We start from the raw sequence: 122,501 nt of genomic DNA on the forward strand, positions 1-122,501 counted from the left end.
GAGAGGGGGAGGTGGCAGCATTATAGGTAACACTGAAGGAGCGCTGGGATAGATAGGAGGAGAGCCAGGAGAAAGCGGAGTCTCTGATGCCAAGGGAGTATAGTTTTTTAAGGAGGAGGGGGTGGTCAACTGTGTCGAAGGCCATGGAGAGGTCGAGGAGTAGGGGACTGAGTAGTGGCCATTAGCTTTGGTGGTTAGCAGGTCGTTGGTGAGTTTGAGTAGGGCGGTTTTGGTGGAATGTAGGGGATGGAAGCCAGACTGTAGGGGATCAAGGATGACCTCTTCATTGGTAGCAAGGTCGAAGGAGTGGAGTGTTGGGGGGGTTTTAGTGTGTGGGATTATAATGAAATAATTACTTGTGAGCCACCTGGAGTTATCCTACTCTATTATTTAATCAATTTCATATAAAAAATGTGTGAAACTCTTATAGTGTTTACTGATTTGTTAATTGTGTGCTTAAATAAATATTTATTAAATATTAGATCGCTAGACACTAATTACACCCTCTCTAGGTGTGTGAATATAAACTATGAATTCCAATGTTGTACCGCGCTCCAATATTATCAACCTTTAGTGATTATGTGATTTTAGAAAACTATATCCCCCAGAGGAAGCTACGAGTCCCTGTAGCGTAACGCGTAGGGGAGGGGCGGTGACGTCATCACGCATCCACAGAGGAACGGCGAGTATATTTACTGAAAGCAAACACACCAGCCAGGCTGTCTGAAGCACGATCTGGATACATTGTATGCAAAGCGCTATTTATATTTACACAATGTGAGTGGGAGATCAAAGAGCAATAAATCATTTATATCCCGGATAAGACACTATGTTTCTTTTCCCTTCTCTGTATGTTCCGTATATGGAGGAATAAATTAAGCAGTCAGTGAAGAATGCACAATTGAGAAGGCTGTGCTGAGGAGAGAGGAGAGGAGACAGGAGAGAGAGGTTCAAGCTGCGAACACAGACTTATCACATTAATTTAATTGAATAACAACACCATCTCAATTTCAAAGAAAAGTATTGACATTCCCATTTTTTAATTTCTTTTTATGTATATATAATTGACATTTTCAATTTTTATTAATTTTTCATTAATTTTTATTTTATTCACATTTAATTTTTGATACAGATTTATTTTTTTATATTTATAAAATGATTTAATTTACATATTTATATTAATTGCATATTTAAGTATCATAGATGTAAGTAATGATTGGATTATAGGCGGTATATTAAGAGATTCACATAATCACTAAAGGTTGATAATATTGGAGCGCGGTACAACATTGGAATTTTTAGTGTGTGGGATGTTAGGTGGGGTGGGGGTGTGGGCAGTTGCGAGGTCAGAGGAGGGGAGTGTTGAGGGGGTTATCATGGGAGGGAGGCTAGGTGGGGTGGAAGGCTGAGCATTGGCGATGTCCCTACAGATTGCGTTGATCTTGTTTTGGAAGTGGTTAGCAATCTCGTGGGCGGTGAGTGAGGTATTGGGTGGAGGTGGGGGGGAGAGAGTAGGGAGTTAAAAGTGGAGAAGAGCCGGCGAGGACTGGAGGAGAGGGTATTGATGAAGGTTACGAAGTAGGCTTGTTTGGCAGCGTGGAGGAAGGAGGGGTAGGTGAGGAAGGCAGATTTGTATAGGGTGAACGCTTGTTGGCATCTGATTTTTCGCCATAATTGCTCCAGCGCATGACTGCGTCGTTTATATTCTTGGTGTGGTCGTTCTGCCAGGGTTGAAGCGGTTGGGGTCTAATGCTACGTGTGGTTAGGGGTGCTAAGGAGTCTAGGGCGGCTGACAGCGAGTTGTTATAAGCAGTAGTGGCCAGGTCAGGGCAGGACAGTGGAAGGATACTGTCGTAAAGTTGGTCAGCCGCAGAGTGAAGAGGGGCAGGGTTCAGGTTGCGTAGGTTACGGCTGGTGATGGTTTGACGTTTGGGGGGGGGGGTGTTTGAGGACGGGGAGACGGAGAATGTAATGAGGTTGTGGTCAGAGAGAGGGAAAGGGGTGTTTCTGAGGTTGTGTGGGGTGCAGAGATGAGAGAAAACGAGGTCCAGGGTGTTCCCGTCGGAGTGGGTGGAGGACAGTGTACATTGTGTGAGTACAAAAGAAGAGGTTAGGTGGAGGAGTTGGGATGTAGCTGGGTTATTAAAGTTGATAGGGATATTGAAGTCTTCAAGGATGATGGTGGGTAACTCTGAGGAGAGGAAGAAGGGTAACCAGGCGGAGAAATCGTCGAGGAAGGGGGATACGGGTCCAGGAGGCCAATAGATTACTGCAATCCTCAGAAGGGTAGGAGAGAATAGCCGCATGCAGTGGGCCTCAAAGGAGGAGAAGGATAGAGAGGGGGGGTTTGGGAGGACCTGGAAGGTGCTCAGCGGTGACAAGAGCATGCTGACCCCACCACCTCTCCGACCGCTCGGTCTGGGTGAATGGGTCCAGACGAGACCTCCATAGGAGAGTGTCGCAGGGGAGGTAGAGTCATTGGCTTGGATCCAGGTTTTGTTGACCGCTAGGAGGTTGAGGGAGCGGGAGATAAAGGGGTCATAGATGGCGGTGAGCTTGTTGCAAACCGATCGGGCGTTCAGGAGTGCACACGAGAATTGAGGGGTGGTTGTGGGGAGCAGGGGGACAGGTATTAGGTTGAGGGGGTTGCGGCAGTTTGTGGAAGTAGGAGGGTGCCTAGTGGGTGAGTGACGTGCCAGGGTTCGGGGAGATGTCCCCAGCGGTTAGGAGAAGAAGGGTGAGAAAGGTGGCATGGGAGCAGGATGTGCAAGAGTGTGTGAGTCTGCTAGTGGTGGCGTGTGGGTCAGTGGGAGAGTGAAGTATTAGGAGGAGGTGGTGAGAGCCGTAGTAGGGAGATGGAAGCAGTGAGGGTGCGATGTATAGTTGTTTTGGAGGAGTAGGGGGTAGAGAGAGGAGATTTTGGGAATGGAGGAGAGGAGTATGAGGAGGAGGAGTACAGGTGGCATTTTAGGAGGGTAAATGGAGTGGCGGACAGGTGAGGGAGGTGAAAGGTTTCTCAGGGCGCATGGTTGCGGATAGTCCATCGTGCAGTGGCGTTGAAGCAGCTTCTTGTAGCAGTTCTAGTGCTTAGGATCTGGGTGGATAGAGATCAGTGCGGTGGGTTGTAGATTGCAGGTTCCAGTTTGCGTGAGTCCCAGATTGGAAGGTTATGAGGCGGGTCGTCAGGTGGGCTGCAGGTCAGGGTAGGGTTGATCATCCGATGGGCTTCAGGTCAGGGTCGGGTTGATCATCCAGTGGGCATATGAGGTCCGGGCAGGTAGGCCTCAACGAGGCAGGGTCGTTCTCCGGGGGCAGGGTCTCTCGCCAAGTCTACTTCGGGGGTGGATAGAAGGGCCTCGGTCAGGGTCGGGCCGCGTCTTGGTAGGCTGTGGCAGGTCTCGCTACTCACGGGGGTAGGCAGGAGGGCCTCAGGTCCGGGTCAGGCCATGTCGTGGAAGGCTGAGTCGGGTCCCGCAGGCCGGGTTCATCTGTGGGTTCAGGAGGAGAAGGAGATGGGGACTGCAGGCTCACGGTTGCGGGGAGCGTGCCATGGTGGGTCTTGACTCACTCCTTAACAGCTGTCGGCTTGTAATTCCCAATGAACTACCATGGCGCTGTGGAGTGCCGTGGTAGTTCATTGATTCTTCCTGTCAGTATATCAGCTTGCCCATACATCTTGTATGGGCAAGCAGATATACTGACAGATCTGCAGGAGACTTACATGGCATCAGCGATCTGCTCATCGCTGGTGCAATGCTTTACAGGCTCCTGCAGCCAAAAATAATAAATGCACATTTTTTTTACCTGCAAAAAAAGTGTATACTATATATTATTTTTGTGCAAAAGGTGAACTTATCCTTTAAGCGGCTTCTTTTACAGGGTGCAGACAGTTTATTTTTTTAGACTGAAGGGGTTGCTTTAAAGTTGTGTACATACCAGGGGCGGACTGACCATTTGGAAACTCGGGCACTGCCCGAGGGCCCGGGGTCAGTAGAGGGCCCCATGAGATGCCCCTGGTACCTCTTTCATAGGCTTTTTTGAATTTTGGCAAGGACACAGGGGCCCCATGATCCCCTATTGCCCGGGGGCCCCATGAGTTGTCAGTCTGTCCCTGGTACTTACATAAGTTAATCGAGTTGCTCAGTGCACAATTGATACCTCTTATGTACATCCTAGCGGTTGGAACTAAGAAGGTGTATTGAACACTTGTGGCCTTGTGCATTTTGAAAGATTTTCCAAACTTTTGTAAACTATTTTAGCTCCCCCCATCCACACTCTTGCTCTTGTCTTGGGTATATTGGTTATATTCTTGCTGGACCTGTCAACGTGACAGCTGGAAGTACAGTATAACTAAAGGCAAAACTTTAGCTTTGAATTTGTGTCCTTCCAGTAGCGATCACCGCAGGTAATCACTGGCTGGTTGGGCAGTCACTGATAGCTGTGGACTCTGCCAAATTGTCATTGAGTGTTCAGAGTTTGGTAGCCGTAGCTAGCCACTCACAGGGGGCTGAAACAGCTGTAGGAATCAGCAGATTCCTGCCGCTGTCATTTGCACTGGTGCTCATCACCTGTGTGAATGTAACCTAGATATTATGTTATTGCACATCATCGACTTATAGAGGCTTGTGTATTAAAACTTGATTTTTTATGGCAAAAAAGAAACTCTTAGATTGTAAGCTCCGAGGATCAGGCCCTCCTAACCCTCTTGTATTGAACTGTATTGTTGCTGTATTGTCTCTCGTTATATTGTAAAGCGCTGAGCAAACTGTTGCCTCTATATAAATCCTGTATAATAATAATAACTATGCAGAAATGGTTTTTTTTTGTGTTTACAATTATTCTCTAATGATGTGTTTATAAAATATAAACTTTAAAAAAAAGTTATATTTTATTTGAATATTTAATTTAAGAATACAATCACCATGCATTGTACCAACAGACAAATTGTAGTTTTGTGATAAATGGGAGACATCTGTAGTCTGTATAGCTTATTGAACCTTGGCACAGTTGCACATGCAGAGAAAATGTTAGTCTATGTTTTGTTGCTTAATTAGAGTGTAGCTCTGAACCTTCCTAGTCCCAAGACTGCACTGTCACTGGTTACCAGTTAAAGTGTTACTAAACCCAGGACCCTGCATTCACTATATCTGGTTTTGCGCAGTACACAGAACATGGAAATGCAATTATTTTAGTAAATATAAACTACTAAATACCTTTTCTCATCAGCAGTATATAGCAGTCTTGTTACTTTTATCAGTGTCCGTCCAGGCACTGGTTAAAGCTTCTAGGAGGAATTTTCATTCTCCTCTGACTGTCCTATGAAGCCACATAACCTCTTACAATCTTTCTGGACAGTGCTGATTGACCCTGTGCCGATCACATGCACCCTCCCCAAATAAAGACTCTCTAGCAATACACACCAAACCGGGCATGTGCAGTGTAATGACAAAGCACATGTTCGTGTGAAATGTGTCTACTGCTCCTTTGTCTTGTCTTGCATATACAGACTTATTTTACTGTTGTGGTTTTAGTAACACTTTAAGTGACCACTTTAACAGTCAATCAATGAACACATTGGTTTATTTGCAAACAAAACCTGTCAGCTTCAGCTATCACTGTAATTCACAGAGAGAGGCACAGAGATAGCCAAAAGCTAACAGGCTGCAGTACAATACAGTCAATAAAAAGGTTTTTAACAAAACTGATAAAAAACAATTATATATAAAGTATATATGTTTGTCAGTTGGAAAGCGTATGATAAAAACATTAGCTAAGTATTTGTTAAAACAGTGTAATAAATACATTTTTTACACAGACGCTAAATATACTTTGTCTGTAGATCTGTGAGATCCTCAAGTAAAACACAAATTCAGTAATATAAATAAAACGCCAACATTTATTTACTCATGCTAAAAAAACTGAAACAGAGAGGATGCAAACGCCGAATGCATTATCTTTAGCATTTTATTTATTAAGCTGAAAGCACGAAATGCATTAGTCCGCTATCCAATTTCAACCGACGAACTGATGACAGATCTGGCTGACGCATTTCGGGGGAACTGGTCCCCTTCCTCAGAGCTTGGCCAAAGCTCCAAGGAAGGGGGCCAGTTCCCCGAAACACATCAGCCGGCTCTGTTATGCATTCATCAGTTGGAATTGGATAGCGGTCTAATGCATTTCGTGCTTGTGTGTTTACATGCTTTCAGTCTATTTGGCTTGTGGGTATATTTTATTTGTTCTATAAAAAAAAAACTGAAGATAATGCACTAGGCATTTGCACCCATTCTGTTTCTTTTGTTTTAGCATTGGATTCCCTGATTCAAGGAGGGCTGCACCATCTACCAGTTTGGGTTGCCTGACTTGGGCTTAACTCTGCAGCATAGGATGGAGGCCTCTACCATTTCAGAGTGCAGACCTGTCAAGTTTTCTCTTTATCTTCTATTTATTTACCCGTGACTGTTTTTTAATTTTTGAATGTATACCTTGAAAAGAAAAAATAATAATTTAATAAGTAGCAGGCTTGTCTCTAACCCCTTCCTGCTCCATCTAAATAAATGCATTTGGATTACATGGAGCAGAAATATACTGCTCCATGCGCCTCCGAAAAAACTAAGTATGATAGTGTGAGTTTCTCCAATTATTTCAATGCTGTCAATAAGGCAGGGACAGCTTGACTTCATTGTGGAGGTTTTACTTTTTTGTCCTCATCTTTTCCTCTGAGCCTGAGCTTACAACAGATATAGAAAGTAGGCAGCTGGTCTATCCTTTCTTTAAAAACCCCAGTTCAGAGGCTGCCATTGCTGTTCTCTCTTTCTGGAATGCTAGTTATCCTGACACTTTGCTGATCCAATGGCTTTAATACTTATAGAGTCACTGATCTGAACCATGTATGCACATTGGGACCTTTAAATTCACTGCACAGGTGCATTCAGGGGAAATGGTCTACATCTTACAACAGTCTAGGACACTTTAGGATCCATTCATACAAATCTGCTGTGCGAATGTCTCAAACATTCACACAGTCATTACGAATAATCACTGTCATTTGCTTATTATGTTTACTTCCTAGGATTGTCAGCTTCATCTGGTGGCCATAATGCAGTATTTTCCTGTTTGAGGTATTTCAGGAACCACCACATTATGGTCAATAGATGGAGCTGATGATTATAGGAAATAAAGTTCTTATGCAAATTACAGAGATTACATGTGAATGTCATGCCCTGAACAAGCATGTAGCAAGTATGTTTGTGTTTGTATATTAGAAAAATATGCTTTCCAGTAAATTAACTGAATAAGTGTAGCACTAAGAGATGGACTTATGTGAAATGAAGCTTGGTAGCTATTTATTTACATATCTTATAATACACTTATTTGCCATTAACATCTCTTTTATACAATTTTCAGCTTTTTTTTCGTTTAATTTCTTAGAATATGCCAATTTGGGGTAGTTAGAATTTGCAGACCAGTGACCAAGTTACAGTGTTTCAAGGTTAAAATGTCAGTCTCATATGTGGTCTAGCAGCCATCAATCATGTCTGCATGGGTAGGTCACAACCATCTGAAAACAATTAGGCCCAAATGATCACAGAATGAAACCCTCCAAATTTAATTCACAAAACTTGGTGTCCACACACTTTTGTTCCATCCGCCCTCACCTCAAGTCACATTCATGTAAATGATTGATCACACTAATTATAGCTTTTCTGTGACCAATGTATATAGAAATATTCGTTAATCATGCACCAGAGACCAAGCTGTATGTTTTCCTAAATAGTCTTTTTGAACTTTCCATGCATCAAGCATTAACTTGAAAAAGACTATGAATAAAAAAAAATATTATGAACAGTGATAATTGTGTAGGTTGTAAAAACTTTTAAATTATGAGGAGCACTAGGGCCTCGTTTACAGATGTGTTTTTTATGTGCATTTTAGATGTAGTGCCTTAAAAAAAGTCCTGCCTGGTACAACTTTGATATGATTTCATCAAAATGCACATTGTATAGAGTTCAGTGCACACAAAACACTCCTAAAATGCACAACACAGATGTGAACCGACCCTTAAGTACATCATTCTAACGTCAATTATCCACAATCATTCTTACTCAAAAAATTATGAATTGAAAAAAACATTATTCTTAATTGAAAAGAAAATATTTTTCTGACTCTTTTAGGTTGCATCCAACCAAGGGCGGACTGACTATTTGGAAACTCGGGCACTACCCAAGGGCCCGGGGTCAGTAGGGGGCCCCATGAGATGCCCCTGGTACCTTTTTCATAGGCTTTTTTTAGTTTGGGCAAGGACACAGGGGCCCCATGACCCCCTATTGCCGGGGGCCCCATGAGTTGTCAGTCCGCCCCTGCATCCAATCATGGCCCATTTCACTCACAACCTCTACAAAGAATGCAATTACATTGGCTGCATATTATAATGCAAAGCAGACAAAAGCAACAGGTTACACTATAATGCCTAGCTTCCCCCTGCAAACATTCAGCTTTCAAAAAGTGAGTACTGTATATGTGTATAAGTTGTACATTATGTTTATGTCAAATATTTATCCTATTGGATTAAAGCCTAATTAAAATAACAGTTTAAATGAGCTAAATGCATTCCAGATGTATTAAAATAAAAGGTATTCAATAACGTACAGTTAACTTTCTTTAGAAAGCAGCCACAGATTGAGTAAAAAAGCCTATTCCCTGCCATCATGCTGCAGAGTTGGACCCTAGCTCCATGTGAAAAAGAAGTGGTCTCTTTGCAGAAGTCTGACATGCCTCCAAAGCTAATGCTCCCTGCTGATTGAAGAGTCCTGGCTCAGCAGAGGATGTGTTGAATCGCTGAAGAGAGTTTCCCCACATAGAGCACAAGTCCATCCCAGCAACATGCTAACAGGGGACATAAGATTTACACTCAGGCTGTGGCTGCTTTAGAAAAAAAACAGAACTTCTTTTAGCTGGTCATACACTATACAATTTTTTGATCCAATTTCCTTTGGATTTACCTTCAACTATGTAGTGCCAGGGCCTGCCTGATTGGATACAACTAAAAGTGTTGTTTGGGTTTGACCTCCTATTATATAGTTTTTGGTAAATTTAAAGCAAAAATCTCAAGAAAATTGTATAATGTATGGCCAGCCTTAGTTATGCACCACGAATGTAATTATGCCAGGTGCTGTGGGACTGTGCTGGGCAGCTTTGCCCAGAGTTGTCCCATCTCAAGACAAATGCTTTGCTTTCTATCAGGCCAGTCCCTGCAAAGCAGGGATGAGAAACTTAGAGGTCTGTTCATAAAAGCAGCACACCTTACATGTAGTTAGGCACACATTTAACCCCTTGATCACTCTAGATGTTAACCTCTTCCCAGCCAGTGTCATTAGTACAGTGCCAGTGTATAATATCACTGATCACTGTATTAATATCACTGGTGATGTCAGTGCCAGATAATCAGTTCCCCCCAGCGTTAGTTTGTATTCGATTGCCCGCCGCACTATCGTGGTCCCATTAGAAGTTGTTGATCACCGCCATTAGTAATGAAAATAAATTCAGAAAAATTCCACTATATATACACCTTAGTTTGTAGATGGTATAACTTTCATGAAAACCAATCAATATACACTTATTGAGATTTTTTGTTTATCAAAGACATTTAATAGAATACATTTTGTCCAAAATTTATGAAGAAATTAGATTTTTTTCTATTTTTTTTATTGGATGTTTTATAGCGGAAAGTAAAAAATATAGTTTTTTTTCATAATTTTCAGTCTTTTTTTTGTTTATGGCAAAAAATAAAAAACCCAGTGGTGATCAATTACCACCAAAAGAAAGCTCTATTTGTATGAAAAAAAATTATAGAAATTTTGTTTGGGGTCAGCATTACACAACCGTGTAATTAAAAGTTAAATAGCTACATAAATAGCAAAAAATGTCCCGGTCACTTTGTGACATTTCAACAAAGTTTGCACAAAAAAAGTAGGATTGGCCCATTGGCACTGCTGTCATCCTAGCGCACACCAGCTGTGGAGTTTTAGTGCAGCTGTTGGTGTGACCATGCCCTTAAATGAAGTGTAACAGTTATATTGTTGAGAAATGTATGCACTTATATATATTCTCCTGATTACTGTTCTCATTTTTAACTCTTTCTAAAACTTCAACTGTTGTGAAAAAAAAGCATACAAAACAAAAAATATGAAAGCAGAACTCCGGTTAAAAAAGTCATCTTCCCACGCAGCAGTGCTCATTTGTCTAGGGGCTCATGTAAAAGCTGTACTTACCCATTGCTCCGATCCTCCGGAAAACCATGCTTCCCCACGTCCAGTGTTGGACTGTTCCTGCCATCCTCATGTCCGGAGTTGGTCTATGGGCATGATGACTTCAGGAACAGCCCATTCACAAGACCGCTAGTGTGCGGGGGGGCAAGGGAGCGGCGGACTTGCACTTGGAGGATCAACAGATTAGGTAAGTATATATTTGCTTTCCGAGACTCTAGACAAAAATGAGCATTTAACCCATGCAATGCAAGGACAGCCCCACTGCATAGGAAAATAACAATTTTGCCTGGATTTCTTCTCTAATTCCCTATAGGGTTTTGGATTTTCAAATCCACCAGTTTTTACAGAACAGATATAACCAGCTGTAATGAATAACCATTAACTAGTCTTTGGAAAATAAATCACTTTCTTACATAGGAAGTACCTGGTACAATTATGAGGACTATTTCTTCTTAGGATCTCATGTTATGTCTCAAACTGATGTTTAACAGGCACTAATTTTATGTTAGTTTAAATTAAGTGAGTATAAATGTCTTGTCTGTGTATTAAAATATCATGAGTCTGGTTCTTTTATATTTTGCCCATTTTCACACAGTTACCTAAAAGTGTTTCGGAAATGGAAGGTTAACATCCTGTGTTACAAATGTGAACTTGTAACCTTAGACCTATTAAGGGTGTCAAAGCATGGGCCACCTTGTCTATTAATGGCTATTAAAATGCTGTTAGTCCGTGTGGTATTTGATAGCGTGAATCTGCTACTTGATGTTTTCCAGGGATGGATGGCGCAATGTGATACAGCTTGGTTTGAGGGCCAGTTAAAAAGGTCACAAGTTCATGAGTAGTTAAGACATCCTCTAGTATGTCTGAACTCTGAGGCTATCAAGGGAATCTTCATCTATCTCTGAGAATAGTCCTGACTTTTCCCTTCCACATACAATTTAAATAAGACAGCTCAGTGGGGGTGAATATTATTACAAATTATCTGTTTTTCCGCTTTGTGTCCTTCTTTCAATATGTCTAGGTTATCTCTTAACCTATTGTGGCAGGCAGATGAAGCTAATTAGAGGAAATGTCTTCATTCAAGTAATGTCAAGCAATGTTTCTTTAGAAACTCAAGGGACGAAGTGCTTAATATTATATTTTTATGCTGGGGATTTTATTTTTAGTAAATTCGTGATGCTCTCAATACAGAAAACATGTTTGGAATTTTTTTTAAAAGCTTAGGGCCCATTATACCTTAGAACTAGAATGAAAAAAAGGAATTCAAATACTGAGTACTATGAGGATAGTAAGAAAAGCTCACGACCCAACATGGAAGGAGTGACCACACAGACATGAAACTTCATCACTGCACCAAGGCACTCTTCCAGATGTTCAGTGCTGAAAATGGTGCATACACGCTATATGGTTTTCATGTGCTCGTTGTAAACAGTTGGCACCCCCGAAGACAAGTTTAAAATGGAGAAAGTGGAGGAAAGAGCCTCAAAGTGTTCCATCAGTGGGCAAAGTGACGGCAACAGTCTTCAGCATGCTGCTTCACACCCTTGGAATCCAACAAGACTGGTCATGGAACACTCCAAACCTTCTTCTTCCACTTTCTCCATTTTCAACTTGACTACAGGAGGTGTCAACTGTTTGCAAAGAGCACATGAAAACCCTATAGCTCGTATGTACAATGTTCAGGCCTGAACATCTAGAAGAGTGGCTTGGTGCAGTGTTAAAGTTTCATGTCTGCCTGGTCAGACTATCCTTGTATGTTTACACATATTAACTAATTACAAAAACTAGAATACAATATTTTTTTTGATAGTTGTCCTTTAAATTATTTTTAGCTTGGCCAAGAAAAGACGGTGTATAATGGTAGTGGACTCAAGATGGTGAGAGCTATACATATTACATTAAAACCAGGAAAAGACATGCATATAATAAAAATAATCCCCTCCATACTTCAGCACACCTGTAGGCTGTTGTTGTATTCCCCTTGGTGTCAGTGGATGTAAAATGTTTCCCATTATCAGGGTCAGTGGGAATAAAAAAAGTCCTAACATCGCTTTCAGTAGGAAAATAATAAACTCCAGTGATGGTGTCAGTCAGAATAAAATAAGTCTTATCATTGGTGTCAGTGGAAGTAAAATACTGTAAGACCCTTAGTTGCTGTCATTAGGAGTACATCAAACCTTTATATTGTTGCTGTCAGAAAGAATATAAGCTGGTGTCAGTGGGAACAAGAATAAGCCCCAATTTGTTGGTATTTCTGGAAGCAAAAGCAGTCCTGTGATTACATTGATATCCAGTGTTTACTAACCTAATCAAATAATCCTTGCTCTGCTTGTCTGACTCTCTAGCTGGATCCAGAACTGACCTGACACTCCTGGGCAGGAGTTCACTCTGCCTGCGGTTTCCAGTAAATCTGCTGTGGTCACTGCTGGTATACAGAGTGGACCGTCAGTTGGACAACCCGGTTCTATACTATATGGCTAGGATTGATTTTCAAGGTGTATATGAGGATCCTAAATGAATAAGCCAGAAGGGAGCTCAACTGCCAATATAACATGGAAAATGGAAATTAAGGAAACTAGTAATTACAGTCAATGGCAACCAAACACTAAAGAAAATCTCTACATCACAGGTTTTCAACCATTATTACACTTCCCTCGGATTTATACTGATAGGTTTGTCCCTGCCTTTCAAGACTGAATGTTTAATTACAAAGTGACATCATAGTTATAGATAGAACTGGCTGAGCCAGATCATAGCTTCTCATATGCTGGGAATACTCCAGTTACAAGGGCTTCCTGACATAATTCCAGACCACCTGAGAGTTTGGGGTTTTCCTGTCCACCTCTTTCCTTTCAACACCTCTTGCATGTTGTATTCTAAAAAGTACAAAATTAGTAATTAATCCAACAGTGAGAGTGAGAGCATCTTAAAATGGCCACAGCGGGTATGCGAAGCTGGAAATCAAAGGGCAGAGATCTCACCAGTAGAGTTTCTACTGAAATGCAAAATTGTCCAGTGGTTTAACTCTCTAGCACCTGTCAAAAACTGAAAGATCAGCTTTGGGTAGCCTGACACTCTGTCTACTGGGGCAATTTTTTCAGTTTTTGCAAACATGTTACAATCTGCATTTCTTGCTAGAAATTACTACAACCCCCCACCCCGACATTAGTTTAAACTTTTTATGTTATTCATCAAGGGCATATTTTCAGGAAAAATTTAACTAAAATGAATTTTAGTGCAAACAAACACAATAAAAATACCCAATTTTTTGTAAAATAAAAAAGATGGAGTTGCGTCAAGTAAATAGATACAAAACATGTCAGGTCTTAAAATTGTGCAGGCTTGTGGAATTGCAAAAAACTATGGTACCCAACATTTTCCATATATATATATATATATATATATATATATTGTGGCAGTGCGGTGTCCTGCCACGGTCAAACTCAAGTTGAAAACCCTGGATTCTCAACCAGGCAGGTTGAGGGGCTCCAGAGAGTTAATGTATTGCAGAGGAATCTGACTTTTCGGTTTCCTCATTTATTCATTAAGTTTGTTTTGGGATCTGGAGCCTGGAGATTTCAGAGATCTGGGAGGGATGAAATCTCCAATCCGGGGTCCGTGTTTTGAGAACCCCCAGCACACTGATTGAACAGGTGTGTGCAGGGCTTTTTGTAGAGGCCTAACCATGGTTCTGGGCTTCACCCCGGCAAATGGAGTCAGGAGGGCTCCACCCTGGCAGACGGGAGGTCTCTGCCTTGGAGTCAGGTGGAAGCCAGACTAGCTGTGTGCTAGTGGCCATAATTTGGGAAGAGTCTGCAGGAGACAGACAGTGAACTGTGTACAAGCCAGGAGGCTGAATCGTTTGTTGGTATTGCTTGATGGTGGATACCCCTGCGTGGGAAGCATTTTTGTTGAACTTTGTTCTTTTAAATAAAAGTGGGCAAAAAAGCCCTTAAAGAAGCGAGTTGCTGTGTGCTTTAACATGAAGAGCTCTACCATTTGAAGCGAGTTCCCACAATATATATATATACAGTATACTGCATGTTGAATTTTTTTAAATATATTCTTCAGATTTTTTTAACATATAAAAAAAGATATTTTAACATATATTTTTACATAGATTTGTGAATGCATTCCAAAAATGTAGATTGAATGTATTTTTAAAGACCTACAGTATATTTGAAAATTAATTTTTAATTTTCATATATTTTGTAATACAAATGCATTTTATCATAGTGTGTGTGTGTGTGTGTGTGTGTGTGTGTGTGTGTGTGTGTGTGTGTGTGTGTGGTGTGTGTGTGTATTGAATACGGACAAAATTGTAGTATTTAAAATATATGTTAATATATTTGGGAAGAATATTTTTAAATTATATTTAAAATATATTTTTCTTCCATGTGGGAATGCTTTAGCAGCGTTTACAGGTCATCTATTTAGAGTTAACTGTGAACTATAGCCCTAGAATTATTGTTCTCACTGACGTTCACAATGATCCCTCACATGTGTTTTGTAGTTGATATTTACATTGCCCTACACTGGGGTGTGTGCAGAGCTGTGCTACGTTTTTTCTTTTATTTATTTTATATAATTGTTTTTATGGTAATTTTTTTTATTTTTTTTACTTTATTGCTGTCACAAGGGGTTTAACAACCCCACTATGTGATAGCATTGACAGTTGACAGATACTCTTGATGAAGACATTGGGGGTCTATTAGACCCCCGATGTCTTTCCTGCCCTCTAATGCAATAGGTTTGTGCTTGAATAGTTTCATCCTTGGCTACACTAGTCGATGAATGACAGCTGTGACCCTGGAAGACATAATACAAGTCGCTGCCAGGGTCATTAACAACTGAAGAAACGCGTATGTTCTCAGGCTCCCCAGTGGAATGGGAGAGCCCATGAATCACCGTGTATGCCCTGTTTGATTTAACCGTCTACCATAATGTCTATAAATGTTTATAAATGTACCTTGGTGGAAAAGTGGTTAAAGTGTATCTATGGTCAACATTTAAACTTTCATATTCTTTTCCACATTGAATTTAAAGTTTTCCTAGCCTAATCTAGTACTCTTATTAGTCTGAATGTTCTTGAAGTCTGGAAACTTGCTTTTAGAAGAATCCCACATATTTTCTTCCTTGAATTCTGTGAAACACACTCACTATGCTCTGTGAGTAGCACTGCTGTGTTATACATTTCGCAGATCCTGCCTTCTGAACTACAGAGGTGCTGAGAGGAGGAGTTTCAGGAGGCGGAGTCAGTACAGGGATCTTTGCTTGCAGGCAGCAAGGTACCTTGGGATATGTAGTCCTTAGGGCTCATGTACACTGCAGCTGATAAACTCACGTTTAGGAGCTGTTCACTGGTTGTTTTTTTTTCAGCAGCCCCTGAACTCACCCTAATGTTTTCCTATATGTCCATGTCCACATCTTCGTTTACAGTCGTTTACAGGCATTTGAGTTTACAGTTGTTTTTTTTAACGCAGAAAACTTGCGTTCAGCAGTCGATTATATCAGCGTTTCAAACGCAAACAGCTTGTAAACGCAGCAAATCATGTTTATAAGCATTTGCATTTGAAACTTTTTTTTTAACTCTTCCAGTTCTCGATGCTGTCCAGAGCCTTTTTCATCATGAAAAATGCATGCAAAGCGTTTTCAAGGTACTCAGATGGACAAAACACTGAAAACAGGATGTTCCTACAAAGCTTGTCACACATTCTAATGACCAATTCTCACCTCAGACCTCTCCCACCCTTGGAAACAACAGATATGTTAATGCCCATTCACACCTTAAATTCCTCACAGAGACCACCTGCCAGGTGAGCTTAATGACTCTCTCCACCAGACACCTTTCCCACCCTTGGAAACAAAAGAAATGTTAATGAGCAACTCACACCTAAGCTAATCTCAACACATACTGCTGTCTCTGCATTTCTGTGAAACAGTCTGAAATAGTTAATAATTTACCACTTTTCAGTGCATTCTGGGCATTTGGGAGGTTCTCCTGTGCTTATCTTTAAAAAATGCTTCTAAACACAAATGCGCATAAACGCATTATGTAAACGTGGCTAAACAGACGTTTTTTAACCTACGTTTTCCAGCAGTCAGTTTCCATCATTCAGAAGTGTCCCATGTACATGGGGCCTTACAAATGGAAAATAAACAGCAGAGGCAAAGCTGAAAATCATGCAAGGATTCCAGGGGGTTATGGAAATATATATGTCTGGCAGACAGATAGAACTCACAACATGAAAGGAGATTTTTGAAATAATCTTATATTGAATTGTCAAATATAACTTTTGTTTGTATTGTTATTACAAGGCTGATGTTATAAAATGAAAGTGCATGCTGTGACCATAGAAATACTTTAAGTGCTGCATTTGAAAAAAAAAAAACAGGATTAGTTATCTTGAGTTATTTTACAAATATAATGCCACCTCTTGTTGGTGACAGTAATTTACAGACTTCTTATATGCAAGATATCTACTCCTAATTTTTAGGATTTGCAGTAGATCTACAACAACAAAAAACAGTCATATTAGTGCAGAGGTTACCTCTACTGAAATGCTGAGCGTCTAAACCTGACATTTCTCTAAATATGACTACCAATAAATTAAGATTGTTATAAAAATACACTAATTTACAAAAACAATTGACTACTGACGTGATACTTTGTACGTTAGTGCAAATAAAAAAAGTATCACGTCAGTACTCAATTGTTTCTGTCGCAAGTGCACTAATACGGCTACAATCACCTCAAGCACTAATTTACATAAAAATGAGACACAAATATGTATTTTTGTAGCCATATTTAGTTTGGTTCATCAAAAGAATTACCCCATACCTCATAATTTTCTGAAATGATAGAGATGGACAGCTTTTAGTACACTATGGGGTTGATTTACTAAAATAGGAGAGTGCAAAATCAAGTGCAGTTGTGCATGGTAGCCAATCAGCTACTAACTTCAGCTTGTTCAATTAAATTTTGATAAAAAAAAAAAACTGGCATCTGATTGGTTTCTATGCACTAGATTTTGCACTCTTAATTTTTAGTAAATCAACCCCAGTATGTAGGCAAAGGACACATCCCTGCCATGGACCACATAGTTCTAAAATGCAGAAAATGATTGGTTAAGCCATACAAGTCCTTTTTTTAATCTCTATTTATGGGGGAGGTTCTGGAGAAGTCCTGGAGAGGAGCATGGGATTTTGTATTGTGATATGCACATCAAATCAAAAAGAGGGACAATTGAGTCTATATGAGGGACAGGAGGATTTGGCCTCAAAAGAGGAACAGTCCCTCCAAATGAGCTAGGATTAACCTGTCAGCTCACTTTAAAAGATTTAGTCCTAATGTAAAATACTTTTTTATGCAAACACTTTATTGTATTAGAATACAGGCTTGTTTTGTTGCTCTTTAACGAAAAATGATTCAATGGTATAGAAAGTATATGTAAATGACCAAAAAAAACGACACACAACGCTTAAATAATAGAAAATAGTTTGTATTCTATTGCCAATGGTGATGTGTTTGCTATTGTATTGCAATTCCATTGCAAAATATCAAACTATATTATGTTTGCATGTTAGATACTGTCAGAAACTGTGGTAAAATTATTTTATTTGTGTATTTATTATTTATTTATGCTACTGTAAATCATGAAATTGAAGTGTCGCCCACATCCCTGACTCCCATGAAATCACGCACTGTACAAAGCACATGTAGCAATCTGAGAACAGCGGGGGATATATGTTAGGTTCTGCATGCAGAATATGGTGTGGGGTCTATAGCTGGGGGAGTGACCCTGCTAGACGTAGCACCCACCCAGACATAGATTGCTAACAGATTCATTCATAAGAGCAGAACAGCTTGGAGAGAGTTGCAGTCACCTGTAAGAATGGCTGTGCTTTTCTTCAATGGAAATCTTGGTGTTTTGCTGGTGTACAGTATTGTAATGGGTGCTGCTCTAACCAGGAGAGTGAACAAAAAGGATGAAGGAGACACCGAGAAGAGGATAACACTGGCCAGATGCACGTCACGTTGCCTGACTCTGCATATCACACAGCTGTCTGCCAACTACAGAAGTCTTCAGGTATCTGGGTCACAGAACATAAAGTAACTATTTCATGTTGTCCTATTAGCTTTGTGAATATATAGTAGCAATTTATATGGTCATAACAGAGCACTTTGTTTTGCCAGAAGTAAAAAAAAAAAATTTATATAACATTAAATATAAAATAATAGATCTGCAAATGTATTACTAACAAATTTAAAAATATACTTCCAATTATTTTTATAAATTTCTAGGAATTTACACCTGTAATGCATTTGTTGGTCACACAGACTTAGGGAGAGATGAAGTCACTGGTCACACCGTGCTAATTTCAAATTGTGCGATTTGTGTGCAGTTTCAGCGCGATTTCAGGTGAGATTTCTGAAGACTTTATTGCTAATTGTGAAGATTTTTAGCGATTTCCATTATATTATATAGCGATTTCAGGGGAGATTTGTGAAGACTTTATTGCTAATTGTGAAGATTTTTAGCAATTTCCATTATATTCTATGTATGTGAAATCGCAACAAAAACAGCAGAAAATGTAATGCAAGAACTACTTTAGAAATTGCGCTGTAGCAAATCGCACATGTTAAGACACTGACATTCACTCTCATTAGATGCAATTTCAGGTGCAATTTCAATTCGCAAATCGCACAGGTATGACCAGGCACTTACTAAAATGAGAGTACTCAGAATCTGGTGCTGCTGTGTATAGTAAGCAATCAGCTTCCAGGTTTTATTGTCAAAGTTTAATTGAACAAGATGAAGTTACAAGCTGATTGGTTACTGTGCACAGCTGCACCAAAGTCTGTGCGCACCAGTTTTAGTAAATCTCCCCCATTGCATCAATTATTCAATTATTTACATAAACACAGGTTTTAGAGGAATGGATACCTGTAATCAATTGTTGGTCTATTATTTTTTGTTTCTAGGATGATAATATTTTGGCTTGGTGTGGGAAAAAGCGGCGGTGCTCACAGGTAAATACAAATTATTGTCTAAAAATATATAGCGTTTTGCAAGATATAAATTAGTGGTTGCTTTGATAACCAGCAATAAAGAAATGTGTTGATTTAAAATGGAAATGCACAGATCCCACCTAACTTTGTGAATGCAAGTCTGAAATCTACAGAGGTTTAAGTTGACATATGCTAGTATTTAGATCGATATTTTTCATTTTAAAAATGTTCATTCGATTTTCTAATCATTAGGGCAGTCAAATCAACGTTTGTTTCACCACAGTGATAACATTCATGCAGGATGGAAAACATGTCACCGGTCACACCGCTGCGATTTAAAATTTGTGTGCAATTTCAGCCAAATTATTTTGCAAATGTATTCCTAACAAATGTAAAAAATATACTTCCAATTATTTTTATAAACACAGGTGTTCTAAGAATATACACCTGTAAAGCATTTGTTGGCCTATTAGACTTAAGCCCCGGTCACAACGGGTGCGATTTGCATGCCAGGCGACTTGCAAATCGTATGCCAAGTTGCACCCTATTGTCCGCTATTAGAGCAGTCATATAGGTGCGGTTCTGACTTGGTCGGAGCCACACCGATTTCTAAAGTAGAAGCACTACTTTTCGTGTGATTTGCATAGACATCTGTATCAGATGTCTTGCAAATCACAAGGAAATCGGCTTCACTGTAAGTCGCACAATTTCAAAATCGGCTTTGATGCAACTGGGGGCTTAGGGAGAGAGTAAATCACTGGTCACACAGTGGCAATTTAAAATCGTGCGATTTGTGTGCAGTTTCAGCATGATTTCAGGTGCGATCGCTAAAGATTTTATTGCCACGTGTGAAATTTTTCAATGATTTCTTGCAGTTTGCAGTGTGATTTTCATTATATTCTATGTAAATGAAATCTCAACAAACCTGCAGAAAATGTAATGCAAGAACTACTTTAGAAATCTCGCTGCAGCAAATCACAAATGCTAAGACACTGGCATTCACATTCATTAGATGCGATTTTCCATTCCCAAATCACACTGTTATGACCGGGCACTAAAGAGCAAATTCCTAAGAGTGTAGTATGTGGTTTTCATTCGGGAAAGTTCATCCAGTCCCAAATCGAATGTTAAAAGCAAAAAAAAATTTAAGCACTTTCTGACAACATTCATTAAGTCATCAAATGTACTGAAAATTTTCATACGAACGTCCATATGAATTTGCCTATGAATTTTAATTTGAAAATCTACTAGTATATGGCCATCTTTAATCTGGTTTATGGAGACTGGATATGCTTGTGCAACCAGTGCTTGTGTGTATGAGCCTTGAAATGTTTACACTTATATTAAAGGACATCATCATTACATGTTGCTGTATGTGTATTGTATTTAAATGTTTAACCAGTTCCGCGCCACCCGATAGCAGAAATACTGATACATGGTGGCATGGGTGCGCAAAATCACGTGTATATATACATGATTTTGCAGTTCTGGGTAGGGGACCGTACATGCGCCCTACCCACGCCGCCATTCGCGGTCTCAGCTGTCAATCACCGGGTCCCAGATGGTGATTACTCGCTGGCACCCGATGGTCGCCGAGTATCTCTGACAGGAGAGAGACCTGTTTGTAAACAACATAGATCTCTTCCCTGTCAACTCCTGTACACTGCTTTTGTATGGCTCTGCATGACCCCGCAATTGTCAGTTAAAGTAATGCAGCACCATATCGCAAAAAATGGCCTGGTCAGGAAGGGGGGTAAATCCTCTGGAGCACAAGTGGTTAAGGAGGAACATATGTAAACATATAATAAGCATTCTATCAAGATTAACAAAATTCCTAACAAGGATATATGAATATGAGCATATGCTGATTTAATAAGACAGAGCTACTAGCTGGAAAGAATAAACATGTTAAACCAAAGAAAGCTAGGGGTGCTACCAACACCTTCACAAAATACATATATTAAGAAATAGCAAAATAAAAGTGTAGAGGTAGGAGTAACTGTAATAAAAATACCAATAGCAACAAAAACAATATTGCCTGCTCTTTTGCAGTGCTCCAGATTTGAATTTTACAGGGTCAACTAGGCAGTCATTTTTTTTTTTCAACCAGGACCAAGACTGGTAGCTTTCAACTCTAATGCTGGCCATACATTATACAATTTCTTGAGATTTTTGGTTTAGATTTGCCAAAAACCATATAATAAGAGGTCAAACCTAACAACACTTTCAATTGTATCCAATTAGGCAGGCTCTTGCACTACATAGTTGAAGGTAAATCTAAAGAAAATTGGACAGAGAATTGTATAGTGTATGGCCAGCCTAAGGCCCCTTGCACCCATGACATCTAGCTTCTGTGAGTGCAATCCCAGGGTTTTAGCATGCCAGAGAAGCACAGGTGCATTGGCCAGTCCCAGCAAACACAAATGCTCCTGCACATGGGGATGGACTCCATGCAGGCTACAACCACATTATGTATGTCCTGGAACATGCACACCTTGCTGCCCTCAAATAGACCGGGGGAATCCAAATATACTGAATGAGGAAAGAAAAAACAGAGGGCGCACAGGCCTAGTGCATTACCATAAAAAATGTTTAATAAAAAATACACCGCGCTGAGTAACAGTCCGCAATAGGGAGTGGCTCTGAGGAAGAGTCCTCGAAATGCGTCAGCGTATTGGATGTCTACACTCCCTATTGCGGACTATTACTCAGCGCGGGGTTGACCCAGCAGTTCTTTATAATGTGCCTTGACTATATTGTCGTTTGTGAGTACACCTACTTTATTTTTTATTAAACATTTTTTATGGTAATGCACTAGGCCTGTGTGCCCTCAGTTTTTTCTTTCCTCATTCAACATTGGCCAGTCCTGCTGCTTGTAGCTTGTCAAAGTCTATGGAAGGCTACAGTACGCAGCTAGGAGGGGCTGAATGCTGAGTGTCCCTTGCATTTATGGTCCTATGAGAATGCCCTAGAAATACTTCTTATTTTCAAAACAAGCCTGATCTGCCATACAGTCTGTTTTTCTGTATATTATGTTACATTCTCATGGTCTAAGTCGGTATCTGATGAAAGGCAATATTTAAATTGCAAAAATGCGCAGGTGGCATTTTTTTTAATAAAGAGACAGAACTTTCTTTTGGTTGTACTTAATCACCACTTGTTTTTTTATTTTTTGCTATACAAAGTGAAAAAGACCAAATAGTTAAAAAAAATGTTTTTCTTAGTTTCTGTTATAAAAGTTTGCACATGAATAATTTTCTTCATAAACATAGGCCAGAATCGATTCTGCTATATTTGTGATTCCTTCGTATGTGTCGTTTGGTTCTGTGCTCATGTTTGGGTGTTGCCTGCTATTCTCTGGGGTTTCTTTATTAAAGATGGTTCATTCAAAATCTGGAGCAGCTGAGCATGGCGGCCAATCAGTTTCTAAACTCAGCTTGTTCAATTACACTTTAGCAATAAAACCTGGAAGCTGATTGGTTTCCATGTAAAGGTGCATGAGTATTTTGAGTGAACCAGCTTTAGTAAATAAGCCCCTGTGAGTTTATATTTCCTTTCCCTTCCATCAGTTACTGGCCCACCTCCCAGAATACTTCCCTATAAAAGACATGCTTAGTTCAGCCTGCATTCCCTGAGCAACTTCACAGTTCTCTAAGTGTTCCTTTGCTTACTACTCATGTATGCTGTGTCTGACTACCCATGTATGCTGTGTCTGACTACCCATGTACTGATTCCAGCTTTGTCTACCATCTGTGATTGTCTGCTCCCCATCTTGACCTTGGCTTGTCTCCTGGATTTCCCTTTGTCTCCTGCTGTTTGTACTTTGCACACATGAGCAGTCTCCACATCCTCAGCTGGGTGCACCTGAGGGCCGTGAACTGGTCCCAGCTTGCTGCAAGTCCATCCTCACCATCAGGGTCCCTGCTGAAGAAGCAGGCTGGGGCTTAGACTAAATGCCCTGGGAAACCCCACTGTTTCCTGCTTACACTGGTCTGGTGACACTGGGACTAGTGTGGCAGTGATCAGAAACACCTTTTGCTGGCTTACACTGGTCTTATTGACTGATCACAGCAATCACATGGTACAGGGACAATTTCACTGGCACTGTACCCTCACCTGTAGTCCACTGTGTCTAAGTTTGTACTGCTGTGCACCTCACAGGACACAACCCCCAAGGGCTCCTTTACACTAGCAGTTGGGGGGTGATTAATACACGAGGTTGAACCGCCTTTTTACTGCTCCTCAACTGCTTACCCTAAGTTACTGGGGGCATGCGCATGCTGCCGCCATGATGCTTTGCGGCAGTAATTATACCCCCAGTCCCATTCAGTGTGCACTACCGTACAAATGAGTGCAACACAATCAAGTGAATGGGGCCATGCTGCAATGGTCCTACAACCCCACATAATACTACAACATTTAGGGGGTTAAAACAAGTAGTAAGGAGGTGATACAACCCCTCCGTACCACCTGCTCTCTGAAGAAATATCCTAACGCAGATTGCTCATCACAAAGCAACGCATGTGTAAATGAACACCACAGAGTAACCTCTGCAAAAATTAAAAAAGAAAATTCTGGGCCTCATTTGTTCAGCAGGGGCAGAAACTGGACTACTTAATGATTTTCAGGCATAGGCAATGTAATCCTTGGCCTGCTCCAGAGGATTGATATTGAAGAGGAGGCTGGAACTTTAATTCAATTCCTTTTTAAAAAGATTTTATTGATACTGCACATTGTGACATATCTAAAATGTGTTCATGTAGGCTTAAAAGATCAACTTTGAATGCATCTACAGTGCCTTGAAATTTTCCACATTTTGTCATGTTATAACCAATAATGTAGATGTATTTTATTGGGATTTTATGTGATAGACCAACACAAAGTGCAAGTGTACAATCCAAACGCACACGTTCCTGCATTAAAAATGGCTGTGTGCATAACCGTGAATCAGCAAGGGAGAATGTCACCAGCACATCTAGGACATTCAAGTTACACAAATGCCTGATGAAGGGGTCCTGCGAGAGTCCGAAACGTTGCCTTGCTGTAGCTATGTGATTGTTCACTAAAACTTTTGGACCCATATTGGTGATCCTCGGTGTGCTTGTGACATTCTCCCTTGCAGACCAGCACAAAGTGGCACATAATTGTGAAGTGGAAGGAAAATGATAAATGGTTTTCAAAATTTTTTACAAATAAATATCTGAAAAGTGTGGGGTGCATTTGTATTCAGCCCCCCCAAGTCAATACTTTGTAGAACCACCTTTCACTGCAATTCCAGCTGCAAGTCTTTTTGGGGATGTCTCTACCAGCTTTGCACATCTAGAGAGTGAAGTTTTTGCCCATTCTTCTTTGCAAAATAGCTCAAGCTCTGTCAGAATGGATGGAGAGCATCCATGAACAGCAATTTTCAAGCCTTGCCACAGGTTCTCAACTGGATTTAGGTCTGGACTTTGACTGGGACATTCTAACACATGAATATGCTTTGATCTAAACCATTCCATTGTAGCTCTGGCTGTATGTTTCGGGTCATTGTCCTGCTGGAAGGTGAACCTCCGCCCCAGTCTCAAGTCTTTTGCAGACTATAACAGGTTTTCTTCTAAGATTGCTCTGTATTTGGCTCCATCCATCTTCCCATCAACTCTGACCAGCTTCCCTGTCCCTGCTGAAGAAAAGCATCCCCACAACATGATGCTGCCACCACGTTTCACGGCGGGGATGGTGTGTTCAGGGTGATGGGCAGTTAATTTTCTGCCACACATAACGTTTTGCTTTTAGGCCAAAAAGTTAAATTTTAGTCTCATCTGAGCAGAACACCTTCTTCTACATGTTTGCTGTGTCCCCCACATGGCTTTCTTTCAGCAATGTTTTTTTTATTCATTTATTTATTTCAGGTACTTGTATAGCGCCATCAATTTTACGCAGCGCTTTACATATATATATTGTACATTAACATCGGTCCCTAACCCTCAAGGGGTGTACAATCTAAGATCCCTAACTCACATTCATGCATACACATACTAGGGCCGATTTAGACAGGAGCCAATCAACCTACCAACATGTCTTTGGAGTGTGGGAGGAAACGGGAGAACCCGGAGGAAACCCACGCAGGCACAGGGAGAACATGCAAACTCCAGGCAGGTGGTGCTTTCTTCTTGCCACTCTTCCATAAAGGCCAGATTTGTGGAGTGCATGACTAATAGTTGTCCTGTGGACAGATTCTCCCTCCTGAGCTGTGGATCTCTGCAGCTCCTCCAGAGTTACCATGGGCCTCTTGGCTGCTTCTCTGATTAATGCTCTCCTTGCCCGGTATGTCAGTTTAGGTGGACAGCCATGTCTTGGTAGGTTTGCATTTGTGCCATACTCGTTCCATTTTCAGATGATAGATTGAGCAGTGCTCTGTGCGATGTCCAAAACTTGAGATTTGTTTTTTTCATAACTAACCCTGCTTTACCCTTCTCCAAAATTTTATCCCTGACCTGTCTGGTGTGTTCCTTGGGCTTCATGATGCTGTTTGTTCATGAATGTTCTCTAACAAACCTCTGAGGGCTTCACAGAATATCTGTATTTATACTGAGGTTAAATTACACGCAGGTGGACTCTATTTACTAATTAGGTGACTTCTGAAGACAGTTGGTTACACTAGATTTTAGTTAGGGGTATCAGAGTAAAGGGGACTGAATACAAATGCACACCACACTTTTCAGATATTTATTTGTAAAAAAAATTTGAAAACCATTTATCATTTTCCTTCCACTTCACAATTATGTGTCACTTTGTGTTGGTCTGTCACATAAAATCTCAATAAAATACATTTATGTTTTTGGTTGTAACATAACAAAATGTGGAAAGTTTCAAGGGGTATGAATACTGGCACTGTAAAATGCTAAATATGTATAGAATTATTTAATGTAATATCCTATGGTTTGAGAGGCTTTCATGATTTTATGATAAAAGGGATGTATTTATATACTGCTGTTATATACTAACAACTCTAGTATTTTTCAGTGTATGAGGCCATGCATGGGCCAATGGGAAGCAACTTCACAACAGTGTCAGAAGAAATGTGAGGTAATGTCTAATGGCGTCTCACCTTTTTGACTTCCATTCAGACTGGATTAGCATATCCAGTCATCTGAATTACTTCTGACTCTAATTTGCAAGTGTTTGATATTCAAAAACCATGTGAGTTATACTTGGAATCCTGAACCTCAGTAATGTATACATTGGTATATTAGACAGCTTAACTCCTGAATGTAAAAAAAAATAATTAACGCTTGAACCCAGTTTTGCAAAATCGGCATGTGTTAGTAAAACTGTACGTATAAAACTGACCAGCTACTTAGTATATCCAGTAGAAAGGGAAACACCACTCCAAGTTGGTTCGCCTGAATCTGCCACAGTCACACAAACAGGTGCTAGCCCAGCTTGTAACTGGAGATATCAAAAGAAGGAAATGCACACTGAAATCACATTTATCGAAAAATGTCCATAAAATGTCCATATATCCAACCAAAGACCAGTAAATACACAGCAGATGGGCCAGCTAATGTGTTTCATACTTTTTATATCCTGGTAATTGATACCTCCGTTTTTTTTTTTTACATGTGCATTGTAATGGATACCTCCTGTTCAATAAAAATAGCCCAATGTAGTAGAAAAATAATTGTTAAACCTTAGTTGTATATTTATCATTACCAGGCCGATCACCAAAAAACCCAACCTGGCATTTAATAGTAGCTACTGGACAGTATTTTGTCCAGAATACTTTTACAGTTTTTCAACAATGAGCAAAACCTCTTCTTAGGCTAGATCTAAATTTACTCTGTGAGCCGCATTCTGCTCTGGCGCGGCAGCCCATTTATTTGAATGGGCTGCTGACTGTGCCTTCTGAAAACGCAGGGAAAAGGTCCCTGAACCATTTTTTAAAATGCTGCCTGCACAGAAACCACAAGTGTAGTGCAGTTCCCAGTGCGAGTAGCAGCGTTGCAGTTTCAAGTGTGTGGGGGTGCCATTAAGATTAATGGCACCCCCATGCATTTTGTGAGCGGCAGTGTGCTTTTCTGTGTGGGTGGTTGTTGCTGTGGGAAAAGTTGCAGTCCTACAGTTGTAATAACCCGCACAGGTGTAAACTAGCCTAAACCAAAAGCATTGAGTTCAGAAGCGAGAATATATTCATATATATTGTATACATACACTATATTACCAACTACCAGCTATGTTAAAAAGTGTCTAATACAGTACAATGTTTATTTTTTATCTTAAAAACTTTTTTCTTAAAGTAACATTCCAGTCAAAACCAAACTGAAATGTACTCCCACCCCCATTCTAAACCTATTCTATCTACCCTGTTACAGGAAGGGTGCCTTTACTTACCTTTCTGAAGTCACTCCGGTCCAGTAACATTCTCTCTCCAGTGCCAGCTTCAGTAAAGAGGTGAGATTGAGTACAATGGCTGCAGAGCCTGGGAGGTGACGTCACCCATAGGCTAACTATGAACCATCCATTGTCGACTGCCCCTCTTCTACACTGAAGCCGACACTGAAAGCTGATCATATGACTAGAGCGGCTTCAAAATAGGCAAGTATAGGCATCTTTTCTTTTACAGGGTAGATAGATTAGGCTTAGAATGGTAGTGGGAGTAGATTTCTAGCTTAGTTAGGTTTCGACTGGAATTACACTTTAAATTGTGTGGTCAATCATTTAATCGAGGAGCTCCCTATAATTCTAGGAATTCTCTAGTATCACTACAGTAACAGTTTAAAAGAATACCCAGGAACAATAATTACCTAGAAAAAATAAAATATAACCTCTTAAGCTGGGTATACACAGACAGAAAATCAGCCGGTTCCTGCTGACTTGCAGTCCGTGTATGTTGCTGACTGTTCAACAGAACATTGCTGTACGGTCATGTTGGAAAACCAGGATCCGATCAGTGATTTCAGCCAATGGCTGCAGCACTGATCGGTGTATTCTGGGGGGGGAGTCCCCACTGTAAAAATACAATAGCTCAGTGGGAAAGATCCCTGCAATACACATTATTTGTGTGGATTCAGGGATTTGTCAGTCTAAACAAACAGCAATGGAAAAGCAAGGTAAGAGGTTTTATTTGTCAATTGACTGATCTAGAAATATACAGTACATTATGTAAAACACTGAACTTGTTCATGGTAATCCCTTGTAGGGGATTGTTATAAATAACCTATTCTTGGCATAGACCTCCTGAACCCCGCTACATTAACAAAAGTCCCCTTTATTTATTGAATTTACTTACATAGCACCATGAGTTTACGCAGCACTTTACATATATATTGTACATTCACATCGGTCCATAACCCTATAACCCTCAAGGGGTGTACAATCTAAGGTCCCTAACTCACATTCATACATACACATACTAGGGCCAATTTAGACAGGATCATATTAACCTAACAGCTTGTCTTTGGAATGTGAGAGGAAAACGGAGTACCCAGAGGAAACCCACAGGGGCACAGAGAACATGCAAACTCGAGGAAGGTGGTGCCATGGCTGGGATTCAAACCAATGACCCTAGTGCTGCCAGGCAGAAGTGCTAACCACTTAGCCACTGTGCTGCCCTTTCATTACATTTGACAGTCAGATAGGATTTTAGACTGCTACGTGTCCAACTAGCTACATATGAATAATTGCATTTTACTTGTCATAATGGTCCAATTCCTCTTCAAATTATACCTTTGCTTGATTCAGTTATAGAGCCTAAAGGGAACACGACCTATAGACGTACAACAGCTTCCTTTAGATTGTAAGCTCCACGAGCAAGGCCTTCTTATTCCTTCTGTACTGAAATGTATTGTAATTGTACTCCCTTATATTGTAAAGCGCTGCACAAACTGTTGGCACTATATAAATCCTCTATTATTATTATTATAATAATAATAATAATAACTGTGCAAATAAAAAGGGTAGATAGGTAACGTGTACTAGTAAAGGCAACCAAACCCAACATTTTATTATTTAGAATATTTTAGCAATAAAGTATTTCACTGGTAATAATAAATCCTATTCTATGTGTTTTTCTTTGCACTACATAGAACCACCATGAATGCGTGGCCAGCTGTGAGTTCTTGAAATCTCTTAAATTGAACAAGCAGGGAGATTGCCCTCCTCCACACCGAGCATCAGGGTTCACTGCTGCTTGTGTTTTAAGCTGCAGTATTGACCGAGACTGCCCTGGCATAAAGAAGTGCTGTGCCAACGGATGCGGTTTCACCTGCCAGGTGCCAGTTAATAAGATTAAAGGTAATTATCTGTTGAGGGGATAGATTTAAATTATAGCATTCACATGGACATCTAAAGTCTTCTTCTTACTTACAGGTATGCCATTAAAACCTAATACTGGTTTCATATTTAAAGAACATTTTAATGGAAGCGTAGAAATCACATGGAAGTCTAGATTCAATGTCTCTGCAGAGCCAGTTTTGTACATCCTGCAAAGAAGATGGAATTACGGCATTCAACCCAGTGAGGATCAGTCTACTTCTTGGCAAACAGTAACAGTGGTCAGTGCTGTCCTTATATTATATTTTTAGCGTACAACAGTTATAAGTGCTTGATTTCTGCATAGAAACATCTCAGGAAGAACATTTACAGTTAAAAATTAACTGACTGTTTATGGAATAACCTGGTGTATTTTATATGTGAACTTGGCTGATATGTAAAGAGCATTAGGAAACAAAGAAAACACATGGACCCTGATAACATGGCTTATTCTTGTTGCTTTATTATTTTGCTCAAATAAAATCTACTATCACATGAGTATAATAGTATAGTGTCACCATTTGGTACGGATTCGATACAGTAGTTATGTGTTGAAATGGAAAACAATACATTTGAAAGGATGAACTTTTTCTATTTTGTGTGTTGAAAATCAAGGTCATTTGCCTATAATAATTTATTTGTATAGAGATTAGTCAGTATCGACAATATAAATACCCGTGCCTTCTATTTTTCCGCAGACAGCAACACACCATTTCAGTATGGCGGACATAAGGCCAAACCGATGGTATCAGTTCAGAGTGGCAGCAGTGAATGTGCATGGCACACAAGGATTCACCACCCCAAGTAAACACTTCTGTTCAAGCAAAGGTAAGAAACTATATATAGAGGTTTTCAGATCTGTCCTCGTGCACCACCAACAGTGAGTATTTCCTCTAAGGAACACAGATTGAACAAAGTAAAGTTTGTTAAAAATGTTTAGAAGTCTTGGAAGAAGTAGGGAAGGGTTAGAACCTCTGACAAGCTTTTGTTGCCGTCTCTCTCAATGTGTGAGGTCTGCCTTCACTTCCTGTTCTGTCCCCATGATAGCAAGCAAGATATCAAAGACCAACCTGACAGTGGTTCTAGTGATGAGCTGAATATACCTGGGTTCAGCTCAGGGTGGCTTTGCAGAACAGTACTGAATTTAGGGTGCCGAATCCTAACCCGAATGAAATCAATATGAGCCAAATGTTAAAAAAGTAATGCCCGTTTTGTAGGCCAATATGTAGGCAGGTGCAGGGTACATTCTCCACTGAAGGTAGCGCTTTTCTGGAACAGCAATCCAGCTGGAGGAGGAAGTCAGGAGAAACTGGGTTTCTCTAGGATTCCCTCATTCCCCTGCGGCAGCGTTGCAGTCGGCTATGCTGCATCCAGGTGACCCTGATGGCCATCTTGGGTCACACAGTCTTTCTGAGTCCCTGCACCCCCTCCCCCTTCCCGGGTTTTGGCACGCAGTTGTGATATGGCTAGTGTAGGGACAGCATACCCATCTGTCAGGGACTAGTGCTAGTGGCTAAATGATTAGCCTTCCCACCTGGCAGTACTAGGATTGTTGGTTCAAATCCCAACCACAGCACCACATGACTGGAGTTTGCGTATTCTCCCTGTGCCTGTGTGGGATTCCTCCAGTTTCCTCCCACACTCCAAAGACATTTTAGTAGGTTAACTGGATCCTGTATAAATTGGCCCTAGTATTTGTATGTATGAATGCAAGTTAGGGACCTTAGATTGTATGCCCCTTGAGGGTTAGGGACTGATGTGAATGTACAATATATATGTAAAGTTGTGTGTAAAATTGATGGCGCTATATACGTACCAGAAATAAAAAAATAAATAGTGGGGGCCCTGAGGTTCCAGAGGAGGAAGAAAAGCTTAGGGCTTCCGTCTACATCTGAGCAAGCTCACTTTTGGGTTGGAGCGGCCAGGCTGCACTCCACTCCTCTTGACAGGTGCTGTCTCCAGTTCAGGCCTATTCACTGCTGACTTTCCACTCTAGCTGTTGTTGTGCTGTTTTGCAAGTTCTACAATACATTGTTTGCTGCAATCTGGGACCCCACCTAACAAATAGGCAAGGGGTTGTCAAACAAATGGTATGGGGGGGGTTGGAGAACATATACAAAAGAGGAAAAATGTTTTTTTTAAAGTTCTATTTGGCAGAAAGCAGCAAATTTAATCATGATTAAACTGGCAGCATTAAATATACAAAATATCTTTAAATAACATGTCTGGGGGGTGTCCTTAACCTGCCTGTGAAGTGGAGTATCTGTATAATGTAAACAATCTACTACAGCAAAAAAAAAAAAAACCTGCATGGGGTTCCCCTTAAGGGGTCTGATATGAATTAAGGGGGACTCCACATCTCTTTTTATTTTTCTTCACACTGTACCTGCACCTTTGCTCTTTGTTTACATTCACCTGTCAGCCAGGAGTCCCTGGATGATAGATGAATGGGTCAAATTTGGATATGTCACTGATTGTTAGGGTGCCTGCCACCACTGGTTCCCTAAAGACTAAAAGCTCTGATACTAATTGTTTCCCTTCCCACTGAAGATGGAGGTTCAGTGTGGGGGGAGGACCTATTTGGTTTGTCAAGTCATCGAAAAGCCAAACAAGGCAGACTGAACTGGCCATTAATTCCTAGTTCTAACCCTTTCCCTTTGCATCCAAAACTAAGACAAAATTCTTTGTTGGATTTCCATTTTGAACTCTAGCATCACACTAATATACAGCATCACATACTAGTAAACTCCTCTCCCATAAAGAGCCAGATAAACACCAAATAAGGCCCTAGGCAGGCTTAAAGCTTTGGTTTCCCTACTCCAAGGCAACTTCCATATCCAAATCCTATTATAGTCTAGCAAAAGTGTGCTTATTCCACAATGGGCAATGTTGGGGATATTATGAGCAGCTTTAAAGAAGTGTTTTAGCAGACAGCAACAATTATTGAGTCAATGTGTGAATCCTGAGTAAACGTTGTGTGAATCTCGGATGAAGACTTTATGGTGTTACTGTAGTTGATAAGTGTACCTTTTTTTTCTATAATTGTCCCATTTATGTCACTAAAATGATGTTTCTGTTACAAATCATTGAAATGTGTACATTTTTTAATGTAACACCAATAAAAGTAACTACCAAAAGAAAAGAATTAAGTTTAAATATTATTGGTAAAAAAATTACAAAAAGAAAAAGAACAGCTAAGGGGAGAGGAGCAGGAAGGAATTAATTTGGGCTGATTAGGGTTAATGAAAGGGTTGTTTTAAAGTGTATGTTACCCCAACATTTCATTTTCCTGACATTTGTCTGTGTTTCTATGTACTTGTATTAAAAAGTATCCTGTTCTCTTTGTATTGCTTCCTTTGTGTGAAATACCTGGTGATCCTGCCAGTACCCCTGCTTTCCTATTTCAAACTGAACACACCGGGCCATGGAAGCACATCCATCCCAGCCCGGTCAGGTCAATTTGCTTTTTTGCCTTCTGCTTGGCAGCACAGCAACCTGCTGCTGTACTCTAGTGGTCAGACTTGTGCTGACACCTCCACCCCCCATTTGCATGCAGGTACCAGTGTTTCTAACTGGAGACCTCGCAGAATACAGATAGCGATGGAACATAAAGTTAACATGAACTACATGCATACCATTGGACACAAACTCTGTATATAAATAGAGCTATCCATCTATGTGAAGATGGATCATTCAAACTGATTATTGAGTCCCAGAATGTAACTGGCAATAATGTCTGGGCCTATCAGTAATTATAAATAGAGTATTTTGGAAAAAGCGTCCTATATGGTGCATGATGCAGCCTGAAGTCTTCATGGTACATAATATTTCAATATTACACAGCTGTTAATACGTTAGATCGGTTACTGACTGCATATACGTATCTGCTGGAAAATATAGAGGCCATTAATGCCCACCAGAATTCCCATGTCTGCCTAAATACTATTGCTATTGGCAGGTAGCTTGGTCACACTTTTCCGAGGAGATTTACATAATGTAGTATATAGAAATACCTGGAAAGTCTTGGTGATAAAGAGTAACACTTTTTTATTATTATTATTATTATTATTATTATACAGGATTTATATAGCGCCAACAGTTTGCGCAGCGCTTTACAATATAACTGGAGACAATACAGCAACAATACAGTTCAATACAAGAGGGATAGGAGGGCCCTGCTCCTTGGAGCTTACAATCTAAGACTTTTAACTTTAGACTTTTGGAAGGAAGGATGTAGAGCTATAAATTATTATAGGGAAATCTGGGTCTGCAACAGATATAAGTATTTGGTATCAATAGCCAGTGCAAAAGACTATATTTTGTATGCATTTTATTTAATTTATCACGTGTTTGGATAGTACCTTTATCTTCTGTTTTGTACTAAAATGTTGATAATTGAACAGTATATTGAATTAACTATTTTGTACAGATCCATTGCCACCAGCTGCTCCTACTGGTCTCAGACATGGTAACCTAACAACTGTCCATGATGGTACCCTAACTGTGCGTATTACTTGGGCTGCACCACAAGAGCAAGATCTAAAAGTTCACCATTACAGAATTTCCTGGAGTAGTAAGACCAATCTGAGAGATCTGCTCACTGGGAGCAAAAAAGACAGCTGGAGGATAACAGATGGGGTAAGAAATATTGAAAGCTATGGTATTCCAGCCTCTTGTATGTCACTGTTCAGTTAATCGGTGTTCTATGTTATTCCAGACAAACACTGAGTTCATGTTAGAAAATTTGCTGCCTGATACTGAATATTTAGTAAAAATACAAGCAGTCTCATTTTGGGGTCAGAAACGACTGAAGAGTTCAATGTCACAGCTTATTATTAGCACAACATTGAAAGGTGGGATATTGACCTTGACTTACCTGCACTAATACTAACCAGTCCAGAGTACATGGATATAATATACTTAACTACATGCATATAACACTGGAGCCTTAAAGTTAACCTATAGTGCATTTACAAATTATTATATATGTCTTTTTGTACAAAATGTATTATATTTTTTTCATCAGGTAAATATTAAATATTGCACATAAATAGAGGCTTACTCTTTGTAACCAACTGGTGGTGTTCTATGCACATTCTGTGCTCTGTCAACTCTCTTACAGCTTATGGACTAAAAACAGAGCTTGTGGGGAAATTGGTAAACACACACTTCTCCTTTGCATCCTAACCAATAGAATTACACAGTCTGCCAGAAAGCATAAAGCTTGTACTGGTTTTTCAAACAGAATATCCTGGAAATCATTAATTTCATATTGTATGTGTAAACTAAAGGGACGCAGTATTTCATATTTATATAAATATAATACTATTTTTTAAATGTGAGCTTAAAGGGAAACTACAAGGGGCGTTCAAGTCAAATCTGGACTTTTGAGTTTATATAATAAAAGAACAAATTTCAAGGAGTGGAAACTGCATTTATTTTTTTACATACTCTCCTGCTACATTTAAACACTTATCTCAGCATTTAACTAATGCCCAGAAAATGTTGGTATAGAATGCCTTGTCAGTATTCCTGAACCATCCTAGGGCAGCCTGAATGATTGTGTCCACCGTTCCCACAGAAAGATTTGTCTCTTGTGCAGTTTCATGACAGGTTATGCATCAATTATATAGGATCAGGCGTTGCATGTGCTGAATGTTCACAGGACAGACTGCTGTGGGTTGGTAACCACCACGGCTGGAATCGTCACAGATAGACGTACGGCCATCTTTGAAACATTTACATCATTCAAATGTCTTACTGCGGCTGAACGTCTCATCACTATACTGTGCTTGAAGTCTTCTGTAGATATCCACGGGTTTTACACCTTCGTTCACAAGAAACTTCATCACCATATGCTGTTCCATGCATGCACCAACACTAACACAGCCATTTTGATTAACAGTCTCTGGATTGCCCAGCGACATGTGCGCCGCCTATCAGTAATAGGATACACTTGCCACTTACTACTGCGTGCAGTACCGCCAAGCTAGCATCCCTTTTTATATCTGTAAAAAGTCCTGGTTTGACTTGAACACCCCTCGTATATAGGTTGGCTACTCTGACTTATTTACTTGTTTGCATAAATTTCAGCTTGAGCTATTGATCTCTGCGTACAACAGGCTTTTAAAACAGAGGGAGCCTCTGTAAAACATCTGAAAATGATGCTAAAGCTCCCCCTGCTGCCTCAAAAGGAGAAAACAAAATATTAATTTGCAATGTGTCATACATACCTAAAAATATTTATTTTCAAATATAATTTTTAGCCCTGACCATATGCACATAGAAATTATGTAAAAACCACTACACATTCTCTTTGAAGATATGTATTCCAAATTACTTAAATTAATAAAAAAAAAAAAAACATAATTTTTCTTTAAGTCCCACACACTGGCCAACTGTTCAATTGCCTATTCCATGGTCACAGACCAGTTATTGCTAACACTAACCTGCATGTATAATCCTATTCAACATATTCTGTCTGCACATTTTTTTTATTTATGCCATCTAGAGCTACGTTTATCCAGTTGAAAATCGCATGACTAAGTGATAAAATCATTGTTGTTCAATTAGCAGACCCCAGAAAAAATATGAATATGTACAACTTTGTTGTGGAACATTTAACTTGCTCACTTAAAACTCACACATGGCCTTATGAAAAGATTGCATAACGCACGTCACATAATAATAATAATAATAAAAAACAAATAAACAATGATATCCCAACTTTTTTCTTTACAATGAACAGATTCAAAATTATCAAATTTGAATCCTGTGGATGTCTGTAAATCATTTCAAACTAGCTGCACTTTGCAAGCATCTGCTGTTTACCACAATAATCAGGTGCAGATAAAAGTATCATGGAAGCCAGTATCAGGTAATATCTCTCATCTCCTTTGTTATTCCTAATTTACTGTGATGTAGCAATGTGAAAAAAAAAACTGATTATTGTTCAGATATAGTAAAATATTGTACGTCATAGATATGTATTCATCATTACAGCACCTAAAATATAGAATATTATTTAGCATTGTGTGCTACCTCTAAAGTCACCAAAACATTTAAAAACCATATGACAAAAAAACATGGGAGCTTCCATTTTTAAGTAATTGTAAAGGCAGATTTTTTTTTTTAAATAACAAACATATCATACTTACCTGCTCTGCATAGTTGTTTTGCACAGAGCAGCCCCGATCCTCCTCTTCTTGGGTCCCCCGTCGACGCTCCTGGCCCGTCCCTTCTGCCAAGTGACCACAAAGCAAACAGCTTTCTATGGGGGCAGCTAAGCAGGCTTGCTTCCGAGCCGATGCTCTGTGTGTCCATTCACAGAGATGTGGCTCGGACCCCACCCCTGCCCTCTCCTCATTGGCTCACAGGCTGTGATCGACAGTAGCGGGAACCAATGGCTCCCGCTGCTGTCTCAGCCAATGAGGAGGGAGAGACCCGGGACAGTCGAGGCTCTCTTTCACATCACTGGATCGAGATGGGGCTCAGGTAAGTAATGGGGAGCTGGGGGAGGGGCTACTGCACACAGAATGTTTTTTACCTTCATGCAAAGAATGCATGAAGGTAAAAAAGTTTGAGCCTTTACAACCACTTTAAGGATGTTGGCCTGGGGACTGTTTTGAATTCCATATACCAGAAAAAGAAGTGAGGATCAGCATGGCAGTCACAGAACCTATATCTTTATAAATAAGTCGGCAATGGAAGTTTAATATTTATTTGTATATAGGTTTACTTTAAGGTATGTCTATCACAAAACTAAGCAATTTACAATGAGCATATGATGTAAAAATGCATATGTTGCCATCAGTTAATATAAGGAAATCTAGGGGCATAGGCAATTAGAAAATTATAAGTAATCTAGCCTTTTTTATTTATAAGCGTTGAGCATGGCTCCACCCCCTTCCACACCTCTTTCAGCCTCTAGGAAAAAAAGAGGCCAAGTTCAGCCTTGTACACAGGGCATTTACTTGTCCATGTACGAAATATACACTAGATATACATGCATAGGTATCAGCATTTAGAAAAGCCCGGTCATGTACAGTCAGTCTATCTCTTGGATGGCAGGCTGTACATGCACATGCAGCTCCCTGGGAGTGGGAGAGGCCCAAGAATTTATGCTAGGCATGGAAAATGCCTGTAAACTCCTGTGTGTACAAACTCTTTAAGTGGTTGTAAACCCTTACACATACTCAGTGAGGTGACTAGCCTCAGGTGATACACAGAGATGACACAAATCCTCCTACATACATTGTACCTGTTTATTTGTAGTATTCTCTACTCTACATCCATTCAAAGTGCTGAATTTAGAAAGCTTGTCCGAGATTTCAGAAGAACAGGGGCGGATAGCTAAAATTACACCCTGCAGAGCTCGGTGAGGAGAGCTCTGAGAGCTGATTGGAGGAAAGAGACACCCCCCCACCCCACCCCCTCCACACAGCACACAAGAACAAAGTTGAGGCTGTTAATCGGCTGGAGGTCCCTTCCCTGTCACCATTTTTCTCTTGGTGTCAGGAAAATTTGTCAGAAGTGATTTAGGCTGATAGAGAAATGAAGCCTCAGACAGAAATTACACTTAGTGCTCTTAACTGAGACAAGTACACACTATAGGGGAATATGCTTTGTTTACATTTCATGTCCGAGGTTTACAACCAGTTTAAAGGAAAATCAAAATTTCATGTAAACCTGCTGTCTACACATACAGTACAGCCAGCTTTCACAGAACATAACCTCTGCTCATACATCCTTTCATGTTATGTTATGTTCTGTTGAAATTTCTTGGTTCATGCCAGATTTACTTTAGGGTTGAATTATAAAATGGTAGACTTGATTCACATTTCAAATCTATGACAAAAACATACTTTGTTGGCTCAGTAATAATTGAAAATCATAAGCAAAACAAGCAGAGCAATAGAAATTAGAAACAGAGAAGCTGCCATTTCAGACTTGTCTGTAAAGTTCTGGGCTACAGTACTGTCATCTTGAGCTTGGCTTTGCTATCTTATTAGTCACTGACCTGGAAAAAGCATTCAGGATGGGACTCCAATATAGGACATTTCAGACTTCACTGGCTTCAAGCTTTTCCCAGGTAAGTTACTCACTAGGCAGTTAGGGCAGGATCAGGATGACAACTTCCATGTTCTTTAAAAAGTCACAAATGGCAATATATTTCTATTCTTCAACATTCCCTTTAAAAAAAACCTTGAACTGGGTAAAGAGGTTATGAGTTGCCTCTAGCAGCACAGATACCTCTTTATACCTGCAGTGCAATCTATTTTGCAGTTTAGTTCTCCTGGTGCCATTAATCTAAGAGCACTCTGGCATTAATATGTATCAACCCAACTTCCTGCATCAAGACTATGGTCCTACCCCCTACTACCTACTGAACTGTATATTGGTCCATCATTGCCTCACCGGCTAATATTGAAACTTACACAGAAGGGGACAGGAATATACATTCAAGGACCAGAAAGTCAGCTTAAATGTTTCCTATCTCTTAAAGTGGAGCTCCACCCAAAAGGGGAAGTTCTGCTTTAAGTACTGGTCCCCCCGCTCCCAGTGAGGAATTAGCACCTGTGGGGAGGGGGTACCCGATTTTAACAGGTACCCGCTCCCACTTCCTCTGCATCCACCTAGATGATCGGAAGTGGAAGTTGTCCTCCCTCCCTGTAGTCTTCTGGTCCCAGAAGATTATGGGACAATTCACAAGGCGCAGCGCTATTTGCGCATGCGCAGTGAGCACCCAGCTGTGAAGCCGCAAGCTGTCACAGTCAGGTGCCCACGCTTATGCAGGCCATACATGGTTCGAATTCCAAAATGATTTTTCGTCCGAAAATCGAAAACGTTGTTCGCTCAGTAATCTGATGGTGCCATCAATGATTTCGAAAATCGGCCGACCAAGTCATAAAGTTCACCCCATATAACAGGCGAAAGTTTCTGAATGCAGGCAGTTATGTTGGTAATGTTGCTGGTTTCAGACTCTAACAATAACGTACACTTAGCCCTGGTTCACTGATACGGTGCGGAATTTGCAGCGTTTTCAGTGCGAATTCTGCACCACATCAGAATCGCACCCCGTTCATGCGAGCCGTTGCTGGTGTGTATGTTAAGTTAAAAACACCCCGAAAGCGGTCCGCAAAACGCGGTGCGATGTGCAAAATTGGATTGCGAATGTGTGAATACATATGTGATCTGATTCTAGTGTGGACCCAAAAAAGGGTCCTGCACGTTTTTGGTGCGGGTGTGGTGCGATTAGAGCCATACATAATGTATGGTTCCGATCGCACCGCACACAAATCGCATGTGATTTGCACAGGAATGCGGTTCCAATGCGAATCACATGCGATATACCGCATCGCACATATGTGAACACAGGCTCAAAGAATGTCTACTTCTAAAACTGAAAATGTATACGTGGGCAGCATTTGCATACCACATATTTACAAATCCCAATCCAGCATACACTGAACATAAGGATCACATACATTTTCCATTGGCCAAATCAGAATTGTACAATGTTATCAGCGATGTCATAACTTTGGCATCTTTACCACCAATAATTATCTCTCATGGTATTATCAAGACAAAATGACTTTTTATTGTGTAGTTGAATTATTTGTCACGTATATGTGCAGTTTATGTAAAAAGCATATACACTTTTGACTCTCTGCATTTTAAATACTTTTTCTCCGATAAAAATGAATGTTTGCAAGTGTGTCGTTTGTTATCTGTTTGTTTACTGTCTGTTGTTTTGTTAGAGCTAAATTCCAGGAATGATCTGTATTGCATATTCGCAACAGTACAGCTTGGCACAATGCAAGTGTGCATATCTCATATCTGATGGGCCTTTGGGAGAAACTAAAAATGACTGTGGCAGTCGGCACTACTACAGTGATAGCCACAATCAGGGTCTATATGAGATGATTCCCCTCTGCATCCAGAACACTTGCTGCCACCATTCATAGAATAATCAATTAAAAAAAATTCACCACCCCTTCTGAACTCCTTGTCCAATCAGAGAATGCCTTGTAGTCATTGAAAGAATACAAGAATTTCTATCAATGTTGGTGGTGCAAAGAGCCTTACTCCCTGTGTTTTGTGCGCAGAAAGGAGAAGCTGACTACAGTGATTGTCAGCATCCCCAACAGCCCATTAGGTATGACATATGCAATGCATACTTACATTGTGCCAAGCTGGACCAATGTACATATGCAATACAGATCATTCCTGAAGTACAGTTTTAACTATTAAAATGTCAGTAAAATATATATTCAAGATCAGGGGTGGACTGACAACCCATGGGGCCCCCGGGCAATAGGGGATCATGGGGCCCCTGTGTCCTTGCCCAAACTCAAAAAAGCCTATGAAAAAGGTACCAGGGGCATCTCATGGGGCCCCCTACTGACCCTGGGCCGTCGGGCAGTGCCCGAGTTTCCAAATGGTCAGTCCGCCCCTGTTCAAGATTGCCTTACATCTGTTTCTTGTTTTTATATTTTACTCTGAAATTTTTACTAGGTAATGAAAGTATGGGGTTAATAGAATTGCTTGATATCACACATTTGTAACTATTTAATTATGTTGTTGTTGTGGACATTACCATGCAAACACCTTGAATTAAGGTACAGAAGCCATATTATAAAAATGATGCATGAAATACCAGGTTGTGAAAGCAGCACTCATACTTTAATAATAATGAAGTATAAACATATGTTTATGTCTACAGAAAACCATGTGGAATTCAAAACATATTTAATAAAATGGAAACCAGTGTTATGTGAGAATAACGAAAATGTTCCTGAAGGAAAAGCAACTGTTCAGGTGAGATCCCAGTGTATTGTATAGGAAATCTTTGATAGTCCTGTAGTCTTAGGAAAAAGTGGACCTTATGATTGCATCTACGCATAAAGTGTGGTATGTACCTCTAACACAGAGTTTCCCAAGCCTTTTTGGCCTACTGCCCCCTTTTCAGATAAAAAAATTACCCAGCTCCCCCTGAAAATCTGCCTTCTTTAGGAGAAACAAAAAGATGCAGTGACAAATTTGCTTTCTTTTATGTATCTATATTTCCACCTTTGTCCTTTAAAACATCAGTTAACATGGGACAAGCTACATGGCAATATCTTTAGATATGCTCTAGGGGAAAGATGAAAAGAGATATACATACCCAATCCTCCGCTCCTCTCTGAACAAGACTGGTCCCTTCAGCTCCAGCACCCTTGACTTCTAGCGGTCTTGAGTCCTGATGAACAGCATCCATAGCTCTGCTCTGGGTGTGAGGATGCAAAGAACAGTCCAATTCTGGATCTTGGGGGAGTGCATTCTGCTGGGGGAGGTTCAGATAAGTATAAGTGATTCTACTTTCCTGTGGACAAAATTAGTACCTAACCCTTGCAAAGTGGGCACAACCCTAGTGCAAGGGATCTTTTTTTTATGCCCAGATTTGGGCTCTAAGGCTGGCAGCAGACTTGGCCACTTATTGATTATAACTACATTACATACATTTGATACATCAGATATTAAAGAATCTTTGCTTCTGTGATTTGCTTCTGAGATATACATACCCAATCCTCCGCTCCTCTCCGCACAAGACTAGTCCTTTCAGCTCCAGCACCCTTGAGCTCTAGCGGTTTTGAATCCTGATGAACAGCATCAATAGCCCTGCTCTGGATGTGAGGATGCAAAGAACAGTCCACTTCTGGATCTCGGGGGAGTGCTGTTTGCTGGGGGAGGGGAGGTTCAGGTAAGTATAAGTGATTTCTACTTTCCTGTGGACAAAATTAGTACCTAACCCTTGCAAAGTGGTTGACTTGGCCACTGATTGATTATAAGTTTATAACTACATACATACATACATTTGATACATCAGATATGAAAGAATCTTTGCTTCTGAGATACACATACCCAATCCTCCACTCCTCTCCGCACAAGACTAGTCCCTTCAGCTCCAGCACCCTGGAGCTCTAGCGGTCTTGAGTCCTGATGACGAGCATCCCTAGCCCTGCTCTGGATGTGAGGATGCAAAGAACAGTCCACTTCTGGATTTCGGGGGACTGCTGTTTGCTGGGGGAGGGGAGGTTCAGGTAAGTATAAGTGATTCTACTTTCCTGTGGACAAAATAAGCACCTAATCCTTGCAAAGCAGGCACAACCCTAGTGCAAGCGATCATTTTTTTATGCCCATATTTGGACTCTAAGGCTAGCAGCAGACTTGACCACTGATTGATTATAACTAGTACATTACATACATTTGATACATCAGATATTAAACATTTCTTGAAACTCAGAATTGCAACAGCAGATTCTGTGAAAAGTCTGTGTTTCCAACAAAACATGTGGTGGCGGCTACTGCTTGTGTTTCAAGGGTCAACTGCAGAGATAACCTGCCCCAGTGACTATCACTCTCAGTATGCCAGTGCTTAGGTTATTGTCCTGTGAGCTGGAAAATCTCTGCGGAGGGTGAGGCTGAGAGCAGAGAAGTTAGTTCTTTTGTCCGTTATAAAGAGAGCTGGGTTTTAACTATAAATCCTTTAAGACCAATTCACACTAGAACGGACAGATGTCGGAGTACTTTACCTTTTTAGCAGCTGTCTGTTCCCTCTTATAGTATGCAGTGCAGCTCTGGGCTATGCTACAGTGTGAATGGGACACACAGAAAACAGTAGTTATTTGTGTGTCCTTTCGATGAATGGAGTTTTGCAATGCTCATGTGTGTATTCACCCTTAATTCCCTGCTACAAACTCAGACAATACAAACAACACTTTTTTCTTTCAAAATGAATATCCCCCAAAAAATAGACACCAGTAAATGGCTATCCATATTGCATTTCTATTACTGAATTTGTGTTTTTCCTAGAGATCGCTTTTAAGTTTGAAGCGAAGTCTTAATAATTAATGTTTACAGTTTTTTTTATGTGTTAATTTATAGCAAGTAATAAAAATTTATGTATTGTTCCCAATTGTCTGGGAATAAATCTGGAATTGCTATGTAAATTTAACCAGTAGCTAGCTTTCATACATAATTCACTTGAACAAAATATAATGTATAGTATACTTTGAGTGAAAACCGCATTTTCATGATGTATACAGTAATCTTTTGGGACCTGAGTTAAATGAGGACTTTTGGATTTCTCATTACAGGGATCAAACTTTGTAATTTCTGGTCTCCTGTTCGCCTGCAAGTATAAAGTAACAGTACGGCCATTCACCCTTCAGGCATCATCAGTCGAAGAGGTGACATTTGTAAAAACACGAAGGTGCAACAACATGAAAGTTAAAAACCTGAAAGAATCAAAGTGTCCAAGACAGGGTGAGTGACCATTAAAACAAAGGCAATATCTAAAACATGTGTTCAATCTGTCAGACGAAAGTATTCAAAGTTCAAAACCTGCCAAAAAGGCAACATTTAAAAAGGCAGAAAGGTATGAAATTACTGTCTGCAATGTTATTATTAGACTGACTGAAACCGGTCTAGAATGTACAGTATATACTGTATAACAGGTACACTTTTAAGGCCATATTACAATGGCAGTACAATTGCTGTCTCCCTGGTGCCAGGGTTCGGCATGTGGTGAGCAGGTTGATAAATTACTGGGAGGGGCTGGGCATGACCCAGCTGTCTTGGTCCATGTTGGAACCAATGACAGAATACATGGAAGGTGGAGGCTCCTTAAGAATCAATTTAAAGAACAAGACTGCAAGTTGAAGGGAAGGACCTCCAAGATGATATTCTCTGAAATATTACCTGTGTCATGCACAACTCAGGAAAGGCAGGGAGAGATTAGAGAACTCAATGCATGGCTGAAGACCTGGTGTAAGAGGGAAGGGTTTGGGTTTCTAGAGCACTGGGCTGACTTTTTATTGGGGTGCAACCTATATGGTAGAGATGATTTGCACCTAAATGGAAGGGGGTCTGGTGTGCTGGTGGAGAGGTTTATGGGAAGGCTGGAGAAGTATTTAAACTAGGATCGGGGGGGAGGGAGAATTAGAATATAATGGGGCAGATAGGTCAGACAGGGGTAAGTTCCTATGGGTGGATGGAATGGGGAAAGATGGGGGAGGGCTATGGCAGACGATAATAAGGTTCCCATGTTACAAACAACCACTGAAAATAGTATGCTTTGTACAAAAAATAGAAAATATGCAAAATGCGTTGGAAAAATTTGACAATGAATTAAAGTGTTTGTTCACCAATGCCAGAAGTCTGCCAAGCATAATAAGTGGGTTGGAAGCTTTGGTGCACGAAGAGAACTACAATTTAATTAGTATTGGTGAATCTTGGCTTCAATCTTCACATGAATGGGCTATTATTATTCCTGGATATGCTCTCTTTAAGAGAGATGGGGTGAATAGGAAAGGTGGTGGTGTCTGTCTCTGTGAAAGAGAACCTAGTTGACGGAGAGTGTGATAAGGCTGAAGCATTATGGGTGGAACTGCACATATAGGGGCATACTACAAAGGTAATAACTGGAGTTTGTTATAGGCCCCCCAGTGTTAATTAGGAGGTGGAGACTCACAGATAGAAAGGGCTGCAAGGGCTGGCACACTGATAATAATAGGGGATTTAAACTAGCTGGAAATTGCCGGGATGCCATAGACTGTAAATAAATAGAAATCTAGGGGTTACCGATAAAGGTCATCCCACAATTACAACATTAAGATGTAGCCGACTCACATACAATAAATAATGTGGTGTCCTCAGAACCTGTAATAGCACAGAGAAAAAAGGAAGGGGACCAAGGAAAAGAGATCCCTACGGTCAGGGATTCCAATGAGGACAAACTGCGGCTTACATGAAAAAACACAATGAACATAATTTATTGCAGTAATAAAAACCAGACATATGAAAATTAAAAAATAAGAAAGACCTCACCACCACCACCACAGAGAACAGAGAAGGTGAAGGATGGAAATGACGTGGTCATCCGAGATGACACCCTACGCGGAGCAGGCCCGGCACCACAGTGTGGATAGTGATACCCGTAAAGAACCATGCACTAAATGAATATGAAAAAAGAAGGAAACATGTAAATGAGCAATACATGACAATTGAAAAATGCATGCAGAAAAAACATAATAATGCTGAAATAGTAAGATAACTACAGGCCATGGAAGTAATAGTATTCATATATCTGTGATGCTTCAATAGATGGTGACAGTTCCTGATAGGTCCACTAATAGGCAATCTGGATGGAAGTAGTCCAATAAGATGATAAATGCAGATTCACGTTAAATAATTAAGTGAAGATGACTGGAGATAGAGCTCCACATGATGGAGTCTATTGGTGTGTCACAGATGATAAAAAGCACTACAGGCTAAACATGTTTCCAACTTGTGCGTACAATTGAATGGCATAAGCATGATGTATAACTGGGATATGGACTATCAGTCTGGTCTTCACCAACATGGACCCATATATAGTGTGGGGACACCGTCCTGCACAGAACCGGAATGAGTGTCTACTAATGATGATACAAGGATAGTATAATGCATATATTCTGATTGAAGCAGCTATGAAAATCACTGGTATAGAATATGCAATATTGCAGAGCAATTATCCCATAGTGCGGAGTTTTGCAGCAATGCAGTAGATGAAGCGTGCTGTGATATAAATGCTTAGATGGGTATCAATGATGGAAAGGTACCGTCATGCAGGGATAATGATATACCCAGGGGCGGACTGACCATTTGGAAACTCAGGCACTGCCCGAGGGCCCGGCGTCAGTAGGGGGCCCCATGAGATGCCCCTGGTACCTTTTTCATAGGCTTTTTTGAGTTTGGGCAAGGACACAGGGGCCCCATGATCCCCTATTGCCCGGGGGCCCCATGAGTTGTCAGTCCACCCCTGGATATACCATATGTCAGCAACTCTATAGCTGCTCTATATATATGTGTATCTTATTGCCGTTGAATCATTAGTAGCAGATATTCAGTATATCATTATCCCTGCAGGACAGTACCTTTCCATTTTTTCATGTAAGCCGCAGTTTGTCCTTATTGGAATCCCTGACCATAGGGATCTCTTTTCCTTGGTCCCCTTCCTTTTTTCTCTGTGCCATATAAAAGAACACCTGGGTAGCAGTGACCATAACATGATTTCATTTACTGTTAGCTGTAAACAACAAGCACATACTGGAACAATAAAAACACTCAACTTTAACCACTTGCCCTCTGGAAGATTTACCCCCCTTCCTGACCAGGCGATACCTTAACTGACAATTGCACGGTCATGAAATGCTGTACATAAAAGAAATTTATGTCCTTTTCTTCCCACAAATTCTTTCAGTGGTATCTGATCACCTCTGCGTTTTTTGATTTTTTTTACGCTAATAACACAAAAGATTGACAGTTTTGGGAAAAAAAACTATATTTTTGACTTTATGCTATAAAACATATCCAATAAAAAATACAAAAAATAAAATTTCTTCAGAAATTTAGGCCAAAATGTACTCTGCTACATGTCTTTGCTAAAAAAAATCCCAATAAGTGTATATTAATTGGTTTATGAGAAAGTTATAGTGTCTGAAAATGGTGGTATATATACTAGAATTGTTATTTATTTTGCTTTTATACTAGTAATGGTGGTGATCAGTGACTTATAGCAGGACTGCGGCGTGCATTCTGACACTGGGTGGAAACTGACTGCCACTGACATCTCCAATGACACTAATACAGTGATCAGTGCTAATAAAAAGCACTGACACTGTACTAATGACACTGGGCAGGAAAGGGTTAACATCTTGGGTGATCAAAGGGTTAACTGAGTGTTAAGGAGTGATTAGACAGTGTAATGTGTTGTGTTTTACTAAGGAGACCTGTTACTTTCTATTTCTCTGCTGTGCAGAGATAGAAAGCAGCATGTCAATGCTGACAGGAGAGAGACCTGTGTTTACACACAGATCTCTCATCTCTCAGCTTCGCTGATGATCACCGAGTCCCAGCTGAGAATCGCCTGCCGCGACCTTGGAGATTCACATCCTCAGGAGCCAATAGTAGCATGTGTAGGAACATGCACTCCCCCTACCCGTAAGTGCAAAATCACATATATTTACATGATTTTGCACAGTGCGGCTGCTCTGGATCAGTACATCTGCTATGGGGTGGTCACCAAGTGACTAAGAGAGCAAATTTTCTAAGGATGAGGGCTACTCTCCAAGACATAGACTGGGAAAGAATACTGGCATCGATGAACACAGAACAGAAATGGGAATTCTTCAAAAGGCCGTATGTGAACACATTGCAAAATACTGTATATTCCCAAGGGCAACAAGTATAAAAGGCTAAAAATAAAACCTATGTTGCTCATGGACAAAGTTAAAAAAAAAAAAAAAGCTATAAATAATAAGAAAAGAGCTTTTCAAAAATATAAAAATGAAGGAACACTCTGATTATTTAATTGGTAAAAAGGAATATAACAGAATATGTGAAAAGGAAATCAAGGCTGCAAAAATTCAAAACGAGCTACAGTTTGCAAAAGATAGTGGGACAAACCCCAAAAATTCTTCAAATTTATTAATAGTAAAAAGATCAGGTCTGCACATGTAGGCCCTTTACAAAACAATCTAGAGTGGGTGACCAGGGACAAAGAGAAAGCAAATTTATTAAATACCTTCTTCAGCTCTGTGTATACAAAGGGGCATGGCGGAGCTAATGCTAATAATGGGGTTGTTATTGACACAGCTCCAAATGATCCACAATGGATCAAAGTTAATATGGGCCAGAAATATTGAGACATCCGGTTCAGGTGAATAAAGCACCTGGACCAGATGGCATACACCCACTGGTCCTAAAATAATTGAGCTCTGTCATTTCAAAGCCATTGTTTCCAATTTTTTGGGACTGGCAGTGTACCACTGAATTGGCGTAAGGCCAATGTGGTGCCTATATTTAAAAAGGGATCAAAGTCTTTACAAAGTAACTAAAGACCTGTTAGTTTAACTTTTATAATTGGGAAGATACTGGAGAGTTTAATAAAAGACCACATAAATGAGTTCTTGCTGGAAAAAATATTTTAAGCAACAGACAGCATGGATTCATGAAAGACAGAAGTTGTCAAACAAATCTGATTTCTTTTTTTGAGGAGGTGAGCAAAACCTTGGACAGAGGGGTGGCGGTGGACGTGGTATACTTGGATTTTGCAAAAGCTTTTGACACAGTTCCCCACACACGGCTAATGTGTAAGCTAAAGTCTACAGCCTTGAAAAAATCAGTTTGTAAATAGATAGAAAACTGGCTAAAAGACTGTATTCAGATAGTAGTGGTTAATGATTCATACTCTGAATGGTCTAGGGTTGTCAGTGGTGTACCCCAAGGTTCAGTGTTGGGACCCTTACTTTTTAATATGTTTATGAATGATATAGGGTCTGGGATTAAAAGTACAATTTCAGTCTTTGCAGATGACACCAAGCTGTGCAGTGAAATAACGTCCTTACAGGATATCTCCAATTTACAAGCCACACTGGTTCATTAGGCAACTATGTGGCAAATGAGGTTTAATGTTGATAAATGTAAAGTTATGCACTTGGGGGCTAAGAATATGCATGCATCATACATACTGGGGGGTACAACTGGGGGAATAAATGGTGGAGAAGGATCTGGTAGATCACAAGCTTAATAACAGCATGCAGAAGCAAGCTGCGGTTTCTAAAGCGAGCAATATCCTCTCTTGTATTACAGGAGGTATAGACTCCAGAGAGAGAGATATCATATTACCCCTGTACAAATCATTAGTAACACCTCATCTGGAATATGCAGTTCAGTTTTGGGCACCAATTCTCAAAAAGGATATCAGGGAACCAGAGAAAGTGCAGAGAAACTGATAAGAGGCATGGAGGAGCTCAGCTATGAGGAACAATTAGAGGAACCAAATTTATTCTCTCTTGAGAAAAGGAGATTAAGGGGGAATATGATCTGCATGTATGAATACATAAGTGGTTCATATAGTGAACTCGGTGTAGAGTTATTTACCTTAAGGTCATCACAGAGGACAAGGGAGCACTCTTTACATCTGGAGGAAAAGAGATTAAATCTCCAAATACAGAAAGGCTTCTTTACAGTAAGAGCAGTGAGATTCAGTAGATTGTTTTAAACAAAGATCTGGATTATTTCCTACATACACATAATATAACTAGATACTAACATTTATAGGTAAAGTTGATCCAGGTAATATCTGATTGCCTCTTGGTGGATCAGGAAGGATTTTGTTTCCTTTGCTGGAGCATATTGGATCATGCTTTGCTGGGTTTTTTTGCCTCCCTTTGGATCAACTTTGGGTATAGGATTGTGTACATTGGATTGTAAACATTTTTGTTTCCTTTTTTTTTGGTTAAACTAGATGGACTTGTGTATTTTTTCAACCAGACTAACTATGTAACTAAATTCTCATATAGGGCTTGTGTTGCTGGGCTTTTGTTCATTTCAAGTAGGGTTTGCATTTCCAAACAAGTCTATGGATATGCAAAAACTGTTTAAAGCAACTGCAGGTCAAATACACCTGTTGATGAATTTTAAATAATTTCAGAAGAATCAAAAACAGATGTCATACTCATGTCAGAAACAAAAGCCCAAAGCCTGCACATATTCACATTTAAAACTTTTTATTAAAAAATTTGACTAGAGTAAGGAAAGTTTAAAACCCTTATCAGGTTATTTTTTTGCTTTCTGTGTCCTGCTGGGAAGATGTCCCTTCACTTCCTGTCCTGGAGACAGAACAGGAAAAGAGAGGAATTCTCCCCCAGGGTGAAAGAAATCCAACAGTACAAAAAATGGCCGCTGCCCCAGCCTATAACTGGCCTTCACAGCACAAAGCACATGGAAGGGCGACGTATGTCAAACAACAAAAAAGAAAAATTCCTAGCTCTAACTTGCCAGCCAGCCCGCTAACAAACTGAATTAACCTGTTTAACAGTATGCATTAAAAACGGGTTTAGTTAGCACACATTTGCAAATACATGCGTAAGCTACAGAGCCTTGTCACGGTACCCCGATATTCTGTAGTTCCTAATTCTCCAATTTTAAGAGCCCCCATAGTAGAGGCACATGTATTTAATGGGTAGACTAAGGGCAGATAGACCCGAGGGAGCCCACCCCTGCTTAAAGGTACAGGAGCTCACTGGACACCCAGCATGTAACACAATGGCAGCTAAGGTGTCCAGTACGCACCCTCGACCAACAATTCAACAGTAAAAAAATGGCCATTGCCCCCAGTCTATAATTGGCCTTCACAGCAAGGAGCACATGAAAGGGTGACGCACGTCAAACAACAAAAAAGAAAAATTCCCAGCTCTAACTTACCAGCCAGCCTGCAAACAAACCGAATTGGAAAGAAATCCAATCTTACATAGCTGTCACTGAGACATTTGTCCTCATTGGATGATTTACCATAGCCTCTTGCTCTGGTGACAACTCCCTTATTAATAAAAAAATATATATATCTTTATTGATTTCATTATAATAATACTTGATGATCCTGCCATAAAGTTCTTTTTCAGGCACATGTTTTGGAGAGAGAACATTCTGTCTAATCCTAAATTCTCACAACCTGGAGACCATTAGCTGCTGTTTTAACACATATTAGGTAGCCATACTTGGCCATTTTAGCCATCAGGAAACCTGCCTGGGAAATTCCATGAGGCCACAACAGCTCTGAGACTCAGCAAATGATGAAAAATGTGAAAACAAGTATTTAATTAGAAATAACCAGACCACAACAATATTACTTTGAAATCTGTAGATTGATACCTCTAGCTCTGCTTTATATTTGTAACTCTAGGTCGCCATCGTCTGTCCAGAAATGTGATTCAAAAAACAGAAAAATTAACTGCTGCCTTTCATGGAATAAATGGCAAAATTCAAGGAGAATTTCAATGGCAAGCATTTCAGAAAGTACCAACACAAAGCCTTACAGGCTTTTTGTTCAGCTGGGCGGAGATATCAGGAGCTACTGCAGTTTACAGTACACAGATACTACCAGCTGTAAGTATGGATGGCTCCTTGAGATTAAAGTGGTTGTAAAGCCTAATTTTTTTTTATTAAATTAAAAAAGATGTTATACTTACCTGCTCTGTGTAATATTATTGCATCAAGTAGCCCCTTCTTCCTCTTCTGGAGTCCCCTATCGGCACTTTCCACTACTCCTTTCATGTGTGTGCCCCAGTTTTGCTATCCTACCAGAATGAAATTCACTGACATGACACCCAAATTTTACTGGCATTTCCAAAGGTTATAAAATTACAATTTAAGTACAAATTTCAGTATTAAGGCTACAAACAAGTACAATATGCAATTAGCAATGTGATTTAAGGTAGATATTAGGGTAAAAAACATAATTCTTGTTTTATTTTTGATAGTAAGTAGGTAGCTCAGGGACAGATCTCAAGAGGGCAAGAAATTAGAATGGGCAGACACACACATGAAATCAACTCTTACAGTGACACTGACAGCAGTGTGCAGCAGCACAGATAATGATGACACCTCATTGACATAATACATCACTTTCTGAATCACAGTGACTGTCCCTCTCCAGGCCAGGTGGTCCCTTCAGTCCGCTACAGTCTAAACAGCACTGACAGTCCACTCCTGGCTTGCCTTGCTCCCGTCCCACAGACCCACAAACAAGGCTCCGGCCACTCTACTCGGCTCCCTTACACCATGACGTCGCACAACACACTGCCAGTCCTGCCCCCTGAGCGGTGTAGCCCAAACACACTGTAGCAGGCACTCCGATGGGCTCAGTCAGCTCCGGACTGGAACTGCACATGCTCATTTCTGAGTTGAGTGTCACAGCCATATTTTTAACTGGCAACCTTTTCCCATCACTGGCATTTACTGGCAGGAGAAAAGTGCCCACTTTTTACTGGCTGCCAGTAAAAATACTGATGGCTGGCACCATTGGTGTGACCCAATAGCCAATGGCTCTCATGCTGCTTGAGTCTCCTGTAAGACTAGGAAGTGAAGAGACAAGACCTGATAGACTCTGAGGGGTTTATTTACTAAAGCTGGAGAGTGCAAAATCAGACTCATTTCTGCATAGAAACCAATCAGCTTCCAGGTTTCATTGCCAAAGCTTCATTGAACAAGCTGAGGTTAGAAGCTGATTGGTTTCTATGCAGAAGGGAGTCTGATTTTGGACTCTCCAGCTTTAGTAAATAAACCCCTGAGTGTCTGTGTGGGGGGGTCTAGAACAGTTAGCGGGGGTTACCTCAATGCAGGGAATGCATTAGACTTTAAAGTGATATTAAGGGTCATAATTAGCTAAGTGACATTTGCCTGGGAATCATCCAGAAGTGATGTCAGGAGAGAAATGCTGACTATGCCTGGGATTGACGAAAGATAACCATAGATTTATTGACATGAAGAATCCCTGCATCCCTTTTAGCTGCTGCAGAAGAACATAGGTAACATTTGAACAGGATTGAACAGTAGTTGCCAATCTAAACATCTTTTCAGTGTTCAGTGGTCCTGAAGGCCTATAGCAACATAAAACTCCTATTTTAAATGGCAATATTTTGGCTGCAGTATGAACACACTATACTAATCTTCTAGTTTACCATAACATTGTATTAACACCCCTAAAAAGTATTTTACATGACAGTAATTCACATGTGTTACAGGACTGTGCCCATGTGGTTATTGAGAACCTGAAAGCATCAACGCCCTACCACATTAAACTGCGAGCAATCTACAGCAATCAAGAACTGTCTATAGAAAAAACATTCAACACGCCTTTGTTTAGATGAGGTTAGTTAACCAAAACAAGCGGGATTAAAATGTGTTGGTTTGAATAAGGCACTTAAAGTGGACTCCTTGAACTTTTAATGAATACGCCTGCCTGTGTTACTGTTTTTATTTCAAACCAATTCTTGACAGTCATACCAATCCAGACAAAGTTTGAGAGAGTTAAAGTACACTCACCGGCCACTTTATTAAGTACACCTTGCTAGTACCAAGAAAATCACCCCCACACCATTACACCACCACCACCACCAAGGCAGGAAGGTTCCATGCTTTCTTGTTGTTTACACCAAATTCTTACCCTACCATCTGAATGTCGCAGCAACCAGTCTGCCTGTTCTCCTCTGACATCAACAACGCATTTTCATCCACACAACTGCTGCTCACTGAATTATTTTATTTTTCCGACCATTCTCTGTGAACCCTAGAGATGGTTGTGCGTGAAAATCCCAGTAGATCAGCAATTTTTGAAATACTCAGATGGGCCCGTCTGGCACCAACAACCATGTCACGTTCAAAGTTATTTAAATCCACTTTTTTCCCCTATTCTGATGCTCGGTTTGAACTTCAGCAAGTCGTCTTCACCTCATCTGCATGCCTAAATGCATTGAGTTGAGGTGCCGTGTGATTGGCTGATTATCAAATATGTTACCAAGCAATTGAACAGGTGTTCCTAATCAAGTGGCCGGTGAGGGTATATGTATGTTTACCTTGTAAGTTGAAAATAGAAATGAAAGACAAAACATTGTGTATATACAGTATATAAAAATAAACACCTTTTTTCTTTTTTTAGAAGTGATTCCATAATCTTTGTTCTCAGCCGCTAAAGGCCCCTTTCACACGAGCAGACTGATCGGGTCTGCCTGTCCATTTTTTCAAGCGGACCCGATCAGACAGTCCATTGCTCTCTATGGAGATCTGTTCAAATCGGACCGGATGACAGTCAGATGGAAACGGACAGGTGATCTGTTTCCATTCGAGAGCCCATAACGGACAGCAGGCTGTGTCCATGTCTGTTCTGCATAAATGGAATGGACACGGACCTGTCATCTTTTGATCAGCGGGGATCAGTGGGCAGATGTGAAAGGGGCGTAAGGGGCTTGGAGAGGTGTGTTTGGAGAAACAGCAGTACATTGATCTTCCCAGTGAATGGCTGTGCAGGGGGGGGGGGGTGTCAGCACAAATCTGATCATTGAGGACAGACAGACTATTCTCCCACACAGCCAGAAAACTGAGCACGTTGGGAGGGATGTGCCCTTTTGCTTAGTGTGGTCAGTTTCTGTTTCAAGCTTTTTATTAAGTCTTGAATAACAGGAATACCAAAGTATATATCAAAGTGAATTGTCTACATAAGCTAAATTGACACATAGGCGACAATAATAAAAGAACATCAAAAATGAGAGAAAAAAAGGAGAGTTCAATTAAGACCCCAGGTGGAGTCCTTATGCATATATGAGGGACCAAATCAAAACGGTCGATCACAAAGAAGTCTGAATAACACTGTGTCAAGTATGCCTCAAGTCAGGCCATCAGTGTTCGCCCCGCAGAGGGAGATGGGCAGGAATATGCTTACCCATCCCATTGACTGGGAAGACAAGGGCCACTATGGTATGAAATTAACTCCAGCCTTTGCAGGGACCACTGCAGTACTAAACAACATACTTATCCGTTTGGTGTAAATTTTTTTCCCCAAAAAGGGGAAAAATGGGAAAGGAAATAACAATATAGACAGTTCAGATGTAACATCCCCATATCCTAATGGGGGATGGATCACCTATGCAGTCTAGACTACATTCTTTAACCCTTAGTAAAAGGTCCAAGAGGCGAACCAAAATTGCACAAAAGGAATTAAAACAGGTAATACAAAGGAGGGAAAAAAGAGAAAGAAAGTGGAGGAGGAAAGAGGAAGAGGGAGGGAAGAGTAAAAGAGGAAGTATACACCCGTCCAGGAAATCCACCAATCCTCAAATCTGATGAACCTAAGTGTCTGGCACCTGCAGACAGGATAACCAGGGATGTCATATTTTTTCAAAGAGGGGTTGTTTATCCCGCAGAACACTGACTAGTTTTTCGTGTAGCATGATCCAAGTTAGTGTGGTCAGTTTCTATTAGGAAAGCAAGGGAACTGGAAGGAACACCAGGGAAGCAATACATAGGATAATTGTTAACACGAGTACATGGTACAACCTGCACATATTTGGAATATGATATGTTGGGGTAACATATTCTTTAAGCTTGGTAAAATAAATACAGTATATTGTGAGATTATGTTCTGGCTGGGGTTTGTTCTTCCAACCATGCTATAAATCTAGAGACTCATGCTAACACAGAGCCAGAAGTTTCCTACTGCTCTCATTGCTTCTGTGAACTGCCACCATTATTGCCAGAACCTGTGCAGAAAAGACCTGTGCTACTTCATGCAAAGCATTTGGAGGTATCCTTATGGTAAAGGAATACTTTTCGTAGCTCTGCCCACAAATCTAGGTGGAACCTCTTGTTTAGTAATTGTGATGTAAGTGCTATATTGTAAATGCTTTCTGTGTTTAAAATCCTCTGTTGTGCTTTGCTGTGCTTAACTAGATGGTGTTTTGGTTTGTTTAGGCCCATTTTATCATAATCTATACTTTTTTAAGGTATACCGGTGTAACCATCACCTTCTCTCCATTTTGCGCCAGTTATATTTAAAAACATTTAAAAAAAGACTCAGACTGATTTAATTTCTCCCTGAAAAAGAGTAAGGACAAATGACAAATTACAAATGACATAAGTTTGTTGCTAGACATGCTATTTGCTCACCAAACCGCATGTTTCCTCATGCTTTGCCAAAACTCACAACATTAGTTTAGCATAGAGGTTATTAAGGAAATCTTTACTGTATTTCACAATTGGACTATTCATCAATAAATAAAAGTTTGATTGCAATTGTACTATGTAACCAAGCCTAAAGCTGGCCATAAGTATTTAATGCGGAGTTCCAACCAAGAGGGGAAGTTCCACTTTAATGATTGGCACCTTTGGGGAGCGGGTACCCGAAACTGACAGGTACCCACTCCCACTTCTGCTGCGATTGCCTAGGCGATCAGAAGCAGAAGTTGTCCTCCTACCCTCCCTCCCCGAAGTCTTGTGGGACACGTGACAGTTCCCAGAAGACTACGGGACCATTCAATAAACACAGCGCTACACGTGGCTGTGAAGCTGCAAAATGTCACAGCCGGGTGCCCACACTGAAGACACTGGCTGGAATACAGGACAGCCGGTGAAACGGGCTGCGGCGGGGGGCAACACGGATAGTGGGACAGGTAAGTGGCTGTTTTTTAAAGTCAGCAGCTACAGTTTTTGTAGCTGCTGACTTTTATTTTTTTACAGAGTGAGTGGAACTCCACTTTAATGAATCTTGCCCAGTACAGATGATATCTTTAACAAATATGCATCCCTGCTGTTCTACTGGCAGCTGCAGTTTCATATTCCTGCAGCTGCCAAGTCAGCTAGTGAATTTTCATTAGTGAAATAGAATATGATGCAATTCCGCTTTACCTCTCCTAATCATGTAATCAGAAGAGTTGCAGCTACACTTTATCATGTTCTGTTAGAGATTATTTTGCCTTCATCAGGAATCATGCCTCATATATATATGAGTACCAACACAGCACAGCACACAGATTTTAAGTCCAGATGTGCCCTTTTTGCATGATATCTTGTATATTAAAGTGGAACTTTACCCACAACAGTTTGATAACAAAAGAACATACATTCCATATAATAATTATGCTGCCAAAATTTAGTGTGTACTGTAAATTGCCTCCAGCAATGCCAAAATGGCCAGAGGTGGCCATTTTGTTGAAGTCCAGAGCAGTCAACCCCCCTCCCCCCACCCATTGGTGAAATTAGAGAGGAAGGATGACAAAAGCTTTACAGTGCTGAAGTTATTATTATTATACAGGATTTATATAGTGCCAACAGTTTGCTCAGCGCTTTACAATATAACGGGAGACAATACAGCAACAGTACAGTTCAATACAAGAGGGATAGGAGCTCCTTGGAGCTTACAATCTAAGAGTTCACAGATTTGCCCATCAGGGAGAAAGGAGATCAGATAAAACACTATCCTTGTAAGTTTAACTCATTTGTTTCTCCCTGGCAGCAGAGTTTGTCTTGTCACCTTAAAGCTGCATTCTGATCAGCCTGTAGTGGCTAAGAATTTAAGGCACTTTGCCGGAAATACAGAGCAACCAAGCATGTGCAGAGCAGGGTGAAACAGGGCATCAATGGATTTATACAGTATAGCTAATGTCTTACATAGCTATACCTGCAAAAGGGGCCAGCCTGAAGACTTCCATCAGGACTTAAAGTGTTACTAAACCCAGGACCCTGCATTCACTATATCTGGTCTCCCACAGTACACAGAACATGGAAGTGCAATTATTTTAATAAATATAAACTGCTAAATACCTTTTCTCATCAGCAGTTAGAGCAGTCTTGTAACTTCTGTGTCCAGCTTAGCACTGGCTAAAGCTTGTATGAGGAGTTTTTTCTTTCTGCTCTAGAAGGATGCAAATCCCCTGACTTCTGTATGGACAGTGCTGATTGGCCCTGTACTGATCACATGTACTCTCATAAAAAATAAAAAACCTGCCTAGCAATACACACTAAACTGAGCATGTGCATACCTACGTTTCAGTCTGGAGATAAGAGGTGGCCACTTGAATAACGGGAGGAAAAGAGAAGAAAGGATCAAACAGCCTTTATACACAATGCAGAGGATTAACCCCTCCACAGCGAGTATATAAGCATGCTTTACTGCATATACAGACTGATTTTACTGTTGTGGGTTTAATTTTCTGACTAAAGTTCTATTTTAAGATTGTTTTCCATATGTTAACCCTTTGAGGACCGTAAGGTTTTGGAACGCCAAAAGAATCAATTTTTTTGTTTTTAAAGTTCATACACTTCAGTTGCTGTAACTAAGCCATTTCATGAAATAATTGGCAAAAAGCTAGATCCATTTGTTGTTTGTTGATAAGAACTAATATTTTGACTCAAACCAAAAAAAAAAAAGAGTTTTAAGTTCTTAATCAGATGATACACGCAATTAAAAACATGGGACAAATACGTCCCTTGGTCCTCATGGAATCTAGAAATATGCTAATTTATTAATGTACTAAAAAGATCGCTATTTGTCTTGGCGACCATTGTCACCCAGACAGAATACAAAATTTTACAGTTGTCACCTAAACAGGAAGTAATCTGAAATCTTGCAGTGGGGATACTTGTTCCACTGGCAACTGTTTACAGGAGAAATTCCCCTCAATTTGCAATGATTTCGATTCAGTTTGTGTTTCTCTGGAACAGGAAAATAATGTTAAAATAAATGTTTTTGTGTCATTGTCTACGAAATGAACTGCTTTTCTGTTTGCTGAACATTTGTTTCAGTACTATATTCTTTGATAGTAAATACCTTGGTGACAAATAACAATGAAAACTCTGAGCCACCGGCAAAACCAAAAGAAACCAAAGATAAGGAAACACAGATGAATGTGATTATGGCTGCTGCAGTCTTGTGTTTAACTTCCACGTTAGTGAGTCCTCTAAAAGTGTATATAGACCACGCTGACAAAAACGGGACTCAAAATGACTAAATAGTTTGCCACATGTAAAAATACAAAAAATAAACGAACACCAGAAAGTACAAATTATGTCTGATGTATCAGTAAGCCTTACAAATGATAGTTGCTTGCTTGAAAACAAAAAGATAGGTGAACAGGTGCTGGTGCCATTAGTAAAAGAAAAAATGGGCTTCCTGAAAACGTCCAATTACAGATGAAACTAGTTGAAGCAGGCTTCCCCAGCCGATATAGCACATCCTTCCCTGGAGTGCAAGCCAGCGCAGTGTGCCTGGTGCTGGTCCTTAGGCTCATATACATGTGAGTGGGGTGTTATTATTAGGGTGTATGTGACTTAAAGCGGAACTCCACCCAAAAGTGGAAGTTCCGCTTTAAGGACTGCTCCCCCGCTCCCCATTAAGGATTGGCACCTTTGGGGGGTGGGGGGGAGCGGGTACCCGAATTTGACTTCCCACTTCCGGTCCGATCGCCTAAGCGATCGGAAGTGGAAGGTGTCCTCCCTCCGTGTAGACTTTTGGGACACGTGACAGGTCCCAGAAGACTACAGGACCATTCATGAAGTGCAGCACTACTTGCGCATGCACAGCCGTAATACAGGATGGCCGGTGAAACGGGCTGCGGGGGACACACCCCAAGACTGAGGGGCAGGTAAGTGGCTGTTTTTTAAAAGTCAGCAGCTACAGTTTTTGTAGCTGCTTTCATTTTTTGAAAGGGTGACTGGAACTCTGCTTTAATAAAGTTGGCTGCTTTGCGCAATTAACCTTTTCCCTGATACTGTTTTTGAGTGGCAGTGTATTGCATGGGAAGGAATCGCATTCCTGGTACATATGAATGGTCAAGTTGGTGACAAGACACAAACCGGGTCCATCCAAAAAAAGTGCAGTAAGACCTATCTAGTAATAGAAGGTCCATCCATTGTGGTGAGTGCAAATCCATGTGGGGTCACCTGGAAGTGGTCACCTGTTTTTTCTGTTACTAATGGCACCAACACCTGTTTACCTATCTTATGGTTTTCAAGCAACTATCATTTGAATGGCTTACTGATACATCAGACATTATTTGTATTTTCTGGTGTAGTTCATTTATTTATTTTTGTATTTTTACATGTGGCAAACTGTTTAGTAATTTTGATTAACATTTTTGTCCTAAATACACTTTTATAGGACCTTGATGATCTTTTAATTTTTCTGTTCTTCCTTATTCAGAATGGCAAGGCCATTCCAGCCCTTCCTCCATCTTCAGCATTGCCACTCTCCTTGTTGGGGCATGCTCCAGTTTTCCCCGGGGAGGAAGCTATGCTCTGCTCTGAACCTGGGCGTTATATGAAAAAACACATCCCTGGCATCCCTTTAGATATTCATAATTCTCCTTGCTGGCCACTGAGCACTGAAGGCATTAGCTGTGTAGTCTGTTAGCAGGTCTGATAGAGTGTAATCAAGCAACTGATCAGCAGACTGCATAGCTGAAGTCTGCACCACCCAGCAGCCAGCAGAGAGGAGCATGCATGTCTTAAGGGATGCTTGGAATCTGCTCTCTCATATAACGCAGGGCTCAAAGCTTCGTCACACACTCATATTATTTTCTATTGGATAGTGAGGTTCAACAGAATATGGCTACATCGTGTGACTGCCAGATAACAGAGGCAAATTAAATGGTATTTGAACTATATTTATTGTTATGTATTGTTAGGATCTTAATTAATGCTCATAGGCAATAAGTAGTTCTAATAGGATGATATACACTTTAACTACACAGGCAATAAATAATTAAATATACAAACCTGGCATAGGTTCTAATAATTTGCTACTGTATCCAAAACTTAAAATGTTACTAAACCCACAACAGTAAAATCAGTCTGTATATGCAGTAAAGCATGCTTGTTATACTCACTGTGGAACTTAAGGGGTTAATCCTCTGCATTGTGTAAAACGGATGTTTGATCCTGTCTTCTCTGATCCTCCCCTTCTTCTACTGTCCCCATTTCATCTCCTGATAGAACAGAGCCTTGGGGCAAGCTGCACATGCTCAGTTTAGTTATGTATTGCTAGAGTTTTTTCTTTTTCTTGGGAGGGTGCATGTGATCAGCACAGGAACAATCAGCATTGTCCAAACAGAGGATTAGAGGTCCTGCAGCTTCACAGGACAGTGAGAAGAAAATGAAAACTCTCCTACAAGCTTTAACCAGTGCTCTGCTGGACACTGATAGAAGTTACAAGACTGATATACACTGCTGATGTGAAAATGTATTTATCAGTAACACTTTAAGTGACACTGAATAATATAGAAGTGCATGTTAATTGCCATCATGTGCACTGCTCTATGCACAATACAAATTCTTAGTCCATGGTCCATCTCAGGAGCAAGTGACTACATTCCTTCATTCAGTGAGACCATGGAGAATGAATGTAGCCACCCTCTAACAGGAAACTGGATCACATCTGCAAAAAATAAATTTGAAGATTTGGTGGAGGCTGAGAGCAATGCAAGGTTTTTGTTTGTTTGAGCTAAGAATACACAGATAAATAGAATTGTATTACTTAAAAATAGAGTTAGCATCACCTTAAAATGTAAGCTCTGGCTATAGCTACACTTTATTTCCATTTAAAAATAAGATTTAATTTGTTTTCTTTTTTCAGGTACATGACAGGCTGCAATCAATGTAACCATATATTATGAAAGGATATGAGATTGCTTCCTAGACCACAAAAAAAAAGATTTATTGTTTTCCTAATCATTGCTTCCACTTCACATATTGTAAATAGTTGTTACAAGAATCCTGACATTTGAGCTATTTTATACCTGTCTTAGATTTTATTTATACAGAACATTTTAAATTATCTTTTGATAATGCATTTTGTGTAAATATATAATTTTTTGTTGTATTTATATCTTATAAATTATTTGAAGGAATTGTCTTGGTTTGGAAAGAAAAAAAAAATCAGTGTTTAAATAAATGTTTATGTAGGCCAGTATAGGCTCCTTTCACACATGCGGACTGGTTGTCCGTTTTTTTCATCCATCTGTTAACGGACATCAATGCATTTTATTGTTTCTGCACATTGTGACATATCTAAAATGTGTTCATGTAGGCTTAAAAGATCAACTTTTAATGCATCTATAGTGCCTTGAAAAAGTATTCATACCCCTTGAAATTTTCCACATTTTGTCATATTACAATCTAAAATGTAAATGTATTTTATTGGGATTGTATGTGATAGACCAACACAGAGTGGCACATAATTGTGAAGTGGAAGGAAAATGATAAATGGTTTCTACAAATAAATATCTGAAAAGTGTGGCGTGCATTTGTATTCAGCCCCCCCGAGTTAATACTTTGTATAACAACCTTTTCGCTGCAATTACAGCGGAAAGTCTTTTTGGGGATGTCCTTAGCAGCTTTGCACATCTAGAGAGTGAAATGTTTGCCCATTCTTCTTTGCAAAATAGCTCAAGCTCTTTCTTAGATTGGATGTAGAGCATCTGTAAACAGCAATTTTCAAGTCTTGCCACAGATTTTCAATTGGATTTAGGTCTGGACTTTGACTGGTCCATTCTAACACATGAATATGCATTGATCTAAATTATTCCATTGTAGCTCTGACCAGCTTGCCTGTCCCTACTAAAGAAAAGCCTCCCCACAACATGATGCTGCCACCACCATGTTTCACAGTGATATTGTGTGTTCATGGTGATGTGCAGTGTTAGTTTTCTGCCACACATAGCATTAGGCAAAAAAGTAAAATTTTGGTCCCATCAGTCCAGAGCACCTTCTTCCACATTTGTGCTGTGTCCCCCATATGGCTTCTTGCAAACTGGACATCTTATGGCTTTCTTTCAACAATGACTTTCTTCTAGCCACTCTTCCGTTAAGGCCAGATTTGTGGAGTGCATGACTATTAGTTGTCCTGTTTACAGATTCTCCCACCTGAGCTGTGGATCTCTGCTGTTCCTCCAGAGTTACCATGGGGCTCTTGGCTACTTCTCTGATTAATGCTCTCCTTGCCCGGCCTGTCAGTTTAAGGGGACAATCATGTCTTGGTAGGTATGCAGTTGTGCCATAACCTAACCCGGCTTTAAACTTCTCCACAACTTTATCCCTGACCTGTCTGGTGTGTCCCTTGGCCTTCATGATGCTCTTTGTTCACTAATGTTCTCTAACAAACCTCTGAGGGCTTCACAAAACAGCTGTATTTATACTGAGATTAAATTACACACAGGTGGACTCTATTTACTAATTCGGTGACTTCTGATGGCAGTAGTTTCCACTAGATTTTAGTTAGGGGTATCAGAGTAAAGGGGCTTAATACAAATGCACGCCACACTTTTCTGATATTTATTTATAGAAAATGTTGAAAACCATTTATCATTTTCCTTCCATTTCACAATTTTGTGCCATTTTGTGATGGTCTATCACATAAAATCCCAATAAAATATTACTTTTTTTGGTTGTAACATGGCAAAATTTCAAGGAGTATGACTACTTTTTCAAGGCACTGTACACTCATTAACTGCAGTGCCAGCCTGCCTCAGTGCCTCTGATCACTGTACCGGTGTAATGTAAGTAAACAATGCAGCCAGCCTCTGTAACCTGTCCCAGTGTTCACAATAATACCGCCATACACTGTACCCATGTCCTGATCACTGCCATACCAGGGTCCTGATCACTGCCATACCCTATACCAGTGCCATGATTGTGACGGGAGCGGTGTCAGACCCCCAGCCCTTCTCACCGACTTGTGACCGAAGGACTAGCCAATCTAAAACCGCGCTGTCACTTGCGTAACAATGCCACGCTCAGCTGCACCCTGCACAAAGATTTTCCAGCTCACTGGACCACAATCTATGTGCCGCAGCCTGAGAGCGATTGTTACTGGGTCAGGTTAATTACGCAATTAACCCTTCACTCTGCCACCACCACATTTTTGTACAGAGATGGAGGAAACTCACAAATCTTAGCAGTAACACTATGATGTTTGAATAAGCGTCTCTATACACACTGTCACCGCAGGCAGATGTTTGCAGAAGTTTCAAACACACAGTAGCGCCCTTCAGAGACAGGGATTCTTAGTTTGCATTAAAGAGCTTTAGAAACAGTTCAACACTTTTCAGAAAATAGGATTTATTACTAAAAAGGTCAAAATGGTGCAATAAAAATAGTTACAGAAAAAGAGGTAGCCAATATATATATATATATATATATAAATACAGAGAGCAATAACACAACAGAGAGATAACAGAAAGAAGTTTAGAGAGGTAGAATACTTGCCAGAGTCCTTGGTTTAAGCAGATTCAAGTGTCCTGAACAAAAGGGTACAGTTTCTCCCAAAGTTGGTTCCTGATGTTAAAAAGGGAGAATCTCTTCATCTTACCTCTCCAGGCCTGACAGCCTATTTTCTAGTCCCCCAGCAGGGGGTGTCTACTGAAGCCAAGGGCCAATCGCCTCATTTGGGGAGGGGGTTTAGGCGGAGACCCCGGCTGTAACCCAAATCCCTCGCAGTTTATACCACGGTCAATAACCTTCCATAGCTGCATGTACAGTTGCAAGAAAAAGTATGTGAACCCCTTGGGATTAAGTGGAGTTCTGCATGAATTTGGCATAAAATGTGCTCTGAACGTCATTTAAGTCACAACAATAGAAGAACACAGTCTGCTGAACATCATACTACACAAACATTAGATGTTGCCATGGTTTAATTGCACATAACATGTAAACATTCACAGTGCAGGGAGGAAAAAGTATGTGAACCTTTGGACTTAATAACTGGTTGGACCCTCCTTTGGCAGCAATAACCTCAACCAAACGTTTCCTGTAGTTGCAGATCAGACCTGCACAACGATCTGGAGTACTTTTGGACCACTCCTCTTCACAAAACTGTTTCAGTGTAGCAATATTCTTGGGATGTCTGGTGTGAATCGCTCTCTTAAGGTCATGCCACAGCATTTCAATCGGGTTGAGGTCAGGACTCTGACTGGGCCACTCCAGAAGGCGTATTCTGTGCTGTTGCAGCCATTGTTTTGTTGAATTACTTGTATGCTTTGGGTCATTGTTCTGTTGCATCACCCATCCTCTGCGGAGCTTCAGTTGGCGGACAGATGGTCGTACGTTTTCCTGCAAAATGTCTTGATTAACTCTGGAATTAATTTTCCCATCAATGACAACAATCTGTCCAGGCCCTGAGGCAGCAAAGCAGCCCCAAACCATGATGCTCCCTCCGCCATGTTTTACAGTGGGGATGAGGTTTTGATGTTGGTGTGCTGTGCCTTTTTTTCTCCACACAGTGTTGTGTGTTCTTCCCAAACAACTCAATCTTGGTTTCAACTGTCCACAGTATATTTTGCCAGTAGTGCTGTGGAACATCCAGGTGCTCTTTTGCAAACTTCAAATGTGCTGCAATATTCTTTTTGGACAGCAATGGCTTTCTCCGTGGTGTCCTCCCATGTACTCCATTCTTGTTTAATGTTTTCCTTATTGTAGATGTGTCAACAAAAATGTTAGCATGTGCCAGAGATTTCTGTATTTCTTTAGCTGACACTCTGGGATTCCTCTTTACCTCATGCAGCATTCTGCGCTGTGCTCTTGCAGTCATTTTTACAGGACGACCACGCCTAGGGAGAGTAGCAACAGTGCTAAACTTTCTCCATTTGTACACAGTTTGTCTTACCATGGACACATGAACATCAAGGCTTTTGGAGATACTTTTGTAACCCTTTCCAGCTTCATGCAAGTCAAAATTCTTGATCGTAGGTCTTCTGAGAGCTCTTTTCTGCGAGGCATGGTTCACATCAGACAGTGCTTCTTGAAACCAGTAAACCCAAAACAGGTGTGTGTTTTTTAAGGGCAGGACAGCTGTCAGCAACACATCCAATATCATCACACTGATTGGAGTCAAGGTTGGCTCACTCCTGGCTCCAATTAGCTCTGGGAGAAGTCATTAAGCTAGGCCCTCACATACATTTTCCTCCCTGCACTGTGAATGTTTACATGTTATGTGCAATTAAACCAAGGCAACATCTAATGTTTGTGTAGTATTATGTTCAGCAGACTGTGTTCTTCTATTGTTGTGACTTAGATGACGTTCAGAGCACATTTTATGCCCAATTCATGCAAAATTCCACAGAATCCCAAGGGGTTTACATACTTTTTATTGCAACTGTAGCATCCTATCCACTAGTATAATAATATGCAGAATCATCTGCTGAACGTCCAGACACCAGATATGACATATCTGCCTGTGACAGTTAAAGAGATATTGCTTTCTGCTCTCGGGTAGACGTTATCTAGGGATGTAAGGTATCAGGTGACTCGCATTAAACTGGCCTATCTGAATATATGCTTTGTTTTATTATACCTGTTTCCTGCTGGGAGTTATGAAATTGAAATAAAAAAGTGGTTCCAAGTGGGATGTATGTTTTACTGCTATTTCGGAATGCTTATCAAGTCCAGTGACTGACGGGTTTATAGCTTTATGATCCGACCAGAGCAAGAGTCTGGCAGACCTCATGGAACCAGCTAATTGGGTTTACAACCATGTTTGTATCCAGCTGTGCCCTGTGCACTCCTGAACTCAGCACACACACAGACCACATGCTATTCAACAAAAAGGGAGGGGGACTGATTTGGAGTGAGAATGACACAAGATGGTGGATCTTGAGCAAAATGGATGTCTGCGCCATATCTGTACGAACAATTGCTACAATGATCACTACCATATGCTATACCAGCACCTTGATCACCGCCATATGCCATAAGAGTGACCTGATTACTACCATATGCCATACAAGTGCCCCGATCACTGCCATACGCTATACCAGTGCCTGATCACCACCATACCCCATACCAGCAACCTGAGCACCCCCATACCAGCATCCTAATCACCACCATACCCTATATCAGTGTTCTGATCACCCCATATGCCATACCAGCATCTTGATCACTGTCATACCCCTTACCAGTATCCTGATCACCACCATACCTCATACCAGCATCCTGATCACCGCCATACAACATACCAGCATCCTGATCACCCCCATACCAGCCCTCTGGTCATCCAATATGCTATACCAGCATCCGGATCACTGCCACTCTAGGGATTGGCTAGAGCATGATACATATTCAGGCTGGTCATTTGCATCACCTTTCCTAAGCTCTGAAAATGTCTTCCAGAGCTAGGGGATTGCAATCAACTCCCAGCCTCTGAAACCCTGAACAGACCAGGAAAAATGATGACTGCATTCTTGATTACAGGAGCCCAAAACTAAATTTATCTAGCATCCTATGCTAGGAGGGTGTTACATATTCCATTCAAAAGTAACTGTTTACCATACTCAATGTCAGCTGGGATTAAAAAATTGTATGACAGACCTGATGAAAGGGATTAATGCTAAACTAGATGACGATACTGTGCTGCTAAAATACATTTGAAAATCACCAGTTTAATTAAGGTTCTACTAAACCCATGACCATGCATTTGCTATACGTGGTCTCCAACAGTGCACAGAACATGGAAATGTATTTATTTTAGAAAGTATAAACTGCTAAATACCTTTTCTCATCAGCAGTATATAGCAGTCTTGTGACTTCTATCAGTGTCTGGCCAAGCACTGGTTAAAGCTTGTAGGAGTAGTTTTCATTGTCCTACGACTATCCTATGAATCTACATGACCCTTGACCCTCTGTCTGGATAGTGCTGATTGGACCTGTGCCAAATCACATGCACCCTCCCAGGCCAAAAAAAACCTCTAGCAATACACACTAAACTAAGTATGTAAAGAATGTATCCTAGAGCTCTGTACTATTAGCAGATGGATTGGGGACTGTGGAAGAAAGGGAGGATCAGAGAAGACAGGATCAAACAGCACTTGTACACAATGTGGAGGATTAACCCCTTAGGCTAGACAGTGAGTATAACAAGCATGCTTTACTGCATATACAGACTGATTTTACTGTAACACTTTAAATGGGCTTACACTATTATTCCTTGTATGCACATACATGCACCAGGTCTACTGAAAAGAAGACAATATATGGGGCAATAAATGTGAGTGCTTTGCTGTGTGTCCTAATGGTGACATGAATTCATCCAGTGCTGTAAAACGCAGGTCCCCACTTTACGTGTGACAAGGCCTTAATGAGCATTTAACCTTTGCAGTGATGGGCAGCCCACTGCAAGGGAATTTTCTTCTTTTCCCTAGAGATGGGCTTTAATTTTGTTTTCAACCCTGTAGTGGCTGGGTCCCTTTAAAGTATGGAAGCCAAAGTGTAAGCATGAGATCCAGGTAGCTACATTTTCAGAAGGACAAGTCAAAGTCAACCATTGCAGCTACAATGTTTCTTTCAAGAACAGTTCCTTTAGGAATATTTTGATCCTTGATGTAGCCCAAGAGTAACTGATTCTAATTAAAGCTTAACTCCAGGCATGTATAAAATATACAAATGAATGCGGCTCTTTATAATGAATTTATCATTAACCACTTGTCTACCAGTGCCGATTATGAACAGCGGCTTGTAGACTGGCATATTAAACACACTTCTAGCTGCTAAAGCAGCCAGGACTGTGTTTAAATTTGCTCAGTAGGGGAATGACTTTCAGGTGAAAGTCATTTGAGTGGCTTGAAAACTACCCAATGACGTTCACAGCCTGCTGAAGATACTATCATTCCCCCCATTTCTGTTCACTGGTCTCCACTCCAGTGTATCATGTCATTTCTGGGTTTGGGTGTCACCTTCCCCGATGGAGTCCAATATGTGCTCCATTAGCTTTAAAGAGAACCTGTCATTACAGTATTTTATCACTATTGACTCTATGTGATAGCAATAAAGTTAATTGTAAAAAAAAGGTTTTTTAAAAAAGTAACATATAAAATATAAAAAAAGCACAAAAAGTCCTTGCACATACAACTGACAGTCACTGCTCTCTGATCCAGACTGGTCAGCAGTCATGTGATTGCTCAGTTCTTGGTCTTAGAGACAACATGAGATAGCTGCAGCATTAGATGTGGGTATAGATGTTTTTTTTCCTTCATAACCCCATACTTCTCCATTGATAATATACTTACAATCCCAGCAGATCTAGCATTGTCCTATTCTCCTGTACCACAGTGTCCCATGCCACAGTTTTTCTTGTTTCATGTCATGGGAAGCTGGATGCCTTTTCCTGAATCCAGCAGCTGGCTCCCCAATAATGCAGCACCAGATTTCACATATTCATACACAGAGAACTGTTGCTGTGTCTGGTTACACTTTTTTATAAGAATAAAGACTTCTGATTGGTTGCGTTGATTTGTTATATGGTGCATGTACCCAATAAGATTGCTCTGGAATCTGCATTGTTTATTTGTATTTCTTACTTTCTTTGAGATAAAAAGACTTCTGGGATACTGATGTTACACATCCCAGAAGGTATTACTTTCCTCCATTCAAGGAGCAATCATAGAGTAGAGCCAGATACTTTCCATTTGCAGACACAGTACCAGATCCCTGTCTGTGCACGCATGATATACACTCACCGGCAACTTTATTAGGTACACCTTGCTAGTACCGGGTTGGACCCCCTTTTGCCTTCAAAACTGCCTTAATTATTCATGGCATAGATTCAACAAGGTGCTGGAGATTTTGGTCCATATTGACATGACATATTGTTGCCTTTCTGTCATCTCAAATCAGTCTGCCCTTTCTCCTCTAGCCTCTGACATCAACAAGGCATTTTCATACACACAACTGCTGCTCACTGGATATTTTCTCTTTTATGGCCCATTCTCTGTAAACCCAGGAGATGGTTGTGCGTGAAAATCGCAGTAGATCAGCAGTTTGTGAAATACTCAGTCCAGCCCGTCAGGCACCAACAACCATGCCACCTTCAAAGCAACTTAAATCCCCTTTCTTCCCCATTCTGATGCTCAGTTTGAACTTCAGCAAGTCGTCTTCACCACGTCTACATGCCTAAATGCATTGCGTTGCTGCCATGTGATTGGCTGATTACCAATTTGTGTTACCAAGCAATTGAGCAGGTCTACCTAATAAAGTGGCCGGTGAGTGTATGTTCACATGAATGGAAGCGTAAAGGGGTTAAGAGACAGAAGCATATGCCTCTACTGCTTATGGCAAACACAGCTTATCTTTAAAGCAGAACTAAACCCTCCTTTTCAGCCAAGGACGCTGCCATCTTAGTCTGTGTTTGATCTGCAGCTACCATGGTGCTGTACATGTGGTCAGTTATGACACCAGCCATTTGATGGCTTGACAGTTTAGTGGCGAGCACAAGCAAATGTGACAGTTATATTATTAGCATGCCTGGAATGTAACTGTTTTTTTAAACTGTTGAATTGATGGGTTTAGTTCTGCTCAAGCATATGTAAACTCTAACAATAAATTTCTCTTTTTTGCTCTCTTTTGATCTTCTAAATATATCAATGAGCCTCAGTTCACACGTTTGCTGAAAACGCTCCGTCTTCTAGCGCGATTCAAGCATGTGTTTCTGATTGAATACCTTAACATTTTCAATGCGATTTTTGTACAGGTGTGATTTTGGATCTGCCTTGTCCATTGAAATATCTCTGATCTTCTTCTATGCAATAACCCCTGAAAGTGTTTATTATATCTGTTTAACCACTTTAGTACCACACTATAGCCGAAAGATGGCTACAATGCAGCTCCCTAGTTCTGGAAGAACGTCCTCCCAGAACCCTGCCCCCAGGGGTGTGTCTGTAACCACCTGTCTTGTGGACACAGGTGATCACAGCAGCCCTTTACCATGTGATCAGCTGTGTCCAATCACAGCTGATCACATGTAAACAGACTAGCCAATTATAATAATTATCGGCAGTCTTTTCTTCAAAGGTTGTGTCTGTGTGAGGAAAGGCTGTCAGTACTTTGTTTACACTGATAATCAGTGCAGCCTATCAATGCCCACCAATGCACCCTTAAAAATAAAAAAAAACCCAGTGGGGATTAATGACCACCAAAAGAAAGCTCTCAAAAATGATAATTTCATATGGGCATAGTGTTGCATGACCATACAACTTTCATTCAAAGTGTGGCAGCACTGAAAGCTGAAAATTGGCCTGGACAGGAAGGGGATGAAAGTACCCAATATTGAAGTGGTTAAAAAGTAAAGAAAAAATGTGGGGAGGTCCTGCTCAGCCCTCTACCCTTTGAACCTACTGTTTTGAACTATTGCTGCCATGTCAGTCCTAGTCTTGACTTCCAATGTCTTTCTTTAGCCATCTTTGTTTATATGTAAGCTTATTCCCATTACAAATATCATTGATATCCCCTGCGTGGGCAGATCTACTGCCTATTACTTGTTAAAAACAAAATAAATATTATTGAAATAGAAAAAGTAATACAAAAAAAAAAAAAGTTGTTCATCCAACCAGAAACTGCATGAGCTGATACCTTCTTGTACTATCATCAGATACCATTATTCCCTATTTATTTATTACAGGTACTAATATAGCCCCGTCAATTTACATATATATATATATATATTGTACATTCACATCAGTCCCTGCTCTCAAGGAGCATACAATCTAAAGTGCCTACCTCACATTCATACTTACACATACTAGGAGCAGCTTACACAGGATCCAATTAACCTACAAGCTATATAATAATAATAATAATACAATCGGGTCTGGTAGGTTAATGAGAGGAAACCCATGCAGGCAGAGGGAGAACATGCAAATTACAAGCAGGCGGTGCCGTGGTCGGATTTGAACTAACAAACCTAACACTGCCAAGCAGAAGAGCTAACCAGTTAGCTGTATACATGGAGTACAGAGGTGAACAGAGGGAGGTGTTATGTAGTCCTAACATCTAGAGTGACAACACTGCTCAGTAAGGTTGTCACCCCAGCATAGGAATGTGCAACTCAGACTGCATTTACCCCTGGATCACATATCCGCGTTTTGCACAGGTACGAGAGCCCATTCATTTGAATGGACTCCCGTGCCCCAAGACACGTAGGGGAGAAGTCCCTGCACTTCTTCTGAAAACGCAGCCCGCACAGGATCCTCAGTTCCCAGTACAGTTGTGATTTCCAGTGTGGGCAGCGTGCCATTAGATGTAATGGAAACCGCCCCCAGGTCCGCAATTTTCTGTGTGGGTGCACAGATTTTTGTGCGGATCCACCACAGCACCACCTGCACATACAGATGAAACTCAAAAAATTAGAATATCGTGCAAAAGTTCATTTATTTCAGTAATGCAACTTAAAAGGTGAAACTAATATATGAGATAGACTCATTACATGCAAAGCAAGACAGTTCAAGCCGTGATTTGTTATAATTGTGATGATTATGGCTTACAGCTCATGAAAACCCCAAATCCACAATCTCAGAAAATTAGAATATTGTGAAAAGGTGCAATATTCTAGGCTCAAAGTGTCCCACTCTAATCAGCTAATTAAGCCATAACTCCTGCAAAGGGTTCCTGAGCCTTTAAATGGTCTCTCAGTCTGGTTCAGTAGGAATCACAAATCATGGGAAAGACTGCTGACCTGACAGTTGTGCAGAAAACCATCATTGACACCCTCCATAAGGAGGGAAAGCCTCAAAAGGTAATTGCAAAAGAAGTTGGATGTTCCCAAAGTGCTGTATCAAAGCACATTAATAGAAAGTTATGTGGAAGGGAAAAGTGTGGAAGAAAAAGGTGCACAAGCAGCAGGGATGACCGCAGCCTGGAGAGGATTGTCAGGAAAAGGCCATTCAAAAGTGTTGGGGACTTTCACAAGGAGTGGACTGAGGCTGGAGTCAGTGCATCAAGAGCCACCACACACAGATGGATCCTGGACATGGGCTTCAAATGTCGTATTCCTCTTGTCAAGCCGCTCCTGAACAAACAATGTCAAAAGTGTCTTACCTGGGCTAAAGAAAAACAGACCTGGTCTGTTGCTCAGTGGTCCAAAGTCCTCTTTTCTGATGAGAGCAACTTTTGCATCTCATTTGGAAACCAAGGACCCAGAGTATGGAGGAAGAATGGAGAGGCACACACTGCAAGATGCTTGAAGTCCAGTGTGAAGTTTCCACAGTCTGTGTTGATTTGGGGAGCCATGTCATCTGCTGGTGTTGGTCCACTGTGCTTCATTAAGTCCAGGGTCAACATAGACGTCTATCAGGAGATTTTGGAGCACTTCATGCTTCCTTCCGCAGATGAGCTTTATGGGGATGCTGACTTCATTTTCCAGCAGGACTTGGCATCTGCCCAAACTGCCAAAGGCACCAAAACCTGGTTCAATGACCGTGGGATTACTGTGCTTGATTGGCCAGCAAACTCGCCTGACCTGAACCCCATAGAGAATCTATGGGGCATTGCAAAGAGAAAAATGAGAGACATGAGACCGAACAATACAGAAGAGCTTAAGGCCGCTATTGAAGCATCCTGGTCTTCCATTACACCTCAGTTTTCTGAGATTGTGGATTTGGGGTTTTCATGAGCTGTAAGCCATAATCATCACAATTATGACAAATCACGGCTTGAACTATCTTGCTTTCCATGTAATGAGTCTATCTCATATATTAGTTTCACCTTTTAAGTTGCATTACTGAAATAAATGAACTTTTGCACGAAATTCTAATTTTTCGAGTTTCACCTGTATGTGAACCAGTCCGCTGCAGTGTGACTTCTGTGAGTGATGTCACCACAGCCTGGCCAATCAATCTTCAGATGATTCAGAACCCACAGGTAGGAGTAAGACTTAACATGGAGAGCCCGGGACTCTGGGATAGGGTTTCCACCTCATCCCTTTACAACTGAACATGTTAATGACACGTTTTCTGTGGCTGGTTAAGGTGGTAATTAAACTCAGTGCCTTGTCTACATTAAATTAGCCCCAGAACCTGTGTAATTAATATGCGTTCGGTTTTGAAGGGGTAAGGTGGCATCCCTGCTTTGGAAGCATGCCTCGCCTGTTTGTAGGTCTCACATTATGTACTAGTTGGCATTGCATACTAGTACATTATGGCTTAAACCTACAGGGTGGCCCAGTGTTTTAGTTTCTGCTAGAGGCAACAGCTTTAAATGCTATCCAGCCTTCCCCACCATAGGAAGTATGAAGGCCGCAGTGCACTGCCAGCGTCTGAGGTACTCCCGCCCCTACACGTGACCCAGCGTCATGTCCCCTCGTGCACGCTAAGCCCGCCCTCCTACCGAAAGCGGTCACGTGCCGTGTTCCGGCTGTGCAGCGCACGGGGTTGTTTGTCCCTTGTGGTGAACCGTACGGGAGGCGTCGTTCTGTGTTTTGGGCCGGGAGGAAGGCCACTGAGTGTATACTGGGAACGCCGTGTACAGCGACTCTCACGTCGTGGCTGGCAGCGCTCGTCCAATGGCTTCTCCTCTGTCAGGAGCTCATGTGTAGTGCTGGGTAGCCATTCTCGGGGTGGCCGCTGTCCCAGAGCATGTGTGAGCCGTACTCTTCCGCTGTGCTCCGGCCTCCAGCCAGCCTCGGCTACTAGCTGTGCTGCTGGTGTGTGGGCCTGCTCCCAGTGCGCCTTCCCCACAGCTGCTCCATGGGCTTGTAGCCGTCCCTGGTGTGTATCCGGTGCCTGCTCTTACTATGACAGGGGGACACCACTTAGCTTGCTCTGCTGAGGTAATTTCAACAACCACACAGCTTTTTCTAGTGCTACCTTATGACTGGCTTCCTGTGTATGTGCAGACTGTGTTATCCTATCGGGGTGGGTGGGCTGAGGTAAACAAGGGGCCTGACCTGCCTGTGACCTACCCAGTGCCTGCTAGGCATCTTTATTTTTCATTTTGGAGTGTAGAGGGATTAGAACACATGGCAGGTTATTATTATTATTGTCTGGGCACTCTTACACCCCGGTCACATCAAACCTCACTTTAAAATTGTGCGACTTACAGTGAAGTCGCACAATTTTGAAGTCGGATGACGTGCCGATTTTAGGTAGAATTTTTCAAGACATCTGACACAGATGTCTATGCAAATCACACAAAGTAGTGCATGTACTACGTTAGAAATTGGTGCGGCTCCGACCCGCACGAAAATCACCTCTAATTGCAGACAATAGGGTGCGACTTGACATGCAAGTTGCATGCCAATTTGCATCCAGTGTGAACGGGGACTTAGGGAGATTCCCCCCCATCCAAGAATAAAAATCCTAACTTTTCGGTTGTCACTAGGACAGAGATAGAGGGGAAGTCTTCCAAGGAGGACACTGGTGACAAGGGATTTCCTCTCACCTCTCTTTTGGGTATTGGAGAGGAAGTGAAGGGAAATCTCCCCAATGGGACACAGGGCTGAAATAAAAACTGACCAGGGTACACATCAGAAAATCATATGAAAAATACCACTTTAAAAGCAATCGTATGATAATCTGATCATTGGTACACAGCTTTCATCTGAAATTATTTCTGTCGTACAAGAATTTTCATAACTTTAGTAACCTTTTCACTTTCAATTTGAGACTAGCATGCAAAATAAAACAAACCGGATGATCATTTGTCCAATATTCTCATTGTGTGTACAGGACTTTAGGCCTTATTCACACCATACATGCAAAAAAAACTGACGCACGGATTTCTCTTGTAGAGATATCAGTTTTCATGTGCGCTCTAATGAGTTTTATATATAGTGAAGGTTCCTGCACAGAAAAAATTGTGCAGGTGATAGTTTTGTGGTTAACAGGACATGGGTTGATTTACTAAAACTGGAAAGTGCCAAAATCTGGTGCAACTTTGTATAGAAACCAATCCGCTTCTATGTTTTATTGCCAAAGATTAATTGAACAAGCTGACTTTAGAACATTATTGGCTACCATGAACAGCTGCACCAGATTCTGACCACCAGTTTTAGTAAATCAACTCCATAGAGAACAATTGATTTTGTTGTGCCCTTGCAGAATGGGTGCAGAAAAACTAACATCTCTGCACCATGGTGTGAATGAGCCCTTAAAGTGGAAGTTCAGTCAAAATCTAAAGCTAAACCTACTCCCACCCTCATTCTGAGACTGTTCTACCCGGTGAAAGAAAAGATACTTTCCTGTTCTGAGGGTGATCGGGTCACATGATCTCCCCAGCAGCAGCTTCAATGAAGAGGAGAGATCACTGACGACTGTAAATGCCTTTGCAGGGCACAGGTTTACTTGCCCTTTTTTACAATAGAGCCGGCACAGAGCTGATCATGTGACCGGAGCGGCTTAATAATGGGTAAGTATAAGCATCTTTTCTTTCACAGGGTAGATAGAATAGTCTTAAGTGGGGCACACACGATCATCTGCTTTTCCTTCAAGGTGTGTATCATGATGTAACCGACAGGGGTATTAACTTGTATGAAAATTCTCAAACAACAAAGGCAATTGTTCTTTCTTGCTTACAAATTCAATGTTAGTTGCCACCTTTTCCCAGTTTTTTTGCTTCTGATCATGCTTTATTTCTATTTGATTATTTCCCTACGATTACTGAAAATCGGACGTTATGTTCATGTACCATAAAAATTTTCTAGTTTACATTTTTTTTTTCCTCCTGTTGGAATCAGCTGTCAAAAGCACTATACTAACGATCAGATAATCGGCTAAGGAATTGTGCCTTGTACATAATTTTTCTCCTGATTTTCTTATAGTGTGTACCCACCTTTTAGAGTTGGGTAGAGGGAGTAGGTTTAGCCTTCGATTTTGACTGACCTTCTCCTTTAACCACTTGCCCTCCTGAGATCCCCCCTCCCCCCCCCCCCCCTCCTGACCAGGCCATTTTCTGTGCTTTACTTTAACTGATGATTGCGTAGTCATGCAATGCTGCACCCAAATGATATTTGCGTCTTTTTTTTTTTTTTCCTGCGAATTGAGTTTTCTTTCAGTGGTATTTGATCGCTTGTGCGTTTTTAATTTTTCTGTTATAAAAAAGACAATTTTGAGAATAAACAATGTTTTTGACTTTTTGCTATTAAACCTGGCCAGTAAAAAATTTTTACAAATCAAATTTCGTCAAATTATGCCAAAATGTATTCTGCTACATGTCTTTACTACACAAAATCCCAACACTTGTAAATTAATTGGTTTACGTGAAAGTTATAGCATTTGCAAATGGCAGTATAGATACTGGAATTTTTTTTTTTCACTAGTAATGGCGGCGATCAGCAACTTATAGTGGGACTGCGGCGGACATTCTGACACTGGGGGAACTGACTTGGTGTCACTGACATCCTCAGTGACACCAATGCAGTGATCAGTGCTAAAAAAAATAAGCACTGACACTGTACTAATGGCACTGGGCAGGCAGGGGGTTAACATGAGGAGCGATCAAAGTGTTAACGGTTTGCAGGGAGTGTTTTTTACTAGGGGTTTCACTGCAAGCACACTGCTTTGTGCACAGCCTTCCAAAGCAGTGTTCCCAAGCTGAAAGGGAGGAGGACTGTTGGTAAACAAAACAGTCCTCCTCCCCTTTGGAGATGCTCTGTAATCACCGGCCGGGACCCGGTGATTGGCGGCATGGGTAGCGCTCGCCCCCTACCCGGTAGTGCAAAATCGTGATTTTGCGCACCTTTACTGTCTTGTAGCAGTATATCTGCTATAGGGCGGCGAGAAAGCGGTTAAGGTCCTTTCACATGGCTGTCATCCATTCAGCAATCTTTTTATTAAGAAGAAATGGATTCACATCAGTTTTGTACATCTGTCCTCAATTTAGTTTAAATCCATCTGCAAATGTGTTTTGTTTTTTTTGTTTTCGTTTTCAGAAACCAATCATTGGTGACAAAAGTATAAACAAAAAATGTTTTTTCTATAAACAGGTGGTATCTATTTACATCCATTCAAATCCATCTAAATGGAAAAGGACATAGCCTTGTTCTATTTAAAAAAGAAAAAAAACAAAGGACCTGTCATACTGATGTAGGCAGATATAAACAGATGATCATCCTTTTAAATCCACCCACCCATAAACATACATTGTGGTTCAGTCTGGATCCCCTCTGAAAAACTGAAACTGATCTAGACTTAACACCTGTGTGAAAGGGCCTTTACTCTAGATTTTACAGTTGTTTTTGTTTTGATAAATTATTCTCAATGTATGGAAAGTGACACAACTGATCCAGTGATTTTAGGATCAGTCAAATTTTCACAGCGCCCACTTTTCAAAGAGGAAAAGGAAGCAGCTATTTCTCTAAAGTGTTTTGTAAAGCTTTGATTTTTCTGCTATTTGTTTACAGGAAAATCCACCCTGTATGTCCTGCTGACCATTGTGACTGGGAAGGAATTCAAGGAAAATCCAACATTCTGAGCACAGGAACAGCAGTGGAGGGGGGAGGTTTTTTTCAAAAATGTTCATTTTGAGCATGAGAAATACAAGGCACAATACCACACAGTTACAGCACTATCAATGAACAATGATACCACGTAACTATGAATAGAAGGCTCAAATGAAAGTATTAAATATCAGTGTTACAAACAAATGAGTAAATTCATTCACTTAATACCATAAACGCTTAGATAATTGTGCATACTTGCATTAAAGTGGTATTAAATATTGCAGCTTGCCAAACCTTCACTGTGGTGGGTTGGTTAATTTGCCTTATCACCTGGTGATCAAGCCAGTAAAACAGTTATACTTCAAGTTCTTTAACAGACAAAGCTGTCCAGCAGAAATGTCAGAGGGTTGAGACCAACCATTTAACGCTGACATTGGTCAGCATTTATTCATGTATGTAAAATCTTTATCCCAAAAGGAAAAAAAACTGCTTTTAACTACTTATAAAGTGTTAACAGAAGTTCAGCTTCAATTTGTTAGTCAAGACCATCTGAATCTGTTACTCTAACAGTACCCTCTCCCCCGATTGACAATGCTGTTGTCCAAAAGGGTCTCTGTTGTTCCTCCATCCAGAGTGGAGACACCCTTACCTTAGGTTCACATATAAGCGTTTTCTGCATCGTTTTGCATTTTTCAGAAACTCAGTACTGTCCATTTAACATGATTTCCTATGGGACATGTTCACATCTCCATGTTTTCACCTAGTGCGTTTTTTGGAACGGGCCAGGGACTTTTTGAACGCAAAAAGTTGCATTTTTGGTTCTATAGACTTCAATGGAAACGCTGCAAAAAATGATGTAGTGTGTTTTTCAATGCATTTGTGTTTTTAAATCTGCCTAGCAAGGAAAAAAAAGCAACACGCATCAAAAACGCAATGCAGAAATGGCTTAAATGCAACCTGCATAGGTGTGAACCTAGCCTAAGAAAAGAAGTGTTACTGGCTCTGGATCACCAAGTGAAAATAAAATAGAAAAAAAGCCCCCCAAAAAGGGAGGAAAAATGTAGACACAGTATTTAAGCATAGGTAATCTGCAATGTATTACAATTTCTTTTTTTTTTACATTTAAAAGGAAAATACTATTTAAACAAAAACAGAACTAAACATTAGAAATTAAAGAAAGTAGGGAGGGGGATAAAGGAGAGAAAATGTGCAGTCACTTGAAAAACATGAGTCACAAGACTCTCTCTAAATTGTCAGAAATATGTCATCAACATTAGGGGGCATGTAATGTGGTATTTTAGGTGTAGTGGGTGTGGGAGGCTTTTAATGGGGGCAATTTTTCCTAAGACTTTTCAGAAAAGATTTCCCTAACTTTACATCAGTTTCTTCTCAACTCCTGACAGAATGTGAATAGAGATCTCCCTAATAGGATAGCTGGAGAAAAAAAACACTACAGTGTTTTCAGCTTTTTTCTGCTCTACCCAAAATGCATAACACTTTATGGCAGCCAATAACCTCCATTATAAAAGTTATAACTTGGTGGCCTTCAGATTGCTGAATAGTTCTCTGTATCTTGTGCAGCACTCTACATGATGCAGGAGTGCTATTGTCACACTTGATGGATAAGCATTACAGCATATTACTACACTTTTATTAATACAGTATTGTTGCAAACTAAATGTCAAATATACAATCAAAGGCAACCCTGTTCACAAGTGAGGAGCATCAGGTGGCTGCCATCACCTCTGGCAGACGTTAGTTGTGCAGTAGAAAAGTAGGTTTTACATTTCTAGCTTTTGTATGATAAAGCAGAATATGCTGAGATATTTTCAGTTTAGTGTCAAACAGGTGAAATGTATATGTGCCTTCACCTATTCTCAAAATGCAGCCTGTCACTGGGTAAAATTAAAGACCTTGCTTTTTTCCTGAAGGACAATGAGAATGTCTTGTTGATGCCATTTCTTGGGATATCCACTGCCAGTACATTTTACTGGCATGACAGGTCAGAATCTAACTATTGGGTTGTGTGGGTGCTTATGTGAACTGTCAATTCAAATCGTATCTAGTCAGACTAGCATTACACAGTTGTTAAAATGTTTTTAATGTTGCATATCAAATCTGAAAGTTGTGACTAAAGCAGTAGGAAACCTGAAGAGGGGGACATTTCCTGGATACAAAATGACCTCTTGGAGTAATGGGGATCAGATTTGAAAAACTATAATACTGCCCACAAAAAAAGTGATCAGATCAAAAAGCTTACAAACACCTGGGTAGAGTAAGGGCCTACCAAAGTAATCTAACCATTTGTGGCAGGCATTAGGGTGTGTACATGGTAGGCTGTTTTGCCTTCACAAGGTATTGCCCTCTATAATGGTTCCTACTATAAGGTAATGCCTCAGGAGCCTATATTGTGCCCTGGGCAAAACTGTAATCTGTCAAGTATTGAAAGTGGACTTTTAACAGCAATGGACACTTTTTTTCTTTTTTTTTTGTAAGGGTTTATTATAGATTAGTGAACAGCAGCAGGTTACATACTGGGCTAGCTTAAGGAATTTATACATTTTTTTTTTTACAATATTAAAGCTTATCTAAACCCATAAACAAAAAAATTGATAGTTTTGCAGCTTCTGGTCCTTACATGTGATGGCTGTATTGGTTTTCTTTTTTCACGTTTTTTTTTCCCTTTAATTTTAATCTTGTAATCTTTCCGTTAACGCACTTTCTGTCCTAGGGTGACTGCTGTACTGAGCAGCATTGTCACCCTAGGACAAGGAGTATGTTAGGACTTCATAACACCAACCTCTCTTCTCCATAACAGGGGAAGGTGTTTAGTAGTCCTCAGAGATGGTGGGGAACAATGCTAACTGATAACAGTCCAGGGGCATAGAGTACAGGAAGCTCACAAGGGTTTTGGCTGGATGAACAGCTTTTGCACTCTATGAACAGCTGTTTGATCTGGCACTCCTTGAACAGATATAATATGCTTTTGATGAATTAACAGACCAAAAAGGGAAAAAATAAGAAATTTATTGTTAGTTTACATACACTTTAAAGGTAAAACATAAGTGCAGGTATGTATCCATTGATGTATCTGAATGCTGGAATGATCATGGTGGTGATTTTTATCTAATGAGTTTTTTCTTTTTGTATGTTTAGGATATCCTCAGGTTCAAAATGGAAAATGACAGCAAATAAAAAGAGTCTTTGCAGAAGGGGTCATTTTTCAGACTGGTCCACATCATGGTCATTATGGAAAAGCTTTAGTGATTTTATTTTTAAAAGAAATAATGCTTTTTTATCCAAAAAGTTAACTGTTGGAACTGTTAGGAACTTGAAAAAATTCAGCAAATGTCAGAATACTGGAAGCAGGCTTGTTAAACAAGTAAAGAAAAAGATTGCACATCAAACCTCTACATCAAGGTGTGTGAAAAATATCAGTAACCGTGGAAAAGTAGAGCCTGATGTAAAAGAGGTTGCAGAGCACATTTTTTCTGCAAAAGGCTTGAGAAAGATCTCCAACAACTCAAAACTTGCATGCAGTAGGAAATACCTTAACTGTTCATCAAAAAACACTGAAGCTCAGACTGGCCCATTAGTGGAAACCAAAAATCAAGTAAACTATGGTTTAATTAATACACCTGTCCCTGAAAACGCTGTTTTCTCTACAACAAAGGACAATAAAGGGCTTCAGCTGAAGTTGGAATGTCCCTGCTCCCTTGTGACTAAGGATCACCAAAAAAGACAAGTGTTAAGGAAAAAATCATTTGGAATTTTATGGTTACGGAAATGCTGTAATTTGCTTATGATGCCTAGAAAATCATCTCCGTTTACAGGCCGTAACAGATTACACTCGCATAAGCTAGGTGCAAGAAAAAGCCTTAAAATATTAGATTTGTGGCTGTGGTTTTACAAACGATTTTGGAAGTGCCGTATAAGTCTAAACAGTAACTTTGAGAAAGTGTTATCATATTTGAAGCTGAAGATTCAACGACCTGTCAAGGCAGCAAGTAGGGCATACGATATGAACAATAACACATCAGGAATCTTATGCGAAATACAACCACGCACAACCAACACTTGCCTACGAGATGAGACTCTTAAGCTACAGAGAGTGGACAGTGAGACTCAATTTTCAAATGTGGCAGCAAACAGATCGATATTAAAAGACAACCAGCACCCAGCTCTCTGCATGGGTGCTCACTGGGGTTCGGAGGACACTTTGCAAAAGAAACTGAGTGACGTTCCTGTTATTAATAGTTATCCTGATGATATGTGTATGCTCTTAACGGAAAAAGAGGTATCTATATCTTCCCAGGAGGAAGGAGATGTACAGGGAGATCAGGATGAAGAGACAATGCTCCTGGCTCCTGATAAAATAAAGCCATGTACAAGTGAAACGGTTGACTTTCAGGACAATACAGAAGGACTGGAAAATGGAGATGATCCCTGTTCCATGGAAGTGGATGAGAACAGCAGTTCGGATGTATTTAATACAAAGTTACTAGACCATCCTTACTGTAAAAGTCCTTTGCAAGAGACTTTACTTGAAGAGGGATTAGACATTTCAGAAAAACAGGCCTTAAAGAATGGTCATAAAATAATCAGTAATATCACTGATGATCAACTGGTGTCCTCGATTTGTGGTATATATGATCTTAAAATTAACTCCATCTCCAGCATGCATATCTTACAGTTTCTGAGGTGTCTGCTAATGGTTTTGTTCTGGCATCAAGCAAATTATTGTACACTTTAGATGGTATAGCCCAGAGCTGGACAGATTTATTTCTGAATTTGGGTGTTTTTAGCCACTTTCTGCCTGGCTTCTGGGACTGTCCAGATCTGGTTTTGTGATGTCAAAATTGACATAGAGAATTACTTTTTGTTTACGATTTTCAAACTCTAGCAGACTTTAAAGTTTGAAAAAAAAAATTACCTCTTTAATCCAAGTACGCATTTACCTCGAAATTTAATGCATTTTACATAGAATTAGTATATTTACCTGCTTGATATGTGTGAGGAATTGCAGTCTGAGCCAGTCAGGATCTGTCGCTTTGCCCAGTGCTTTCTGCAAAGGTGCTTACATGAAGGTACTCGGTCCTAAGGCTAGGGTTTGTCCTCAGGAAGAATTGTTTAGGGGCTCTTTTTAAAAAGGAAAAAAAAAAAAAAGGTTGCTAAAGGTGTAATGGCCAGACACCTGTGCATATACTGTTGTTGGTCAGTGATGCATCCCATCATACTCCCTGGTGGTCAGTAGGGCCTGGGATTTGGCCACAACAGCAGGGACTTCCAAGGCTGTTGAAGTTGTGTGAGCACCTAGAGCTTTACATACACTTTTGTTCAGGTATTTTTACTAATTGAGAGAATGTTAGATGTTTGTTCAAATACTACACTAAAAGAACACCTGTATGCATGGTTAGATTGGATAATATTTACCTTTCATGAAGAAACAACCACTTGTTTTGCTGTTGGTCACGAGACTAAATGCCGACGCATTGGTCATGTGGCGTCAGCTTAAAGCGGTACTTCACCGAAAAGGAAGTTCTGTTTATTTGGCCCTCCCTCTTTAACATTTGGCTCTTTTTTGGGGGGGGGGGGGGAGGGGAGTGGGTACCTTGTTTTTACCAGTACCCACTCCCACTTCCTTTCAGATCACCTTGGTGATCCAAGCAGACATTTGACACCCCCGCCCCCCCCTCTCTCCTTCCCCGCAGCCTTCTGGGACACATCACAGGACTCAGAAGACTGTGGGACCATTCACAAAGTGCAACAAAGTGCAATACGGTATTGGTAGCTGCTGACTTAATTGTGGGGCGGAAGAGACTGGAGAACTGCTTTAAGGGAGGCTGATGATCATGTGCCTCTTGGAGTGGTTTCCTAAAGAAATGTAAGAATTTCTTGTTACAAAAATTATGTTTAGAAAAAGTTATCTGATTTAAAGAGGGAAAATCTTAAATTTGAACCACAGGCAAACCACTAATTACACAGCCGAAATATATGAATGGGAGCTGCTTAAGGACTTGTATTCCTGTCTATCCCCTTACCTCCTGTAGTAGAACTTTTTCCCTTAGAAAAAACTTGCATAAAAGGGTGCAAAATATAAAATGCTTTGCATGTTAAAATGCACATTTTGAGTCGAGAAAGTTTACTTAAAACCTCAGACCGTTGTTTTTTTTTTTTTTAAATATATATGCGCACACTATATTGCCAGAAGTATTGGGACGCCTGCCTTTACATGCACATGAACTTTCATAGCATTCCAGTCTTAGTCCAGGGTTCAATATTGAGTTGGCCCACCCTTTGCAGCTAGAACAGCTTCAACTGTTCTGGGAAGGCTATCTACGAGGTTTAGGAGTGTCTATGGGAATGTTTGACCATTCCTCTGATGCCTTAAGAGTTCCTTTCACTGGAACTAAGGGGCCAAGCCCAACCCCTTAAATAAAGAAAAAAAACAACCCCACACCATAATTCCCCCTCCACCAAACTTTACACTTGGCACAGTGCAGTCAGGCAAGTACCGTTCTGGCAACTGCCAAACCCAGACATGTCCATCAGATTGCCAGACAGAAGTGTGACTCATCACTCCATAAAACACATCTCCACTGCTCTAGAGTCCAGTGGCGGTGTTTTTTACACAATTGCATCCAACGCTTTGCATTGCACTTGGTGATGGCAGGCTTGGATGCAGCTGCTCAGCCATGGAAACCCATTCCATGAAGCTCTCTATGCACATTTGTTGTGCTAATCTTAAGGCCACACGAAGTTTGGAGGTCTTTAGCTATTGACTCTGCAGACAGTTGGCAACTTGTGCGCTAACCCCGTTCTGTCATTTTACATGGCCTACCACTTCGTGGCTGAGCTGCTGTTGTTCCTAGTTGCTTCCACTTTGTTATAATACCACTAACAGTTGACCGTGGAATATTTAGTAGAAAGGAAATTTCATGGATGGACTTATTGAACAGGTGGCAACCTATCACTGTACCACGCTTGAATTCACTGAGGTCCTGAGAGTGACCCATTCCTTCACAAATGTTTGTAGAAGCAGTCTGCACGCCTAGGTGCTTTAGTTTATACACCTGTGGCCATGGAGGTGATTGGAACACCTGAATCCAATGATTTGGAGGGGTGTCCCAATACTTTTGGCAATATAGAGTGTTTGTGTGTGCAATATATCTTTTTGTTTTTTAATTGTTTTTGTGGGACGAGACCGTATTGAAATACATATTACTCAGGGTTATTACGTAAAGATGACTGCTTCAAGTGATGCTCAGTTTAACTGTTTTTACATAGAATTGCGAGCCTGAATAACACTTAAGGTTGGCTCTGACCCTACAGATAGATCACCTCCCCAAACTCTGACTGATGATTAATCAGTAGCAGACATCTCAGTTTATCCCTCTAACTCTTCCTGTCAGCATGTTTGCATACACCATACTTGATTTGGGTCCTTATGTTACTTTTCCTCCCTGTTTGTGCACTGCTCTAAAGAGGAGCACACTAAGCTGATACCAAGTCATATTTAGGTATTTACATTGCTTTTAAAAATACATTTAATTTTAATCAATACATAGCTCGAGTTAAGCTTTATGTGCTTTCTTTTTACATGGCATTTTTGTTACATACCAGTATTTTAGATATATAGATGATATAAGGGGTAAATCCTAGAACATTTGCTTTTCTGGATCTGCTGTCATTCACTGGGAATGTTTTTTTTTCTATTAATGTTAAAGCAATTTTCAGTGATCATACTGCTGGTAGCATGATGGGTCTATGCTGAACCTCTGACTCAGTAAAATTGTATCAAACAGCTCAGATTTGGGAGAAATTGGAAAGTCTAATCAATGTGAGCAGTGATCAGTTGATTAGAGGTAATTAGCTAAAAAGGAGCCAGTGAACATGCACACCTTTATAAGTATACCCATGATACTGCATTCCTACATACATATTATTCTCCTCTTAATCCCATGGGGGGGAAATAAGCTAATTTCTTTTGGTATTTTGTTCTCAAGGATATAGGTGCTGCTTGTTTGTCAGCAGAAAGCACAAGAAATCTGGTTGCATTTTATCTGGCAATGTGACAGTTACAGAGATCAGTTTGCAAGGACCAGAGTATCTGCATTGTTTGTCTGTCCACCCACCGAGAGGCTGCATATATGCATGCCAGCCAGCTGGAAAAAGTTAACACAATCCATAAAGTTAGGCCTTAACTCAAACTAAAGTGTAATCCTAGATATAAGTGAACCTAATCCTAAACCTCAGTTTAAATGTATAATATAATCACAATAATACCATCATGTTAAAAATGTTAACTTTTTGGTGCATATACAGTATGTGCAGAAATCTCCACAACAGAAAAAAACTACGGTAAGATCTGAAAATTCTGTTTTTCCACAGGGGCCCACTCCTCTCACAGCCCAACTGTTTCACGGACACCCTTATCTGTTCCTAATTAAAGTGCATCTAAGTCAATATTTTGGATAGAGTGATGAGGGCTTAGGACCTCAATCAGGATTTTATTGCTGTCAATAACCCAATTGGGGTGTTTTACACTCTTTGTCCTGGTAACTATTGTCACTAGGAATGCAGTGGAGAACCAAAAATTAAGTCCTCACCTGAACGGGGATAGATGTGTCCTCTTCCAATTGGGACACCTTGTTGGCAACTGTCTTAAAGTAAGCATTGTAATTCCCTTCACTTTTGAGAGATTTCCTTTTGCATCTACAGGATAGAAGTGAAATGGAAAGCGCTCTCCAATGGGACACAGATGCAAAAAAAAAAAACCTTACAGGGATTTTATTAACTCATCCCTACTCTCTCCACAATGGTGGGGGGGGGGGGCTTTTGGCTTTTATGTACTTTACTGGTACTACTATAGTTTTCTCTATTTCAGGTACTTGTATAGTGCCATCAATTTACGCAGCACTTTTATTTATATATGTATATATATAAATATATATTGTACATTCACATCAGTCCCTAACCCTCAAGGAGCATACAATCTAAGGTCCCTAACTCACATTCATTTTCAAAGGCCAATTTAGATATAATCCAATTAACCTACCAGCATGCATGTCTTTGGAGTGTAGGAGGAAACCCACGCAGGCACAGGGAGAAGATGCAAACTCCAGGCAGGAGGTGCTCTAATCATTTGTAGTACTTACAAAGCATATATACTGCTTGCACATTCATGTGATTGGCTTGCATTCACCACCATTTGCTGTATATCTGGGCTTTCTTTTATCAATAGAATATCAGCATCTCCATAAAATGTATTTTATTGGAATTTTAATAGTGGATCTAAATGCACGGCAGGCCCATAGCACTCTTACCATAATGCACATGCTCCTGGGAAGTTACTTTATCCCAATGCCAACTGGGTTGTACACAGAGATGTGCATGCATAGTTAAGTGTACCATTAGACGAATTGCTAGCAGGCAGAAATACAATTTTATTTAATGAAGAGAGATACAGAGTCTCTTCAGTAATAAAAATCTGCTTGCTAGGAATTTCACTTGAACAGCTGCCTGGCCCAATCCTATGCTGATTTTTATTTGTGATTCACCATTCCTGCAGTAAAGGTGCCATGTTTGCATCTGCTGTTTCCCATTTTATATATTTTCCAAACTTTGAAAATGCGTCAAATGAAGATTTTAACCCTAAACTGTCTATTTTTATTTTCTTCCTGCTTCCACCCCTAAGGGAAAAATGTATAACGTACCCAAATGTATGGGACAAAGTGGCTGATCAATGTACCTAGAGTCTGGCTAATAAGTATGCCCCCAAATGTTTAGAGTACATCGGTATAAAAAAAATTGGACTTTTTAATATTTGATGAAATAGGCCAAGTTTAAACATTACACTTTTATAATCTGATGATTCTTGTGTATCTAAAGCAATTTTTCTGTAAAAAATATGGGAGCTACCATTGCTAAAATGTTTTGAGTAAGGTCCACAGTTGTCATCTTTATCCTTACTTCAGTACTTTGTGTAGTAAAGAAGAAAAAAAAAGCTGTGAATGTGATTTCAGACAGCATGATTTGCATTTTTCAGTGTCTAGTGCTTTGCAAGTACTGAGGCAATGATAAGGATGACAAACCACATAGCCTTCACTTTAAAATGTCAGCAATGACCGCTCCTAATATTTCTCTTCTGACAAGTTCTGTTAACCCGTTCACTGCTATTGATCCTGGCTTCATTCTGACCTTTTGTTGTACGTGTAAACAGGCTAAATGTTCTAGTTTGTAGCCCTTAATTGTCTTTGTGCACAATGTTGTGATGGATGTGTGAGCAGTATATCATATATCAATAGCAGTGATATGATTATAATTTCTTCAGGCACAGATTAACCTTCACCTCACAGCGATATAGTATGTTTGCATGTTTTGTTGGTGCTTAGAGCTAAATCCTAAGAATTCAGTCACTTTGTAATATATGCTGACTTACTATGAGTTAAGTCCAACAAGGTGCATGTCCCCTTATGGACTTGTCTTTTATTTACAACTTCTGGAGCTCCAACACTGGACCCTTTGGTCTCGGCTCCTGCAGCTACAGGGTTGCTTGCACTTCTCAATTAGAGTGATTTGTTTTATGTGAACTCATTCACAGAATAGCAAAGCCTTCTGTGAATGGGCAGTGGAGGGGAGGGAAGAGCTGCTGTGTGGAGCAGATGGTGTCTCCTCTCAGAGCCCCAGGAGTGTGTACTCTCCAGCTACCATAAAACTGTCAGTTGTAAATAGGATAACTCCAAGAGGTGGCCTGCACCCCCTTGGACTTAACCCCTGAGTATTCCTGCAGATTCTAGAAAGTGGCTGAATTTCTGGAGTTAGGCTTTAATGTCTATACATAGGGAGATATTGGCCAATCCTTTAATGGATTGTTAGAGTTCAGGGGCACCTTCCCCCAATCCTTACCAGATGCTGACGATGGTACTTTTCAAAGAGAGTTCTGGATCCCTCAGTCTTCTCCATAGTAGAGTGAAGGTTTAGCATGATTGGCAGGTACATTTCTCATCACTTTTTGTGACTGCTTCAGTCCAAGGTGTTCCCGTAGATCGTATTTATGGTTAGCATACATTTTTCAGGTATAATACTTTGTGTGCGCTATTAGTATAATGGAAACTAACATTTTCTTCAGCTTTAACAAACGGATCCCTTGTTATTTGGCCCTATGTGTATTAAAATGGGTTCTGCTGCCCTTATAGAAGCAACAGTATTGGCTTCTATAATGGCAGCAATGTTTTATGCACATTGTCCATTGCACTATGACATGTTTGTTCTACTGCTCAGTTTTGTCTTACCCTAAGATTGAGTTGCTGGTGAATTCTTGGTCTTGGCTAAAAGGAATTACTGAACACAGAATCCTTTTGTGTTATTGCACAGGGGATCTCATGAGTAGCTAAAGCTGGATATACACATAACAGAATTTCTAACAAAAAGTTATACCAAAATTCTTGGAAAATTTGTACAATTCTCAGTACATTTGAATGTCGTTCGAAAGTAGTTCAAGATCTCACTTCTAGAATGAATAGAATTTACTGAACGAAAGCAGCATTCGTTGTTAGAAATTCATAAATTTAAGATATAAAAAATGTTCATCTTGCTTCTTTGAATTTTTACTGCAGTAGAAAATGAACATCGATTTTGACCCCACTAATAATTAGAAAACTGAGCCTTATTTCAAAGCTCTTGAATAGAAAATTGTTGAGTGAAATTCTGTTAGTGTATACCCAGCTTAAGAGTTGCGTTTTTTTTTTTTTTTTTTTCCCTCTTTTATCAATCTGTAAAATACAAGGAGAATCTTTATTCTCATGAATCCGTATGGATATACATATGTAGGCATTTCAATATTTTTTCTTCTTACCCAAGGGCTGCTAAATGAGACTATGAAGAAATATGGTAGTTTAATCCCATTGTCTGAGAGAGAGGTGCTGACTCGATTAAAGGAAGTCTTCAACGAGGACCTTTCCTACAGGTTTGCTATATTGAAATTATGGCTTTGGTGGTAGATTTAATATATTGTTTTCCCTGAAAAGGGAATTTGTCAGACATTCCAACGCTTTTGGTTCTATTGCACATAATACTATACGGTATATAGCTCAATTTCTAAAACCATTTATCTGTAATGGATTTTATAATATGTCAAGACACAATTCCTTTAGTGTTGTGTGTTTTTTGTTATGATTGGTTGGATGTAACAATATTCCTCATGCAGAAAAAAAGATCAGTAAACATAAATGTTATGTACCTAGATTCTGGTTGCTGTGAACAGCACAGACTTTCCTTTCCTCTAGGCCATGGTGTCCAAGCTGTGGCCCAAGACTGATATGAATTACGTAAAATTAGTTTTTTGTTTTTTTTTTGTAGGGTAATTTTTTTTTTTTTTTTTTGTAAAAATGCATTTACTAAGTGAACACATGCGGCCGGAGAAAAATTTGACACTGCCTCTTTACTGCATGTTTATAAGTTTTATATTCCCAAAGAAATGTATCCCACACTTCACAATCACACCTTATTCATGTCATCGGTTTGGTGGGCAACTATTTTCAAGAATGAAGCACTTGAAGGGCAAAATTAGAGGCAAAATATCTGATGATCACTTTGAGAATTGCTACTCCATCCACCTAACAATATATTAATGCTTTAGTTTATCACAAACCGTGTCAAATATTTCACTTATTTAATGTTACCTTGTTTTACTTTTATAATTTATTACAAAGTTTTATTACTCGGGTACATTCTATATCAGTAATCGTTAACTTGTGATCTGCTCAACTTTTTCTCATCAGCTCTCCTTATTGTTAATGTATTTATGTGTGCCCCAAGTTCATTTCTTTTCTTGCAATGTAGCCCAGGATTGTCAAAAGGTTGAACACTCCTGCTCTAAGGTCTTATACATCTTCTGATAACATTTGTCAGGATTTTACTGCTGTATACCTTTTTTACTTCCTGTACCAATCACAACATTGTTGACAGGAAGGGAAATGCACATCCTCAGGACCTGTCAGAATAAATGCTTGTCAAAAAACAGGAAAAAAAAAATCTGGAGTTGCACTTTTTTTTTCTTTTTTTTTAATCAAATCATTTTTTGATGGGTTAACATGGTTTACAAAAAAGAAAAAAATAGTTTTTTTAACCCCACAAAAGAACCAAGTCCCCCACCCCTCAACAAAACTCCCCAAAGTGGAGTATCCCACACAATAAACAGGTATAAACCAATCAAGTGCAGGCGAAACTTAAAATGTTGGAATGACACAAGGAGTTAACAGAAAGTTGTTAGTTTCTTGGGGTTGTTTAGTTACAGTCAACTCCAAATTGGAAACAAAAATTAATTTGGCTTTACATTTTTATTTCCAAGGGCTTCCTTCATCAACAAAGAAATATCAAAATACAGAGCCAAGCATTCCAAGACTACTGCATGCAGTTTCCGCGTCTTATACAATAAACATGTGCTTGATCTGGATGACCTCACTACCCTCGATGGACAAAATTGGATCAATGATCAGGCACGATGTGTTTGAATTTATTTTCAGGTTTTTATAGAATGTTTGTTTGTGGTGAAGTGGCCTATTTTTGATCTATTTTTAAATTAGTGACCGATTTCTGACTTGGGGGAAAAAAATGAGTAGTTGTATAACTGCACCGCAGGTGCATGGATTTTTCTGGCTTTTGTTGATTGGTAGGAAGATTGGCAATTAGGTCTCTTGTGTTGAGCAGTCAAGCTTTTGTTTAAATCTTTTTTTTAATTTTTTTTCCTTTCTCCCCCTTACAGGTTATCAATATGTATGGTGAGCTAATCATGGATGCTGTTCCAGACAAGGTATGCCTTACCATTAATCCTTTTTCTAAAAAGCAAGCTAAAGTTCTAGCACAGTATTTCTTGTTAATCGCACATGAGTAGAATTGTGTGCTTAAAGCAAAGGGTGTTTTATTTTTTTTTTTTTTGGGACAGTGCGGGGGTTTTTTTTCCCCTTTTCTCAGATAATGGCAATGTGTGTCTTTCACACCTTAAGGCTAAACCCAAATAATTATTCAAAATCTGTCCTTACAGTGCCTTCCTGAATTGCAGGGGTTAGTTAACTGCACAACTAGGCATGCAGAAATAAAGTGCAATACGACTTTGTCTTTTGCTCCAGCATGGTACCTGCTAGATGTGCAGCCTTTCCCTCAAAGCCTCCCTTCTAAGGCGCTCCTGGCCTTGGTTGGCCCTGACTTCTGCACATACAATATAAATTTAATAGCCCTGCTTTTGTAACTGATGGTTTCAATGGACCTCCCACAGTGTGGAGCCCAGAGTAAGATGAGTAATGGGTATAGCAGGAGCTGAAGAGACTAATGAGCATTTAGCTCTTCCAATGTGTGAGGAGGGTTGGGGGGAGGGGCCCACTGCAAGGGTAGATTTTTGCCTAATTCCTGGAGTTGGGCTTAATCATCCAGACGTTGATTACTTTGTTAGAATGAGTAAAACATACGGCTGGAACTTGGCAAGTTCTGGCTTCTTTACCATAGTTCTTTCAAAGAGGACCTGTCATTAAAGAAATGTGTGCTGCCACTTCAGAAAGTGTCTATATCCATAGTCATCTTCGAGCAACAATTACCCAGTATTGTACACCTGGTTAAAGAATGAGTTGGGGACCTTAGATTGTAAGCTCCTTGAGGGCAAGGACTGAGTACATCCCTAAGTGAAAATGTCCAAATTGGGCCCAAAGTGTCAATATTTTGTGTGGCCACCATTATTTTCCAGCACTGCCTTAACCCTCTTGGGCATGGAGTTTACCAGAGCTTCACAGGTTGCCTCTGGGGTCCTCTTCCACTCCTCCATGATGACATCACAGAGCTGGTGGATATTAGAGACCTTGCGCTCCTCCACCTTCCGTTTGAGGATGCCCCACAGATGCTCAATAGGGTTTAGGTCTAGAGACGTGCTTGGCCAGTCCATCACCTTTACCCTCAGCTTCTTTAGCAAGGCAGTGGTCGTCTTAGTAGTGTGTTTGGGGTCGTTATGTTGGAATACTGCCCTGCGGCCCAGTCTCTGAAGGGAGGGGATCATGCTCCTGTTTCAGTATGTCACATGCTGGCATTCATGGTTCCCTCAATGAACTGTAGCTCCCCAGTGCTGGCAGCACTCATGCAGCCCCAGAACATGACACTCCCACTTGACTGTAAGCAAGACACCCTTGTCTTTGTACTCCTCACCTGGTTGCCACCACACACTCCTGACACCATCTGAACGAAAGAAGTTTATCTTGGTCTCATCAGACCACAGAACATGGTTCCAGTAATCCATGTCCTTAGTCTACTTGTCTTCAGCAAAGTTCGGGCTTTCTTGTTTATCATCTTTTAAAAGAGGCTTCCTTCTGGGATGACAGCCATACAGACCAATTTGATGCAGTGTGGGGCGTATGGTCTGAGCACTGACAGGACGACCCCCCCCCCCACACCCCTTCAACCTCTGCAGCAATGCTGGCAGCACTCATACGTCTATTTCCCAAAGACAACTTCTGGATATGACGCTGAGCATGTGCCCTCAACTTTTTTGGTCGACCATGGCGAGGCCTGTTCTGAGTGGAACTTGTCCTGTTAATCCGCTGTATGGTCTTGGCCACCGTGCTGCAGCTCAGTTTCAGGGTCTTGGCAATCTTTTTATAGCCTAGACCATCTTTATGTAGAGCAACAATTCTTTTTTTCAGATCCTCTAAGTTCTTTGCCATGAGGTGCCATGTTGAACTTCCAGTGACCAGTGTGAGAGCGATAACCCCAAATTTAACATGCCTGTTCTCCATTCACACCTGAGACCTTGTAACACTAACAAGTCGCATGACACCCGGGAGGGAAAATGGATAATTGGGCCCAGTTTGGACATTTTCACTTAGGGCTGTACTCACTTTTGTTGCCAGCGGTTTAGACATTAATGGTTGTGTTGTGTTATTTTGAGGGGACAGCAAATTTACACTGTTATACAAGCTTGACACTCACTACTTTACATTGTAGCAAAGTGTCATTTCTTCAGTGTCACATGAAAAGATAGAATAAAATATTTACAAAAATGTGAGGGGTGTATTCACTTCTGTGAGATACTGTATATGTAAAGTGTTCCATTAATTGACAGTGTTTATATAAGCAATAATCTCAAGAGGTGTATGCCACCTTCTGGATTGCTGACTGTTTACAATTTACACTTGACTATCAGTGTTCAATGAGTGCATTGTTTTCGCTATACTTCTGTGCTCTGGCAGCAGACATGAGGCTTTCACACACACAAAAAAGAGGGGTGTGAAAAAGAGATTCACAAAAAAGTGGGTACATCATGGACAGAATGCGATACACAGAATAATTCCCAAAAATTATGCTTTATTATACAAAAATTGTAGACAATAGGGTAAATACCCTGGTTCACCATCACCTCAGTATGAGATAATACACAAAGACCTAAAATCACAAAAAGGCAACATCAAGACCGGTCTTATATAAATGTGCTGCATATGCAGTGACAGATATCTGTCTAGTGCATTTGCAGCACCAACACATTGGTTACACAACCATCAGGGAGTGTATCAAAAAATTGTACCATAAGGTATATACTTATACAGCACTATGCAGTAATGGCTGATATCAGGCACCAAAAAAAGGATATAAATGGGGGTATGAATATTCCTGTCATAACAGGATAATGGAATAGTGGCAATATAGCCCCTATGCAGCCTCTATGTAAGGCACGAGTGAGGGGTGGACATGTATGGATTCACAGTAGACATGCACATATGTGAAAATGCAGTCATTCATGAAAGAATCACTGTAGATATCCTTAGTGAGATAAAGATGGCAGGGCCCTGCTTTCACGGGGTTTCTTCACCGCAACATACGGGCTATAAACCACCTTATTACAGATGATAATGTGACGCTTGCTGGGTCCTCTGTCTCTTGTAATATATAATTGGTGCCTTGCACCTTGATAGTGAATCATATAGTCCCCATCCATCCGAGCCATAGGTGATACTTTCTGGAAGTTTCCTCCGTCTGGATTACCAGGCATGGTCCCGGGAACTATCGCTCACACCGGGACTGTGACTGACGGCTCAGTTCTCACCTTGGTGCCTGTGCAGCCTTGCACAGCTCGTGGTGCCCAAATATGGCCGCTTCCCTGTTTGGTCAGCGTGTATGGTGCCAATGCGCGCAACCGGAAGTGCCGTATCTGACGTATGACGTCAACGCGTTACGCCGATGGACGTATCTTACTCGGCTATTTATGCTGGGCTCAGTACTGCCCATATATGCAAATCGGTTGCTGGCAATCCTTCTCAATGGGAAAAGAGCTAATTACTTTAGCAAGACAGCTGGTCATTACTCAATTAAAAACAGTGGATACCTAGGCACACTGAGAGGGAGGGAAGAATTACCTACCCTGTATATCGTTAAAAAGGGTCAAATGTTTGCCACCTAACCTCCCACAAGGTGGCACTATTAATAATTTTACACACTTGACTATTTTTCTAAAAATACTTGGAGATCACATTCAATATTTAACCCTTTTGAGAATAGAGTATCATGTGTATAAATCCAATATTTCTCACGTTTTAATAGTTCTCTATCAAAGTCACCTCTCCTCTGAGGGAAGTTTAGAGCATAAATACCTTTTACTTTAGTACCCTCTAATTTACCTCCATGGCATTTGGCATAATGTTGAGCTAAATTGCTTTCAGGGCCATTGGACTTAAGTGTCATTGGACTAAAGTGTTCACCTATTCGTACCTTAAGCTGCCTTTTAGTCTTACCAATATACATTTTTTTTTTTTTTTTTACACTTTTAGCACTTTTGATATGTTCTCTTTACCACAATGTTTTAATGCTTGATAATGGCTGCTTGTATTCTTTCATACAGGTTCATTTCTTAAACAGTTTCTTTCACCGTCAACTTATGACCAAAGGTTATAATGGTGTGAAACGATGGACTAAAAAGGCAAGCGTTTAAAACTTACTCTTGCCCATTACATTTTTTATGTAAAGATTTAATGTAGTAATGAAATTATATGGTCCTTGACCATTCTTTAATTTGAGCTTTGAAAGATATCTTTTTCTGTTTTCCAACAGGTTGATGTTTTCAAAAAGATCTTGTTGTTAATTCCAATTCACCTAGAAGTTCACTGGTCTCTCATTACTGTGAATATACCCAAAAAGCTAATTTCTTTCTATGATTCCCAAGGCATACATTTTAAATTCTGTGTAGAGGTAAAGTACATATTATAAATTGGAGTTCATCGTTTTTTTGTTTGTATCCTTTACCCTTTAATGTTTTGATTTCATAACCATGAGTATCTTTTTGAGTATAGGAAAATACAGTAAGGGGCATCATTTCATTATATAGAGTAATGGCTCTTGGTGTATAGTATGTTTAAACATCAGCTAAAGTAAAGGGGTTCTTTTATTACTGGCAAGATATAGAAATTGATATAGGTTAAAATTTTTGCAAAGTTTTGGAAAATGACTCTTTACAAACAGGTGTTTTTCATTGGAATTGTTTTACTCCCAAATGGGGATTTTCCACCCTCTCTATCCCTGTGATGCTAGAAACATAAGTCTTGGCAATCAGTCAAGGGCCAGGACAACACAAACAGCAATAAAAAAAAATTGTTCTTTCCGCACTGTACACTGTAAATGTGTCAGTGTTTTCATTAAGAGCAGAGTAGCCTGTTTTTGTTCCCATCTCCATTGCTGTTAATATTTCCCTTCTCCTATGCTTCCAAACTGCCCTGTTTACCAGTCAAAGCTCTTGGAAATACCCAATACTTCCTTCCACTATGTTTTTTAAAGACACTTGATTCGAAAATTACCAGACCTGAGCACCATCATGTGGTGGTGTGGGATGCTTGGCTTTGTGTAGGCTTTAACAAAGAGCAGAGAAGGCAATTGTAGCAGAGGAGGTTGGGTATAAAGAGAATGGCTACTTTGACCTAATTGGGTAAAGTGACTGCTCCACTTTAAAAACTGCCTTGCTGTGTTCTGTCTACATTGGAGAGTTTTAATCTATACTTTATGTATTTATGGTTTCTATATCTGTAAATTGATCCATAGAATTTGTATTGCAGTGACATTTTGTTGCTCACTTGTTTTGTGCATTATACTCCTTTATTGAAGCCTACTCTATTTTTTTTTTTTTTCTTTTTTTCCTGAATATGCATCATTTGCAGAATATCCGCAAATACCTAATTACAGAAGCCAAGGAGAAAAGTTACCCAGATTTTCTTGATGGATGGCAGACTACTGTTAACAAGGTATGTTGCAATTACAATGCAGTTTTTGTTTTTGTAGCATTTTTGCTTGGTGACATTATCTCTCTTCACACCTGACCACAAGCAACTGGTGACTTTGTAGTGGAAGTTGGTCAGCGCAAGGCATACTTGTACACTTTGACAAGTTCCATTTACAACTTGTGCTTTAGGGGTAGATTTCAGTGCAGCTGAACTTAGGCTTGGGAAGCTATTCCATAAATGGCTCTTTTGCATTGTTCTGAGTTATGCAGTTTTGCATTGTTCTCCTGTTATACTGCCGCGTACAGGAGATTTGGACACTGGCAAACCATGAAGTTGTGTTTTTTTTTTTTTTTTTTTTTTAACTTTTTTCCATAGTGACCTCATTCTACAGTCTTGCTACACCCTTGGTGCAATCCAGACAGCAGGCAAAAGCATTGTTGGTAAACAGGCTAGGATCAGTTCTGGTGGAAGGCAGAAAAGCAGTTTAGAAACAATCTAGATGGCAGGCATAGGCATCATTGATAAACAGCTCAGGGTCAGTTAACGTGGAAGGCAGAGGCATAGAGTTAATCAAGGCAGCAGGCAAATAATCAGCACAGATTTTAGAAACTGGGAAATGGCAGGCTGTTAAAAATGAGGGGAACTAATATTTTAGTGACGTGATAACTTTGGAAGCAGTCTCCAATACATAGACCCGGTTGAGAGGGACAATGGGGACAAAGAACACTGGTGTGTCTCCTAACTCTTCTGCATACCCGACATTTTTTTGGCGTCGTCTTCCTGATTCTGTGGGTGGAATGTTTTCTTGAAAATGTTGCTCGTGAAGTCTGCTCACACAATCAGCGAATGTTTTCTGAGGGGTGATCCTTGCTCGTAGATAAGGGCAGTGGTAATTTCTTCTATGTATTTGAGGAAGGTGGTGGGTCTTTCCGTTGACTTTTGATAGATGACAAACGCATTATAAATGGCCAAATGGAAAAAATTAATTGCAACTTTTTTATACCTGAAGAGGGACTTTCTTGTTGACAAATAGGGGCTGTAGCATCTGATCATTTAAACCCCCCCTCCCATGCACCGATTATAATCATGGATACGTTCAGGTTTTTGGATGGGACTGCGTCTTCCATGAATTTCCACCGAGATGTCATTGTGGATAGTGGACAGAACGTAAACATCTCTTATCCCTCCATTTCATGGCCAACACTTCCTTGTTTCTCAGACTTTCGGATTCCCCCCTTAGTAGCCTTGTGGTTGCTAAACTTTGTGGCAAGCCTTTTCAGTTTTTCGGGTGGCACCGCAGGCTAAGGTTTTCTCACTGTAAAGATGCCAGAAAAGGGGCAGACTTGTATAATAGCAGTGGGAATGCCAGATCCCAGACAATTTTGCCACTTGTGCCAATGTAGGTTGGGCACTCGGGGTTGGAGCTTTGGAGTCTTTGCCTTCGTACACACAGAAGGCATGCACTTATCCTGTAGCTCTTTCACAGAGCTTGTTCAGCTTCAGACCATACCTGGCCCTTTTACTGGGAATGTATTGTTTGAGTCCCAGCTGGCCAGGGAAGTGGACAAGGGATTCATCCACACAAATGTGTTGCTCAGGGACATAAAGTTCTGCAAACCTCCTAGCAATTTATAAGGGGGTGGATTATGTACAGTTTGTCATGGTTGGGATGATCTCGGGGAGTGCACTGTGAGTTATCATTGAAATGCAGGAATCGCATGATCAGATCATCGTGTGACCTGGACATTACAGCAGAATAAATGGCCATATGATGGATGGGGTTGTTGGACCAGTAGGCATGCAATTCATTTTTTTTTTTTTGTAAGCCCCATGTTAAACGTAAGGCCCAAAAACAATTTTAACTCCTGCACTGTGAGATGTCTCCATTGGAAAGAACGGCCACAGGATGTACTGGGATTGTTATCAATATATTGCTGAGCAAAAAGGTTTGTCTGGTCCACAATGTATCGAATATCGGCAGGGAAAAACAAATTAAAGAAAAAAAAAAAGGAAAATCCGTTTCAGAAAAATTCAGTATGGGTCTACACACCTGGCTGTGCGGTAAAAGGGGGGATTGAAGCTGATCCTAAGCTGGAAGGCAGCCATAAAGGGTTTGCCAGAGTGTCAGGAAGATATGTTTGTGCCCTAATTCTTGGGGTCTGGTGGGATATTTCACTGCTGGTACTGGGCCTTTCATCCTGGGGTCTAGCTCCATTGGTGTCTGCTGATTGACCGTTGGGGTGTATGGCGCTGCTTGTGGTTGCCTGCTCTTCAGAGCGCCGTATCCTTTTAGGAGGGACTACTTCCTCCTGCGATTTGGTCACTGACCCACTTCTTTCTACTGGCTCGTATTCCAAATTGGTATCGAATGGTGAGAGCTCCCCGCTGTTCTAATCTGACATGCTGAGGATTTTGAGTGCCTCCTCACTAGTAAAATATTTTTTGGACATTGCGGCTCTGGTAATTATGGCTGTATGAGGGGTAAACTGCTAATGGGTGGCAGTTGTCGACTCTGTGACAGGTACACTAATTAGGCTGCGGTGACGGCTGTGGTGACAGATGCACTGACGGGTTAATCTGATGGCTGCACTGACGGGCACTCTTTATTAGGGGCAGTGTGGTGCACAGTAGTGAAAAGGTTAAGTTTAAAAACTAACTGTTCCTAGGTTCTCCTCACATGGGATTGATGTCTGAGGAGAAGACAGCGAATTGTAATTGCAGCGAAAAGTGGTTCTACAAAGTTTTGATTCGAGGGGGCTAAATACAAATGCACACCACACTTTTCAGATATTTATTTGTAAAAAAATTTTAAAACAATTTATCATTTTCCTTCCATCGCACAATTATGTGCCACTTTTGTGTTGGTCTATTACGTAAAATCCCAGTAAAATAAATTTTTCGGTTGTAACATGACAAAATGTGGAAAATTTCAAGGGGTATGAATACTTTTTCAAGGCACTGTATGTCAAGTTGCATGTCAGAGGCAGCAGTGAATGAGACAAAGAAGACAGATGTTTTGACTTTGATCAGACTGACCTCAAGGATCTATAGTCACTAATTGTCAGATACTAAGCCTAATAAAACAGCTGCATTTGTTTAAAAGCTACCTCAAAAGCAATTGGCCAAGGAGTCTTCATCAGACTGGCCAGATGTCATTCTCCGCTAGTTGTAGCTGACTTTCTTGGGACGTTGCTATGCCAGGTTTACGTATCAGAGGCAGCAGGGAACAAGGAGGCAAGAAAGCAGATGCTTTGACTCTGTTTAAACTGACTGGGTGGATCTCTAGTCGCTCACGTCCAGGTACTAAGCTAACCAAATAGCTGTTTGTTTAAAGGGTACCTCTGCTTCTGAAGCAGCTGGTCAAGGAGTCATTAGACTGGCCAGATGTCTACCTGCTTGCAGAGAGGGCAATATCCTCTTTGTTAAAGCCCACCTTCACAGGCAGTTGGCCAACGAATCTTAATCAGACTAACCAGTTGTGCCATTCTGCCAGTGGATCGAGCAATATAGCAATATCTTTTGCAGAGGCCTCGGAACAGCAAAATAGATTCTGAAAGCAAGGCAGTTTAAACTACCGTTAGGTAGTGTTTTGTGGCCTGCGTTCGAGCTCACTTCAGTAGCCTAGGCTATTTTAGACAAGATGAAGGCAAAACATGGCTAGTAATGAAGTCTGTGTGGTGTTTGATCCCTGAGTGAAATTTAAAGTGGCCAGTGATGCAGTACAGCCACTATTGATGCAATATGCTGTTCCTCTAGTAATCTGTTGTGGTCAGTCAACCCCTATGGATTAATTTGCAGACAGTATATACCTCTGCTAAATTGACTTGACTGCAGTTTAAGTTGGATTCAGTGATATCTAGAATGGAGATAAATCCCTTATGTTAAGTGACCAATGCCCAGAGGGGGTAGGCAAAAGACGAAGAAAATAAGATTTGGTGACAGGGTAGACCTGAGAAGAGCTATAGAAGAGAATGAAAGAACCCATAATAGTCTTTCTTTGCCTAAATCTAAGTCTTCTCGTCCCCTAGGAGCAGCAAAGTTCTTCTTCACCCAAACTTGCCCAGGTGTTGGATTGAAGGAATTTCTGCACATTTCGGCAGAATAGGTTCAGGATCTGTGGCACCTGTGCAATAAGGAAGCCACATGAATTTTCTTTCCTCTCCTCCAACTCATTTTATTCCCAACATGGTTCTTTAGAGCAATCAAATCTTTAAGCAAATGTTACCAAATCTTGTTTCAACAGTGAGCCATCTATCCAGCGAAGATATCAAGGATTCTCCATTGTTCTTAGTCGAAAAGTAGTCTTAGGCATGAAGTAGAAGGAAGGATTAAGATCCAAAGCTTTATATGGAGTGGTTGCAGTCAATCAGTCAAGCCAGTGGACAATGCAGCTGTAGGTTGTCTCTTGATCTATCAGATGTGTGTGTATATATACACATTTATGTATACCCATGCTTCTGCGAGTATCACCGCTTAGCTGATCGAGAGTTTTAGTTCAAGTTCATTTGGCAAAATTTCTGATTCAGGCTCTGATCAGATTTGGACAGGTCATCAACTGGGGATGGCCAGCTAATCTCATTACAATAATTATGTTCCTGGCAGCAGTGCTGGACACTCAGGAGAATACTGTAGAGTTGACTTCAGAGAAGGTGACCATATTAGTATCTTGCTTGGAACAAGTCCTTGCTCTATCTCATCTGTTTACATGCCATGGTCTCAAAATGGTAGTAAAGTAGTCACAGGAAGGTTAAGAACTTATAATCCTGTTTTTTTTAAAGTAATGAAAGATTTGCTTTCTGCACCAGAAACAGTGACCCCCCCCCCCCACGAGACAAGTCCCTTTTGCTGGTGGCTGGAGCCAGTTAATCTTTTCAAATTTCTTCAGCTATCTGGCACACTAATCATCACAATCTATTCACTTTGTTGGGTATTCACCTCAATAACCTAGTCCAAGGCTAATGACATATGCCAATGGAGGACAAAGTGTCCAACATCAGAGCCGTAGGGACTCCCAGGCATGGAAGTTGTTTTGGCAACACACCCTAGGGAGCCTCCGTTATGCTCCAAACACAGCAAATTGTAATGTCCTATCCTCGCTGTCAAAAAGGAAGCAAAATTATTAAATTTATGTCTGAGGTATCTGCCGTTCAGATATGCCAGTCCTGGCTTCCTAGAACTTCCTGTCAGACACTGCAAGATACAAAGCCTTGGATGTCAAGGGTTGGTCTCTAAACCAACAAGATCTACAACAAATCGTTATCAGGATCTCTGCCTGACAGTAACCTCTATGGTCATGAAAGGCAGTTGAGAGATAGTTTGTCAGGTTTGTGATGTAAACAAAATGAGACAATTTCAGAACTTTTTCCACCTTTTAATGTAACATATAAACTGTACAACTCAATTGAAAACAAACTTAAATCTTTTTTGGGGGGGAGTAAATATGAAAAAAAAACGAATGTGGTTGCATAAGTATGCACACCCTCTAACTGGGGATGTAGTTGTGTTCAGAATTAAGCAATCACATTCAAAATCATGTTAAATAGGAGTCAATACACACCTGTCATCATTTAAAGTGCCTCTGATTAACCCTAAATAGAGTTCAGCTGTTCTAGTAGGTCTTTCTTGACATTTTCTTAGTTGCATCCTACAGCAAAAGCCATGGTCCGCAGAGAGCTCCCAAAGCATCGTGGGGATCTCATTGTTAAAATGTATCAGGAGAAGGGTACAAAAGAATTTCCAAGGCATTCGATATACCATGGAACACCGTGAAAACAGTCATCAAGTGGAGAAAATGTGGCGCAACAGTGACATTACCAAGAACTGGGCGTCCCTACAAAAGTGATGAAAAGACGAGAAGAAAACTGGTCTGGGAGGCTGCCAAGAGGCCTACAGCAACATTAAAGGAGCTGCAGGAATATCTGGCAAGCACTGGCTGTGTGGTACATGTGACAGCAATCTCCCGTATTCTTCATATGTCTGCGCTATGGTGTAGAATGGCAAGATGGAAGCCTTTTCTTACGAAGAAAAACATCCAACACTGGCTAAATGTTTCAAAAATACATCTGAAGTCTCCCAAAAGCATGTGGGAAAATGTGTTCTTGTCTGATGAAACCAAGGTTGAACCTTTTGTCCATAATTCCAAAAGATACGTTTGGCACAAAAACACTGCACATTACCAAAAGAACATCATACCCACAGTGAAGCATGGTGGTGGCAGCATCATGGTTTGGGGTTGTTTTCTTCAGCTGGAACTGGGGCCTTAGTCTAGGTAGAGGGAATTATGAACAGTTCCAAATACTAGTCAATATTGGCACAAAACCTTCAGGCTTCTGCTAGAAAGCTGAACATGAAGAGGGACTTCATCTTTTGGCATGACAATGATCCAAATCAACAAAGGAATGGCTTCACCAGAAGAAGATTAAAGTTTTGGAATGGCCCAGACCTGAATCCGATTGAAAATCTGTGGGGTGATCTGAAGAGGGCTGTGCACAGGAGATCTGACAGATTTGGAGTGTTTTTGCAAGGAAGAGTGGGCAAATCTTTCCAAGTCAAGATGTGCCATGCTCATAGACTCATACCCAAAAAGTCTGTGTGCTGTAAAAAAATCAAAAGGTGCTTCAAGAAAGTATTTAAGGGTGTGGACACTTATGCAACCATATTATTTTAGTTTATTTTTAATTCCCTCCACCTTAAATATTTATTTTTGTTCAACTGAGTTGTACAGTTTATAGGTTACATGAACCACTTCAAGTCTGAACACTTTTACCCCCTTCCTGTCCAGGCCATTTTTCAGCTTTCAGTGCTATCAAACTTTGAATGACAATTGTGCGGTCATGCAACACTGTAACCATATGAATTTTGTAGCATTTTTTTGAGACAGGTAAGACTTTTTTTTTGTGGTATTTATTCACCACTGTGATTTTTATTTTTTTTGCTATATAAATGAAAGTCCAAAAATTTTGAAAAGTGTTTTTCTTATAAAATTTAGTAAATAATCTTTCTTCATAAATCTTGGCCAAAATGTATTCGGTTATCTTTCTAGTAAAAAAAAAAAAAATAACCCAAATTATATTATGACCAAAAATAATAAAAAAAAAAAATGTACACTTTTTTCTTTTTATATATATATATATATATATTTTTTTTTTAAACGTATTGTCACCCTAGCAGTACAGTATCACCATGGTGACACTGTATTACTTGTAGGGTGTGATGAAGATTTTTTTTTTTTTTTTTTACTGATTGCTTTAACACCCATAAAGGCTGTAAAAGCAATAATTTTTTCTTCTCTCTGGCTGCATTCTTGCAGCCATTGAGAAATACTATGAGAGCTCTGATTGGTCACAGCTTGTCACATGGTACAAGGCTGTTGTGAATAGCCTTGTACTGTGTGACCTCTGTGATCATTCACAGATTTCACTAGTAGTAAGCAATGATGTCAGGAAGTGACATCTTGCTTGCTACTATTCATCTGATCACTGATTGGCCAATCAGTGATCACATGATCAGGACCTCACACAGAGGGTCCCGTACAGCGATCGGTGTTCTGCTGTGTCCTCTGGACACAGCGGGCACCGGATCGCGGTGCTGCTCGCTTCCAGGGAGCGCGCATAGCCTCAAAATGTGGGTGCCGTTTATGAACGGCAACCCGCTCCTGCACTGCTCCCATCCATGTACATGGGCCGGACAGGAAGTGGTTAAAGGTGGAAAAAGTTCTGAAATTATTTTTCTTTTTTTTTCTTTTTTTTTTTTTTTTTACATCACAGAAACCTGACATAGGGGTGTGTAGACGTTTTATATATACAATCTCCAGCAGACTCTGGTTTCCGGGCTCCTAATCGGTATCAACGGTCGTCCACCTGTGATGAGGGCAATAATTCCCTGGTGGCTTTTCAGGCCCTTGCTATGCTCACGTACAGTCTCTGGTCTGGGAACCTATTCTCCTCCAGCGATTCCAGACCTTACACAGCATGGCCAAGTGTATCATCCAAATTCAACCAAGTTATGATCTACCTACTGTGAAACTGTGGTGAAGGCTCACATGGGGGTCTCTCCTTCAGTGTTTAAAACCCTGTTAAAGCCAGGGCACCTTCTGCAAATTTCATGTATACTAGAACATGGAAAAACCTTTCAGAGTTTATTGAATGGAATCCTCAGTTTCCTGCTGTAAAAATTATGAGTTTTCGGCAAGTAAGCCTAGATATAGGATAAAGTGGTAGTCAAGTCTTGGTTGTGTCCTCACTTTCTGGGATCCAGTGACTGCTGCACATTTTGATAAACTAATTACGAAAGGCCTGTACAGTTCGTTCTTTCTCGTTGGGACTTGCAGTGCAGAAAGTGCTGGATATGTTGTGTGTCTCTCTCCATTCTTCTGAATAAGATTTCCTCAATATTGCCAATAACACCGATGCAGTATTTCTTAAGGCTGTCATGTCTGAAAATGGTAGCAGTAAGTGATGCTTGTATATCTGAGATCCTTCTTCCAAACACTGTAGCTCTAATCTCTTTTAGCACCATACAAAGTTCTGCAAATCTTTGCATCCAAGTCAGGACCTCATCCTTCCAGCATGTCCAAACTAAAATGTCTGAGTCACCACAGGTATTGTACAGTGCCTTGAAAAAGTATTCATACCCCTTGAAATTTTTCACATTTTGTCATGTTGCAACCAAAAACGTAAATGTATTTTATGTGATAGACCAACACAAAGTTCACATATTTGTAAAAAATTTTTAAAACCATTTATCATTATTCATCTACTTCACAATTATATGCCAAAGTGTGGCGTGCATTTGTATTCAGCCCCTCTGAGTCAATACTTTGTAGAACCACCCTTCATATATGTTCGCTGCAATTACAGCTGCAAGTCTTTTTGGGGATGGCTCTACCATCTTTGCACATCTAGAGTGAAATTTTTGCCCATAGTTAAAGCTTGGTTAGATTGGATGGAAAGCATCCGTGAACAGCAATTTTCAAGTCTTGCCACAGATTCTCAATTGGATTTAGGTCTGGACTTGGCCTCGGTCATTCTAGCACATAAATATGCTTTGATCTAAACCATTCCATTGTAGCTCTGGCTGTATGTTTAGGGTCATTTTCTTGCTGGAAGGTAAACCTCCGTCCCAATCTCAAGTCTTTTGCCCCCCCTAACAGATTTTCTGCTAAGATTGCTCTGTATTTGACTCCATCCAGCTTCCTATTAACTCTGACCAACTTCCCTGTTCCTGCTGAAGAAAAGCATCCCCACAACATGATGCTGCCACCACCATGTTTCACGGTGGGGATGGTGTGTTCATGGTGATGTGCAGTGATAGTTTTCTTCCACACATAGCATTTTGCCTTTAAGGCCAAAAAGTTAAATTTTGGTCTCTGACCAGAGCACCTTCATCCACATGATTGCTGTGTCCCCCACATGGCTTCTCGCAAACTGGACGACTTATGGCTTTCTTCTTGCCACTCTTCCATAAAGGCCAGATTTGTGGAGTGCACGACTAACATTTGTCCTGTGGACAGATTCTCCCTACTGAGCTGTGGATTTCTGCAGCTCCTCTAAAGTTACCATGGGCCTCTTGGCTGCTTCTCTGATTAATGCTCTCCTTGCCTGGCCTGTGAGTTCAGGTGGACAGCCATGTCTTGGTAGGTTTTCAGTTGTGCCATACTCTTTCCATTTTTGGGTGATGGATTGAACAGTGCTCCGTGAGATGTTCAAAGCTTGGCATTTTTTTTCTCTTGCCTAACCCTGCTTTAAACTTCTCCACGTTATCCCTGACCTGTCTGGTGTGTCCCATGGCCTTCATGATGCTATTTGTTCACTAATGTTCTCTAACAAACCTCTGAGGGCTTCACAGAACAGCTGTATGTATACTGAGATTAAATTACACGCAGGTGGACTCTATTTACTAATTTAGGTGACTTTTGAAGGCAATTGGTTCCACTAGATTTTTGGGGTATCAGAGTAAAGGTGGATGAATACAAATGCACACCACTTTTCATATATTGATTTGTAAAAGAAAAACTTTTGAAAACCATTTATCATTTTCTTTCCACTTCATAATTATTTTCCACTTTGTGTTGGTCTATCACACAAAATCTCAAAATACATTTACGTTTTTGGTTGTAACATGACAAAATGTGGAAAAATTCAAGGGATATGAATACTTTTTCAAGGCATTGTAAGTGGACTCTATGTTTAAGAATTACATGGAAGTGACCCTTGTTTCAGAAGGTCAGACAATGGACTTTTCAGGCTCAGAAGAGAGCTTTCACTGTCCCCTAGGACAATTGCACTGTCGCTGGTCAAGATAGTCTGGGCTTTTATGGCAAAGATGGATCCATCAATTGAGTGCAGAGCCCATTTTACCAGACGGCATGCTTGCTCATGGGCAGAATCCAGAGGTCCAGAATTATTCTGCTGGACAGAAACCAGGTTCATGTATGGCACATTTCTAGCCTATTACAAATCATTTCTAGCCCAATAAAAAGTTGATTAAGCAACACTGACAACGGGGGCTTCATTGGCTTCAGTTCTAGATGAATTTAATGATAGGATGATTAAAATGCTTCACCTTCTTTCACCCTTGTTTGTGATTTTGGCGTGCTACATCGCACACGTGTATGCTGTCATGCTTGTGTGAGGAAAACGGTAAGTTGTATACTTACCTGACTGTAATTTTTCTGTCCTGACGCATAAGCATGTCGGCATACAAGTCCCTCCCTAGGTCTTCGCATTTAGTATAGTTACAAGAATGTCTCCTTGTGGGAGGTGACTTATTTAAAAAGCATATCCAGTCCTGGGATTGTGCGGGAGGGGGGCATACCTGTATGCTGTCATGCTTATGCATCAGAAAAGGAAAATTACTGCCAGATAAGTATACAGTTTTCCTTTTCCAGACAGTTCCCAGTACCCATCAATCAGTTGGATTGCTTTTGGACATGCTTGACTGTTCCTGAATTCCTGTGTTCTTCAATTGTGTTTAAAGAAAATAAGATTTCTGTACTTACCGTAAAATCGTTTTCTTACGGTCCATTGAGGTTCATTGGTTCCCCCCCACTAAAGCATACTGTGTAGAGAATGTGGTATACGTGTACTGGCTTAAGTTTTTCTGTTTGCCGGTGTCCCAACATCTTATGGGCAGTAGCATAACCCCACTTAAGTTCTGTGTGCCTCCAGTGACTTGAAGACAAGATTTTAGTGTGTGTATGTATATATATATTTTTTTTTTCCCGTTTCTCTATTGTTGTTCTTAGCTAGGGACTGTGGCTAAATAATTCAGTTTGTGTTTATTTTTTTTTTATTAAAAATATTAAATTAATTTTAATCTAAAATATATATTTTAGGAAAATGTAGCTATATTTTAGTCGTTTTTACCTGCTATACAAAAGGTTTGATTCCTGGAGCTACTGATTGCATATGTTTAATGTGTGAGGTTTTAATTTTTTTTTTTTTCTTCATTAACAGTGCATTCCACAACAAAAGAATGACAGTGACTGTGGAGTTTTTGTCCTTCAGGTGAGCTCTGTGGAAAACATGATTAATGACTTGCTTTGAACTATGTTATGTGCTTTAAAGCTGAACTCCAGGCAAATGGATGACTACACAAATTAAATATATATGAGAACCTTTCTAATCTGCCAAAGGATTTGTTATTCTGTCCTCCCAGTACTGAGATTGTGCTTAGCTATCACACTGCAAAGCCCTGTCTGGCATAGGAGCTGATATTTCTCTGTGGCAGTTCAGTAACACAGGTGTTGGCCCTTCCCTAGCATGTGACTGAACAGTAAAATGAGAAGTAACAGACTGCAGAGAGCTCATCTCTTGTCACTCTGCTTTCTCCTACTTATCCTACTGATTGACTGCTTGAGCTGCTTGTCCCTTTCCCATTCTGAGCTCTGTTACAAAGGGACCACCAGAGTTTCAGACCAAACCAAATTAGGATTCTTACCTTCTTAAATTTAAAAATACATTTAAAGGTGTGGTAATGAACATAATGTGTGTATTTTATATCTGCCTGGAGTTTAGCTTTAAAGCATGGCTGACATTTTACTTTATATGCATGTAGTGGTAAAAGATTTAGGCCTAATTAGGTGAAATGTGTTTTTATTTCTGTGCATGCATATACAGTATATGTATACCTTGTGTATGCTGTGTTTTGAGGCTTGATATTAGGAGTTCTTTATCATACACCACGGTACCCTGTAGAGCAGCTTTTAGTAATCCTTTCGAACAGGGATATGCATCATGTACAGATGGATAAACAACGGCAAAGTGACAGGAAGTCCCCTCCTAGGTATCAGTTTGTCAGTGTGTGAAGGTGATGGTCACTGTTGTGCATTCTCTCTGATTGTACCAGATTCTCATTGGTTTCAATAGAGGTCAGACGACTGGTTCTATTTGAATCCATTCCTACAGCTATAGTGGCAAAAATAAAGTATGTGATCCCATTGGAATGAAGTGACTTGCCATAAAATGGTATCTGATCCTCATCCAAGTCACAATAGACAAACCTAACCTGATAATACAAACCATTCTAATTTATCTTGTCTTTATTGAACAGACTTATTAAATATTCACAGTGCTGGAGGAAAAAGTGAACCCATAGACTAATTACATCAACAAAATTGGAGACCATAGTTTGCACACCTGGAGTTCAATTAATGACATGAGTTTGGAGGTGTGGTTTAGAGCTACATTATTAAGACACGCAAACATTTCAAGAATGCTGTTCATAAACATCAGCTGATGTGAGCCATGTGACGGGCATGGCGTCAGATTCCCAGCCCTTCTCACCAACTTGTGACCGAAGGACTAGCCAATCTAAAACCGAGCTGTCACGTGCGTAACAATGCCACGCTCAGCTGCACCCTGCTCAAAGATTTTCCAGCTCACTGGACCACAATCTATGTGCCGCAGCCTGAGAGCGATTGTTACTGGGTCAGGTTAATTACGCAATTAACCCTTCACACTGCCACCACCGCCTTTTTGTACGGAGGAGGAAACTCGCCAATCTTAGCAGTAACACTATGATGTTTGAATAAGCGTCTGTATACACACTGTCACCGTAGAAAGATATACGCAGAAGTTTAAACCACACAGTAGCGCTCTTCAGAGACAGGGATTCTTAGTTTGCATTAAAGAGCTTAAACCGTTCAACACTTTTCAGAAAATAGGATTTATTACTAAAAAGGTCAAAATGGTGCAATAAAAATAGTTACAGAAAAAGAGGTTGTGTGTGTGTGTGTGTGTGTATGTATGTGTATATGTATGTGTATATATGTGTGTGTGTATATATGTGTGTATATATGTGTGTATATATGTGTGTATATATGTGTGTATATATGTGTGTATATATGTATGTGTGTATATATGTATGTGTGTATATATGTATGTGTGTATATGTGTATATGTGTATATATATATGTGTGTGTATATATATATATGTGTGTGTATATATATATATGTGTGTGTATATATATGTGTGTATATATATATATATATATGTGTGTATATATATATATATATATGTGTGTATATATATATATATATATGTGTGTGTATATATATATATATATATGTGTGTGTGTGTATATATATATATATATATATATATATGTGTGTGTATATATATATATATATATATATATATATATGTGTGTATATATATGTGTATATGTATATTTTGTGTGTGTATATATATACACACACACACACACACACACACACACACACACACACACACACACACACACATATAACACACCAGAGAGATAACAGAAGTTTAAAGAGGTAGAATACTTGCAGAAGTCTTGGTTTAAGCAGCATTCCAGTGTACGAACAAAAGGGTGCCTTTTCTCCCAAAGTTGGTTTCTGATGTTAAAAGGGTGATCTCTTCATATTATTTCTCTCAGGCCTGACAGCCTCTTTTCTAGTCCACCAGCAGGGGGTGTCTACTGAAGCCAAGGTCCAATCGCCTCATTTGGGGAGGGTTGTTTAGGCGGAGACCCTGGCTAGTATCAAAAATTCCTCCCAAGTTATACCATGGTCAATCACCTTCCATAGGTACATGTAGCATCCTATCCACTGGTAGGATAATATGCAGAATGATATTCTGAACGTCCAAACACCAAATATGACATATTTGCTTGGGATGGTTAAGGAGATATCGCTTTCTGCTCTCAGGTAGACGTAATCTAGGGATGTAAGGTATCAGGTGACTCGCATTAAACCGATCTGTATGAATATGTTTTGTTTCATTGTACGTTTTTCCTGCGGGAAATTATGAAAGTGTATGAAAAAGTGGTTTCAAATGGGATGTAAGGTTTTACTGCTATTCCGGAATGCTTTCAAGTCCCGTGACTGACGGGTTTATAGCTTTACGAGCAGCTCAGAGCAAGAGTCTGCCAGACACACTGGAATCGGCTAATTGGGTTTACAACCATGAAGTGTATCCAGCTGTGCCCGATGCACTCCTGAACTCAGCCACACCAGACCACATGCCATTCAACAGGAAGCGAGGGGGGGACTGATTTGGAGTGAGTATAACACAAGATGGAGGATCTTTAGCAACATGGATGTCCGCGTCCATATTTGTGCGCACGATTGCTACAAGCCATGCCTTGCAAAAAGAAGCTCTCTGAAGTCATACAATCAAGAGTAATTGACCTGCATAAGGCTAGAAAGGGATACAAAGCAATGTCAAAGTGTTTAGGTATCCATCAGTCGACAGTTAGACACACTCTATAAATGGAAAGATGACTCCCAAGGTGCAACACAGAGTCCTTAATGAGGTAAAGAAGAACCCATGAGTAACAGTTAAGGGCTTTAAGACCTCACTGGGACTGGCAAACATCCCTGTTCATGAGTCTACCATATGTAAGCTTTTAAACAGGCAGGGTGTCCATGACAGAACACAACAGAAGCAGAGACAGCTCCCTGTCAGTTTGCCAGTGTCCATTCACATGTACTTGATGCATAACGCAGTTCTTGTGACATAGAGGATCAAATCACATTTTCTTACGTTCATTGACGTACACAGCATCATCTTCTTTATCCATAACCAAACAGGGTTCTATAGCCCCACTTACAGGAGTAGGACACTAGGCCGGAAAAAACTTTGGCACATCCTATGGGTATAAAACCCCCTTTCTGCTAGAAGCCTCATGTAATTCTGCCTAATGTTTAGGAGTATGGATGTGTTTTTTTTATGCTGGGACTTGTGGTCCGATAGCTTTATTTTCTCTTTTTCTTCTGGTATTTTTCCTGTGGAAGATCTATCAACAGTCAGGCTGGGCGACGGGCTGGTTAATCTAGATCCAGTGGTCATCCTAGTCTAACCAGTGAATGCATGCAGACCGTTAGCTCAGCGTTTAGTCGACTGTGACAATGCCCCACCCTAGACCGGGGCGGCCAGTGAGTTAAAAGTCTCCTGGGGACATATATGACTGGGCGCCTATAGTCTGACAGCCCCCCTACTTCAGTGGAGAGGAGGATCTGTCACGGGAACCATACCCGCATGGTCCACCTGGAGTGGTAAGTAGAACTGCCCCCACCCCCCATCTCCGGACGCGGTGTGAGGCATGTGTACTGCCTGGCGTGGTGGGTACTGTCTGGGGTGGTCGGTCCTGTGGGGTGTCAAACCACCCCCCCCCCCTTTCCCCTCTCCCCCGATGTCGATTTCCTGGTCCAGTAGCGTTTTTAGCTTGCTGACTGCGGTGAGGGTGCGAGCTCTGACCAGTGGTCTTTTGGTCCCATCACCCCGGTGTCCTGTGCGGGTTACCTGTCTGGGCCCAGCTCCGGTGCCCCTGCATTCCCTGGGCTGGGGGGGGGGGGGGGGCTCATGCTGCTTCGGGAAGGTGTCCCCATTTGCTGCTGGGTCCCATGTGGCTAGTTTCATCCGGCTGCCATTTTCCCAGAGCCGTGGCCACCGATTTTCCTTCTCCCCCCCCCCCCCCCCCCGCTTTTGGGGACATTTTGCACTGGGCATGTTCAGTGGCCATTTTTCCTGAGACCAAATGCCTGTTTGACTTGGAACAGCTGCGGGGGGCATTCCTGAGCGGCTATTTTCTTGTAGTCCATGGCAGTGGCCTTCTCCTGGCTTCTGACGGTCAGAGGATGTGGCATGGTTTGAAGCAGTGGAGACATGTGGCTATCCCTGGTAGCACTTGATCTGTGGTGAGTCCTTCCTGGGGAGATCCTGTCTCCTTCTCTGCTGGGCAGCCAAGGGGTGGTCTTTTTTTTCCAGCCTTTGTGGAAAAACTCTACTTTTGAGGTGCCCCAAAGAGTAACACACAAGACACTAATATTAAAAGTATATAACACGGAGGATACCTCCCGAATAATCTTTGTTGCAAAACCTTAGATGTATTAAAAACAATACAGGAAAATAAATGGTGCTGCACTACTTATCCTAAAAGTGGGTAAACAATCCCCACAATCACTATTGAAACCAGGGCTCTGATGAAGTCATGTGACTCGTGATGTAACACGTAGGATGGAAGCATGGTGACGTCATTCCGGTACGGTTGGCAGCCACCATCTTGGTACTCCCAACTTCATATACCCTCTACTGTTTAATACAGTGATTGCCTTTTGGGTCTGCAGACCCGTTTTACACATGAGGAGATTTAAAGTTATACACCTTTTAAGGACATCATTATTACTGACTTCTGTGTATGCCATGGAGAGGAGCCTTCATTTGTCTTACCATTGAGATCCATCCAGTTTGGGATCATCTACCTTTTTGTTTATGCTTTGTGACTCCTTGCGGGTCGCAGTTGGAAGGTGAGCGTGCACGCTAGGCAGTGAAGGATTGCCTGTTTGTTTGGGGTCACTGAGTTTTCACAGCTTTGTGCTGAAAATATACACACCATTTGTTTTTTGGGACGATTTGTTTTTATGCCATAATTTTATCGCCATTGACATTATTTGCTTTCCATATATTTTAATGCATTTCATCCACTGAACACTTGATGTTCTTTTTGTATTCACTATTTGGTCACTATACATCTTTGTTGCCACTTGTGACACTTATTGTGAATTCACATTTGTTGGGATAATTTTCCTTTGCACAGAAGTCATATGGTTCTATGCGGATTGTTCACTTTTTTTGGTTTTATGTGATTGTTCACTCGCTTATTTATAAGTGGTGCAGCATTTTTTTACTATATATTTTTTTGCCTTCATGGGGATTGTTTACTCACTTTTAGGATAAGTAACGCAGCATCATTTTCTTTCCATACACTTTTTTTTCACGATTTGATTATAATTAGGTGTTAGCAGCCACTTGGGTTTGGTTTAGTATATCTGGTAGCGCAGGAGGCTTCTCTTTTTTTGTTGTAATATAGGTAAATACCCATGACACGCACAACAGTTGCTAACATACAGGAGACTGGTCCTACGTATATAATTCCTGGAGCATGCGCTCTGCACATATTCAATTCAAAATTGGATAATTGATCCTGAACATGTTTTGCAGTAAATTGTTCCTGCTTCTTCAGGAGGATTTAGAGCTGCTTAACTGCAAATGAAACCTACAAAAAACATATACATCAACACTCATACATGAGATATGGCGTATACAATGCATTTAAAACCATGTTTGCTCTGTAATCGAACCTGATACATACAAACTGTATGAAGATGGCATTCGCTCCAGAACTTCCAAAAAGAACAAATCCGACAGGGTGGGAAAGGCCCAGAAGGTAATTCCTGAGTGCATAAAATGGGTATCCCCCATGTACAGGTGTGTGTGTGTGTGGGGGGGGGGGAAATACATATCAAACCATGGTTAAATCATCTTCATACAGTTTGTATGTATCAGGTTTGATTACAGATCAAACATGGTTATGAATACATTGTATACGCCATATCTCATGTATTTAAATGTTGCGGTATGTTTTTTGTATTTTTCATTTTCAGTTAGCTCTAAATCCTCCTGAAGAAGCAGGCACACGTTCCTGTGAAACATGTTAAGAAACTGTTATCCAATTTTGAATTGAATATGTTTAGAGTGCATGCTCCAGGAATTGTATATGTAGGACCAGACTATTGTATATTAGCAACTGTCCATATGTAGAGTTTTTCCACAAATTTTGCCCAAACTTCGGATGTGGGGCCCCACTCATTATTCCAGGATCAGAACCATCATTTCATTTTGTTTTTTTCCATCCTAGTACCCTGGGTGTCCCTAGTTGCTACAGGGCCTGTCACTCTGGTCCCTATGGAGTCTCAAGAGCATGTTACCCCCTCCTGGAGGTGGCGTGTTCTTCCATTCCTGTAGACGCGCTGTCGGCTGTCCTAGAGTCGTTCATCATCTGCATGGAGGTGGCGTTCAGACTGTGGGCTAGTAGGAAGCACCCCTGCCATCACCCTCATCCTCAGACTGCTCTGAGCCTGAGTCAGGCTCTGCTGCCACCGGTCCCACGTTCTCTGTGGACCCATACGACGCTTCCCTTCTGCCTCCGTCGTTCCACAGGAATAGGCTTTAGTTACTGCTCTCATTGATTCTGTGCGGGAGACACTGAAGATTGGGGATCCTGTGGGAGCATTTGATACCTGTTCCTTTTTGGTACGCACAAACCAGCGGGGGCTGCTATGGTCTTCCCTTACACCCCCCCATATTTTGACAAATTTGTTTATAAAGACTCTGATCGCCTGAAGCGTCCATTTGTTCTCCCTAAGCGTTTCACAGTACGCTACCAGTTTGAGGAGACCCTCCTGAACAAATGGACCTCTCCTCCTTTTCTGGACCTATATCCCAGCTGGACAAGGTTACCGTAATCCCAGTGGAAGAATCTCCCTCCTTTTTGGGACCCTACAGATCACAGATTGCAGGGTGGAGGCGGTGGCTCGTTCAATGTTCACCATTGCTGAGTCTGCACTCCGACCTGTGCTGACCACGGCTCTGGTTTCCCAGTCCCTGACAGAATGGGCCAAGGTTTTTACGGCAAGCCTTGACTTCTAGCTAGATGTCTCAAGCATATGTGTAACTGACGGACCAGTTGGTCAAGGGGCTAAAGTAGGTTTGTAACGCGTCTCTTGACGCTGCCCCACTCCTCTCCAAACTTTGTTTCGGTAGTAGTGCCGCGGTGAGTCCTGTGTTGCAAGTGTTGGTCGGCTGACCAGACCTCCAAAAAGGCTTTGGTGGATTTTACCTTCCTTTGAGACCAGCTGTTTGGGGCTACACTGGACGACATTATCAAGAGCCTATGGGTGGCAAGAGTACCTCTCTACCACAGTCCAAGAAGGGAAAAGAACCGCGTAGGATGACTGGGCCGACTGTCACAGCACATGAGTGGGGGGTCGCTTATGCTGGTTTCTGGGCTTGTGGACTTGCATTCCTGACAAACGGGTCTGTGAAATCATTGGCTACAAAATAGAATTTCACTGCTTTCCATCGGACAGATTTTTTTTCCCCTCCAGTCTGCGGCTTTAACCAGCCCCTTACGGGGCTGTGCAGGAACTACTTCTTTTGGGGGTTGATTATCCCGGTGCCCGAATCGGAGCAGTTCAGGGGATTTTACTCGAATCTGTTCAGTTCCCAAGACAGACGGGGTTTGCCCTATACTGGAGCTCAAGGCCCTGAATACCTTTTTGTGTGAGTTCACAAGTTCAAAATGGAATCCATTCGCTCGGTGATGGTCTTCCTTTACCAAGGGGACTTTCTGCTGTCTATAAACATCAAGGACTCTTACCTGTTTATTCCAATTTACGCGGGACATCAGCATTTCCTGCGCTTTGCTTTGCTATCAGGTCCACACATTACCAATTTGTTGCACTGCCTTTTGGTCTGGCCTCTGTTCCCTGGTGTTTACCAAGGTCATGGCCTTGCTGATCCTGGCCTAGCTGAGATGAGGGATCACTGATTGATTACCTGGATGATTTGCTCCCATGGGCGGAGACCCATTCATCCCTGTTGGACAGTGTGGGGATCACCATATGTTCTCTACGGGACTTTGGGTATATCCTGAACCTCGGAAAGTCTGTGTTGACCCCATCCAAACCCTTGGAGTATCTGGGGATGATTCTGTTAGGAGCAGGCTAAGGTGTTCCTCCCATCAGACAAACTACAGAAACTCTGGTCAGCGGTCCAACAGCTTTTGGCCTCCAAGAGAGACTCCCTTTATTTTTTCATGTGGGTCCATAACCTGATGGTGGCTTCCTTCAAAGCAGTTCTGTATGCACAGTTCCATACGAGAACTCTGCAGAAGGAAATCCTATCCAAATGGAACAGGTCTTCCTAGGCCCTGGACATTCAAATTTACCTGGGACGGTCAGCAAGAACCTCTCTCCTCTGGTGGCTGCAGTCTTCGGTTTTTCGGAACAGAAGGTCCTTCCTTCTTCTTCGATGGACTGTGGTCACGACGGATGCCAGCCCGTCTGGGGAGGAGTCCTGGGATCTCAATCTGTTCAGGGTCGCTGGACTTCGGTGGAAGCTTGACTGCCCATTAATGTCCTGGAGCTTCAGGTGATCAGATTGTCACTGGCACATTGGACAGATCGCTTATGCGGTCTGCTGATCTGGTTCCGCGGTGGCGTACATGAAACATTGGGGGGGGCATGAAGTACAGCATCAGCGCTGGAGGCATCTCTCATCCTGAGACTGGGCAGAAAGGTCCATTTCGGCTCTGTCTGCCATACATTTTCTGGGGGTCAAAAACTGGCAAGCAGATTATCTCAGCCATCAGACGTTGGATTGGATGAGTGGTCCTTGCACCTGGAGGAGTTCAATCAGCTCTGCCTTTACTGGGGGATGCCAGACTTGGATCTTCTGATGTCCTGCCTCAACTGGAAGGTTCCATGGTTCATAGCGAAATCGTTAGCTCCTCTGGCGGATGCGACAGATGTGCTGCTGGCACAGTGAGATCAGCACAATATCATATATGCCTCTCCGCCCCTCAGGCTGATTCCTCACCTACTACACAGGATAGAGGCTGAAGGGATCCTGGTCATCTTGGTGACTCTGGACTGACCTTGCCATCCCTGTTACTCCGAAATGGTGCGGTTGGTGGCAGATGCTCTCTGGCAGCTGCCTCTTTCGAGTGGACCTTCTATCTCAAGGGCCAGTGTTCCACCCTGCTGTTGCTGACTTTGATGGCATGGCTATTGAAAGCCAGGTTCTGAAGTGTAGTGTCAGATTTCCAGTAGTGTCAGATTTCCACTTAAATGACATTGTCCTTCCTTCTTCTGTGTCCTCGGGTGACGCACCCTAAGGAGGTGGCTCTACATTCCCTGGATGTGGTACCTTTATGTGATGGCTGCCTTTTCGAAGGTCCAATTCTTTGTGCTCACAGACAGTGGTAGAAGAGGCTGCCAGGTCTTTCTTTAAACTATTTCTCCTTGGATTCGGCAGACTATTGCGCAGGCGTATGCCATTAGGGGGAGGGAGTCTCTGTTCCCTGTCACGGCGCACTCCACCAGGGCAGTTAGCGCCTCCGGGATGTTCCGACATCAGGTGTTTGTTTCTCCAGTTTGCAAACCGGCGACCTGGTTGTCTGTGCACATGTTTACTAAGTTCTATAAACTTGATGTGTTGGCATCTTCTGATGCTAGTTTTGGCCACAAAGTTTTGCAGGTGGCCATTTAGGATTCCTTGGCACCCCTTTGGGTGTTTCGGAGTGTTGGCATGTTGCCCTGGGTTTTGCTCCATTAGTTGGTTTGCCCTCCCCTTATTGTGGCACTGCTTGGGGACATCCCTGTTTGGTTATGGATAAAGAAGATGCTGTGTCCGTCAATGAATGTAAGCGGAAATGGGATTTTGTTACCATAAAATCCCTTTCTCGGAATTCATTGATGGAAACAGCACTCACCCCTCTATGGAGTTTTCTTCCTGACACTGCTTGTGACTGACTGGAGGCCTATAACAGAGGGGGTTTTATGCCCAGAGATGACTGCCCTTAGGTGGTTCCAATTTTTTTTTTCTTTTTTTGCTGCCTAGTGTCCTACTCTTGTAGGTGGGGCTATAACACCCTGTTTGGTTGAAGAAGATGATGCTGTGTATGTCAATGGACTCGGGGTATTTTGGGTCCGTAACAAAAATCCAGTTTTTTGGCAAGTTACTGCACAAAATCTGTTAATGCCAAGGGGTTCACATACAACATATTTTCTTGACACTATAATGAAGAATGGTACCCGGACCCCATACCGGACAAAGGGTGTGTGTAATGCAGGGACAGCCTGTAATGTTCCTGGTTGACACTGGACGCTGCATGCAGAGTACAGTGATATATTGCAAAGGTTTTTTCTGGTAGGGTGCTATACAGGTCCAGGACGGTGAACCCCAGCATGGGGAAATTGAGTCCCTGTAGACCCTCTGGGCGTAACCTCTCATAATGGGTGAAGATTGGACCCCTCCTTGGAGGGAAATTGGGTGGGTGTATGCAGGCAGTGCCCTGGTAGATCTGCTGATACCCCTGGATAACTCTCCTGCATTGGTCAACGCAACTGCAAAGTTCCCCCTGTAAGAGTTCAGTCCAACAACGCTCAACTGTGGCTTACATAAGTCATCAAAGGACCACAAGAAGTTGAGCAGCCCAGGAAGAAGTGGACTTTATCCTGTCTTGGGCAGAGCTACGTTTCCACTTTAACATTCTGGGAGTGGAAAATTGTCAGGTGAGCTTTCTTAGACCACAAGTATTGTCTCTGAGGAGTGGGCTCTTCACCCAGAGGTTTTCAAGAGAACCATCGGCAGTGGGATACACGGGATGTGAACCTATTCAAGACCTTCCTTTTGGCTCTATTTACGTGGAAGGTTTTTTCGGGTTGCCATTACTTTGGCTTATGGGGTTTCGCAACTGGTGGCCCTTTTTTGTAAGGAGCAATTTCTCATGTTCAAAGCACATAGGTAAAGCATGTTTCACGGAGCCATTTTTCCCATGTTCTGTGCTTTGGGACATCCCAGTTGGTAAGGATTACTAAAGCTTCTCTGTGTCCCCTGATGTACTCAAAGAAAAGGATTTTACAGAAAAATCCAATTTTTTATATTTTTTAAGTGCCAACATAATTTTGGATGTAAATATTATAAAAGAGCTAATTTTGAAAAGTATACAATGACTGGTAGGTGGCATTTGACGCGATAACCCTAAAATTCAGATGTCTATCCTACAAAAACAAAACAAAATTTTCTGTGATATGACAGTGATCTAATGATCATGGAGCAGCAATGGCTTTTAGGGAAGCCCCGGCTAGGAAAGATGCCCCTATTTTACTTATGGTTAGTTTTAAACTAATGCAGCACACACATTAAAATGGATCTGATCAAGAAATTATGTATGCTAGAGGTTTTCCAGTTTTTACCTTTTTTTTTTTTTTTCCTCTCCATTACAGTATTGCAAGTGCCTCGCTCTAGAACAGCCTTTCCAGTTCTCCCAAGAAGACATGCCTCGTGTACGGAAGCGGATATACAAAGAACTTTGTGAATGCAGACTTATGGATTAAACATCAAAGCTGCTCTTTCTTGACCTTTTGGAAAAGTTCAAGCTCTACTTGAATTACTGAATACTTCCACAACTTTAAAACATGATTTTAGAAGGGTGGTTAACCCTCCATCGTTACCTCAGATGTTTAATTTTCTTGGGACATTAAAGTGGTCAGCATCAGATAGCTGACGCTGAAATATTTGTGGCTTCAGTTTGTTTTGTGTATTTAATATTTATTATGTAAGCATGCAAATATGCAGACGCATGCAGCAGTAAAACAGAACTGTAGATTCAATGCACCTTTTGACTTGTAGATAAGTTACAAAGAAAGTTTTAATTTTAATGAAATGTATAAAACTAGCAGGTACATTTTCCTGTAAACTCAAAATCTGTATTTACTTGTAAATGTTATTCCTGTGGAAAAAAAATATCATGCATTACATATATTTTGACCAGACCTGTTATATTTACATTTTGTTCCATCTTTTATAGGTATTTGCAACACTTGTTTGCAAACGTTGTATTTTAAGAGATTTTCTTCTGCCTTATCCATAGTGCTCTTTCAGTTTATTTTTGTGTGACTAAATCTATGTAATCTAATTTTTTTTTTTATTATTTCATAAAAGTTAATACAGATTAAAACAGGATCTGCAGGAAGTTATTTTCAAACCGTTTTGTTTAGATCAGCATGTTATATATATTGTGTAATACATGAACATTTTGTTTGGATATATCAACTTTAAAGTGGTAGTAAACTCTTCTTTAACCACTTGCCCTCCAGAGCATTTACCCCACTTCCTGACCAGGCCATTTTTTGTGATATGGCGCTGTTACTTTAACTGACAATTGCACGGTCATGCAACACTGTACATAAATTAAATTTATGTCCTTCCCCCACAAATAGCTTTATTTCAGTGGTATTTGATCACCTATTCTGTTTTTATTTTTTGCGCTATAAACAAAAAGACTAATGATTTTCAGGGGAAAAAAAAAACATTTTTGACTTTTTGCTTTAAAACCTATCCAGTAAAAAAAAAAAAAAAAAAAAAAAAAATCAAATTTCTTCATAAATTTAGGCCAAAATGTATTCTGCTACAAAAAAAAAAAATATCCCAATACATGTAAATTAATTGATTTACACGAAAGTTATAGCGTCTGTAAATGGCAGTGTATATATACTGGAATTTTTTTTTAAATTTATTTTTAATATACTAGTAATGGTGGCTATCAGTGCCTTATACCTGAACTGCGGCGGGCATTCTGACACTGAGTGGGAACTAACTGCAACTGATATCAGAATGACACTAATACAGTGATCTGTGCTAATAAAAAGCACTGACACTACTACTGACACTGGGCAGGAAGGGGCTAACCTCTGGGGCGATCAAAGGGTTAACAGCGTACTGTTTTAATGTGCTGTGTATGTTTTACTAGGGAGGCATGCTGCTGTGTATTTCTCTGCTGTGCAGAGAAATACACAGCAGCATGTCCTTGATGGCAGGAGAGAGACCTGTGTTTATGCGTGCCTCCTACCCGGAAATGCAAATCACGCATATATACATGATTTTGCACCGTCCTGTAGCAGTAGTTTTACTATAGGGCGCCGGGCAAGTGGTTCATTTTTACCTACAGGTAAGCTTATAATAAAGCTTACCTGTAGGTAAAATAATGTCTCCTAAACGTAAACTGTTTAGAAGATGTTAGCCCGTTTTGCTATTCAGCGCATGCGCTC

At 40.8% G+C, this 122,501-nt stretch overlaps 2 protein-coding genes across 2 annotated transcripts; both read left to right on the forward strand.

Annotated features, from left to right (window-relative positions):
- Positions 1–16,031: 16,031 nt before the first annotated feature.
- LOC149463374 (anosmin-1-like) lies at positions 16,032–61,909 on the forward strand. The gene is made up of 15 exons (XM_089675682.1): positions 16,032–16,081; positions 18,109–18,355; positions 19,252–19,299; positions 26,284–26,346; positions 29,346–29,553; positions 29,629–29,813; positions 30,270–30,399; positions 34,001–34,209; positions 34,289–34,424; positions 36,320–36,448; positions 41,297–41,391; positions 43,710–43,878; positions 51,341–51,543; positions 53,181–53,307; positions 61,559–61,909. The coding sequence occupies exons 1-14, from the start codon at positions 16,032–16,034 to the stop codon at positions 53,304–53,306; spliced, it is 1,998 nt and encodes a 665-aa protein (XP_089531808.1). The 3' UTR covers position 53,307; positions 61,559–61,909.
- Positions 61,910–74,062: 12,153 nt separating this feature from the next.
- Positions 74,063–121,411, forward strand: SENP5 (SUMO specific peptidase 5). The gene is made up of 10 exons (XM_089675599.1): positions 74,063–74,509; positions 81,275–82,761; positions 89,981–90,086; positions 91,470–91,617; positions 91,884–91,931; positions 95,991–96,068; positions 96,200–96,337; positions 97,297–97,380; positions 108,816–108,866; positions 120,678–121,411. The coding sequence occupies exons 2-10, from the start codon at positions 81,300–81,302 to the stop codon at positions 120,786–120,788; spliced, it is 2,226 nt and encodes a 741-aa protein (XP_089531725.1). The 5' UTR covers positions 74,063–74,509; positions 81,275–81,299; the 3' UTR covers positions 120,789–121,411.
- Positions 121,412–122,501: the final 1,090 nt, after the last annotated feature.

This window comes from Staurois parvus, unplaced genomic scaffold (assembly GCF_062004578.1).
Source record: "Staurois parvus isolate SC_StPar_1 unplaced genomic scaffold, SC_StPar_1.0 ptg000155l, whole genome shotgun sequence".
Taxonomy (NCBI): Eukaryota; Metazoa; Chordata; class Amphibia; order Anura; family Ranidae; genus Staurois; species Staurois parvus.

Excerpts from the sequence above, each read along its gene's own strand:
- LOC149463374 (XM_089675682.1), top strand. The coding sequence starts at position 16,032 with ATGTTAATGCCCATTCACACCTTAAATTCCTCACAGAGACCACCTGCC. Across the intron at positions 43,879-51,340 it reads ATCAAAGTGTCCAAGACAGG|GTCGCCATCGTCTGTCCAGA; the intron begins GTGAGTGACCAT and ends TTGTAACTCTAG. Across the intron at positions 51,544-53,180 it reads GTACACAGATACTACCAGCT|GACTGTGCCCATGTGGTTAT; the intron begins GTAAGTATGGAT and ends CATGTGTTACAG.
- SENP5 (XM_089675599.1), top strand. The coding sequence starts at position 81,300 with ATGACAGCAAATAAAAAGAGTCTTTGCAGAAGGGGTCATTTTTCAGAC. Across the intron at positions 82,762-89,980 it reads ACTGGTGTCCTCGATTTGTG|GGCTGCTAAATGAGACTATG; the intron begins GTATATATGATC and ends TTCTTACCCAAG. Across the intron at positions 97,381-108,815 it reads GGCAGACTACTGTTAACAAG|TGCATTCCACAACAAAAGAA; the intron begins GTATGTTGCAAT and ends CTTCATTAACAG.